We start from the raw sequence: 144,179 nt of genomic DNA on the forward strand, positions 1-144,179 counted from the left end.
ATATTCTGATCTATGCCATTGCCAGTTAAATAAAGAGAGACAAGGTTAGACTCATTAAGACAGTGTAGTACAGGGATCCCTGGGTGGCGCAGCGGTTTGGCGCCTGCCTTTGGCCCAGGGCGCGATCCTGGAGACCCGGGATCGAATCCCACGTCAGGCTCCCGGTGCATGGAGCCTGCTTCTCCCTCTGCCTGTATCTCTGCCTCTCTCTCTCTCTGTGACTATCATAAATAAAAAAAAAAAAAAAAATTAAAAAAAGACAGTGTAGTACATTACAATGTGCAATGATAAAGGTCATTACATTGGACTATTCAGTTAATGATGTTAATGGATTTTTAAATAATGAAAGTAATCAACTTAGTTCCTTCTCACAATTAAAAAAATAAACTCTCCATATATTAAAGTCTTATGAAAGCAAAACAGAATTATTCAAAGAACATTTAGAAAATTGCTTTAGAATAGAGCTACTGCAAGATTTCCTAAATGGCACAAAGTTCATAATTGTTATATCTCATTGGTAGACTCTTCATTATTGCTCATCAGTCCACCTGTCACTTTCAAATTCTTTATCTCAAAGCCCACCTTAGCTGATGTTAATATTTGTACAACAGCTAGCTTCTGCTTGGTATATTTACAGTATGTCTTCTTTTGTCCCTTTATGTTCATCTTCTATCAGTTTGTTGGGGCCTGACTCCTGTGAGCTACATGCACCTGCATCTTAACCTTGTCATAATCTACTTTATGGTAATACTGACTTAATTCTGGCAAAAAAAATAGCAAGCTTACTCCAGTAAAGCTCCATTTCCTCCTGCTTCATTTGTGCTTTTGTTATCACATCTATATCTATATAAACTCAATAATACCCGGTTATAAATATTGCTTTAAACACACATACGTTTAGGTTTTAGGTACTGCCTGATGTCATTCTCTTTCGGCATAGAGGATTTCTTTTGGTATTTCTTTAGGCAGATCTTCTAGAAATGAATCATCTCAGCATTTGCTTATATGGAAATGTATTTTCATTTCAGAAGGATAGTTTTGCTGGATGTATAAGTTTTAAGAAATTGAATTCTTGGGATGCCTGGGTGGCTCAGTGGTTGAGTGCCTGCTTTCGGCTCAGGTCGTGGTTCTGGGGTCCTGGGATCAAGCCCCGCATTGGGCTCCCTGCTCAGTGGGGAGCCTGTTTCTCCCTCTCCCACTCCCCCTGCTTGTGCTCTCTCTTTCTATGTGTCAAATAAATAAAATCTTTAAAAAAAAAAAGAATTAAGAGGAAATATACTGGCACTGAGTCAATAAAGGAGTCTCAAAGGAGGAATTAAAACTATAAAAAAGAACCAAATGAATGGGATGCCTGGGTGGCTCAGCAGTTGAGCATCTGCCTTTAGCTCAGGGAGTGATCCCAGAGTCCTGGGGATCAAGTCTTGCATTGGGCTCCCTGCATGGAGCCTGCTTCTCCCTCTGCCTGTGTCTCTGCCTCTCTCTCTGTGTTTCTCATGAATAAATAAATAAAATCTTTTAAAAAAATTGAATTCTCCACTGACAATTTTTTGTTTGCATCTTGAATAGGTCATTTGATCGCTTTCTGGCCTCTGCTGCTCTCATGAGAAGTCAGCCATTGGTGGGACTTTTGTTTCCACTGGTACATAATGAGTTGTTTTGTTGCTGTCAAAAATCTGTCTCTTGGGGCACCTGGCTGGCTCAGTTGATGGAGCATGTAACTCTTGATCTTGAGGTCGTGGGTTCAAGCCCCATGTTGAGTGTTGGGATTATTTTAAACAAAAAAGTAGAAAAGGAGGTACCTCGGTGGCTCAGGGGTTGAGTGTCTGCTTTTGGTTCAGATCATAATCCTAGGGTCCTGGGATCAAACCCCACATTGGGCTCCCTGTAGGGAGCCCAATGTGGGACTTGATCCCCAGGACTCTGGGATCACTCCATGAGCTGAAGGCAAATGCTCAACTGCTGAGCCACCCAGGCATCCCATCCATTTGGTTCTTTTTTATAGTTTTAATTCCTCCTTTGAGACTCCTTCTTTATTGACTCAGTGCCAGTATATTTCCTCTTAATTCTTTTTTTTTTTTTAAGATTTTATTTACTTGACACATAGAAAGAGAGAGCACAAGTAGGGGGAGTGGGAGAGGGAGAAACAGGCTCCCAACTGAGCAGGGAGCCCAATGCAGGGGTCCTCAATCCCAGGACCCCAGAACCATGACGTGAGCTGAAGGCAGGCGCTTAGCCAGCTGAGCCACTCAGGCGCCCCTAATATTTTTCTTTTAAGATTTTATTTATTTATTCATGAGAGACACAGAGAGAGGGAGGCAGAGACACAGGCAGAGGGAGAAGCAGGCTCCATGCAGGGAGCCCGATGCAGGACTCCATCCTGGATCCCAGGATCACACCCTGGGCGGAAGGCAGACACCCAACCGCTGAGCCACAGGCATCCCGCCCCTAGCATTTTTTAAAAAATAGGCTCCGTGCACAACGTGGACCCCAATGCAGAATTTGAACTCATGATCTTGAGACCAAAACCTGAGCTGAGATCAGGAGTCAGACACTTAACCGACTGAACCACCCAGACACGATGGATAGAATATTTTAACTGTAGATATGATGAGCTCTTTAAAATCCAATAATTGAAAAAAAATAAATAAAATCCAATAATTGATTGTTATGACTTTTCAACTAGAAATGAAAAAACTACAGAAGCACCTTACAAGGGAAATTATTGTATTTCCATTAGCTTGAAAAGTACACACAAGAGCAGAGGGACTAATAAAACATTGTATAATTCACATTGCTGAATGACTGCTAGATGAAAGTGAAAGAAATCACAGAATTACCATCTTTCAATGATTCAGTAAGTCAAAGACTTAGCTGCAAACATAAAGACTGAGTTTGTATCTCCTCATAGAGCTGAACTTTTGCCTTAAAATAAATAAACCTACATATATGCCTGATTTGCAGTTTTGTTTGTATTCAGGTTTGGCACCAACTTATCAGAGATCTTCCTTTATGTGACTATAATAAACACAAGTGGTATTAAAATTTTCAAAGTGTTAAGTAACATTTTTGAATTGCTTAGTTTATCTTGTAAAAACTGTTGATATTTGTCCTGATAGTGTAAAAGAAATGGTGGGTAAAATTGCCAGTGCATTAGCATGAATCAAAGCGATGATGCCACCCTATACTAGTAGTCAATAGATTCTTCACCACAAAGCACTTTCAGGAAAAAATTTTTTTTACTAAAGAACATCCTTGACGAAGCAGTAAAAATTAATAATTTTATAAACTCTCATTCCTTGAGTACACGTTTTCTTTTTTTTTTGAGTACACATATTTTTAATATTCTGTATTGAATGGGAAGTACATATAAAACATGTCTGCTGCCTACCAAGAATGTAGCTGTCTTGAGGAAAAGCAGTGTTGCAATTGTTTGAAATGAAAGCTGACCGAGCTTCTTATGGAACACCATTTGAAAGAATGCCTAACAGACCAACTTTGGTTATTCAGACTTGAGTATTTAGCAGACATTTTTTTTTAAATGGACAAAGTGAGCCCATTTGACAGGAGATATTTATTTGTGAGCTATTTTGATAAAATAAAATCCAAGCTTTGCTTCAGAACTTAAAATTTTGGGAAGTTTGTATCTGCCCCCATGAGCTTCGCAGCTTCCCAATACTAAGACTTCTGATGAGATCAATGGTGATACTAACTTGTGATTTTTAAAAATCTTGTATACAGATCTTCCTTGACTTACAATGGGGTTATGTCCTAATAAAGTCATTTTAAGTTGAAAATATCATAGGTCAAAATGCACTTAATAGATCTAGCCTCCCAAATATCACAGCTTAGCCTAGCCTACCTTTTTAAAGGTGCTCAGAACACTTACAATAGCCTGCACCTGGACAAAATCATCTAACACGAAGCCTATTCTATAATAAAGTATTGAATATCTCATGTAATTTACTGTCCACTGTACTAAAAGTGAAAACAGAATGGTTGCACAGACACAGAAAGGCTGTAAGAGCATTGATTGTTTACCTTCACGACTGGCTGGATGAGGGAGATACATTCGCTGCCCCTGTGGACTTCATCAGAGAGTATGTTCTATGTTGATAGCCTGGAGAAAGATTAAAAGTCAAAATTCAAAGTATGGTTTCTACTGAATGTGTATACTTTCATAATTGCTCAGTGGTGATTTCTAGCAAGTGTTCCCATATTTTGTCAAAAGTTAGGGGCTTGTTCCTCTCAATCCCACTCAGCATTTTCCCTAGCTAGTTCCATCCAATATTTGGCCTACTCCTCACCAACAAGCATGTGGACTAACTGACATAAATCTAAGCGTCTGACTTCTGCTCAGGTCATGATCTCAGTGTCCTGGGATTGAGCTTCAGGTGGATTCTGCATTGCAGCCTCAACTCAGGCTCCCTGCTCAGTGGGAGCCTCCCTCCCCTCTCATGCTCTTGCGAGTACTGACATGCTCTCAAATAAATAAATAAATAAATAAATAAATAAATCTTCAAGAACAAAAAACCCCACCCGGATCCTGAATAAAGCCTGGAGAACTCAGACACAAATGTGGAGCTGGAAATCCAAGAGAAAACTCCAAGGTCAATGAGAAAGCAGTGAAGTCCAATTGGCCCTTGGGCAATGGCACCGGCTTGCTCACCAGCCTCAGAACTTTTGAGGGTCCTCTCTGGGTTGCACTTTTCACCACTCATGGTGATCTGAAACTCATGTTAATCTGAAAAAACAAAACTGTCAGTTATTTTACCAGCAAAATAGGTTTATCTGGAATAGCAGAGAATTGCAACCTAGGACAAGCAAGCTGCAGGAGAACCATAGGCCAACCGTAGGAGAGGATGGCTCTTTTTTAGAGGGCAATTGGGAATGCTGTTAGAAACAAAAGCCCAGGGGATCCCTGGGTGGCTTGACGGTTTAGCTCCTGCCTTTGGCCCAGGGCCTGATCCTGGAGTCCCGGGATGGAGTCCTGCGTCGGGCTCCCAGCATGGAACCTGCTTCTCCCTCTGCCTGTGTCTCTGACTATCTCTCTCTCTCTCTCTATGTCTATCATGAATAAATAAATAAATAAATAAATAAATAAATAAATCTTAAAAAAAAAGAAAGAAGGAAAGAAAGGCCCATTGGAGTAAATTGGGAGTCAGAACTTAATGGCTTTTCATTGGCTGAGCTGTGATAGGCTCTCATTGGCTAGTCTGTTGCTAGGGCAAGAGGAAAACCTTTCTGTCTCCTGCTGGGGTGATAACGTAGTATCCACAGACACGGTCCTTCCTTCCTGTTGGGTCTGCAACTGACATCAAGTAGCGGTGCACCTGAGCTCCCCCTCCTGCCTCTGACTCTGTCCTAAAGGAGGTTTCCTTTTATTAATGTTTGTAAATCCACACTGCAACTAACCTTCAAGAAATCATCACTTGTCTAGTTTTTGTGTGCTATCAAAGAAAAAATATCTCCAATTATCTGAAAAGGCTATTAAAATCCTCTTCCCTTTTCTAACTACTTATCTGTATCTGTGTGAGGCCAGAGTTTTTATGATATACTTCAACCAAAACTGCATATTGTAACAATCTGAATGTAGAAGCAGATATGAGAATCCAGTTGTTTCTCTTTAATTGAACATGAAAAAGGTTTTACAAATATGTAAAATGGTGTTTCTATTCTCACTAACATTTTTTTAGGCTTGGGAAATACAGTTCTTTTTCATTAAAAATATGTTATTTGTGTCAACATAAGGTTCATTGTTTAAATAATTCATTTAATATATAAATTAAGTAAAATTATTATTTAAGTAATAAATACATTGTAAATACGTTTAAAATTTTCCAATTAATTTTAATGTAACAAATGTAAGCAGATATGACCTGTATATAAACAACACCAATTCTGATTCTTTAGTAGAGTGAGAAAGTAACTGGCCTGGATAATGTGGCAAGAGTGTCCACTAAAGGCCTACTCACAGTAACCAAACACAAATTTAAAGCAAGACCAGTCGGCCTGGTGGTGTAATTTTCTCCAGCTACATTCAAGTGCATAGTGCAGGCTTGGAGCAGGTGAAGACTTGGATTTACTCTCATTTGGCTTTGGCAGGCTGGTGGAAAAAAAGGAAGAGCAGGGTAAGGCAGTTTTTGTGCACAAAAGAATGATTATGGTGATGTGCTGTGGAATCTAATCTGGGCAAAAGAATGGAAGGCATGAGAAAGGTGAGACTAAAAAAAATGGGAGGAATAATGAATTGTAGGCGCTGATAAGGTGGCTGACTTGACGGAAATGGAGCTTTGCATAGAGTAAGCTTGAAGGATGGGAGGGCGAGGGAGGTGGTCCAAGAGTGGGATACTTACAATTTAGGTCATAGAGAGGGTACAGTTACAATCTATGGGTCTAGCCTATGGCAATGGGAATTGGTGGCTAAGGTAGAGTGGAGGGCAAAGTCACATGGGGAGAAGAGGGCAAAGCACCATCTCCACTTAGGTCTGATATCAGCTGGTAGGATCTGTATGGCCATTCCTTTTTTTTTTTTTAAAGATTTTATTTATTTATTCATGAGAGACACAGAGAGAGAAAGGTAGAGACATAGGCAGAGGGAGAAGCAGGCTCCATGCAGGAAGCCCAATGTGGGACTCAATCCTGGAACTCCGGGATCACGCCCTGAGCCAAAGGCAGATGCTTAACCGCTAAGCTATCCAGGCGTCCCTGTATGGGCATTCCGAGTGTTAAAATGTTGACATTGTTTCATACCAGTTGGTTAATGACCTGTATCTGAGTCCCCTGATACTCCTCCATTGCCTTGGCCATCTTAACCTTCTGCCCCAGGACTCAGGACCTCCCCATGGCAATTGAAGCATAATACTTGGCCCACACTGAGGCCAGCGGGACAACTTTGCTTCTGATTGGTCTCTACCTATGGTTTCCTGGAAAGTCACCACTGTTTCCATGAACATTGATATCACCAAGAATTGAGATAAGTATACTGTTGGAGAGAGTGGCAATGAACATGGGCTAAAATCTTTAAGAAGTAAAAATCAAAGACCCAGGGGTCTAAAGACACCTGCCTGCAGTAAAAAGTGAGTGTTATTGTCTGATGCCATTAAGTTTAATGTTGGAGATTTTCATAGAGGAGAGAGGAACAAAGATCTGGAACTGGAAACAAGGGAGAAGCAGACATCTCGCTGGCTTCTGGACCCAATGGGAGGATAAGGGTGGAGGAAAAGGCAACTGCCATTTGTGAGGGCTACAGAAGAAGCAGGGTGTTCAGAAGAGAGCTAGGTTTCAAGAAGATGAAGGGAACTTTCAGAGAAGAGGTTGAGGGTGTGAACAGTGGTTGTCAATCCTGTCAGGTCCAACAAAAATTATGCAACACGCCTTTTCTATTCTGAAATGGAGTTCATAGACAATATAACCTGTGTATAAATATGATTTTTAAAAGTGAATCTAATGTATGAGTGAAATATAAAGGAGAAATAAAAGTAGAGTATTATTTAATTAAATAACATGTATTTCAATGTCTAAAAGCTTGGGGATGCTCTTAATCTCATATTAGGATACAGTGATATGCTTGCAATTGTATACTGAATTGCCATGGATGATAGACACCCACAGATGCAACTTGGTAGTGTGTATTGATTCATGACTCAAACATCTTGAGCTGCTTTGCCACTGGTAATGTGATTTTTTTCTAAAATGATAAATAACTCCTGGTAAAGTTTCTTTTTTTTTTTAAGATTTTATTCATTTATTAATGAGAGACACACACAGAAAGGCAGAGACATAGGCAGAGGGAGAAGCAAGCTCCCCACGGGGAGCCTGATGTGGAACTCAATCCCAGGACCCCGGGATCATGACACGAACCTAAGGCAACCAGTGAGCCACTCAGGTGCCCCGACTCAAAACATTTTAAACTTTTAGACAAATACTGTTTATAAAATTAGACAAATCTTCATGCATTTTAAAAGTAACATTTCCAGTTAAAATACTATAATGAACATGTCAATTTTTTTAAATGATTCAAACATCATAAATAACTATTATATACAATTTTTCATGACAGTTATAAAGCTTTTCCAAAACCTCACATGAAATTAATCCCTTGGGCTTAATTTGCTTTGTTATCTCTGTACTTGGTTATAAAATTTCCTGAATAGCAGAGTCACTTCCCCAGCTGCAGGGATCAGATGTGCATCTCAGGCCAACTGAGGGCCTTGGCCAAAGACTCTGGTTACAGATTTCAGTTTCAAAGTCAGAGATTCTGGCCTGCAAATTGGAGGGTACTTCTGGGTTTATGCTACTCAAGACTCAGGTTCATCTCCCCAACCTTGTCTTCCTTGTCTTTACGTCACAGAAACTGAAATCCCCAAATTTTCTTCTGAGTTGGATCATGAGTCACAAGAAGTTATTCCACTTAGTCAAATTTTAAAATCTTTACTGTAACTGCTTTCACACCTCTTTACTGCCTGGTAGGACTCCCATACTCTTCACCTATTTTATTTCTTACTTGTCTCGCTGATCTAATTTTTATCATCATTTTATTGACATCCCTCTTTCGCTCTCCACCTGAATCCTGTATGATTTAGTACCGCTCCTAAATTGTTTAAATTAAGTCATCTAAAATCTGTTGAGCCTCTCATAGGATATTATTTAAAGCCCTGGAAATACAACATGAAACAAAACTGAACCCTACCCTCATGGAACTTCCTTTCTAGTGAGACCATGACCTTCTTACCATCTTGAGCTACCGCTTTGAGCAGAAACTATGTCATTGAAAACCCTGGTTGGCTCAGGGCCCAGAACATAACAATAAAACAGTAACAATAAATATTGCTGAGAGCTTATTGTGAGCCCAGCATAATTCTAAAGGCTTTGCTTGTGTCTTTTATGTAATCCTTGAAACAGCCCAGTGTTGGGAGGTGGTAATTTTATAGGTTAGGATCCAGTCATTTTCCTATGTCCCATAGTTAGTGAGTAACAGGGCCGGAGTTCTAAACCCATCCTTTTTCTGGCTCAAATGTAATGGCTATACCACACTGCCTCCTGGAGTAGATGAAATAAATGTTTGGAAATAAAAATCCATAGGAAGTTCTTATGGTCCTAATCAGCTGGTTACCCTGGTGTGTGTTGACAAACCAAAAGTTTAGCTCTCCTTCCTCCCCCCACCTCATGTCTTTCTTCTGCTCTGCCTCACTGGCATGTCTGTTGATGTTTTATTTATATATTCTTAATTTAAACCAACTGTACACCAGGTGTCCAGAGCCAGATTCTATCAGGAAACTTGCCCTAAATTTGCACGCAGGAAAACGGGATTAGATTAAAACAAGAGGGGAAAACTGTGTGGTGTCTTCGTTCATCTCAACCCACCCTGCCATGACTGATCATGTGCAGACCAGAGGCAACAGATGTCCTACTGGGAAAGCCACAGAGCCCGAATGTTGGCATGTTAGCCATCATTTACAAAAGTAAACAGATTCAGCCTTTCTTGGACTGGTGGCAATTTCACGGGGAGGCTTCCACAGTGACCAAGGAACTTCTCCCTCTTTAGGCTGCTTTCTGAGCAGTGGGCATCAGCCAGGGTGTGACAAAATAGGCAAAATGGGATTCAGGAGTGCCATAGGATGTCCCCAGGGAAGACCCCTTTTTAGGACTTGTTGGTATCACTTAAATGGGAGTGTGAATGTTCCTGAGGTTCTTAAAAAAAAAAATCCCGTTTTTGATCATTATTAAGCAAAAGTCACTGCAAGAGTCAATGACCTTTTTACGGTTTTGTAGTATTGCCTTAAAGCAAAACTATAAATCTGTGTTTCTCATCTAATAGTTAAGTCTCAATAACATTAAAATGATTTTGATAAGGAGATAAGGACGAATGAGATGATAGAGGCTCAAGCCATTGTGAATTGAATATTGAAAAATACCATGAAGGCTTTTTATACTCATGTACCGGCAAATGTGAACAGAGTTGTCCTTGACTGCTTGTCACCCACCACCTATACAAGGTAGGATTAGGGGATCCCTGGGTGGCGCAGCGGTTAAGCGCCTGCCTTTGGCCCAGGGCGCGATCCTGGAGACCCAGGGTCGAATCCCACGTCGGGCTCCCGGTGCATGGAGCCTGCTTCTCCCTCTGCCTATGTCTCTGCCTCTCTCTCTCTCTCTCTCTGTGTGTGTGTGTGACTATCATAAATAAAAAATAAAAAAAATAAAAAAAACAAGGTAGGATTAGATTCAGATGTATGTGACAGAAAATCCCAAAATACCAGTGGCTTAGACAATGGTGACTGTTGGAACAATGGTCTTCAACAAATCACTGTCTGTAATTATATCTTGGGGTGATTTTCATAGACCAATGGGACATTAGCATATGTGACACAAATGAAGGTCTGAAAAGCACTTGCATATCAGCGTTTGCCTTCTCTTTTTTTGGACCTTGAGACTGCCATGTGAAGAAGCTTAGGCTAACCTACCATAGGATAAGACCATATAGAACACAGATGAGTCATCCCTGCTATGGCCCCCTAGATGAACCAGATATGTAAAGCCAACCTGCACCATCCAGCTCCAGCCAGTCCTCCAGCCACACAGCTGACCTTTAGAATCAGGAGCTGAATAAGACTAGGTTTTAGGGACGCCTGGGTGGCTCAGTGGTTGAGTGTCTGCCTTTGGCTCAGGGCATGATCCTGGGGTCCCGGGATCAAGTCCCATGTCGGGCTCCCTGCGTGGAGCCTGCTTCTCCCTCTGCCTATGTCTGCCTCTCTCTGTGTCTCTCATGAATAAATAAATAAAAATTAAAAAAAAAAGACAAAAAAAGACTAGGTTTTAGGTAGTTTGTTATACAGCCAAAGGTAACAAATGCATATAATATAGAAACTTCTTTTTTTCTCTCTCATAAATGAGAAATATGAACCCCAGGGATGGTATAGTATTCCTCTGTGTCATGGACTTCTTCCATCTTGTCATTTACCCATCTGAAGTCGATGGCTTATACTTCATGATCCAGAATGGTTGCCAGAGCTCCAGCTGGTGCAGTTCAATTTCTAGTCAGCAAGAAGCAGGGCAGGGGGAGCGAGCGATGGAAGAAAAATAGGTTCCTTCTCTTTAAAAACACTCTCCAGGGATCCCTGGGTGGCGCAGCGGTTTGGCGCCTGCCTTTGGCCCAGGGCGCGATCCTGGAGACCCGGGATCGAATCCCACGTTGGGCTCCCGGTGCATGGAGCCTGCTTCTCCCTCTGCCTGTGTCTCTGCCTCTCTCTCTATCTCTCTGTGACTATCATAAATAAATAAAAATTTAAAAAAAAATAAATAAAATAAAAAAAATAAAAACACTCTCCAGAAGTTTCACATACCACTTATGCTTACATCTCATTGACCAGAACTTAGTCATGTGGCTGTAGTCTTGGCATCATTTTCTAACAAGAGAGGTCAGGAAATGTAGTCTTATTTGTAGAAGACTTTGCTAGCTAAAAATTGGAATTTTTGGTTTTCATTTTGTTTCGTACTAAAGAAAAAGGGAAACAGAATTTGGGGAAAACGAGCAGCTTCTGCCTAAATTCTCTCTGCTGTGAACTCCTGCAGCCCAGTGTTTTACTTACCTGTGAATCCGCAGCACCCTGTGGCTATTCAATAAATGTCTGTGGAATGTTCCTCAGTGAATGGATGGCTTATTCCTCAGACCCTGGAAGGGGCACTCACCAGTTTAGGAGTTGCACCCCATCTCCAGCAGATGGTTGGCATCATCCTACTATGAGTGTCTATCATAGATCTTATTAGAGAGGTTTCAGAAGGTGAGAAGAAACTCATGAGCCCTGAAGTCAGAAATCTTGTCTCTGTCATTTATTTCCTGGGGGACACTGGGCAAAGTGCCTACCCTCATATATCCTTGTCTTTAAAGTGAGAAGAAAAATTATAACCTTAGTGGGGAGTTCACCCTTAACAGGTACAGAATATTTGTTTGGCCTGATAAAAAGTTGGGGAAATAGGCAGTGGTGATGATCGCACAACATGGCAAATGGAATTACTGCCACTGAAATTCCTCCTTGAAAATGGTTTAGAGAATTCCTACCTCACAGGCTTGCCATATTTCTGTGTGTGCCTCATATGAGTTTATGGAAGAACATGACAGGGGAAAATATAGAAAAGGAAAAGGAAAAAAAAACCCAATCACAAAAGGGTGGTCTGAGATGGCGTGAGGGGATGAATGGCAACGGTCGGAAGACAGTAATTACATTTTCCAGGAATGCCTGAGTCTTGTAACCAGAACCCCCTGTGATCTCTTGGCAACATGCAGACCGTACAGAGAAATGCCTGACATGCAGAATTAGTGATGCAGTGGTTCTCTGGCGGCCTTCTGTGCAGAACTGATAATGCTTATGTGTGCAAACTCTCAAAAACTTTATCATCGAGCTAGGTGAGACAGAGTTCACTCCATCTGGTCAGGACTGGTCATTCATCTTCAATTCGATCAACATTTAACGAGCGCCTATGTGCAGTCATTAGGCTATTAAAAAATATTCTGGTTCTTGCCTCAAGACATAAGGTCAAATTTCATTTCCCTACTGCCTTAGCTTTGACAAATGAAAGCGCAGAAATAATGTGTGTCATGCTGGGTAAAAGCATCCTCCTTCCCTTTTCCTGCCTCAGTGAGCACAGAGGCACATGATAAGATGAAGTCTCTGTCACCTGTGTCTACGAGTAGCTACAATGAGCCATACTTGCCACCCTGCACTAACCTGCAGCATGATGGAGCAAACAGTTTTTGTGTGTTATGTCACGGAGACTTTAGCATTCTTTCTTACTGCAGCATCACTTAGCCTAACCTGACTGATGCTATGTGTCTTGCCCTGGACTAAGTGAGTATTTTAACATAGAGACTAAATTCTAGAGCTAGAGAGCCTAAGGGTCCATCTGGGTTAGCTACTTTCTCATTGTGCAAACTTGGACCAATCAGCGAACTTCTCTGTGCCTATTTCCCACATTCCGAAGAAGGGGAAAATAATGGAAACCATCTCACAGGGTTTTTATGAGGTTTAAACTAGCATAAGCAGCATAGCCCAGCACATAGTAAGTTTTCAAAAATGTTGGATGGTGATGATCTTATTGAATTTTCACAACAATTCTTTGTAAGATTTGTGGATTGTCAAGTCATTGAGGCTTCGGTACTATTACTGAAGCATAACTGGACCCTCGGCACGCAAGCAATAAGACAAAGTTTTGAGATTAGAACCCAGCATGGACCCTCAATCCACCTTTCAGGCAAACTTCTGTGTGCCTGGAAGCTGTCCAGTGTGCAGCTACTTCTCATCTGTCTTCAACTGCTCTCTAGAGGGTTCATTCACTTCCTCAGCTTCCCCAATGATCAAATTCATGCAAAAGATCCCCCTGGGGCAGACCCTCAGAGCTACAGCCACCAATCCTGGTCCCACAGTCAGAGACTGTCCTGTTCTCCTGCTTGAAAGGCTGCCCAGGAATCAGACCCTTAGATATGGAATCCATTTGGCTCCCTTCTGCACCAGACTTCCCTCTTGGCCTGGCAAAGCAAAATAATTTATTTAAATAGTTTTTAAAAAAGAAATAATTTGTGCACAAGGTAAAAATATTCCAAAGATGCGAAAGGGTACAAAGAAATATCCCTTCCACCCTGCTCCCCAAAGGCAACCACGGTGGGTTTTGAAATCAGTTCTTTATTTCTTTCTCTGGCTATAACCATCCCAGGGAATGCATTTCTGGGGCTAATATCCTTCCTGCCTGGTAGCCACACTCACTGCTCTCTCTCCCCAGCAACAACCTCCTCCTCGCCTCCTAATCATGCACATCCTGCTATGTCTATTCAAGTCACCTTCTCTCGGAAGAAGTTTTTAGCAACTCCAGCTGCTACTCATCCCTCTTCTTCCTGACAACAGTCTCATATCCGGACATTTCATCATTTCCAATTGATCAGGTGGTAGTTCCTAATGGCTTGGTATAGGCCACCCTCACTTCCCCAACCAGCCTGAAGGCTGGATTACCCACCCGTGTGGCTCCAATGCCACCTACACCTTGATGACTCCCAAATCCACTTTCCTGAGTTTCAGATGTATTTCCAGCTGAAACTGGCATCTTCCCATTAGTCTTATGGGAACATCCTGAACTGAATTCTTGCTTCTTGCCCTTAACTTACCCTACTCCTTGAATCTCCTCTCTCAATAAATGGTATCAACATCTGTTTAGTCATCCGAACTTGAAACTTCCCACCACTCCCACAGCCACTATACCCGATTCCCCCAAATCTCCAGCAAGGTGACCACCTGCCAGTCTCCAGACAGAGGTTTCATTTTTGTGCCTTTGTTCCTTCTATTCCCTTGCCTTTCTTCTCTCCTCTGCCCAGCCCTAGCCAGACTACATGGTCTAGCACAAGTACCATCTTCTTCGTGAGACCTTTCCCTCCACCTCTAACTCTGACCTCCGCTCCCGGGCAGAATACAGTACACTTTCCTCTGTGCCATCATATTTGTGTTCTTGCTGCATATGCATCACATCAATCGTTGTTACCTGCCTGAAAGTGAGCAGACATCATTCATTCATTTAGCATTCCCAGTGCCAAACCTGGCACCTTGCTATTGAGACAGATATTCAATCTATGTCTATTAGACATGTACATGGGGACACCTGGGTGGCTCAGGGGTTGAGCATCTGCCTTTGGCTCAGGATGTGATCCCAGAGTCCTGGGATTGAGTCCCACATCAGGCTCCCCGGAGAGAGCCCACTTCTCTCACTGCCTATGTCTCTGCCTCTCTCTGTATGTCTCTCATGAATACATAAATAAATAAATCTTTAAAAAAGACATATATATGAATGAACGAGAGAATGCATGAATTAGATGGTTAGTAATTTTTAAATCTGCAAAGAAAGAGATTGTAACGTATAATTTTTAAAGGACCATGAAGCTATTTGGAAGTTCCTCAGTGTCTTTAACAGCCTCTTTCCTTCCCTCCTCCCTCCATCTTTCCTTTCTTCCTCCATCTTTCATTCAAATAGCTATTGACAGTTCCTAATGTGCCAGGTCCCAGACAGGACACTGGGGAGACTGAGGATAATAAGGAATCTTCTGTGCTTTCAAGAAGCTTACACTTTGGTGTTACAGTCCCAGATTTCAAGACAATCTACAAAGCTATGGTAACCAAAACAGTATATATATATATATATATATATATTTTAAGACTTTATTTATATTTTCATGAGACACAGAGAGAGAGAGAGAGGCAGAGACACAGGCAGAGGGAGAAGCAGACCCCATGCAGGAAACCCAATATGGGACCCGATCCCGGGGCTCCAAGATCACACCCTGGGCTGAAGGTGGTGCAAAAGCGCTGAGCCACCTGGGCTGCCCAACAGTATGGTATTAGCACAAAAATAGACATACAGATCAAGAGAACAGAATGGAGAGCCCTGAAATCCAAGCTTATATGATTAATTAATTTATGACAAAGGAGTCAAAAATATACAATGAGGAAAAGATAGTCTCTTCAACAAATGGTGCTGGGGAAACTGGACAGCTATAGGCAAAAGAATGAAACTGAACCACTTTCTTACACCATACACAAAAATAAACTCAAAATAGATTAAAGACTTAAACGTGAGGCTTAAAACCATAAAACTCCTAGAAGAAAACATAGGCAAGAATTTCTTTGACATTGGCCATTGTAACATTTTTCTACATATGTCTCCTCAGGCAATGGAAACAAAAGCAAAAATAAACTATCGGGACTACATTAAAACAAAAAGCTTTTCCACTGCGAAGGAAACCATCAACAAAACAAAAAGACAACCTACTGAATGGGCAGATATTTGCAAATGATATATCTGATAAGGGATTAATATTCAAAATATATTAAAAAAATAAAAATAAATAAATAAATAAAAATCATACAACTCAATACCAAAAAAACCAAATAATCCAATTTTTAAAATAATATACATTTTTTTCCAAAGAAGACATACAGATGGCCAATGGACACATGAAAAGATGCTCAACACCATTCATAATTAGGGAAATGCAAATCAAACCGCAAGAGATGTCGCTTTACATCTGTCAGAACGGCTAGAATCAAAAAGACAAGAAATAACAAGTGTTGGTGAGGATGTGAAGAAAAAGGAACACTTGTGCCCTGTTGGTAGGAAAACTGGTGGAGCCACTATGGAAACAATAAGGAGGCTCCTCAAAAACATAAAAATAGAATTAGCATATGATCCAGTAATTCCACTGCTGGGTATTTACTTAAAAAAATGAAACTCCAATCTGAAAAGATATGTGTACACCTATGTTTACTGCAGCACTACTTACAAGAGCCAAGATATAGAAGCAACCTAAGTGTCCATTGGTAGATGAGTGGATAAAGGAGATATGGTATATACACAACGCAATATTACTCGGGCATAAAAAAGAGTGAGATCTTGCCATTTGTAAAAACATGGATGGACCTAGAGCATAATATGCTGAGTGAAATAAGTAAGGCAGAGAAAGACAAATACTATATGATTTCACTCGTATGTAGAATCTAAAAAAAATAAACAAATGAACAAACAAGCAAACAACAAAAAAACACAAGCAGACTCACAAATACATAGAACTTGGGGGATCCCTGGCTGGCGCAGCGGTTTGGCGCCTGCCTTTGGCCCAGGGCGCGATCCTGGAGACCTGGGATGGAATCCCACATCAGGCTCCCGGTGCATGGAGCCTGCTTCTCCCTCTGCCTGTGTCTCTGCCTCTCTCTCTCTCTCTCTCTGTCTCTCTCTCTCTGTGTGTGTGACTATCATAAATGAATTTTAAAAATTAAAAAAAAAAAAAGAACTTGGGATGCCTGGGTGGCTCAGCAGTTGAGCATCTGTCTTCAACTCAGGGTGTGATCCCGGGATCTGGGATCAAGTTCCACATCGAGCCCCCTGCGAGGAGCCTGCTTCTCCCCCTGCCTGTGTCTCTGCCTCTCTGTCTCTGTGTCTCTCATGAATAAATAAATAAAATCTTTAAAATAAATAAATACATACATACATACACACATAGCACAAAATTATGGTTGCCAGAGGGAAAGGGCTTGGAGGATAGGCAAAATGGGTGAGGAAGGTGGCAAGTACAAGCTTCCAGTTGTGAAATGAATAAGTCACAGGCTGAGAAGTACAGCATAGGGAATATAGTCAATGGTATTGTAATAGCATTGTATGGTGACGGGTGGTGGCTACACTTGTGGTGAGCACAAGTGTATGCTCATATCATAACTCTAAGCATATAATGCAGAGTTGTCAAATCACTATGATGTACACTTGAAACTAATATAATATTGTGTGTCAACTATACTTCAATAAAAATAACAATAATTTTAAAAACTTTTTTAAAGAAACACAACTTAATGGTGGGGGGAGGGGCAGAAATGTTTTATTCAGTTGTCAGGCACCCACTTCCCATTTCAGAGAACAACTTTCTTTAACTTATAGGCCAACTGGGTCTGGTCTCACTGTCTCTCTTTGGTTAGTCCACTAGGGCTAGTATCATGCATATTTCCCAGGTGTTCCCACTCCCCCTGTGGGCCTCCCTCTTTATTGCTGGTCACTACTTGAAACCCCAACTTCCTCACTGGCACGAGAAGTCTCCCTTACCACCAGGTCTCTTAGGTCTTCCTGAGGCTACTACTCTTCCATGCAGGTATACATGACTTCCACCACAGGAAGGTTGGAACAACTTAAACCTGGGGACCCTTAGACTTGGACCCTTCACAGAGTGGATCTCCTAGTGAGAGCTCCCTGCTTCTAACCTGGTTGCCTTTGCCTTTGTGTTTGTATCTTCTCTCCCAAGCACTATCTATCTGAATCAACATCCCCTTTTCTAAGTAGAGCTGTCTTTCCACCTTCAAAGAAAGATAGCAATCACTGAACTCATTTGTCTCCCATTTTCTCCCCAAGTAATGCCCTGAATCTGAGTTATTTACTTCTAGGTAAGGCCACAGGCTCCACCTAACAGATATCATGACTCAAGAACCATCTGGGGAATGAGAGGTTTCCAGATCCCATAGTCAGAAATGAGTAAGGGTCCTGCTAGTTAGATTTCCTTTACCACATTCTACCAGAATGAGCTTTAGTCCTCCTCAGCCATTTCATTAGTGGTCTGGCTAAATTAAGCAAATACATGTTTCCCGAGGACAGACAATATTTTTTGGACACAGTATAGTCATTATAAATCCTAATAACAGGAAAGAGTTCTGCAACTGCCAGAATGCCTTGCCCATCTCTGGAGTCAGTGAATCCCATTACTGTGCAGAGCAGGACTCACTTCCTTTTCTGCATTGGGGGGACAATCTGTTTAATAAAAGAACAATGAGGGGCACCTGGGTGGCTCAGTGGTTGAGTGGCTGCCTTTCACTCAGGTCATGATCCTGGAATCCTGGGATCATGTCCCAAATTGAGCTCCCTACAGGGAGCCTGGTCTTCCCTCTGTCTATGTCTCTGCCTCTGTGTGTGTGTGTGTGTGTGTGTGTGTGTGTGTGTCTCATGAATAAATAAATAAAACCTTTAAAGAAAATAAAAAATAAAAATATAAATGAACAATGATACCTCCTAGGGGCTGCTCCCGATGTTACTCCAGGCAAAACATGCCTCTGTATGCTCATTGTTGCAACTCAAGCATCATGTGCAGTAAAGAACATGTAGTCGGTGTTCAATTATTGACTGTTCTCAATTTCAGTCAATCTCAAATGATGTCACCAGTTATCCAGTTTCTTAGGACAAAAATCTTGAATGCTGGGATGGCTGGGTGGCTTAGTGTTTGAGCGCCTGCCTTCAACCCAGGGCAGGATCCTGGAGTCCTAGGATCGAGTCCCACATCAAGCTCCCTGTGGGGAGCCTACTACTCTCTCTGCCTGTGTCTCTGCCTCTCTCTTTCTCTCTCTCTCTCTCTTTCTCTGTGTCTCTCATGAATGAATAAATAAAATCTTAAAAAAAAAAAAAGAAAACAAAACCCCACTAATTTAAAAAGATATATGCATCCTTACTTAAAAAAAAAAAAAAACCTTGGATGCCCCTGCCCCCTCTACACTCCATGTCCACTTCTTTTTTTTTTTTTTTTTAAGATTTTATTTATTTATTCATGAGAAACACACAGAGAGAGGCAGAGACATAGGCAGAGGGAGAAGCAGGTTCCATGCAGGGAGCCTCAATGCGGGACTTAATCCTGGGACCCCAGGATCACACCCTGAGCCAAAGGCAGACACTCAACCACTGAGCCACCCAGGCATCCCTCCGTGTCCAATTCATAAGTCAATCATGTTTCTCTATCTTCAGAACACATTCCAAATTTGACCACTTCAATCTACTGCCAGCTTTACCCTGTGGTATTTTTCTTTATTTCACTTACTACCTACCGTGATTTGGTAAGTCTATAAGCAATCTTCATTATTTGTGGATTCTGTTTTTGTGAATGCATCTACTTGTTAAAATTCATTTATGATATCAAAATCAATTCTTTTGGTGACTTCATGGTCTACACTCATAGAGAGATGAGAAAATATATGTGCTAGTTAAGCTTCATTCAGGCCTGTAATTATAGTTACAATGCTGTTGGCCATAAATGCAACATTAGAAAATTAACAATATATATTAAATAAAGTGTCTTTAAACAGAAACACATATAAAGTTATATATTGATTGGTTGATGAAAATGTGACCAGAGACTCAAGGAACCTAACCCTATATTTCCCCTAGGAATAGTGGTTCATAGTGACTATATACAATGTAACTGCTACAAATAAGGAGAATCAACTCTACTAGTTTGACTTTAAGATTTTATTTATTTATTTTAGAGAGAGAGAAAAAGACAGCACAAGTGAGTGGGAATGGGGAAGGGTCAGAGGGGGAGGGAGAAGGACAAGCAGATTCCATGCTGAGCTGGGGCCAGATGGGGGCGGGGGGGGGGGGCTCCATACTAAAACCTGAGACCATGACCTGAGCCAAAACCAAGAGTCAGAAGCTCAGTGGGCCACACAACCCAGGCACTCCATATTAATTTGTTATCTGACTCATAGCAAGAATGAAAACTCAGTGAGGGTAGAAACTTTGCCTATCCTGGAATGATGCCTGGCACATAGAAAGTTTTTCATAAATACTTATTGGATCAATGAATGAGTTAGGAGACATTCTGTCTGGACCTCAGGTAATGGGAAAAAAAATCACTGAAATTAAACAGTTTCTGAACATAAGCAACAAATTACAGTAGGATTAGTAGTAATCTACAATGATTACAATAGAAACCACAGATATTTTAAAATCACAGTACAGTGGTAAAAAACTTAAAATATAGTTCTATACACATCAATACTTTGAATTATAGTAGGTATTTTTGCTCACCATCAGATATCATTACTTTAATGTGTTAATAAAGGAACATTTCTGTACCACATATTTTAATAATTGTATTGAGCATAATTGATTTCCTTTGAAATTTTGCGGTTTTTATTTTCTACATTTAGGACATTAAACATTAAAACATTCTGAGAACAGATCCATAGGCCTCCCTAGACTATCAGTGAGATCCATGGCACAGTGAGTGAAGAACTTTGGACTACCTTCAGGTCAAGGTCACTCTCAGGTAACACAGCAAGGATCACGAAGCTACTTAGAACTAGGGATCTACACCCAAATCTGCCTGCATGCATCACCACAGACCAGGCCCCATCTACAAAGACACTCCTCTTTGTGTCCCCCCAGACATCTGGAAGAGCACTGGCAGAAAGTTTCCAAAGGATTCCATACAGGGTATCCATGTGCAGAGCTTCTCACAGGGGCTGGAGGGCATCACTCTTCCAAGGATGGCCCGAAAACTGTTATTGATCAAAGATAAGGAAAAGTACAGAAATTGAAAGAAAGGGTTGAGAAACTTTTTTAGAAATTTGAATCTAACAATAAAAAAACTAAGGCTTGTATTTTGTGTCTTTGTGTCTTTAAAAATGTTCCTTATTTTATAAAATCATCAGTCTGCAAGGGTTGGAAATTGACAAAGTCTAAACAAACAAACAAATCTGGTCTTTTCTCCACACAGAGTTTGAGAATCACTTTTGCCAGGGGATATGGTGGACAGAGATGGGTAGAGACATGAATACAAATGGGAAAATGCTCTGGAAAACAAAACGATGGACACAGGAGTATGTTGGACTGGAAGAACTGGGGAAGGCAGGGGAGGAGAAAGCATTTGAGTTGTGTTTTGACCAACAACTATAGGTGGAGATGACGCCTTTCTGGATATTCCAGGCAATGGGCTCAGTAGAAGATAAGGCAAGGAATGTTGAACACAAGGTGCATCAGAGAAGCAGGACATCAGGCAAGACGGGGCAAATGTCTGTGTGTAGTGAGAAAGCAGCCCGGAAGGGTAGTGGGAGTAAATCACGATGACCTTGGAAACATGGTGGGGATTTAGGGTTTTTCAGTAGATCATAAAAAGCCATGGACTGATTTTGAGCAGGAAGCGAAATGATCATATCTGAGTTTTAAATGATAGTATTTGTTGAGTGAAACTAAATTTAAAAATTCTCAGACACTGACTGTTTCAGAGAAGAGAATTTGCCTCTTTCATCAGAATGTACAAATACACAGAGAATGATTTCCATGCTTGGATGAACACGTGCAAGGATGTGCATGAATAAGGATTGCTCTGGAAAATCAATTTGCCTCTTTTCTCCTGTCCTCTCCTCTCCCCTCATCTCTCTTATTATTTCCTCTCTTTCCTCTCTTGTTCTTTGTGTCTCATTTTGCACTTTCCAGTAGTACTTCCTGTCATGATTGAAAAGGCCTGTATCTGTACTTGGAGCTACTAGCCACATATGGTCACTGAGCCCTTGAAATAGGGCTTCTGTGGCTGAGGAGCTGAATTGTACATTTTATTTAATTTAAATTTAAATAGTCGCACAAAAAATTTTAAATAGCCACATGTGGTTATTGGCTCCCCTACTGGATAGTGCAGAGACTTTTACTCCAATGAAAAGAGGGAAGGAAAAATATAGATTTCAAGGAGACTTCAGACAGGCTGTCAAAGGATAGTTGGTTAATAAGAGTAGTCACAGTAGAAGGGAGATGGAAATGAATCCTGCTTTTAACCCAAATATGTATGTTTTAGCCTATTCATGTGCATTGAGCCTCTTGGAAAGAGGCCTGGGAACCAGGAGCTTAGAGTACCGATTTTGATGTATCACTTTGAACGGGTCACTGACGGGAAGGGTAAGAACTGATGTCACTGAGCATTAACAAAACACCAGGCACAAGGCGTTAAGCATGTTTACAGATTACTACACTTGAATGTCACACAAAGCCATCAAATAGCATTCTTATTTCTATGTTATAGATGAGGAAAGGAGGAGCAGAGGGGTAAGCAAGTTGTCCAAGCCATCCAGGTTGCAAGGTGTAGAGCCAGTATTTAGGTATTTAGAACCAGCTCTAAGGCCAAAACTCTTTCCACTGCACCTCTGGGCTTCCCTAAACTCTTCTGAGCATCTATACCCTCCCTTCTTGTCCTCCCGCACCCCTGCCCCCGTGAGACAGGACAGGCAGTCTTCATGCTGTCTACCCTCCTACCCTCCAGGAGGGTGAAGAAGACCTAAAGGTTGGGAAGGCCCTGATATGTTGACAAGGCCAATGTGCTGAGTGTGCGTAAGGGAGGGAGGTGATATTTTCTGAGAATACAAACAGGGCACAGTGTTCTGAGATGGTTCTCCACTCTCGCGGATATTGAAAATACTTAAAATTTTCCATTTAAGAAATGCCTGAGGCTAGGCCTGCTTCAATCATGTAAAAACCAATATCAGTTTGGAAAGGTTATCACAGCCTTGCCAATTCCAGTCAACATTAAAAATGCAAATGTTTAGTATTTAAATATAGCCTTTGGCCACGGGCATTCAGGACTTCACATAAACCACAGTGGGCAGCCATCTCCCACTGAGGGCTGGGCCGGCTCACTAGGAAGCAAGCCGAGGCTGTGCCTCAAAGTCTGCTTTATACCCAGATGCCACGAAGGTCTGGGTCCTCAGAGGTTGTGGTTGCAGCTGCTGAACTAGACATCCATTCTGGGGACAAAGACCCCGTTGATTTTCTTTGTCCTTATCTTCCCAGGGCCTATCCCAGTCCCTGCTTTGTAGGAAATGCTCAGGGGACATTTATCAAATACTCTAATTCATTCATTCGTCATCTTTTATGGGTTATCCTATCATATCCCAGGCATTTGGGGGAAATATCAAGTAATTCACTATCTAAGAAGGGTGGTAAGATGTGCCAATAAACAATAACAACATAAAATAGTATGAAGTTAATCTTACCGTAGGATTAATTCTGGAGGTCTCTCAACAGGTGTTTGCACATGTTCCAGATGCAGAAAGTTTGTGTGGTCAGACATCGGGATTCTGGGTGTTCTGGGACATGGAGTAACTAGGCAGTGAGATCAGCAATGGGAGCTCTGTGGAAGAGGCGCCAAGAACCACTGCTGAGGGGGGCTCATGTCCTTGGTTGTCTCCTCCACTCAGACTGTAGGTGCTCTGAGAGCTGGATTGTGCTTTATTCAGCTCTGCACTCCAGTACCTCACATGGGGCCTGACACACAGTAGGAAGCAACATATGCTGAATGAATGAATGAATAAATGAACGAACGTTAGGAATCCATAAGGGATCATGGAAGCAGCAGCATTCACTGAGGGTTTAGCATGCAGCAAACATTTAATACACATCTTCTTAGTTAATTAGAAGAACCAAGGTGCAGCTGGGGAGACAAAAACCACATCAGCTACTTGAACAGAGAGAATTGAATGTAAAGGATTGTTAACTGGATATACAGAGGTTAACTGGGTAACTGAAAGGGTAAAATGAAAACTATAAAGTATAACAGAGCCAGCAACTGCAGAAAGCAGCTATCACCCTAGGGATAAGGAACCACAGGGGGCAAGTCACAATTATTAAAAGTCAGAGGCTTGGTAGAGAAACCTTGTGAGCTGGAACTCAGACAACTGAGCAGGGGCCCAGCTGGCCCAGCGCTGGTGTTTCTGGTTGGATGTGATGAGCCTCATGGTTTGTTGAAAACTATAAACCGGCTTCAGCTATGGCAGTGGGGAGGTCTTGCTGTTACCAAGTGAAAGAGCATTGCTGGGGTGACGCTTACAGCTACCCCTCCATGCTTCAAGACCCAGTTCAGATGTCCTCTCCCCTGAGAAGCCTTTTTGATCTCTTCCTTCAGATAGAAGCCCACAGGAAGCAGACAGGAAGACAGAAGTCTTATCTTCCCCCTCCTGCCATGCAGCCCCCTCCAGCAACCCCACTGGTAGAACTTAAGAGGGAGCCAGCTGGACCAGCACATATGTGATTTGCAGATACCTAGCCCCGTCATCACAAAGCAGAATACAGAAGGGTTTTGGAGCCAACATGCCATGGTGTCCTAACTATACAGGAATCTTCCCATCGATGTTGTGATGTAGGTCTGCCACTACCCCCATTATATAGATGAGAAAACCAAAGTAAGTAAGGTCTAAGTAAGTCAAGGTGGCTTGCATAGTAAGTTGATGGAGCAGCAGCCTGATTTGAAGCCAGGTCTTCTCTTAATGGCAATACTCTACCAAGTTTCCCTCACGTTTTTATATTAAGAAAGTGTCAGGAGATAGAACAGATTTGAAGTCCCAGTGCTGTTGAGTTGGCAGCTGGGGATGAGATGGGGTAGGGGGTTCAGGTGTCACCTATTGAGAGCAGGGAAGCAGGCATGGTGAAGTTATGACAAATATCCCCCAGCATGCCAATTTGATCTCTCACTCTACTGTCCTTCAAGAAAGTTCAGATCTTTATTACTTGATCAAAAATTAGCCACTCAACAAGCTCCTCCCCATCCTTCAAGACCCAGCTCAGATGCCACCTCCTCTGAGAAGCCTTTCCAATATCTACAGAGCCAGCCATGCACCCACGCAGTGTCCTCATGGGATCTGATGCCGATACCTGGGTGGGGTTTACTTGACTATATGCTGCACTAGATGGCCGGCTACTTGAGGACAGGCCTGAGTCTATCTGGTCTCTGCCCAACACATGGTGGGCACCCAATGTCTAGGGATAATTATAAAGCCTTATTTCTTCCAGAAGCACACTTCTGTAGGAGCACAAGCACTATGAGGGCCATATTTTTTGGCTCATTCTCTGCTTTCCAGGAGTTCTGGGTCTAGTGCTGAAGACACGTTGAGAAAACACCAAAAACCAACCCCCCTGGTTGAGTCCTTGACTTCCCGCCTTTTCCAAACCATTTTTCTCACTCAGTTAGATGGAAATGGTTTCCATCGGAAACCCCTGCTAAAACCTTCCAAAGGCTTCCTGCTCTTAGGATAAAGACTAACTCTTCAACTTTTTTGCCTAGGACCCCTGCCACCTGTCCCCTGCTCCTCTTCAGCCTTCCATCTCATTGCCCCCATCCCCCACCCTCCTCCTCCTCCTCCACCAGCCAGCTACTGAACCTCACCAGTTTTCCCAACTCACCAAGCTCTTTGCATCTTGGTCTTTGCTGGTGGGGTTTCCTCTACCCAGAACCCTCTCTTCTTGCGCCCTTTGCCCGAATCTCTCTGGCTTATCTTTTAGATCTCAGCTGCTGAGTCACTTCCTCCAGGAGGCTATTGGCAGGGTAACTTGATGCTTCTGGAGCAACCTGCTGCAGATCACGCCTCTTATCCTCCAAATTGTAATGGCTTAGGTTAGCTAGGAACAGTGGGCTTCCTGGCACATGCTTTGTAGAACAGGTATGAATGAATTAAAATCTGCAAACAACAAAAAATGAAGAGCGGTCTCTCCAAGGGAGTTTGGATGTCACAGGCTGCCTATAACGTGGTGAAATAACTCCCACTGTTGAGGCATCTGGTGAAAAGAGGACCTCCGGAATGGTGGGAAAGGCTGGGACTGGAGTTTGAAGGTCAGGGCTGGCGCCTCAGTGATCTGGGGGCAACCAGTCTGACACTATGCTATTTTCCTCATCTACATGATAAGCAGTGTTTTCTTCCATCCTACTAGGTGCTACAGCTCACCCAGGAAATTAAATTGACAAATGACAAATTAGTGAGAGAGAAAACAGAGTTTAGGAGTACGCACAGCATGCATACACATGGGGAAAACTCAATGATGAGCAACTCAAAGGGGTGGTTAGAGTTTGAGATATATATAGCACCTTTTTAAAAAAAAAAAGATTTAAAAAATTTATTCATGAGAGACACACAGAGAGAGGCAGAGACATAGGCAGAGGGAGGAGGAAGCCCGATACAGGACTTGATCCCAGGACCCCGGGATCACACCCTGAGCCAAAGGCAGACACCCAACCGCTGAACCACCCAGACGTCCCTAAATATAGCATCTTAATAAGGACAATAAATTTGTAAGGCAGTGATAAGACGAAGAAAGGGAGGTCTCAACCTTCAGGGGCTGCAAATTGTGGGTAGGTAAATAGATATGGGAGGACGAATGGACGCTAAGGGCTATTTTAGCAGGTGTGCTAAATAGATCCCACTTGGTGCCATATCTGAGCTGCTAAGTGTCTAGAGTTATCTCTTGCAATTAGGAGTTTAAGAGTGGTCCCCCTGGGTCCTCCTCTTCCTTGTGCAGGAGAGGGAGATATCTTTACAAATGGAAATTTAAGTTCTGCTTTTAGGCAAAGAGGAGATAAAGGCAGGGCACTCTTTTGGTGGCTGCCATTTCTCAACTGTCGTCAGGCCAAGATAATCCTTATGACAGAGTGGCATACTTTGGGGTGGCCTATTCTGATCCCTTGCAGACTTAAAATGCTTGTTCCTTCCTCCATTTAGGATTGGGATGGGACGGTGCATGTGGGAACTCTGTACAAACTGTAAAGTGTGGTACAAATATCAGGCATAACCATTTCCACAGTGATCATCTCTGGGAGATAATCTAGGCTGCAGCCTTTGGCGGTTTTAGTCACGGCGGTCCAATCTCAGGCCTCCAGCTTTCTAACTCTTTCTCCCCCAGGGACAGGTGGGGACTTCTTGCAAAGAAGACACATCAAAGCTCCAACGGGGGATTTTTATAGTTCAACGTTGCACAAGCTTCCTCCTTGAGAAATAGTCTGGAGCAAAGGTGAGGAAGCTAATCTAAACTTCCTGCTCCTCAGCCCTCACCCCCCACAGCTGGCTCCTGCTGGCTCCTTTAAGACCCAGCCTGCAGGCTGCTCTTGACTTTTGTTGGCAGTGCCTCCCCATCCCCCTGCCCCCTTTTCTCCTTGGGACTTTCCTCCTGTTCTCTGAGGAAGCAGGAGAGACACATCTAATAAAAAGGACCCAGTGCCTCCCATGGTCCCAGACCCCCAGAGCAATAAATCAAAGGACAGAGCTCATGGAACATGATTCAGCCACAGGAATGGGACATTTCCAAGAATAAAATCCCCCTGAAATCGACTCCTTAACAAAGCAAAAGACATCCATAGAGTAAACATTAACACATGCTTGTGTAGATGGGGATGTGGATGTGAGGGAGGGGCTGTGCATGTGTTTGTATGTGGCAGGTGTAGTAGCAGGGTAGGGTACGGAGGTGTGGGAGGGTATGGGAAGGGTATGGGAAGGTGTGGGAGGGTATGGGGGTGTGCGGATGCGGGTAGGTAGATGGGGGCCATCAGAAGCTGGAGCAAGGAGACCCCTTTGCTAGTAGGTAACAAGAGTAGAGAGAAGAACTCTGCCCCTGTGGTTGTTCCTTAAATCAGGGCTTGGATGTGCTGACAGGCTCCACAGAGGCAACACTGGGGCCAGGGGACACAGTGACGGCTGCAAAATGCAAATGCCAGAGGTGGTGGGGCCAGGGGTATGTGTGGCAGGGAAGGAGGAGGGCGGCCTAGAGGCTGTCTGGCAGCCAACTGGGTTTGCTGCTATCTGGGTGCTCCCAGAGATGGACATTTTGGTGGAGGGTGCAGTTTGCTAGAGAGTGGGGTTATGCAACAGTGAGTCCACCAGCGGGGCGACAGCATGCTTGTTGTAAGTTATCATTTCCAGCAGTTAAAGCCCTGATTTATAAAGGCTCCAAAAGGCTGTGTTCCTGCCTCGGGGCCAGCGGAGGTTTTAGAAGTACATTACAAATGTTGGCTATCATCCTTCATAAAGGAACAATTCAACAAATCGCCCTGGCCCAGAAAGGGGGAAGGTGCATTCCTCAGCCGGCCACCCCGGCTGTCCAGTACAGCAGGGGAAGTCATCTGAGCCAACTCAGGCCTGCCGGTGACCTATGACCTAAGGCCTAGCACAAAAAGAGGGAGCGGGGCCAATCAGATTCCCACCTCAGGAATTTGAACCAAGAAATGCTGAGACATGCAGGCAGTTAGCAGCTGGGCTGGAAGCCATAGGAATGCACTGGAAGGTTCTATCCAGGGGAGTCAGAGCCGCAGGGCCATGAAAGAAGGAGAGATCTGGAGCAAGCACAGAACGGGTTAGTAGAAGGTGTGCAGAGAAGCGAGACTCTGGGAAAGACAAGGAGAAAAGAAGCAACAGGCTGTGATCTGTGGCACACAGCCCATGACACCCGGGCACCTGGGTCCTTGCTCCAGCCCTGACTCCACTTACTGCCTTTCTCCTGAGGGATGGGAGTGGCTCTCTGGTCCGGGAAACCAGTGTCTGACAGAACAGACCGTGACCTTCCTGCAGGATGGTAGGGAGGTTCTGGGTTAAAGGAACCTGATCCTCAGTCCACTGTGGCTCTGCAGGTTATAACAAGGACACTGAAGAACGGTGTGAGCGAGGTGGAGAGTCCAGGCATGATGATCAGCTGCCTCCAACCACATCGGGGACAATGCAAGAATTTGACTTTGAAGGCCTTCGCACATCTAAGTCACGCCTCAGGAAGGAAGGCAGTGCTGTGGAGTGGTTACTTAATGTACTTGACTTACTTAACTTAGCCTGGGTGCTAAGCACAACAAATCCCAGATTCTCTTTCCAATCGTGGGAACCAGGAGCAAATGCACTCTCCTAAGTCTCAGTTTCCACACCTCTAAAATGGAGATAGAGGGGCGCCTGGGTGGCTGTCAGTGAAGCATCTGCCTTCAGCTCAGGTCATGATCTGGGGATCCTGGGATCAAGTCTCGAGTTGGGCTCCCTGCTCAGCAGGAATTCTGCTTCTCCTTCTACTCCTCCCCCTCCTCCCCCTGCTTATGTTCTCTCTCTCTCTCAAATAAATGAATAAATAAAATCTTAAAAAAGAAAGAAAGAAAGAAAGAAAGAAAGAAAGAAAGAAAGAAAGAAAGACAGACATAGAAAAGAGCCTCCTCCCTCAGGTTGTTGGAGGTATTACCAGCAGATGACTTGCCTTGGGTAAGCCTTCCTCTAGCTGCTGTGTATGCTGTATGTAAACTCCTCCAGGAAGGGCTAGAGGTGGAATTAGAGGTTGAGGAATCTCCCTGTAGAATTTTCTCCCTGCAGTGACCAGTGTGGGGCTGTCCACTGACAGGTGCACACCGTTTCTCTTTGTCACCCAGGGATTCTGTAGGGAAAGAGGCTTTTTTTTTTTTTTTTGGAAAGAGGCTTTCAGGGTCACCCTGGCTGCAGACAGGCCTTACTGAACCAGGCTTATTAATAGAAGCCTCCATTTCTGTCTTAAAATAGCCACACAAGTTATTTAAATGAGCTTCCAGGTGGGTGGTCAGATAGCTTTTTTTTTTTTTGCCTTTTTATTGTCTTCCTCTTAGGAGAGTTCAAGAGCTCTCATATTTTTCTATTTCATTTATAACAAAACAGTCATAACAGGAAGATACATTGCTCTGTGTAACTTCCTGAGTCGAGGATGTTCAGGCTGTCTGAGGGGGTCCCACACCAAGTGCCACTCCTACTCATCCTTCACACCCCTTTTTACAGTATCTTTGGCAGACGCTCATCTGCCAGGCATGTTGGGAGTACTGGCTCCAACAGGATGGGCCTCGCTGGGGGAGGGGCCTCCCTAGGGGAGGAGCACTGCATTTGGAGGGGCAAGGACCTGACTCAGACTTTTCCCCTCCATTTTAATCCTTTAAGCCATAGAGGGTCCCTGCCTGCAAGCAAAGAGTCTCTTTCCTAACCTCAAACCCACACACCCCCTGCCACCACCATTTCTTTCCCTCCATGTGTTTCTCACTCACTCTGCTCCCAAATCCTATTCCGCCATTACATCTTCCTGAACCCTCCATCCATTCTGAAGGTTCACATCACTTTTGTCTTAAAAGTCAGTGCTTCTTCTGTGGCTTTTCAGGGGAAAGTGGCTCACCCTCTCAGACTCATTCCCATTCAGTAGAAATAGTGGCTGGATTGTCCTGCCTCTTCATTGTCACTCTGCACACTGCTTGTCCTTGCTCATATCTTTCTTTAAGCCACATGCCATCCAACCAGTCTTCTCTTAAGCACCAAAAACTCTCAAAAGCTCACTCACTGAATCATTCATGGCCTGGCTCTCAGCCTTCCTCTCTTGCTGCAGTTCTGCAACACCCTAGGAGATTTCAGTGCCCAGGCAGACAACTGACAAGACTGCTACATCTTGAGTATTACTTTTTTAAAAAAAAAAATTATTTATTTATTCATGAGAGACACAGAGAGGCAGAGACATAGGCAGAGGGAGAAGCAGGCTCCCCATGGGGAGCCCAATGTGGGACTTGGTTCCAGAACCCCGGGATCATGACCTGAGCCAAAAGCAGATGCTCAACCACTGAGCAGCCCAAGTGCTGCCTTCTTGGGTCTTCTTAACCCCAAGAGACTTCACCTTCTCTGTATTTCAGCCACCACTCCCAGGCTCAACCCCAGATTGTGTCATGACCCAGGCCTGGGTCATCTAGATTCCAATAACTTCCTTTATGGTTGCATTCTCCCATCCTTTTAACTATCTCATGACCTCATACCCATGAAACCTGCACTTTGATTTCCAAGAGACCTCAGCTCTTCGGTCCTTCTGTTTCCTTCAGTCCATCAGTCCTGGTTGGAGTTCAGCCCCTGTAGGTGATCATGAACCGCACTGACACCAGTACCATCACTTTCTTCCTGTGGCTATCCTGCTATGTCTTCCTCTCCCAACAAATTCCAGTTATTTTCTTCTAATCTGAGTGGAGACCATTCAAGTCTAGCTCCTCAACCTGTGTCCTGCCCCTCCCCGACTGACTCCTCTCTTCTTTGCTTCAACTCCCCCACTCCTCTGATAGTTTCCTTTTATTCTATACACCTATCTAGGTTATTCCCTCTGACAAAAGCTCTTCTAAGACCCTATCACTCTCCAATTTGACTGCTCCCCACTAGAATCTATTCGTGTGTGGCCCCATTCTTCATCTCCTACACATTCCCTAGCCTAATCCACTCTGGCATCTGTTCTGACCATTCAGAAAACTGTTTTCTCTAAAGTTATTATCCCAGGTACTATTACTGTGTGATAAATTACAAATTGCCCCAAACTTAGTGGCAAAAAACAACCATTTTATTATGCTCATGCATTCTGAGGGTAAGTCAGATGGGTCACATAATATAGCTTTTCTCTGCACCATGGTGTCTTCTGACCAGAGACCTAAGCATGGCCTCTCTGTGTGGTTTGGCTTCCTTGAAGCATGGCAGCCTCAGGGTAATCTGGTTTCTCACGCAACATGCTCTTTGGCTTCTCCCCCAGGGAGGCACTATCTATGTGCCATCAGCTCCCAGATCTGTGCCACCACAGGTCTCTAAGCATCAGCCTGGAGACCCATCAGCCTGGCGGATGTGTCCAAAGATACATGAATTTCAGCATGAACAAAGTTGAACTCACCATCTTCCACTCTAAACTGGCTCTTCTCTTGGTATTCTTCTTCTCTCTTAGGGATACATAGTTGTCTAAACTTTGACTCTTCCTTTTTCCTCACTCCTCCTCACTCCTTGTTTACCAAGTCATGTTCATTCTGTCTCTTAAATATTTCTACAAATTTTATCATTTTACAAATGAAAAGATTAAGAATCAGAGAGATTACTTTCCAAGACTAAACAGCTATCAAGTATTTATTCTTTCATGTGTCAATCAAACACTTACAAGTACAACTGAGTTCTCTGAACTGGAATGAAAAAGCTTGTAAAACATGGTTCCTGGTTTTCATGGCCAGAGATAGGCAAGTAAGCAGTAGATTGCTATGAGGTATGATAAATGATGTAATTGTGGGAAGCACTGGGTACAACAGAGGCAGTGAATGTAGGGGCTTTATTAGTTAGCTATTGCTGTGTAACAAATTACTCCAAACTTTGGTTGCTTAAAACAACAAATGTGTATTAGTTCATAGTTTTTTGGGTCAGAAATCTGGGTAGAGTTTAGTTGGCTCTTCTGGCTCAAGGCCTCACAAGGCTGCAGTCAGACTATGTAGGACTAAATCATCTCAATATTTGACTTGGGGAGGAGGGTTTCACCCTGAAGCACACTCACTTGGCTGTTGGCAGGCCTCATACTCTCACTGGATATTAGACAGTTTCTGGCCCTTCCAGTGGGCTACTCAGGACAAGGTATCTGACTTCTTTCAGAGCAAGGGTTCTGAGAGAAGAAGAGTAAGGGAAGAAGAGAGGAAGCCCAAGAGGCAAGTCAGTCTTTTTGCACCCTAATCTTGTAAGTGATAGCCTATCCTTTTTGCCATATTTTACTTGCTAGAGGTGAGTCACTAGGTCCAGCTCATACTCATGGGGACAAGGTTGCACAGAACATGAATATTAGGAGGAGGGGATCACTGGGGCCATCTCAGACACAGTCAGTTGTGGAGGTGAGGTGATACTCAGGAAGAGTTGGTTAGGTGAAGAGCTATGTAAGACTGTCCTAGGCAGGGAGAATGCTAAATATAACATGACTTGAAAGTAAGAAAGACCTGAGGTTGGAAGAATTGCATGCTCAGGAAGGGTAGAGTATAGGCTGCTATCCATATGGAGATTAGAAGGCAAATTGATGTTGTTGAGATTTGTTTGTTTGTTTGTTTGTTTTTTTGAGATCTGTTTGATAACTAATTCTGTCGTCCACCCGGTGACCTGTGTCTCCCAACTTAACAGCAAATGTCTTGCTTAATATGTTATTGTCCACAGTGTAATTTAACCACATTTTAAATAGTTAATCAATATTGACTATTTCACAAACACAACAAAGCTTCATTATATAGAAAGATAAAGAAATTGAACTTACAACCTCTTTCCTTTTTACAAAACCTCAAAAATAGTCAGAATGCTTTTCCAGGAGAGCACATTTATAAATCATTACCAATGTGAAAGGCACGACTAGTATTTCCAGTTATCAGTGGGTGGAGATGAACTGACACTTTGGAATGTATTTATTTGTTTTTAAATAAAATTTTACATTAAACTATAACACAGAAAAGCACACAAATAAAGCACAGTGCAATGAATTTTCACAAAGTAACATAGTCTCATAAGTATTATCAGATTTGAAAAATAGAACATCGTCACCTCCCAGATCTCCCTTGTGCATCTCCAAAGATATCCACAATCCTGATTTCTATCACCGTGGAGTAATTCTTCCTGTGTTTAAACTTTATCAACTGGAGTCATACACTCTCTACTTTTAGTACTTGTTACTATCATCATTTTGGTGAAATTCTAATTTTTTTTCTCTTTACAATTTTTTTTTTAAATTTTTATTTATTTATTTATGATAGGCACACAGTGAGAGAGACAGAGAGGCAGAGACACAGGCAGAGGGAGAAGCAGGCTCCATGCACCGGGAGCCCGATGTGGGATCCGATCCCGAGTCTCCAGGATCGCGCCCTGGGCCAAAGGCAGGCGCCAAACCGCTGCGCCACCCAGGGATCCCTCTTTACAATTTTTTTAAAAATTTTTATTTATTTATTCATGAGAGACACAGAGAGAGGCAGAGACAAAGGCAGAGGTAGAAGCAGGCTCCATGCAGGGAGCCCGATGCGGGACTTGATCCCGGGTCTCCAGGATCACACCCCAGGCTGAAGGAGGCACCAAACCACTGAGCCACCGGGGCTGCCCTCTTTACAATTTTTTTAAAGTAAGCTCCACGCCCAACATGGGGCTCAAACTCACAACACTGAGATCAAGAGTTGCATGCTCTACCAACTGAGCCAGCCAGACGCCCCTTCCATATTGTTTTATGTAGCAGTAGTTCCATTTTCACCACTGTTTAGTATTCCATTGAAGACTTAAACACAATTTATCCATTCTACACCAAATGTTTTCTAGTTTGGGGAAATTATGAATAGTACCGCTATTACTATTCATGATTATGCCTTATGATGTACATATGCACACATTTTTTATTAGGTCTCTGTCTAGGGGTGGAATAATATATTCAGTGTTAGTAGCTATTGACAGTTTTCCAAGGTGGTTGTACCAATTTGCACTCCAGGAACAGTGTTTTTGAGTTTCATTTGCTCTACATCTTTGCTAACACTTTGTATTATTAACATTTTTACTACAAGTTATTCTAAAGAGCGTGCAGTGATAAATTATTGAGGTTTCATCTGCATTTCTCTAATAACTGATGATGTTGAGCACTTTTTCATATCATTGGCCTTTCAAATACCTTCTTTTGTGAAGTGTTCATTTAAATATTTGCTCATTTCCCTATTGGATTTTTTAAAATTTCTTTGTAGACATTCTTAATATATTGTATTAGTTTCCTAGGAAAGCCATAACAAAGTACCACAAACTGGGTGTCTTAGACAACAGAAATATATATTATCACTGTCCTGGAGGCTAGAAGTCTGAGATCAGGGTGTTGGTAGAGCTGGTTCCTTCTGAGGGCTATGGGAAAACCTCTGTTCTATACTCCTCTGTTTTATACTTCTGTTCTATACTTCTCTCCTAGCTTCTGCATGGTTTGCTGGCAATCTTTGTTTTTCTTTGGCTTGTAAGAGCTCTGCCTTCATCTTCACATGGTGTTCTCCCTTTGTATGTGTCTCTGTATCCAAATCTCACCTTTTATAAGGATACCAGTCATATTGGACTAGGGGTCCAGCCTACTCCAGTATGACTTCATCTCAACTAATTGTATCTGCAATGACTATTTCCAAATATGGTCACATTCTAAAGTACTAAGGGTTAGGATTTCAACATATGAATTTTGAGGAGGGATACATTCAATGAATAAAATATATGTTTGAAAACATCTTCTCTCAGTCTATGGTTTGTTGTTACACTCTCTTAATTGTGTTGTAGTAGATTAAAGATGACCATAAATTCTTTTTCACTCTGTCCATTGAGAGTTGGTGTTTATTATTCACTCCTTCTGAATCTAGGCTTGCCCTGTGACTGCTTAGCCAATAAAACATGTTGAAAGTGACATGATACCATTTCTGGGCTTAGCCTTTGAGAGATTGAGCAGCTTCTACTTCTTCTCTCTTAGAAAACTTGCTTTTGGGACACCAGTCTATGAGAAACCTGAGCCATATGGAGGGGCATGTGCAAGTACTCCTGAGTTAGCAGCCATTCCTGAACTCCCAATCAATAACCAGCATTAACTAGCCAGCACTGGAAAGAGACATCTTGGACATTCCAACCCAAATGAACTTTATATAACTCAGCCCCAACCAGCATAACATGGAGCAGCAGATCTGCCCAGCTGAGCCCAGTCAACCCACAGAATCAGAAGAGGGAATAAAATGGTTGTTGTTTATGTCAATAAGTTTTTTGTTTGTTTTTATTGTCAGTAAGTTTTAATGAACAGAATAAAATACTTATTTAATGTATCTTTTGGGGGGTTCGGTGCTTCTGGTGTCTTAAGAAATATTTGCTTCCTTCTAGCACATGAGATTTTACCTAAGTTATATTCTAGGAGCTAATTATCTTTCACATTTTAAAAAAAGGTTTTATTTATTTATTTGAGAGAGAGTTAGGGAGAGAGCATGAGTAGGGGGAGAGGCAGAGGGAGAAGCAGGGAGCCATGGACTTGATCCCAGGACTTCGAGATCATGACCGGAGCCGTAAACAGATGCCCAACCGACTGAGCCACCCAGGTGCCCCAACTTGTACGGGTTAATTTGTATTACCTAAATGATTTTTACATATGATATAACATAGTGGGGGCATATTTCTTTTGAATTTAATAATGATAACGTTTTTTAAAGATTTTATTTATTTATTCATGAGAGACACAGAGCGAGAGAGAGAGAGAGAGAGAGAGAGAGAGAGAGAGAGAGAGAGGCAGAGACACAGGCAGAGGGAGAAGCAGGCTCCATGCAGGGAGCCTGATGTGGGGCTCGATCCTGGGACTCCAGGATCATGCCCTGGGCCAAAGGTGGCACTAAACCACTGAGCCACCCAGGCTGCCCCTAATAATGATAACTTTTTTGAATTTAGAATTAAGTGTGCAGTATAAAACACCAACAGAGTAGTAATTTAATACCAAAGTAAGTAAAACTCTGTAATTATCTACTTTACCTATCTGCACTCCTATCACTCCCAATAGGTCTCAAGACAATGACGATTTAGTTATTTATTCATTCATGAAACATTTCTACAGAGCTAGGATTTACATTATACGTGCTCGATTCTGAACGAGGTGCTGAAAATCATCCAATGAGATACAGGCCTTTCTTCATGTAATTACAGTCTTGTGGGGAAAATGGGCAATAACACATAGTTTAAGTTGTAATGAATGTGTGAAAGAAAAGCAGAGATGCTATGGGAGTGGAGTCCAGGAACTCCTAAGTTAGTCCCAGGGTTGGAGCTACATCAGAGAGGTTCCTTGGAGAAGTGACATTTAAGCTGAGGTTCACAGGATAAATATTGATTATCTAAGGCAGAATTCGAGGGTAGGAAATTTTAGGCAGAAGAAAACAGCATGTGCAGAGAACTCTAGGCAGGAAAGAACCCAGTGTGTTACAGAAACTAAGAGGAGTCTCGTGGCTACAGGAGAGAGGGTAAGGGGGACACAAGTTAAGACTGGAGAGATGGAAAAAAAAAAAAAGACTGGAGAGATGGGAAGGGGCTAGACCTATGAACCTTCTTAAAGGAATCCAGACTTTATCCCAAGAGCAGTGGGATGCCTTTGATGGGTTGTAAGCAGAGGAGGGGCATGGCTAGACATGTGTATCTGAAGATCACTAAGGCTGCCTTATAATACAAGGTAGACCACGAGCAATGTCTGGCATAGGCTTCAAAATTCCAGGGTAGTTCCAAGCATGGAGAAATCCCATTGTTTGAATTATCAGGAAGGCCTTCATGGAGGAAGTACCATATTATAGTAGAATCATTCAGACATGGGAAGATGGTGTGTGTGTGTGTTTTGGGAGGCAGAGAAGGAAGCATCTAGGTGTAGGGAGTAGCCTGTGCTCAATCACAAAGCTAGATATGTAGGGGGCATGTTTAGGGAATGGTGAACTGCCCAGTATGGCTGGAGGATAATGAGAAATAAACCTGGAAGGATAGGTTGTGGACATGAAGGGCCTGGAATGTATACATGGATACATATATGTACAGCCCATTTTCATCATGCGCTGATCTGTGTTGGCCAAGCTGCTTATTTGTAATATTTACTTATAACCCCCAAAATAAATACCTGTGGGACTTTTGTAGTCTTTTGTAGACATGTGCAAGTGGTGAAAATTTTGAGTTACCCAGGGTGCATGTTCACTGCTAAGGTTGAGCAAGATCACCCTCTCCCTTCTTGTTTTCACTCTCATGCTCTAAACCAGTGTCCGTTTTGTGATCTACTTAGCAGAGCTTTTTTACATTTTTTGGTGCTTTTTGTAGGTGACTTCACTGTTTAAAATAGCCCCAAGGCACAGTGCTAAGTGCTACCTACCTAGGGGTCTAAGCACAAGAAGGCTGGGATGTGCCTTATGGCGAAAATACATGTGTTAAATAACCCTCATTCAGGTGTGAATTATAGTGCTGCTGGCCATTAGTTCAATGTTAATGAATCAACAATGTACCTGATGGGGATTAAGGAGTGCACTGTTTGTGATCAGAACCAGGTGATGGATTATTATATTGTACACGTGAAACGAATATTATTTTGTATGTTAACTGACTGGAATTTAAGTAAAAACTTTAAAAACAAGCAAATAAATAATAAATAAATAAATAAAATAAACATATAATGTATGTTTAACTAAAAAGGTAAAAACAAAGTTGAATATTTATCAGTTGATGAAAATGTGTCCAGAAGCTTGTAGGAACCTAACCCTGTATTTTCCCCTGGGAGCAATGGTTTAGTATTAGCAATTTCAGTGTTTATGGTCACTTTATAGGATCACTGAGAATAATGAGAATTGACTGTATCTGTACACATATTTCCCCCCTCGAAAGTTGGTTATTAAACATTATTGATACACCACTGGCTGAGGCAGACCCTACAGGAGTTCACCACGCTGTGGACGGGTTAGTGAACTATGCTCTCAGAGCTGGGCAGTGTTTTCTTGAAGCAGGATCTTAATGACACAACTCCATGTTAGCAGCAATTTCGAAACCCTCACAGGGGGTTCAGTCTTTGGAGTCACTAAGTTTGAATTCTCACCTCTTCAATTTACTGGTTGTGTGTCCTCAGGCAAGTAACATTGTTATCCTTGATGGGAGAACAATGGCCATTTGACAGTTTTATTGTGAGTCCTGATGAGACCATGTATGTAAAACACCTAATTTAGTGCTTGGCACATATATGCATAGGTGACAAATACCTGTTAATCCAGCCAATGGGAGCTAGGAGGCCTTCCATTCTCTGCCTGCTGCTCAGGGCAGGCTTTGATTACAGAGCTTCACGATACAGCAGTGTTGTGCTCAGTCATTCTAAGTCAGCTTTTCAGACTCACTCTGTCTGAAACACCCAGGCTGGGCCTTGCACTGGAGATGCCCAAATCGGAGATTCTAGAAGACCTGCTGCCCAGAAGGGGTCCTCTCTTTCTAGGACCACACAAGGGGTCCACCTTCCAGTCTAACTCTTGTTGTTCCCTTGTTATGGAAAAATAGACAGTTTTCTAGCCAGTGACTCTGGGTCTCTGGCTCCCAGTTTGGGGGGCGTGGGGTGGCAAAGGGGTGGGTCTCTTCGCTTAGTCCACTTTTCATCCTGTTTCTTGATATGCTAATCTGGGATTCAGAAGCCCTGGCTGCCCCAGTTCAGACCTTGCTTTCTCTGACTCAGCTTTAACCTCAAGATACAGCTTCATTTCTGAGTCATCGGGCTGCGCTTTCGAGGACAGCAGTCTGGCACTCCTGCTCTATCTTCCCAGGAAAGGTGCTATGTCTCCACACCCCAGTGCCAGTCCTATGCCTAACTTGGCTCACAATGCCCAGAAACCAAGAAACAGATTTTTAATGAGTTTGGAGGATTCAGAGGAAAAAGGTTCCAGGACCAGGAGTCAGAACACTGGGTTCAGTTCCAGCTCTACCAATTAGCAAACTTGAGCTCGTCATGGAAGCCTCCTGAATTGGAGATTGCTCTTCCGTAAAGCATAAGTAGTAATCCATACTGGGTCCATCCCACAGGGACATCTGGAGGCCTACATGAAATCGTGTGAAGTGTCTCCAAACTCCAAGGCACATACCCCTATCCTATGGGCTAGATCAGGTCCACAAACTCATTTCATTTGGCTTGAACAACACTGACCTAGAGTTAGAGTGTTTAGCACTTGTAAAATGAGTTACCACAATTGGGCGACTTCACTTAAATATCTGATGTGCAGCTTCTCTTTAAAAATGAGAAGATCTGGGGGATCCCTGGGTTGCTCAGTGGTTTAGTGCCCGCCTTTGGCGCAGGGCGTGATCCTTGGAGACCTGGGATCTAGTCCCGCATCAGGCTCCCTGCATGGAGCCTGCTTCTCCCTCTGCCTGTGTCTCTGCCTCTGTGTGTGTGTGTCTCTCTCATGAATAAACCCTTTAAAAAAAGAGAGAGGGAGAGAAGATCTGGCCATAAATTCCATGCCCTTGTGAAGATTAATAAAGAGAAACCTCACTGAAGTGGATTCAGGGTGCTAGAAGGGGAGGCTGCTAGGGGGAGCCCTACCACTCAATGTCAATTACAGGAAAAAACTCTCAATTACTGACCCCTAATAGAAGAATCTCAACAGGGAAAAAGTATCAATTACAGGCCCAAGAGGGAAAGATGTACTTTGCATCTCCTACAACAAATAGCCTACCCTTCCAACTCAGCCACTGAAAACCTGTTGTTACCCTCAACTCTCCCTTCTCTCCACTGCACTTTTGTTCCAAACAACCCGTCCCAACCCCCTCCTTCTCCATAAAATAACGCTCTTCTCTTTTGTTTGTTGGACTTGCCTATGGTTTTGCTCTGGCTTCCTTGCCCTGGATTGAAATTCTCTGCTATTCCCAAATAAACCCATTTTTGCTGTTACAGTAACTGGCAGTTTTAGTTTTAGGGTTAGTACCCTGAGGGGCAACAACCCACTACAGCTGAGTAGCAGCAGCCCCTTCACTCGAGCAGGAGCCTGGAGCTGCCTTCAAGCTCACCACTACTCCCAGTTACTTCCCAGTACCGGGGCCAAACCTCTGTTGCCATTGTTTGTCATCCTAGGGCTATTAATTTGCTTCTAGTGGAGCCCTAGGAGAAGTGGATCTTTATAATAACCATGTTTCCATCAAGATGGGAAAGTGAAAGTCCCAGAACTGTCCCTTGCCCCAAACTATCTCCCCCTTCAGGGCTTCCATGTGAAAAATGCAACCCCTAAAAAAAAAATGCAACTCCTTTGGTTAAGTTTTACCAGGTGCCAACTGACCCTTTGAAAGGCGTGTAAGGGCAGTGAGGGCCGGGATCTGGAGTCCAACAGGGCTCTACGTTCAACTCCTCCCGTGCGGGTTTGTCCTCATCTGGAAGATGCAGTAGTGTCAGTGATTTTTGTCGTAGGCTGACTGTGCACCACATAGGCATTTAGTGCACCGGTCATTCAAGGTTAGTGACTGAAACACAAATGGTTTGAACTGATGAAAAGCATTGTGGGTGGTGGCAGTGTGAAGTGAAAGGCCAGATTCCTGAGTGGGGCTAAAGCAACGTCTGGGAAGGAAAAAAGCAAAGGGAAAACGCAATGACTAAGGGGGGGCGGGGGGATCTAAGTTCGGTTACAGCCATCCCCACCGTCAAGGAGAAGACGCCGGGTCTGCACAAGACCTCACTGTTCTCAGGATTCTGTTAGGAGGCCTGGGTCCTGCGGGTGGCCTGGGCAAGCACTCCCTGGGGCCACGTTGTCTCCACATCTGTAAGATGAGGACAGAGACGCCCCAACAGTTAGTCACTGTGGTCGTGAAGACGGACTGAGAAATGTGCCGGAGAGCACTCTGGAAATCTGCAAAGCGCCACATACAGTTAGGAGTTTTCGAGTCTCTTTACAAAAAAAAAAAAAAAGTTTTTCTTCCAAAGAGAAACTCTGTCCAAGGCCTTTTAGCTGATCAAGGCTAAGACCCTCCCCTCGGTTTCGCAATGCTGCCCCTTCCTACACACCAAAGCCCGCGCCGCGTCAGGAGGCTGTTTTTTTTTCTTTTTTCTTTCTTTTTTTTTTTTTTCCCCTAGCGAAGGCGGGGACTCGGGTGGTGCTGGCAGCCGGCGACGCCGGCCGCGCCTGGCCAGTCCCGCAGCGGCCGCGGTGGGTGTGCCCCGCAGCGTGAGCGCCCCGGGCCCAGGCCCTGCCCGCCGCAGACAGGGCGCCCAGGGGGTGCGCGCCCCGGGCCCCCGGAGTGCGCCTGCCCGGGGGTGCGCGCCCCGCGGGGGACCGTGCACCGGAGGCTGCGTGCGCCCCCAAGCCCGGGTGCAGCCGGCCCCAGGCACCGCCCGCCGCCTCCCTCCCGACTCCTGCGGCGCGCCAAGGTAAGGCGCTGGGGACCCCGGCCCGCGCCCGCGCCCGCGTGGAGGGGGCGTGCCAGCACCCGCCCCGCGCCGCGTCCCCAGCCCGCCCTGAGCCCGAGGCTGCGGCAGCCTGGGCCGACCCGGCTGGACCCCTGCGTGGGGTCCGCGACAGCGCGGGGAGGGCTGCCCATGGTGGGCGCCGCTCCCCTTGCGCCCCGAGCGGCTCCCCGAGCCCCAGTGCCCGGGAGGGCGGAGACGCGTGGGGAGGGGGAGGCCGCGCCGCCCTTGCGGCTCCGGTGGTGCAGCCCCCGCCCGGCGCTTCCCGGCGGGGCGCTGCGGTCCGGGATGCAGATTGCGGGACTGGGCGCCCTGCACCAGCTCCCGGGACGCCCTGGAATCCAGCTCCCCGCCCGTCCGCTGGCTTTTTCGCAAAAGCCGCTCCCCAGGGTGTCCCCCCCGGTATCCCTCGGCTCCTGGCTGAACTTTCCAGAGCTCGCGTTGGGTCACGACCTTGGGCGGAGGCAGGGGGCCGCCCTGGGGAGCCTGCGTGCCGCTGGGTGGGATTCCCTCCTCCTCATCTCTCCTTTAAGGTCAAGCCTTTGACCCCCAAGTACTTTGTCCCTACGGGGCGGCCAGTTATTACTTAGCCTGAGAGTTGGAAAGTGGAGCCCGGTGGCCCCTACACCAGGTCTAAATTAGCGCTTGCCCTGAGCATCTGCCAGGGCCTCAGGAACCAGCGGTGGCAGCTCTCGAGAGACCTAGGGTGCCGGCCTGGAGGGCCAGGAAGAGGCATTTTCCAGGAGAAGGAGAAGGAGAGTCCCCCCTTCCTGAGGATGACCCCCTGAAGCCTGGCAAAGTCCTATTGAACAAATAGGGTCAGAGGAGGGTCAGATGCAGCCAATGACCAGGTTGAGGGTGGGGAGAGAGCATTTTGAATTAAACACAAAACCTGCGCAGGTAAAACCAAATGTGGGTTCTTTAGAACCTTTTCAAGGCATGACATAGAAGAACACAGAGCTACACTTGCAGTATCAGCAGAGTCCATCCTGATAGGACCTTTTCGAGTCTAGTCCTCATGCCCATGTCCAAAGCTCTGCTCGCTGGAACATAGTGTGAGTTCTGGGGAGTGTGAAAGGACACTGAGAAAGGGGGATGGCTCAGGGTCCATGCGGTGAACAAGTACTTGCTCCCTGCAGGCACCAGGCAAGGTAGTGGGATACAGAAATGAAGAAAACAGGCACTGTCTGGCCGCATGGAACTTGCAGTCTGCGAGCCAAGACCAACATGGATCAAATCACTCAGATTGAGAATTCCAGGCAGTGCTGACCACTTTGAAAGGAAAGGATGAGGTACTATGAGCTTCTGTGAGAAGTACAGGGGTCACTCTGTTGGAAGGCCGGTAGGAGTCAAATCAGTTGAAGAGGACGGAAGGAGCCTTCTAATCCAGAGGAACAGTATGTGAGAGGACTCTGAGGCGACGGGCCCAAATGTCATCCCCTTGCCTGGGCCAATCAGCCATGATAATGGGCAGTTGGCATGCCCCTGGCTGGAAGAGGTAGACAGAGGGACTGTCAAGCAGGTGCCGGCGTCACCGGCACGCGTGCATTTAGTACCAGCACTTTGGTAGACAGCCCGTACCCTCTCAGGGTGCCAAGGGGCAGCAGTTCTTTCTTCCAATTGTCCTCTATTGCCCACTGTGCTCAAAACTAACCAAGGCCTCTGCCCAACAGTTAGGGAGATTCATGTGGGGGTGGGGGGTGGGGGCTCATCTTAAGACTTTTAAAGCTAGAATGAACTCATTGACCATAATAAAAAAATTCTTTGGGATGGCTTATATGGCATTTGCTAATCTGGGCCCTGTCTTTCCAGCCCTGTTTTGGGTTCTCCCACTCCCCTATATCTGGGCTACCCACCCCCCATGAGCCCCCTCTATGTTTTACTCCTGGTTATATTTCAGGCAGTTCCTGGAGATCACATTGTCTTTGTACATGCTATCCTTTGTCTAAAATACTCTTCCGACTTGTTCACCCAGTGAACACATACCCAGCTTCCAACTTCAACATGACACCTAAGGTTTCTGCCGTCGCTGCTGCTGCCACCACCACCACCAGTGCCAGGGCCATGCCGGAAGGCTTTTCCTGACCAGAGTCTGTTCTCTGAGTTCCCTGGACCTGCTTTTGTCACAGGGAGCATAAACTTCACTGAGCATCACAAAAGCAGGACTCTCCTGCTATATTTTTTTTTCCTACTGTCATATTTGTGTCTCAAGTACCTAGCACAGAGAAGGATATGTTATGCTTATTGGATGAAAATGGTCTAGGATGGTATTTCTTGACTTTTTAGGGGGAGGAGGGAGTGTTACACATATCTTGGTGATTCTGATGAAAATTGTGGCTACCATCCTTTCCTCCAAGTGCATGTAAAATAAAATATCTTGTATATAATATCACATGATTCACAGCCCTCCCATCACCCACTGACCCCATTTCCAGAACTTTGGACTTTAAGTTTTATAGGAAGCAGCGGCCCAGTGAGATGCAGTGACTGTCTAAGCACCTCCAGCTGGTTAACAGCATGCTGTCCCCCCCCAGTACCCCCTACTGCCTCCCCAATAACCCCCACTGACACCATCTCCCAACCCCCAGCTCCTGACTCCGGGGCACCTTCCAGTTTTCTCCACTTCTCCAAGCCAAGTAGCCTCCTTTCATCCCTGGCACTTTGTGAGGGCCACTGCTCATGACTGGAAGATGGATATTTTGGTTTTGCTTCAGTTCAGTAGCAGCCTAAGGTGTGACAGGGAAAAAAATCTTATTATGGGCAGAGTTGACAATTAGGAAGACAGATGGGCCATCTCCCTGGCCTGTTTGCTGCCCCTTGCCTGCAATATTATTACATCTGTTTTAGCTGGAGGAGGGCACGTGTGCTTCACAGTTATTTTCTGGGCCCTGGATTGAGTCGTGTGGGCCAGGTTTGGCAAAACTCTGGAGGGGATCATTGAGAGTGGGGGCCCAGCTCTTGGTCTTGTCAAAGGCTTTTTGCCTATAGAACAGGCTCTGGGAATGGATGAAGAGAATGAGATTCTTGCTTCCTACCCTTGGAACTCTTCCCTGCTTGCTTCCTGCAACAAAACACCTCCTTCAGGTTATTCGGTATGTTCTTCTCTGTGGATCAGGATCTTCATTCATTCATTCATTCATTCATTCACTAATTCACTCACTCAATCAAAACTGCACAGAGTCTCTGCTTTGTACCAGGCACTGTGCTGATTCCAGTTTATAAGGAAGGATTACAGAGTGTGAGCCAGGGATACAAAGAGATTCTGCTCCGCAAGGGGCAAGGAAGAAGCAACTCATTCTAATTCAACCCAAACCTTGGGAGGTATGTATGGTAGGGAGGATAGTTAGGGCTTCTTTTTTTTTTTTTTTTTTTTTTTAAGATTTTTATTTATTTATTCAAGAGAGACACACACACACACAGAGGCAGAAGCACAGGCAGAGGGAGAAGCAGGCTCCATGCAGGGAGCCTGATGCGGGACTCGATCCCGGGACTCCAGGACCACACCGAGGCCAAAGGCAGGCGCCAAACTGCTGAGCCACCCAGGGATCCCCTAGTTAGGGCTTCTTAATGCTGAGAATGTGCTCACTTCCAAAACCCCGTTCTTATGCAAGTTATGTCATCTCGGAGGAAGAATGACTTTTCTTAACCGTAAAATGGGCTCGATAGCAATCTTGTCCTGCCCATCCCTGGGCAGCTGGGTAGATACAGTGATCACCTCTCAGATGACAGATCCACTCACTTCCAACGTAAGAAACGGGAGCGATACACTATAATAATAATAGCGTGCATGTGTGTAAGCCCTGGCACCTGTAATCCTCTCAGTAATCCTCACGATAGCGACAGTCATTACCCCAGGTGTACACATGAGGAAAATGGGGCTCAGAGAGGTTAAGCAACTTTCCTAGGGCATGGAATGAATCAATGAGAAAACTGAGATCGACGGAACTGTCTCTCAGGATATCAGACGGTCAACCGCTTTGTGCTGTTCCGTAGTGGTCAGTGGGAAGAGGCGTGGGCTTAGAGGCAAGGACATACTGGGATTGGAGCCTAGATCTCCTGCCAACCAGCTGTGTGGTTCACGGCTAGACCCCTAACCTCTCTGTGTCTCGGCACCCAAAGTTTAGGCTAAGGTAGGCCTTCTGTGAACAGTTCCCAGTCTATGTGGATAAGGCTTCAGAGTAGGATTAAAGGAAAGAAGAGGGCCCCTCCTGCTAAAAATAGGCCTGTCTCAGTTTCCAGGATAAAATGGATGCTGCCCCAAGATTTCAAGTAGGTGGTTAAAGTGATATGCAGGCAGTTACAGATTGGTGGTGTCTGAGAAGCTGGCTGAATGCTCCTTCTCCAAGGGAAAGAGACATATTTTCAAAAGTAATATCTCACTGTCCTGTCTGGACCCTGGACCCTGGGGCCTGGGCCCTGGCCCGCACACAGCTTTCTGGGGACACGGGCATTGTGGGAGAAAACATGAGTTCCCATCTGCTCCCCCCTCCGTTATTTTTACCCCCAAAGTAAATAGAACGTATTGGCTGGCTATACTTATATTTTTAATGTGGCTGTGGCTTTTCCCGCTTTGTGTGGAAGCATCCTTTGTTGTCTCCTTTGGTATGTATTTCTAATGTGTTGCTCTGACGTCAAGTGACAAGTGGGGGGCACACGATATGGCGCTGGGGAAAACTTGCCCCATGCAAAGATGAAGAGCAGCCTTCGGTGCCGATTCTCCTCCACAGGCTGGTTTTTGCCCAGAAGCCAGAGATGCCGGCTCCCCATGAAATGGATTTTGATTTTCATAGCAGGGTATCAGGCGGCCAGGCTGAGGGTTTCCAGGTGCTGTGCTTCTCGTGGGTTCCTCACCATCCCACTCCCTTCTGCCTCTGCTGGCGCTGCCATCCTCCTAAAAAGATGCGGAATGTCAGCTTGGGTGGTGGCTGATTGCACGTAGGTCAGGGCCTACCCTTAGGAGGCCCGATACTGAGTGTGTGGGGAGGAGGGACATTGCATCAGAAATGTTTGCGTTTCCTAAGAGATTGTTTTCGTGTATCATCTGTATGATTGTAAATAAATATGCAATCAAGGCCAGCACCCCTCTGCGCCTCAGGAAGAAGGGGAGGAGGGGAAAGGAGGGGAAATGGCTTCACCTTGGGCTAGCCCTGTGAGCCTGAGCAACTGCCTGGGCTTTTACTGAACTTCAGCCCTCTCATCTGTAAAATGCTACTGTTCATGCTGACTTAAGGCTCTTCTGATAGAGGAAACAGAGACTCCCTAAAGCTGATTGTAATGAAGAGGGGGAACAGCCGTAAAATGCAGTGGTGATAGTTAAGAACAGGCCTGAAAGGGTGGAGGCAGGCCTCGAGGCAGGGTGGAGGAGGTTCTGAGTTCGAGGCTATGCTGTCTGTGCAGCTGATGCCGGTGGGGGGGGGGGCTCAGCTCTGCACTTGCCCCCCCCCCACCTCCCTCAACCTACTATGGCAGGAACCTCTCCTTTGTCACTCAGTACCAGTTCCAGAGAGGATCCTGTTTGAGCTCAGTTCTCTGGACCCTGAGACTCTCTCTCACTCCAGGCCATGTCTTGGCTGGTCCCTGGCCAGCCTGGGCATGGGTTGCTGCTGGGGCACGCATCCTCCCTGGGCCGATCAGATGGGAGAGGAGGGCAGAGTGGGGGTTATGTGTATAGAACAGGACCTTTTGTGGCAGGAAGGGCTGTGGGTGGAGATTCCTCGAGAAGGAGATGAAGGTGGGCTGGAACCCCTGCGATATGCTCAGCACAAATACTGACTGAATTGTAAGGCCCTCACAGAGATTCTTAACTTGGGGTTAACAGCCCAAGTTAACCCCAGCTTGTGTGTAGAATTCAGGTTGTGATCATGGTTGGGAGAAGAAAATAACATCTTCATTTAGCATTTTTCTTTGACTATGAATGTAGGCAATAAAACACAGTGTATTTGTAGTATCTGGGAGGTTGTCACAGTAGAAATCACAAATCTTTTCATATCACATTTTAGCTGCTGCAGATAACTTGAACTATGGTTTATACCCACTGCAGCTTCGAAATTACGGCTGGTGCTAAATCTTGGTATTTAATGCATTAAGAAAGAATGCATATTATATATTATGCATTCATTTTGAAAAATTTTAATAATTATATTTCAATATAATTGGCTTTCTTTGTAGTCAAGCTATGCATTTTACTTTATATATTTGAAAATATTCTAAGAAAGGGTCCATTGGCTTCATCAGTCTGCTAAAGGGGTACGTGGCACAAAAAGGGTTAAGATCCTCTAACAGGAAGTCAGTAAGCTATAGCTCCTACTTTCCCACCCTCCCTCACCCTAATCTTTCATATACTCATCTATCTCTGTCTAATTAGCACAAGACATTCTTGAGCAGTAGTAAATTTCATTTAATAGTTTGGCAAATTTGCAAGAGCACATAATTTGTAGTTTGGGTAGAAGGTTTTGATGTATATCCAGAGGTTAATTTACAAATTGCAGGCACACATGGGAAAGTGGTTAGGTGATTCCTATCAGCCCGCAAACCCACCAGCCCCTACATGGATTGCTTGGTCCATCCCATGCAAACCAGTCCATTGAAACAACCACAAAATGTACAATTGTGTTCCTGAGAGGTTAAGGAGCTTGTATAGCTAAGACTAATTGATGAATCACTTGATCAAATGCAAGCTGGAATCCTAGGAAGAAGGAGGAGACTGGGAGAAGAGGCTTTGAAGTGGGCTCTGAAATGGAGGGAATGCAAAGGAAGCAGACAGAAGGAAGGAGGGAGTCAGTGAGGATGTGGGGGGGACTGGCCAGATGTTGATTTTGAGGAGGAAGCCTGGAGAGAGGAGAGCCCTCTGGAGCACATTAAAATAGTGGTTGGGTTTTTTTGCTCTCGTTTATTGAATGCTTAACATGTGCCAGATCTATGCCAAGCCCTTTCAATATAGCAGTTATTCAGTCTTTACAACTGCCCAATAGTGACTAGTAGTATTCCCATTGTATTGGGGGAATAAAGTGAGGCTCTAAGAGCATAAGTACTTGCTGTAGGTCACAGAGGGATTAAGTGGTGGAGCCAGGAGCTCAGACCAGATTTGGCTGATTTCAGAACCCAGTGCTCTTAAAAACCACTATCCACAACCACCGAAGCATCTGTTTGGGTTTTCCCAAACTATGGCTGCCATTTTGTTTTAGTAAGAAAGTGCTTACTATCCATCCCTGGCTTCTTCAGCCTTTTCTCCAGCCTTTTGCCTGTTCTTACACCTCCTCCCTTTCCCCTCTCCACCTTTACTCCTCTCACAGGTGCACAGGCTACATTAGTGAGGGAAGGATAAAAATAGAGAGTGAAGGCTATAAGGCCAAGCAGAATTGGGGTCTCCCACTGGCTCTGCTGCCTGGCCAAGACCACGCCGAGCCTCAGTCGGTATCTGTTAGATGGAGGTAATGATGCTTCCTTTTTTTTTTTTTTTTTTTTTTAGATTTTATTTATTCTTGAGAGACACAGAGAGAGGCAGAGACATAGGCAGAGGGAGAAGCAGGCTCCCTGCGGGGAGCCCGATGCAGGACTCGATCCCTGGACCATGATCACGCTCTGAGCTGAAGGCCAGACGCTCAACCAATGAGCCACCCAGGTGTCCTGTGATGCTTCCTTCTTCAATTTGCATGCATTCTCTTTAATGCTTCAGTGCCATGTTGGATAGTTCTTTCCAGTTGGGTGTCTCCAACCTCTGTTTATACCAGGTGATGGTGTCTATCTCCTAGGCTCCTCTAGGAGGGCCTGCCTAAACCCCTCAAACCTGGCCTGTGGGCAGCCAGCATCACTCCTTGTAGCAGTCAGCTCTGGCCTCCAGGGGAGATTTCATGAGTGCTACTTAGGAGGCTGTCCCCTTGGGCAATAAGCTTCCTTTCCCCATCCCAGAGCTCAGTGGAGCACCTGGCCTGGAGTCCTTTTCAGGAGAACTTTGATCAAAGCAGATTAACTGTGTCCTTCGATTCTCTTTTCAGGACCATTCTTGGCACCTGCTGAGGTCCTTGTCTCTGCGACATCTCACTGGTTACCTAGACTACCCCTCTAGTCTTACAGATGTGGACCAGCGAGGGCAGGTGTCACGCCCTGGTGGCACAGGGTGTGAGCTGGGGTGAGAACCCAGGCCTCTTGCACTAGCTCACCCCCCGGTCCTGACACTAACACTGAAAGTGTCTCTCTCCCACACTGTTAAGCAGGCTGATATTTTGGGGGTGAGGGGACGTTTGCAGAGCACCTGAAATTACATTCTTCTGCAGTTGCTTACTTGCCCCACTCTTGTGCCTGCCTCAGGCTGGCCTTCTCTGACCTAATCTTCTCTCTCATTCTACCCCCAAGTCCTTGGCTTTGCCAGCTGCTGAATGGAGCCCTGTGTCAGCCAGGCCTGTGGGTGGCCGCCTTCGGGTGAAGCCTGGTGGTGCCAAAGTCTCCTGCCCAGAGAATTCGGCCCACTGGGAGAATTGAGGCCTGAAATTCCTAGCATTGGAGTCATTCCTTTGGATGACTTGTCTTCTCTAGAGAGCTATTGTTAAAATGCTAACATGTTAGCATTTGGGGATAATAAGAGATTGCATCTTAGGGTTACCCCAAGGATGAAGTGAGAACGGGCACATAATAAATACATACAATAAATAAATACAAAATAAATAATAAAATTAGCTTATTTTTTTTCTTTCTTTCTAAGGCAGGAAGTTATTCGGTCAGTTCTCTTGCTCAAGTTCTGGTTCTTATTAATTTTTTTGTGTGTGTTTCCTTTAAAGTATTTTGTTTATTTAAGTAATGTGGTCTCCTTTTAAGATTTTTTTTTTCATCTCTAATTATAAAATGGTTTTGAACTTTATTTTCTTGTCTCTAAAATAGGGTAAAAGATCCTGTCTTACTGGTTCATTGAGAATTTATTGAGCTGAAGTACCTGTGGAGGCCGGGCCTGCTGGAGCTGTCAGTGAGAGCCTGGTATTCTGAGTTAGTCTAGAGGTGGGGACTCGAATCACCTGGGGGTTGGGAGAGGTTCTGGGTGGCTCACCAGAGACGGACGACAAAGAGGCAGGAGAAGAGGGATGCAGGGGGGACCCTGCTCTTCCATCCCAGCTATTTGAACGTGGAGTCTGGGTCAGAGGGGACCTGGGAAGACTCTCTGGGCTCTGGAGGAGGATGGATCCTGTGATCTTTCCCCAGATCTTTGGCCTTCCAGGCCTGTTCAGAGGTTCTCTCTGAACTCCCTGGAGGAACGGCATCCTTGGCCTCCTTCCATCACTTATTCACATGACTTTGGTGGAGTGGTAGTGAGCAGACCAGTTCAGCCTAGGTCTGGGAGAGGATTCAGGAGCAGAAGCATCCTGGCCCAGCCTTCTGGCCTGTGAATGAAGAGGGGTAGGGTTGAGGGGCAGTGTCACAGGAGTTTTCTAGCAGTCCCCAGAGCAGAGAGCCTCACTTCTAGGGTTCTCTCCCTTGTCTGCTCTGGGCAGTGAGCATCGTGGTCTGCCCTTCTCTTTGCACTAGCCTGCTGTGAGCTTCACCAGTGTGCTTTCCTACCAGCCTCTGGGGAAGGCTCATCCCCATCGTCCTCATCATAACTGATACTGTCCTTCGAAAGCAGAGGAGTCTAACTGATGCAGAAAATCACTTTCCCTAGGGCTGGAGACCAGGAGCAAAGAGCAGAGGTTTGCTCCTTAGAGGGTTCCTAAGGCCTTGAAACCCAGCAGCAAGCTGCCACTGTGGTGGGGAGGGCGGGTGAAGGAGGTGCAACTGGAGCCTTCCCATGTACCTCTGCTCTTGGCCTACAAAGAAGCCAGCATCAATTCCAGCCCAGAAGTGGGGCTAGGAACCATGTGGTTGATTATACCTCACGTTTGTTGATTGCCTCTGGGCTATTACTATCCCTTCCTCCTTCCCTCCTCTTCCTCCCTTCCTCCCTCCCTCCCTCCCTCATTCCTTCCCTCACTTCCTTCCTGCCATCTAATAAGTACTGACTGTCACTTACCCTGGGCCAGGGACTGTGTGAGGCAGGGAACTTACAGCACAACAGAGGAAATAAAGAATCAGATAGCTAATTACAGTTTGATGAATGCATCTGACAGATGTTCTTACAGGATGCTAGGGGAGCACAGGAGTGTGGGGAGGGGGACCAGCCCTGTCTAGTGTGTGGAGAGGAGAAGATGCCGGTAGGTAAAACTGTCTTGTGGGTTGAGTAGGAGTTACCAGATGGAGAAGGAAGGAGGTGGATTCTGGATAGCAGGAGCAGAGGGAGGTGTAGAAGATGGTGTAGAAAATGGGCAGAGTGACAGTATATGCAGAAAGCTCAGGATGACCACTTACTCACTGAGCTTTTGGTTTTCCCTCCTATGAAATGAGGATAACAGCACCAAAGTCATAGCAGGCATACATGTGAACACATCCTTCCTTTTTACCAATTTATGATCTACCAGAAAGACTCAAACATGCGGAAATAATGGCAATGAGAGACAGAATGTGAGGAGTCCCAAAATCAGTGGAAATGCAATGGAAGGAAAGTAGTGCTTGTTAGAAAGCCTTGGAGGCTGGGCAATATTAACTGAGATTAATATTTAGGATTAGGAAGAGGCGGTACCATTTCAGCAGATCCTCGGGATGGGATGGACTCTGGAAGAGAAGACAGGAAAGGGCATCTCAGAGGTTGGTATGGTGTGAGCCCAGGCACAGAGATGCTCAGGCGCAGGGTGAGGCGCAGAGGAGCTGGTGACCAGCCTGGAAGGGTGGTGGGCTGAGATGAGGTCAGCGCCTAACTGGTGGGCAGGTGAGCAGCGCTGGGTTTACATGTGGCTTTTATTTGACCTCCACAGTGTTTACACAAAGAAGATTTAAGTCAACATTTAAAAATCAGATTTTACATGAATCCACATTCTGGCTTCTTTTGGAAAAAGTCAGGTTTGGCAACACTGGACCCGAATTAATATCCACAAGGCAAGACCTGCCCAGAAGGTGAGTGGTGGCCATTCAGGTGATCATGGCTGTCCAGAGTTACAGGTTGATATCCCACTGGTCAACCAGTTTGCCTGGTCTTTCCACCATTCAGCTCACTCTCAAATTCATACAGTGTGTTCAGAAAGCTCCTACTGAAGCGCTAATTAATTATAAGGGTAGTGAAAGAAAATTCTAAACCATTAACCTTGTAATTCCTTAATCAGATGATGGAATGAACTTTACTACTTGAGAAAATTTTAATTATGGAGTCGTGGTTAGGTAGGGACAACAGGATGCTTGGTGCTTGATGACTTGGGAAGGAAACTCTCAGAAGAGAAGGATGGGAGCAGTCACCTGAAGAGAGGGAGATGTTGGGGCCCTGAGGTGAGTCATTTTGACCACTTCACTCAGCCATGGCATCTGCTATCTTTGCTGGAAGTACCGAAACTTGCCAAGGACAAGTAAAGTATTTGTTGTATTGTAAGATGTTACTACCTTATTTTATTAACCTTTTAAGCTTAAAAAAATTGGACTTTTGAAGGACAAGATGAAATTTGTGTTTGTTTGTTTGTTTTTTAAAAGATTTTGTTTATTTATTTATTTATTCATAAGAGATACGGAGAGAGAGAGAGAGAGAGAGACATAGGCAGAGGGAGAAGCAGGCTCCATGCAGGGATCCCGACGTGGGACTCGATCCCGGGACTGCAGGATCACGCCCTGGGCTGAAGGCAGGTGCTCAACCACTGAGCCACCCAGGTGTCCCGAAATTTGCGTTCTTTTAAATTGATAAACTAATGGAAAAGAGAACTTTTTTCCATTTTTAAAATAATTTTTACAGTGTGTGTGTGGGTAGGTGGGTGGTCTTTGCAATTTGAAAGGTTCAATAAACTCTATTGGGAAATTTTTTATTTAAAATTATTTTAAGGGATCCCTGGGTGGCGCAGCGGTTTGGCGCCTGCCTTTGGCCCAGGGCGCGATCCTGGAGACCCGGGATCGAATCCCACGTCAGGCTCCCGGTGCATGGGGCCTGCTTCTCCCTCTGCCTATGTCTCTGCCTCTCTCTTTGTGTGTGTGACTATCTCTCTAATGCCTTAACTGTCAAATAATTAAAACTTTAAAAATAAATAAATAAAATAAAATTATTTTAAAAATCATGCCAGTGAGTGGAAAACATTTACAATAATATAGAAATATATGAAGGAGAAAACTCTGAACTGTTAAGATTTGGTGATTAAGGGGGTGCCTGGCTGGGTCACTCGGGAGGGCATTCGACTCTTGATCTCAGGGTTGTGAGTTCAAGCCCCATGTTGGGCTGGAACCTACTTTAAAAAATGGGGCACCTGGATGGCTTAGTCGGTTAAGCGTCTGCTTTTAGCTCAAGTCATGATCCCAGGGTCCTGGGATGGAGGCCCACATTAGGCTCCATCCTAATGTGTGTATAGGCTCATATGTGTGTATACATAGCTGGATAGAATTTTTTTTTAAATGAGGTTTTACATACTATTCCACTGTTTTTCTCCTAATGCTCCGTCTTGAATATTGAAGGTCATTACATCACCTCTATGCCTATATAAAGAGAGTCTGTGATGGAAAACACTGCCAGATAGAAAGAGCTTGTTTTGAATCTCCACTGTGCCCCCCTGAGCCTCAGTTTGCTCCTCTATAAAATGGGAACAACGATTCCTTCCTTCACAGATTAAGATGAGGGTTAAATACAATGCAAATTGTGCTCGGCACAGCTTCTTGGATGCTGGGTGACACAGAGCCCACTGCACCACCGAGAAAATGCAAACTCTGCTTACATCTTCCATTCTTAGACTGGAACTGGGGAGGGGGTGGCATCAATTACAACTTTTCACGGTGGAATTTAACATTCTTTTTTCAGTGCTGAGTTACATTAAAATCTCAAGCAGTTCACTAACAGATACATTCAGGTTTTGTTTAGGACATTTTCTCTGGACTCACTTTTATTTATTCAGCTGCAGGAAAATTCTTGAAGCCAGGTATGCGGATTGGAAGGTATGTCTGATAGGGAAGCTGCTGTAACCTTTGCCTGTCCTTTGTGGGGGTGCCCTCTTGCCTGGGGCGGGTGGGGGGTGGGAGAGTCAGCTCTTCGCAGTACAAGGGGGGGATTCACACCTTGCCTTTGGAGACATCCCCTTCCTGCTACCTACTTCTCCTTTTTCACTTCTCTCCTTCCCCTTCCGGCTCTAGACTTACACCCTTGCCCTGTCCTCCCTTCCTCCCTATAGTCTCCCCTTCACACCTTTTGCTTGTGTAAACCCCAACCCTAGATTAAAACTTTACTGTCCCATTCTTTTGAAGCTGCCTTGGGACTGATGGATTCATTTTAAATCCATGTCCTTTGACCTCTGCTGCTACTTGGCCTCCCTCATGTTGTCTCTCATCCAGTCTCCTCAGTGATGGTTGTAACTTGGCCCATCTCCTGTCTTCTGGCTCCAAATCCATTCGTAGGTACTCTCTCTTGGTACTTGGTCTGTTCCCTGCTTTACTGGGAAGGTGGAGGTCATGTGGCTTGAACTCTCACCCCCACCTCATCATTTCTCTTCCTCTTCATCTTTGCTCTCCTCTCCCTTGCTGGAGCCCTGCCTTAAAAACCTCCCCCTCCCACCTGCAGAAACACTCTCCCTCAAACTGGCTGTGGACTCCTGAGCCCGAGCTTTTGGCTCCTCTCAGCTCCGCCCGCTGCTAACTTGGGTGAGTTACTTAGCCTCTCTGGGCCTACTTTCCTCATTGCACAATATAATATGACTAATAAAATCGCCCTGCTGCTCTGTTTGTGGGGAAGAAGGAATTCAACTCTGCTGCCTGTTTGAGCAATGCCTGGAGTATGTGTTGGTTCTTACGCACCTTCTCTTTCTCGCATCTCTGTCCATTCCTCTTCCTGGCTTCTCCCTCTTGGCCTGCAGACATGCTCCCCTTCCTCAGAGCTCACCTTACCCCTCTTTTGAGCTGCTGCCCATTTCTCTCTGGAATTCCACCGAAGCAGCAAAGAGTCGCCCCACCTGCTGCTTCTACCATCTTGTCAACCCCTGGCATCTTCCCTTGTCCTCTGAAACTGAGCCCAGGCTCACTGGTTTCCTCAAGATTTACCCACTTTGGATTTCTGGGCCATGAGCCACCCTGGTTTTTCTTCCCTACCGGCTCCCCACAAGTGACTTTCTTCTTATGCTCCTCCTCTGCTCACCCTTGCTGCCCGTCCCCCAGGACTCCCATGAATCTGTGCCTCCAAATCTTTGGGTCTGTCCCGTGCCTTGGGTCCACCTTTTCCACTATCTGCTGGGCCATACTCTCTGGGTGAATCCCTCTCTGTGGGTGGACCCTTAGGCAGGCACTCAGCATGCCCAAGGACAAACATCCATCCCCCTATGCCCAAATCTCTTTTCCCTCCTGATCTTCCTAACTCCCCTTGTCCCCAGCACTCTGGTTACATAGGTTTGATATGCCAGGGCTGCCAGCACCACCCCCTCCTCCCTGATCCAGTGCCTGAACAGAGGAAGTGTTCAGCAAACAAAGGGTGAATAACCAATGAATTCCAAGTCCTGCTGTTTTCTTTCTCTTTCTTTCTTTCTTTCTTTCTTTCTTTCTTTCTTTCTTTCTTTCTTTCTTTCTTTCTTTCTTTCTTCTTTCTTTCTCTTTCTTTCTTTTTCTTTCTTTCTTTCTTTCTTTCTTTTTTTCTTTCTTTCTTCTTTCTTTCTCATCCCCTTTCAATTCCCACTGCAGCCACTGTGATAGACATTTTATATACTTCATTCCAAGGAATCTGTATAACCCAGTAAAGAGGAAATTGTGTTTTTCCTGTTTTACACATGCATGGACACCATGTCTGGGGGAGGGGGCTTAGGGAACTTGCTAAACACAACTGGTAAGTGGCAGAGCTGGGATTCGTACTTGGACCCACCTTCCTACAAATCCACATTCTTCTTCTTCTTTTTAAAAAAGATTTATTTATTTATTTGAGAGAGAGAGAGAGAAAAGGAGAGAGAGCACAAGTGGGGTGGGGAGGGGCAGAGGGAGAAGGAGAAGCAGACTCCCTGCTGAGCAGGGTGCCCAATACGGAGTTCCATCCCAGGACCCTGAGATCATGACTTGAGTCAGAGGCAGATGGTTCACCGACTGAGCCACCCAGATGCCCCCCAAGTCTTTCTTTCTTAATCTTTATGCTCTCCTGCCTTTAGCAATTCTAGTATCAGCCTATGCTGTAAGTACTGAGTAAGCACTGGAAGCTGAATACCGCATATTGATAAGCATGTTCTTCTGTGGCTATACTATTCATGTGTTGGTGTTCTAATTACCTTGCTATTACCCAGGCTCATCGCTGGTTTATTTCAGAGTCTGTTCCTTGACCCTTGGTGTTACCACTTGAAAGGCTTGACAGAGCCCACGTCCCTGCTGTGAAATGCAAGAGCCTAGAAGTAGGGTTGTGAACATATCTTCAGATAAGGTGTATGTTTTCCTTTCTCTGGGTCTTAGTCTCCCCATCTGCATGTACAATCAGAGAGTTGGAGCAGTTAATTACAAGAGCCTATCTAGGTCTTACGGTCCGTGAATCTGTTTCCTGGTTCTGCTTACTGGTACCTACCGTGTGCCCAGTACTTTGGGGCAATGCACAGAGAGCTTAAGAGGCATTGCCCTGGCATCAAGGGGATGACAGAGTTATTCTGGGAGACAAAGCAAACATTCAGGAAACTGCCAACAACGTAAGACATTATGTAATTATGCCTGCAATCTCAGATTATATACATTTGTGATGGTTCAATAAAGGAGAAGAAAAGCTGCTGCTCTCTTAAAAGAAAAAAATACATAAAAGGAGCAGTTAGTGAAAAGCATTAAGTCTGTCCAGACTTCTTGTCAGACCCGCTATGCTTTTCTCTCTCAAAATCATTTGTTCATTCCACAAATACTTACTGTCCTCTAACGGGCCAGGCTTTGGGGACACCGCCCCCAGACACTACACCACCCCCCTTGCTCACTGCAGCTGGAGTGGTAACCGACACCCAGCTTTCATCTGGTCCCTGCCCTGCTGAAGAACTCTCACTGCTTTCCTACTCTTTACAGGGTAAACTGAGCTGACCTCCAGCCCTGCCTCCCCCATTCCCTGCCCTCACCCTGCACCCTGGGCCTGCTGGGCTGGCCATTCCCCAAGCCCACCATCCAGATATTCATGTCTGAGCTAGAGGGCTGCTTCCTCAGTCTACCTGGCAGGCTCTTATCCTTCAAGCCCAGCGCAAATACCAGGACCGCAGTGGCCTTGTGGTCACTCATAACGCCTTCGCCCACCTCTCCGTGATGCCGCCCCTGCCTCCCGTTTTGGACTGTGAGTTCCTTGAGGGATCTCTGCTCCCTGTCTTATTCATCCGTGGACCCACAGAACCTAGCCCTGTGCCTGAACAATGATTTCTGATGAATGGCGGACCGAATACCATCTATAGAGGCCGATCTGTGAACAGTGAGGCTCCCCTGCCTCCCTCAAGCTGCTGGGCTCTCTCACTTTGTGCCTGGGGGCCCTGCAAAGGTGACAGGATGATTGAGAAGGCATCACTGTCTCCTGTCTCCAAACAGTAGTGGGGAGACTCAGCCAAAAGGGCCTCACTTTGGCCCTGGAGGGGGCCTTCAGAAGCGGAGGCGGTGGAAACCACACATGGCAGAGGCTGCGGTGAAGGAGGCATTTGTGTTGGGCTTAGCTGCCAGGGGGTTTTGTGCTCCAGAGCACAAGTGGGGAAGTATGTTGGGTGGCCAGGCTCCGTGCTGCACACACCCGCTGAGGGGCTGGGCCCCAGACGCCTCCTGCCCTGGGAAGAAAAGGAGGCATTGTGTGCTCTGGCTGCGCTCCAAGGGAAATATTCCTGTTGTTCTTCTATTTTAAACTGCTCCCTTTTTAAAGAAGGAAAGTCCAGAAGTGAAAATCGCTCTCCCACTCCAGCACGTCCTGCCCACCGATTTCAAATCAGTTGCTGCCTTGAAAATATTAAGGAATCTACTAATCCATCAGTTCATTCATTCAATTGCTCTATCTTTAGGAAGTGCTGCCACGGGTCAGCCCTGTCCGGGGCACCAGGGAGACAGTCCTCGTCCCCCTTAGACCATATTCCTGATGACTGTGTGTCCAAACCCTCAGGGAACGTGGCCCCACTCCTTCTCCCAGGCCTGATGTCCCTCTGCAGGTCAGCATTCCCACTTCATGGGCTCCATTTCCCCCTACCTGCAACCCGGTCCTGCATTACACCTCCTTGCAGAGCCATGAGTTACGGCCCACCACCGTCCTCTTGACTCAGCCCTTGCAGACAAGTGTGGCCAGAAGCATGCTGTGGTCTGGGTGGTTAGAAACTTAGGGAGGAAGTTTTAAAGTCAGCCCTAGCTCTACCATCCACTTTCTTAGTGACTTGGATCAAGGAACTAAGGCTTTCTGGGCTTTGGCTTCCCAATTTGCAAACCAGAGCGACTAAAACCTGACCTTGCTCACAGAGTCTTTGGGAGAAGGGAAAGACAGTAGTACATCTTGACCCGGTGCCTACCGTACCACAGGCAACTCTCAATAAATAATAACAAAACAATCAATGATTACTGAGCACTTACTAGCTGCTTGTATCCCTCAGACACAACAGCAACCACAGCTTCTGTTTGGGTGTTTTCCACATGCCAGGTACTCTGCTAGGGATAGGCATGTTGCCACCTGAACAGCCTTATAAAGTGGATACTACTATCCTGTGCCCTTTGGGAGCTGAAGGAAACTGGCTCAAAGAGGAAGAGTGACATGGCCAAGGTCACAAAGCTTACAAGCATGGGAGCTGGTCTCTTAGGCCTCCCCGCCATCCCTTCCCAACCACACCGACCCCCATCACATGCCTGGCTTCTTGGTGCTGGAACCAGCAGCAGCAGCATCTCCTCTCCTGAGAGGGTGTTGGAAATGCAAATTCTCATGCCTACTGAATTAGCATCTGCCTTTAACAAGATCTTCAGGAGATGTACAGGCACCATACAGCTTGAGATGCACTGAGCTACAGTTCACAAAATGTTTTTTAAAGTAGGTTAGAGTAGGATTTCTCGACTCTTGCGTACATAAAAATCACCTGGAGGGCTTGTTAAAATACAGATTCCTGCCCCCCAACCCCTGATTTTGTATCTATTGTTTGTTCCATTCGTATTTATGATTTTTCACTTTCGGGGGTTCTTCTGAGTAGTCATAGCAGACTTGAGTGGGTTCCAGGCAAACACCTGGCCAAGATGGCTCATGGTTTAAAGCTGCTGGAGCCATTAGGGGAATTCTGAGCTGGACTGGGTCCTCACAGAGTCACTGGTAGCAGCATCTCTCTGCTTTTGGGGAAACTGGCCCATTGGCAGGGAGGTATATCTCTCTCCCAAGTTATATGAGGCAGGACCCATGGATTCCTGCATCAGCCGCTGCAGTGGGGGGTGGGGGGGGGTAGGCTTTCACCGTGCCCGGGTGAACAACACAGAAACAAATTTAAGTTGTAACTGAAAACCCTTCTATCTGGCCTGAAAATATGTCTTTCCAATGTAAACTCTGACAGAGTGCTAGATCCGCAAAGAGCAATTTCTCTAAAACTGGTATCTGTGTAACTTGACCACTGCTATCTGGTTAAATAGCAATTAAACATCTCAAGACTCTTTGGAATTTTCAAAGATTATTTGAAAAGTAATTGTGGAGACACCTGGGTGGCTCAGCCGTTAAGCTCTGCTTTCAGCTCAGGGCCTGATCCTGGAGTTCAGGGATCGAGTCCCACATCGGGCTCCCTGAGGGGAGCCTGCTTCTCCCTCTGCCTGTGTCTCTGCCTCTCTCTCTCTCTGTGTGTCTCTCGTGCATAAATAAATAAAATATTAAAAAAAAAAAAAAGAGGGATGCTTGGGTGGCTTAGTGGTTAAATGCCTGCCTTCGGCTCAGGGCGTGATCCTGGAGTCCCAGGATCGAGTCCCACGTTGGGCTTCCTGCATGGAGACTGCTTCTCTCTCTGCCTGTGTCTCTGCCTCTCTCTCTCTCTCTCTGAGTCTCTCATGAATAAATAAATAAAATCTTAAAAAAAAAAAGAAAAGTAATTGTGTTTATTGATTAAATAATTTTAAGTTAATTAGGAAGTCACTGCATTTCTTAGCTTGTTCTTTTGCAAATATATTTATTTTATTTATAGACCAATTGCATGATCACACAATGTTGTTTATATTTCAGTAATCATCTGATGGTTAAAGAGCATGGCTGGTGATGCAATTTAATGAAAGACTTGTTCATTTGCTAAATCCTTCTATCTGGTTCCCTCCTTTTCTATCAAGCTCTACTGGCAACTTGCTTCATAGACAGTTACGGAACTAGAATCTTCAAGGCAGAAAACACTGTGGTCAAGAGCTTTGTTTCTAGAGTCAGACAAACCTCACTTTGAATTACAGTGCTGCCACTTACCAGCTTTGTGCCCTGAACCTGTCATTTGTGAAAAGGATAGAAAAGCACCTACCTACTATGGTCAATGTGAAATTAAATAAGTTATCATTTGTACAATATCGGACAATGTCTGGCTAATAATAGTTATTATTTATAATAATAATAGACTTATTCTGATGATGACACAGATCAGTTTTCTAATCTGTAAAATGGGTGTGTCAGGGAATTAAAAATGTAAACACATGAATATCCAAGGCTTCTCTGCCCATGGAGACTTCAAGTAATTCCCTTCTAAGAAAATTTCTAGCATAGTTTTCTTGGCTCTTGGCCCAGTTATGCAGATTGGGGTCACACAGTGATGAAAAAGCACTGGGAAAATGGATCCAATACTGGGATTCCTGGTGATGAAGGGAGAGAAAGACTGGCAGAGGATGAGTACAAAGATGCCAGAGGTGAAGGAGGTGAACGAGTGGAGAGCCAGGTGGAAGGGTTTAAGGAAGAGATGATGGAGAACAGAGTGCACTGCTTCTGGAAGAGTTGTCTTGCTGGAAATAGATACTGAGAACAGCAGAGATAGGAGAGGAAAATTTGAAGACTTCACCTTGTGCTAAGAATGCACTTCCCCTTTAGTGTTTTCTCTAGAGACTGCACTGAAGGTTTGGATTGCCTCCAGTTCATTTTTTCCTACTTAACTGCTATTTCTTTGAACACAACCATTGCGCTGAGGTTGGGCTGTGAAGTGGCCATCTTTACATAGTTCCAGGGGAGTCACGACAGCGCTATTCCAGGGCTGAGGGAGGATGAGTAAAGGACTCAGACAGAGTAGGTGCTTCTTGGGTGCTGGCGACTAGCCCTACTGCTATGCATCATACTTTCCCTGTAGCCAGAGGCTGCAAGCAAAGGTCACCATGCACAGTTCTCCAGCTCTCTACACCACACTTCACCGCAGTAATGCCATTATCCCACATTTAACCTGGGGACACCAGCCACATTATTTTTAAAGAGACCAATCAAATCAATTTGATATCCTCTAGTACCACACTGCAGACCACGGCCATCAACATGAAGCTTAGAAAGGAAAGCACTCGATCAGAGTCTAGAAAATAGAATCTGACCTTGCCCTGCTGTACGGTGAGGATAGGTCATTGAGCCTCAGTTTTCCCCTTAGGAAATGAAGATGATGTCCCCGGTGCTGTTTTGTGTCTCTGCTTCCAGCAGTGGACAATCAACAGGAGAGACTGAGCACTTGCCACCTGCAGGGCACAAGGCCCTATAGCAGATCCAGAAGCATGAAAGAGTGGCCTGGCCTAAAAAAAAGCCCCATCATTGGGCTAGAAGAATAGATGCGAGCATCTTTATCGTAATTGTCGTTAGAGTTAATTAATACAAGTCTCCCTGTACTACACTCCAAATGCCCAACCATTTTTTGACACCTTTGAGCTGCTGTGGGGTGATACAAACATGGGGTGGGAATTTTGGAGACACCTTTTCTTAGTGACTTTACGCCCAACAAAACCAAACCCAAACCAGCATGGTATACGACCTTTCTTTGTACTGCCCTTGCTGCACTGGCAGTAACCTCCATCTTCTTCAAGGAAGAGTTGAAGTTGATAGAAGTTTCTAGAGCCCTTCCTCTTTCCCTGCCTCTCTCTGGTTCATCTCTGATGATGCCCAACCTTGATCCAGCTGCATGCTGCTCAGGCTGGTTGGTCCTCATCCTTGTCTGATCCACATCACATAGGCCTACCCTGCCTCAGACAGTGCCTGCTGGAGGGGCTGGCGGGGCCTTGTGAAAGAATAAAAAGCCTTTCAACTTGCCTGAAAAATCTGGAAACATCACTGGTTCCACCCAGGTGTCTGGAGATTACTTATCAAACTCAGTTTGGTTTAACTGACTTGCCTGAATGTGCAGGCTGTGCCAAGATAAATTTTCCTCCCAACCCAGAAGGCAGATGCCACAGCCCACGCAAGCCTAAAGTGTCTGCACCTGCAAACCATGTTGCAAAGCCAGGAAGATGTCTGTGAAAGTTCCCACTGGATTCTGACCTGAGACAAGGATGCTGTGAGCAGGGGCCGCCCAGCGAGGGTAGGTGCACTGCAGAAGGTTTGTCTGTGCCTACCTCGGAGATGCTTTCACTCAAGTGACCCGGGAGGGAGGAGGTGAGGCCTAGTTCCTTGGTTTACTCCAAGCTGCGGTTCCCAAGCTTTTTTGACTGTGGCCCAGTATGGCTAAGCCCAAGACCTCATGGCCCCCAGAGCCCACTGTGCTCCTACTCTGTAGTGGGAAAGAATGTGTAAGAACAAAGGATGAAAGGGGAAGAGAAAAATAATTACCGTGGTCATGCAGCAAATACTCAGGATGAAACAATCAACAGAAACTCTGGAAAGTAATCTACAAGTAATATAAATTAATAGAATAGAAGCAATTAAAAATCAAGCTGACGTTGACACTGCTTTGTAGCAATCAAGGGTCATAGTTGCAAACAGCAGAACCAGCTCTAGCAAGCTGATGTAGAAGAGGGATTTATTAAAAGATGTCGAGTCACTCCACACCCCTCTCCAGAATCACTTGCCTCCAGCCCTTCCTTCTCCAGGGCACTTTCTTCCAATTTGAGATCTGGCCTGTGTGCCTCTACCTGCTGAGCGCAGGTCCCACGTCCAAGTCCTAATGTAAAGGAGGCTAGCACTGCAACCTTGGGGGGTGAGACTAACTAAGGAAGGAAATAACCCAAGCATAGGAAGGGTGTTCACAAAGTGCTGGCTAGCCCAGAAAAAAACCCAACAAATATCTTCTGTATTAATAACAAAGTGCCCTCCAGAGAATTGCGGGAATTCCAGCTCTTGGCCTGTGTGCATACACAGGAGTTTTGCAGTCCTGTTTAGTGAAGGATGGAGGTCACACTTCTTTGTATATGGAGGTCACACTTCTTTGTAGAACAGAGCATTAAGGTTCTCGGGAAGCTCTTGTAATGAGCTAATTTTTGTTTATGAATTCATTCACTAGGAACGTTTCTAGTTCCTTATAAAAATGAAATCCCACGTATGGGGTGACGAAAATGTTCTAAAATTAGATTGTGGTCTTTTTAACAATTGGTGTGACGGAAACTGATTATTCATATGCAAAAGAATAAAGCCAGACCTTAACCTTAGACCATGTCCAAAAACAGCCTCAAAGAATATCAAAGTCTTCAACCTTACAGCTCAAACTATAACATTTATAGAAGAAAACACAGAGGAAAATCTTTATGACAGTGAATTTGATGGTAATTTCATGGGTTGGATACCAAAGCATAGGCAACAAAAGAAAAATTCAGATAAATCGGACTTTATCAAAATGAATAACCTTTGTGCATCAAAGGATACTATCAAGAGCGAAAAGACATCCTACAGGATGGGAGAAAATACTTAAAAATCACATATTTGATAAGGGGTTAATATCCAGAAAAATCCCTTACAACTCAATGACAAAAACAATTTTACCAATTCAAAAGTGGGCAAAGGACTTGAATAAACATTTCTCCAAAGAAGGAATGCTGATGGCCAATAAGCACATAAAAAAAAAAAAGATGTTCAACAACCATCAGTCATTAGGTCAATAAAAATCAAAACCACAAGGAGATAACACTTCACATCTACTACACTTACTAGGATGACTATAATAACTTTGTTTAAATGGAAAAAAAAAAACAAATGTTGGTGAGGATACGGAGAACTTGGAACCATTATGCATTGCTGGTGGGAAGGTAAAATGGTGCAGCTGCTTTGGAAAACAGTTTGGTGCTTCTTCAAAAAAGTTAAAAATAGAATTACCATATGACCCAGCAATTTTGCTCCTAAATAAAAGCAGGGACTTGAATAGATATTTGTATGCCAATGTTCAGGAGCATTATTCACAATAGCTAAAAGATGGAAGCAACTCAAGTGCCCATGGATGGATGAATGGATAAACAAAATGTGCTACATGCACACAATGGAATAATATTCAATCATGAAAGGAAATGAAATTTTGATATATGGTAAACCTTGGATGGACCTTGAAAACATGCTAAATGAAATAAGCCAGACACAGAAGGACAAATACTGTATGATCCCTTGTATATGAGGTACCTAGAATAGGCAAATTCATAGAGAAAGTAGAACAGATGTTACCATGATAAGAGGGAATGGGGAATAATCGTTTAATGGGTTACAGAGTTTATGCTGGAGATGGAAACGTTTGGGGCATATGTAGGGGTGATGGCGACACAACATTAACAAATGTATTTAATGCCATTGAATTCTACACTGACAAGTGATTAAAATGGTAAACTTTATATGTATTTTACCACAATTTTAAAAATTAGGTGATGGCAATATTTGCACAAACCTGAGAATACGACAACTACTGAATTGTCCAATTTATATGAGTAAATTGTATGGCACGTAGATTACATCCAAATAAAGCTATTTTTTAAAAAATCCTTTCCAGTTCTGACAGTTTCCACGATCCATCCACTCAATTATGTATTCATTCACTGATTCAACACATTTTTGTTGAGTTCCTATCATATTAATTGTTCGAGATACGGTGATAAAAAAATCAAACAAGGGGACGCCTGGGTGGCTCAATGGTCGAGTGGCTGCCTTCAGCTAAGGTCATGATCCTGGGGTCCTGGGATCGAGGCCCGCATCAGGCTCCCCGCAGGGAGCATGCTTCTCCCTCTGCCTGTGTGTCTGCCTCTCTCTCTGTGTCTCATGAATAAATAAAGAAAATCTTTAAAAAAAGATTATCCACCCTTCCCTCACTTAAAACACCATGGGTTTACAAAGGAATCATAGCTAACGTTTATTGATTGTTTATTATATACAGAGCACTGGCACAAATACTATACATATTTACCTCATGCGGTCCTCACCACCATGTACTTAGCTGAATAAGGAAATTTGCTCAAGGTCACAGAGCCAGGATTTGGACTTGGTCTGTCTTACCTCAAAGACTGTACCCTTAACAATTCATCTTATGTGGCAGCTGGGTTCCAGCTGCTTGGAATTGGGGTCTTCCTGGAGACCTGCCCTGAGGCCCACCTGTCAGGCTGCCTGATGTCGGAGCATTGAAGGGAGAGTTAGAGATGAAGTGGAATGACCTCCAGGAGGGAGTGGAGTTTGGAAAATAAGGCCTAGGGAAACTTGCATAGCCATTTACAGTAATCATTATAAAGCAGGTATACCTATATTTTAAAAATGGTTAGGTGATGGAATTTCAAATATAAAATCAAATTCACAACTGAATTTATAGTATTATATTAATAGCTAATATAGTGTTATTTGTTGAACACAGCCTACACACCAGCCTCCGTTCTACGTGGCTAAGATACATTATATTTAATCCTCCGTGACATGTAGGGTGTATTACTATTCCTATTTTACAAGTGAGGCAGCCAAAACAGAGAGGTTAAGCAATTTGCTCAAGGTTCCACAGCCAGTGGCAGGGCTGGGATTCCAGCCATGGCTTCTGGACTTGGAGCCCAGACTCTTAGCCACCACAGAACTTGCTCTTTAATTATGTTAAGATATACAAAGTCGTTGAATATGAAACTAGTTTTCTCGAGGTGGTAGGATTATGGTGATTTCCTACCTTTTCTCCCACAAATAGTTAATCTTTTATTTTCCAAGAATATATCATGCTAGTGATCTTTTTAGGGCAAGAAAAAGAAATCACATGTCCCTGTGACCTTTTCATCTTCCTACTTCACCGTTTTATTTGGTTGTATTTGATTTGGAAGATGCCTGTGCGCCTGTGGCAGGTGTCAGTGGCACAGCTCCCCTGTTGGCTGCGGCTGCCCCGACGCTGCTGCAATCTTCCGGGAGGGCGTGTCCCCTTCTCATCACAGCCTTAGCCACACTGAGGATCACTGGAGGGGAGGTAGCTCAGGGTACAGGGAAACTGGGTGATGCGCATTAAGAAGGGCATGTTGATGTAATGAGCATCGGGTGTTACATGCACTGATAAATCACTGACCTCTACCTCTGAAACCAATAATATATGTTAATTAATTGAATTTATTTATTTATTTATTTTTAAAGATTTTATTTATGAGAGAGAGAGAGGCAGAGACACAGGCAGAGGGAGAAGCAGGCTCCTTGCGGGGAGCCTCATGCAGGACTTGATCCCAGGACCCCGGAATTATGCCCTGAGCTGAAGGCAGACGCGCAACTGCTGAGCCACCCAGGCGCCCCTAATTAATAGAATTTAAGTTAAAAATTTTTTAAAAAATAATTAGAAACAATTTCCTTTTCTGATTTGTAAGTCTGTGTTGTACCATAGTTAGGAACGGTGCATAAATTGAACCTGAATCTTGGCGCTGATAGTGTCAATCCCCAGGCAGCTAACTACCCAGAGCCTCAGCCAATGGGAACCCCTGATCCCACCTCATGGGGCTATTGTGAGAATTACATGGGATAGTGTTTGGAATGGACTTAGGGCGCCTGGCACAGTGTAGGTTAGACAAAGCGTATGGCGTTTCAATGTTATCTTGCTCCTTTTTGATTAATTCATGCGGTTAGAAGCCTTTCAAATATTGACCATCAATATGACTTCTTTCCTGAGTTGCCTGTTCGTGCCCCTTTCCATCTGTCTCTTGGAGTGTGGATTTTTTGCAGTGCAATCAGCTGGAGGACTGAGAGTGTCTGGGGAGGGCCTTTTCCCTGTGGCCTTGATGCCTTCCACGTTCTCTAGGGAATGCGTGTCACTGGTTAGTGCAGCCTCCTCTCAGCCTGAAATTGGCCCTGTTTCCTCCCTGAGACGTTTTCACCTGCTTTAACGGATCAATCTAGAACAGCTGATTTTCCTGGACTGCTACACCCCCAGGTCTCACATGTGTGATTTCTCTCTCCGTCCATTTATGTTGTGTCCCATCAGAGTGGCTGTCACCGGGACCCATCTGTTTGGAGAGGCTGTTTCAGTGGCATGTGTACCTAATGAGCGTGCTCTCCTCAGCCCTGTGTAATCATACAGTCTGCCAAATAATTGACCTTCTCCAGCGAAGTGCAAAAGCCTAAGGGACCGCTTAGATAAAAGGCACATTCTTAAGATAATTTCATCTCCTTTTCCCTCTTGCCTAAATATCCACCTTGCCTGACCTGGAGAGTCCAACTCTTTTCCCATTGTGGGGGCAGACAGGACCTGGGCCATAGAAATTGGCCATTTCTAAACTGCAAAAGGAACCCGTGTCCCCACGTGATTCTTGCCAGAGAAGTTCTTGTGGATAAATGTGTGTGGTCCTGGGAATTCTCCGGGTGGCTTGGTGGTAACGTAAGACATGCTACTATCTTAAGACCTCTGTCTGAGTGAGGCATAGGGGTGGGGGCATGCCAGTTTCGACACATGGCAAGGCCCAGAGGCCATGGAGGGGATCCTCCCAAAAGAAGCATAACTTCCTAGAGAGTTGTTGGGATTTCCCATGAAGACCTTCCCTAAATGTGTGGACAAAACCAATCCTGAAGCTTCCATCCTGGTATTTGTGTGTCTCCTGCACTCACTGCAGGCCCAGTTCAGGCTGTGTGGCTGTGAGGAAAGGGTACTGGATTGCAAGACACAAAATCTGAGTTTGAGTTGGGGCTTTGCCTTTTGTTAGCTCTGTAATGTGGGGAACCAGCTTTGTTTCCTTATCTGGAAAATGGAGGGTAACATTCCTGGTTCTGCTCACTTCCTTGCTTGACCGTGGAGTGAAATGAGTGTAGTGGGCAAATTAGAAAGGTATAAAAGACAGAAGACTCTCTCCTCCTCCTAGAGACCCAGTGGTCAGCACAGCATCTGTTCCAACATCTCAGGTGGAGCCCAGAGAAATGAAAGGACTACTTCTCTCCAGAAAGAGTTCTGAAAAGAAGAGGGGAAACTAGATTAGGAGTGTGTCTTCTTTTCCTGTGGGTCTCTGGTCCTGGCATCTGAGCCAAGCTGATCAGTGGCACTACTAGGGGACTAGTATTTCCTTCCTTCAATTTGCCATTTAAAAAAAAAAATCTAAAGTGGGCAGCCCAGGTGGCTCAGTGGTTTAGCGCCGCCTTTGGCCCAGGGTGTAATCCTGGAGACCCGATCGAGTCCCATGTCAGGCTCCCTGCATGGAGCCTGCTTCTCCCTCTGCCTGTGTCTCTGCCTCTGCCTCTGTCTCTCTGTCTCTCTGTCTCTCTGTCTCTCTCTCTCTCTCCTGTGTATTCTCATGAATAAATAAATAAAATCTTAAAAAAAAAAAACCTAAAGTCTGCTAGAGAAGCTGAAGTGCTCCCCTGGTACTTAAGGAAGTATCTGGAGAGGTGTCAGCTGTGTTTAGAGCCATCGCTATTTATGGATAAGTTCAGTTTCACAAACTTGACATAGCATCTAGCCTGTGATGCTGGTCAGGGACACAGACACAGAGTAGCCATTAGAATTGGGTGGTACCCGCTGTAGGGGAAGGCAGACAGCAGTGGAAGCAGAAAGGCTAGCCACTGCTGGGGAGCGGATGCTGGGTGGAGCCTGGAGGAGGAGCAGGAACTGCCAGGGCTCCAGGAAGAATGATGGTGGGTCTTGCAAGAAAAGCATAGGGTTGGAAATCAACTCTCCTCTCCATATTGAATGAGGAAGAATTTATCCCTGGGAGAGGGAAAATAAAATGCTTTTATCTACAATACATAGAAGAGTGGGTGGCTGGAAAGTCATGGGATCTGGTGAAATGGAGAGCTTTTTTTTCACCGAGTATCCTGGTGAAATAGCACATGCCTCTAGCCATTCTCTGGCCAGTTTGGAGGGGATGGTCAATGATTATTTTTATCTGTCAGAGAAGCAGTTTGCTCCTGGGTGTATCTTTCCATATGACCTCAGAGTTCAAGGTATATTTCTGATTTTTTTTAAAATTCTGATGGTTTGATCTGTGTACTCAGTTAATGCAGAAAAATACTTGCAGCAGTCGAGAAAAGTATATGCTGGTGTCCCCTAGCCTTGTGCCTCACATCCGCCTGGCCCTTTGGTAAGTCTCTTAACGTCCCTCTTGCACAAGATGCTCTAGAATCTTTCAAGGAAAATAAGGAGTGTGATCTAGTGTAGTAGGAAAAGCACAGAATTCAAAGCCAACAATATTCATTTTAATCCAGCTTCACTCCAGGGTGAGCCAAGAGAGGTCACTTAGACTGTTGTCTCATTTTCTTCACCTGTACGATGGGGATGCTCATCCCCATCTGGCTGCCTCAAGCTGGTTTGAGGATAAATGGGACGCAGAATGTGAAGTGCTTTCCAAGTGTACTGGGCTGGATGCAGACAGCATTTCAGGGTGACACTCAGCTCTGGCATCAATTTCAGTATGGGTTAGACAGGAATCTGTCCTGGCCTTTGAAGCACATCTCGACAGGCAGTGTCTGTGAAGGTCAGAGCTGCTTTGACATGTCTTACTGCCGGAGCTTCATTTCCTAGGAGAGCCTCATTTGGCTAGGGCTCACGGAAGGTAAAGGGGGCGAAGTTCCTATAACCTTTTTGCCAAGCCTGCACCCAGGAGACCAGATGCTCTCCTGGCTCTTTTTGACCACACCTACCCCACTGTATCTCCTTCAGGTCTGGTTAGTGGTGCTGGATTTGGAGAGCTTACAGCCTCTTTCTGAGCCCAAGCCTCACACCTGCCTCTGTTCCAAAGAGCTGTGGCTGCAGTGGGCTGGCTGAGACTCTTCACAACGTTTGCCTGGGACAATCTGAGACCGTCCTGCTCTACAGCTGCCTTCTCACTGGCTCCTGCACTTACCCTTCTGAACTCATTGGTCCGTGCTGCAGTTAGAAACACTGCCCGGAGCTGGATCCTTACAGTAGGTATCTCCTTGCTTTTCTCTTTCTTGCCGGAATAGGGTGCATTTTGGTCCTGGGGTGTCACACTGGTAGAGTGGCAGGAAGAAGGAGCTGCCAGTCTAGTCCTGGGATCTTACCAATCATTATATCTTCCTGTTCTACCCCAGTGGACTTCCAGTCACTGACCAGCGCAGCCCGCAGTCTAGGGATTGCCTGGAGGGAGCTTTGCACGATTGTGGGACCCCAGGAGGTGGGTGGAGGAGGAAGTTCCTCAAGCAGAGCCTGGAAGAAAGAGATGTACCACTGGAGGGTTTCAGTTCCTAAGGATGATTCCTGTGTTCTCATTGGGAACAATTTTAAAAATGAGCCACCCAAGCTGCAGGGAGATAGAAGAAGCATAATTAATTAGGACCCCTGGGAGAAGCACCCTAGAGTTGGGGCAGTCAGCGGAGGAAGGCGTGTGGCTATTACAGTGTCGTTAGATGTGGCAGTAGCTCTGGGAATGAACTTTCCAACGAAGGATTTGAGCTTTCTTCCTCTTCTTGCAAGATGGGGTATCAGCTTATTGAGCATTGAATTCCTGCCTGACCCTACTGCCCTCTTCCCGGGAGAGAAAAGGAAGTCAGTATTTGCTTTTCCAGCAAGGTCACGGATCACCTGACCAAATCCTTTAACAGCTGGGAAGCCAGTGCTGCTGTGCTGAACTCCCGAACCATCAGCTCTGGCCCAGCAGCCAGCGCCTCGCTTTCCGCGGGGGGCCCACTCGGCTGGCTGCAGGCTCTGCAGCGGGAGGATGCCCGGGCGCCCAACGTGGCTTCGGCTTCCCTCCCGCCGGCTCTCTCTTCTTCTCGAAGCTCCAGATCCAGCTGCTGCATTGCAGGCAAAAATGACAGACACTTGCCGGAAAATGTGAGAACGGAGTTAATGAGGTTGTGTTAACGTGTCATTTACTGAAAATGAGTTATCTCTTGGTTTCCTGGGGCGGCGGGGAGTGAGCCGGCTGGAGAACTCGAGGCAGAATCATTTTCGGAGCGCGGCTCACCTCCCGGGGTGCCTGGGTGTCCCGCGGCACTGGCCAGTGCCCCCTGCTTCTGTCTCCGCACAGGGGACATTTACACTGGGAGGCATGGGGCCCTGGAATGGGGAAGCAGGAAGCTCTCATCATTTTGGCAGGATCCATAAGAGGTATGGGTTGTTTTTCTTTCCTTTCTTTCTTTCTTTCTTTCTTTCTTTCTTTCTTTCTTCTTCTTCTTTTTTTTTTTTTTTTGTCTTTTGGAAAAAGTGCTTTGTCTTTGCAAGTGATTGTGCAGGGATTGACAGGGCTGCTGTGTGGTGCACTACCTGGCTAAATATTTGACTTTGGAAGGTTGAATTCTCCAAGAATTATCGTGGCAATACGGCTGTGCTTGGAGCCAAGCTTTCTTTTCAAGGAAATCCAAGGTGCTATTTATTTTGGCATGCAGCCTGTTCGAGGATGAAATACAGCATTTTTATTATTGCAGAATAAAGAGAGGTTTGAAGAGCATAAAAGTACAGAACTAGGTTTCAGTTTCAGGACTAAGTAAAGGAAGGTTTCTTTGTACTCGGATTTGAGGTTAGGAATGAGATTGTAAATGGCATCATAAAAGGGGAGTAAATGTGGAGTGGGAGAGGGTGTAGTTAGACACTGCAGGAGTCAGGCTGACTGGGGGAAATCGCAACTGTTCCTAATGTGGCCCGGCAGTTACACATGTTATACATGGGCTGTCGGAGTGGCTGCCTCTTTGGTGGATTTTGGTTTTGTGGTTTTTTTTTTTTTTTGGTTTATTTTATTTATTCATGAGACACAGAGAGAGAGAGGCAGAGACACAGGCAGAGGGAGAAGCAGGCTCCATGAAGGTAGCCTGATGCAGGACTCGATCCCGGGACTCCAGGATCACGCCCTGGGTCGAAGGCAGGCGCTAAACCACTGAGCCACCCGGGCTGCCCTCTTTGGTGGATTTTGAATGGGCATCTCTTTACTGCCCATTGGCTTTGAGAGGCAGTGTGGAGGGATGGGAGTCCCACAACCTGTTCTACCCTAACTGGGTAACTTTGGGTTGGCTACAGAGCCTCCTTGTGCTTTCAATCTCTCGTTTGTAACTCGGAGCCTATACCAGGAACTGAGTATCTGCCACATGATAGGATGTGGGGGTGTGGAGGTGGGGGTGTGGAGGTGGGGGTGAAGGGGACAAAATGAGTGCTGTAGGGATTCCGATCTTCACAAGTTTACAGAGCAGGAGGGGATAAAGCTATATATACCTGAAACATCTTGAATATGATAAGCTAATGAGAGAGGCTGGGACTGAAATGGCCATTCTTGATCCTGGGATAGGCCATAAACAAATGAAAAGTTACATCAACAATGCTGGGTATTATAAGGTTCTGAATACTGAGGATACAGCTTAGTGGCATTGAGTAATAAACTGCTTTCTGTCAAAATTTATCATTCTTCAGAAGGTCGCAAAATTCCATTTGAAAGGGAAATTCTGCCCAATAAAGCTAATTTTCATATTCTGTTGTGTTGCAAAGCAGCATGTATTGATGTGGCAGTTGTTCTTCAGTTTCACTCACAAAATCCCATCAAACACACACCCTTAGCTAAATTCTAAGATGTCCATCCTAAGGACCGTGGCCAAAGTGCAGAACGGGGCTGGGGTGGGTGAGGCTGGCAGTGCTGTGATGTGGGCATGACAGTTCCCTGCCTTCCTTCCTGTGTCTAGCCCTTTTGAGCAATAGATTGCTAAGCCCTCTTCTTCAGAGAGTTGGTGTATCAGATCCATTTAATTTCTATAACCTTGGAATAATTAATTTTATTTTTATTTTATTTATTTTTTAAAAATATTTTATTTATTTATTCATGAGAGACACACAGAGAGAGAGAGAGGCAGAGATGCAGGCCAAGGGAGAAGCAGGCTCCATGCAGGGATCTCCAGGATCACACCCTGGGCTGAAGGTGGCGCTAAACCGCTGAGCCACCTGGGCTGCTCAGAATAATTAATTTTAGTAAAATTCAAGTCTAAGAGAACTATTAGAAGCCTCCATAGAGTGTTGTTTTTTTTTTAAGATGTATTATTTTGGTTGAGGGATGGAAAAGCAGAGTCTTTAAGCAGACTCCCCGCTAAGTGTAGAGCCAGATGCAGGGCTCAATCCCACAACCATGAGATCATGACCCAAGCTGAAATCAAGAGTCAGATGCTTAACCTACTGAGCCATCCAGGCACCCCTCTGTAGAGTTTTAGTGACATTAGACCTAATGTGTGCTGCATAATTATTTGTAGCTCTAGGATCTGATACATTAAGGGCTGAATCGTAACTCCAACCAAAGGAGTGCGTGTGAATGAACCGTCCGAGGTGATGGTGAGTTTGTGTCAAAGGTCCATCTGTACCCAGATGTTCCTTTCTTGCTTAGAAGGAACCTTGTTGCTTGGTGTCCAGTCCTGGAGAAGCAGATCACACACTCCTTTGGCCAAGAGGCCTTACAAGATAGTAGTTCTCCTTATCTATGCCCAGAAGACATTCTGTGCATCCTTGTGGGAAAAGCAGAGAAGCATCAAAATCAGAAATATTTCCCCTCACAGAGAGAGCTATGGATCAGTCATAGCATCAGGGCTGGGCAAATGTCTACAAATCACTTTCATTCCCAGGACATGATGCGACTCAGCTAGACTTAAGGGCAAATCCTGCTCTCACACTTGCTTGTTATATGACTTGGACAGGCCTGTGAACTCTATCATCCTCAGTCTCCCTATCTGAAAAATGGGGACAATAATAATAATCTCCTAGGGGTTATGGTGAGGATTGCATGAGATAATTTGAGCATGTCAAGTGCTTTGAATTCTGCCTATTGCTCACTAATGATATGGGGGTGGAGGAAGAAGGGAGCAGAAGGGAGAGGAGAAACCATGATGATGGAGAGATAGGCCAAGGGGCTGAGCTTAGAGTTCATGTCCTCACCCTTCTCCTTCCCAGACTTTACCTTGAAACTGCCAAGCCTCTCCTTCCCGCCAGCATCTGGGAGGCTCCCCCCCCAACTGCAGACTGCTGAGCTGCAGCATTATTATCTGCAGTGTCCTCTGCCTGAAAACCCTCTCTTGCTTTTCTTTCTGTTCAAAAAAATTATCTTTATTTTTTAATTGAGATTATTGAGACATAATTGACATATAATATTGTATTGGTTTTAGGTGTACAACATAATGACTTGATATTTGTATACATTGTAAAATGGCTTCCACAAGAAGTCTGGTTAACTTATGTCACCATAGTTACGAACCATGTAACACCATATTTACATAGTTACAATTTTTTAAAGACTAGAACTTTAAAAAAATTCTCCTATAATTAACATATGGTGTTACATTAGTGTCAGGTGCACAATATGGTGATTCAACAATTCTATACATTATTCCATGCTCATCTTTATAAGTGTACTCTTCTTCACTTATTTTGCCCAACTTCCCCCCACCCCACCTCCGCCACTCCAAGCTCCCCTCTGGTAACCATCTGTTTGTTCTTTCTAGTTCAGAGTCTGTTTTTTGTCTCTTTTTTTCTGTTTGTTTTCTTAAATTCCACATATGAGTGAAATCATGTTGTCTTTCTCTGACTTAGTTCACTTAGCATTATACCTTCTAGATCCGTCCATGTTGTTGCAAATGGCAAGATTTCTTTCTCTTTTATGGCTGAGTAATATTCCACTTCGTGTGTGTGTGTGTGTGTGTGTGTGTGTGTGTGTACACGTGTACTGATATATATACCACACTTAGGATGAGAACTGTTAAGATCTACTCTCTTAACAGCTTTTAAATATGTAATACAGTATTGTTATCTATAGGCACCATGTTGCACATGACATCCCTATGACTTATTTATAACTGGCAATTTGTACCTTTTGACCACCATCAACCATTTCCCCCGCCTCCCATACCCTGCCTCTGATAGACACCAATCTGTTCTCTGTATCTACGAAATCGGGTGTTTCTAGATTCTACAAACAAGTAAGATCATATGGTGCTTGTCTTCCTGACTTAGCATAGTGCCCTCAAGATCCATCCATGTTGCCACAAATGGCCAAGATTTCCTTCTTTGTCATGGCTGAACAATATTTCATTATATATACTTTCTTTACCCTGTTCATCTGCTGATGGACACTTAGATGGTTCTAGAACCTTTTCTTTCTAGGAAGGGCAAACCACCATTGCCCCAGGTTAGAACCTTCTAGATCTCTCCACTGGCTGCCTCCTTAGTAGCCACACTTGCCCTCCTTCTCCCCAACTTCTCTCTACTCCAGCTCTATGCCACCCCCAAACTCAAGTACTTGTTGCCCCCAAATTTAAGTGAGGTACTTCGTGTTGGGATTCCCTCTGCAAGGAGTGTCTCTGCACACAAAAACTACACCTGCCCTTCTGGGCTCTGTCACACTTGCATAGGGGAAGGCCTCTCTGGCAGCTGCATGGAATGGGGTTTAGAGCACTCACAGAGACAGGATACACAAAATTTTGCCAGGCAAACTTTAGACTTCCTCTCATTTGGTGGGCCTTGTATTTTCCAGCCTTCTTCCCCAGTTAACTTGTATGTTCCGCTCTTTTCTATCCTAGGTGGCTAGAAGCCACCCCTCATCCATCTCTTATTCCCAGTTTCCCCAACCCTTCCCTCATCCCTGGTATGCCTTTCTGGTCTGGAATTCATCATCAAGCACATTGGAATTCCTGAAACAACCCCGCTTCCACTGCTGAGGTGTCAGATAATTCATTGTTATGATGTGTATGGAGTCACAATCATAAAAAGACAATTTCCTGGGTGATTTATTATAATGGGGGCAGGAGCCAGGTTGTTTACCATTCAAAGAAAGAGCCGTGGGAATGGATTAAAACTTTAGGGAGAATTTATGATCAAAACTCAAGGTATCCTAATTCAGTCTGGACAGTCTTCTGCTTGAATAGTTTCTGATGTCTTTGGAGCACCCAGCTTGAACTTCTCCTGCCCTGCCCAAGGTTAGAAATCACCTCTAAGTATCACCTCCTCCTCAGAACTTGCAATGAGCTTACTTCTATTTTGAATCAGATTGGGAAATCATAGATCATTTAGAGGTAGTCTGATTCCATTTTCTCCCCAAAATGGAGTACAGTTCTTTTACCATCATGGAAGGGAAGTAGATGACAGCTTTTGATGTTATGGAAGAAGAACTGTGCTAGTTGTCAGAGCCCTGGGTCTAACCCCTTCACAAGTAAGCTGAGAGGCCCCACACAGAGCAATGAACTTTTTTTTCCTTTTTTTGATTTTTAAATTTATTTATTCATGAGAGGCACAGAGAGAGAGGCAGAGACATAGGCAGAGGGAGAAGCAGACTCTCTGCAGGGAGCTTGATGTGGGACTCGATCCCAGGATCCTGGGATAATGATCTGAGCCAAAGGCAGATGCTCAACCACTGAACCACCCATGTGCCCCAGAGCAATTAATTTCTGAACCTTGGTTTCTTCATCTGCCAAGTGAGGGGGTTGGGCCAAATACTTCCTTTGGTGTCAACCCACTAACATCCTGGGAAGACATACCCAGGACCAGATACACTTTGGGAGGAGTGTGGAGCTCACAGGCACCCCCGGGAGAAAGGCAGGGATGGGAGTTCTTTGGGGTTATGTTGCCTCTATCCTAATGCTCTCCACTTTTCTGTCTTTCTTTCTTTCAGGACTCTTCGAGGAGTTTTACAGACTAATCGGATGAAGACTGCCTGAGAGACCGACTATCTACATTCCCTACGATGGAGAAGACAGATGGTAGGCAGGCTGCTCTGTGTAACCTGGTTGGAAGGCTGTAGCACTTGGGTTGGAAAGGAATTGATATCATAGGTCCTAGAAACAGCCCAAGGCAGAAGTCTCTGCATATGTCACATTTGCTGTTGAACCACTGGCTGAAGCAAGTCACAAGGCCAAGCTCAGGGTCAGTGTAGGAGGGGAGGGCCTAAGAGGGGCGTACGATTGTGGTGTTTCTGCAAACATTCTAGCACAGGTATTAATACCTACTTCACGGCAGCCCAGGTGGTCCAGCGGTTTAGCGCCGCCTTCGGCCCAGGGCGTGATCCTGGAGGCCCAGGATCGAGTCCCACGTCGGGCTACCTGCATGGAGCCTGCTTCTCCCTCTGCCTGTGTCTCTGCCTCTCTCTCTCTCTCTCTCTCTCTCTCTCTCTCTCTCTCTGTGGCTCTCATGAATAAATAAATAAAATCTTAAAAAAAAAAACTACTTCATAAGGTTGGTAAAATACTGAATGAGATGATGTATGCAAAGTTGCTGAGTAATAACTACCTAGCACAGCAAATGTTTTCATGAATATTCCCTCCATCTCCTGCCCAAGAAACTTACTGAAGGTCATAGACTAGACCTCGATCTCTTGACTTCTCTTTTGTTTTAAAGATTTTAATTTTAAGTAATGTCTACACCCTACACGGGGCTCAAACCCATAACCTCGAGAGTCACATGCTCCACCTACTGAGCCAGCCAGGTTCCACCCCCCACCAATCTCCTGACTTCTAAAGAAATGCTTTTCCCAGATGTCGGGGAAACAGGAGTGCCTATAATCCCCCTGAATCACATGACCCTTCTCCAGCACAAGACTTAGGGACAGGACAGTAGACCCAACCCTGCCTCTTCCTTCTTTCCAAATGTAGTCACTGTGCATTTCAGGAGTCTGCCTGTCTACTCGGAGAGCTGCCTTTTCAGGGCATTCGTAGAAGTAGTCCCACAGAACACCAGCCAATTCTCTTAATGCCCCGAGGGCTTGTCATTCCTGCCCGCCTCATTTGTCCCTGTTCAGCAACCTCGGCACTGCTGTGCTCCACGTGATTACCCACAACCAGCTCAAGAAAGGCACCCCTCCCTTCAGGCACAACCACCTCACGAAATAAAGGCAGAAGAGGGAAAAGCTTCCATTGCTGTCGTGGCCTTCGGAAGAGGCTCATTAAATTCCCCTTCCTTTCGGCTCTGTTTTTGGCCACTTTCTCTATAGTTTCTGCTTTTCCTATTTCCTTCAGAAACTGAGTATAGGCTTTTGGACTTTACTTTCTCGCATTAAGTACCTCCGATTGATTAGCTCACCTGCTCAACTTCATTGTGTCCCTCAAGATAATCACTGTGGCATCTCCTCCTTTCCCTAGTCCCCTTTTGTGCATCTCTGTGTGAGTCTTAGGCTCGGGCATGTGTTTGTGGGTCATTTCTCAGGGTCTAGTTATCCAGCATGCTTTCCGACCAAGACTCTGTAGGGAATCCTAGGGAGCTCTGAGTCTATATATCTTAGTTTTTTTCTTCTCTTGACTCATTTTCCCAGTTCCTCCAGAATTATCTTCTTGGACTCTTGAGGCTGTCATTCTAACACAGAACTAAATATTCCAAAGAACAAGCGTACCCTCAGGGAATCGTCCTCTGCCCCACACAGAACCAGCCCATTTTGCCTTTCTTGAGTACCTGTGCTGTGTTCTCTCTATCCCATTCATGCTAACGACCACAACAACTCTGTAAGTTAGGTTATCATTATTGTCATGTTACAAAAGGAGAAACTGAGGCATAGGGAAATTAAACAATCTGCCCTAAATCACAGAAGTAGGAGATGACAGAGCCAAGATTCAAATCCAGCCAGTTTGGCTGTGTTCATTTATCTGATCAGAAACTCATTTTGAGCAGAGACGGTCCACTTAATTAATTCTTGCGCTGGCCCAGGGCCCGGAATTCTGAGCTCCTTCATACCTGTCACCAGGTAGAATTAAGAGCAGCAGAGCCAAATGTGAGCACAGGCCTGCTAGCATATCAGATCAACATCTTCTTTCAAGGTCCAGCATTCCTTTTACACTGTGAGGAAGAGAAGGAACACGCTGGTGGGTAGCAGGTGTGTGTGTGTGTGTGTGTGTGTGTATGTGTGAGAGAGAGAGAGAGAGAGAGAGAGATACCCCATAGTACTAGCTTAGGAAAGCGCCTATTAAACCCATCCTCCTGGATTGCTGCTCAGTCTCAGATTCCTTTGGTTTCCTTCAATCTCCCTTGTGGAAGATTTTGCCTTTGAATCTGCTCTTTCTTATTTGATGCTATTCTTGTATTTGTGCTCTGGACCAGCTCCCAGAGGCCACTGGGTAAATCAGCCTCAATTGAATTGAGGCAATAAGCAGATAAATAATGCAGCCTCTCCTTTAGGAGACTTCTTTGCCTTCTGGGTCATAAATCTGCTCTCTACCTAACTTTAGACAAATATCTCCTCTCTGATTTGGCCTGTCCCTGCAATCCAGGAGGCTGCTTAGTCGACCAGGAGGCTTCAGAGTACAGCCGAGGGTAGCCTGGAAATCTAGCAGAGCAATAGTTCTCAGTTACTGAAACTACCAGTGTGCCTTTTTGGGGGGAAAGCAGGTTGGTAACAAAAGTTGTGCGGGTGAATGGCAACGTATTTGGTGTTTGGGGGTGGGGGGCTTGAGAAGTATTCACTCCTTACTGCCTGAAGTTCAGGTCCCTGGCACAGAAATGGTGGTACCCAACAAGAACCATCCTGTGGGTCAGCACCAGTGCCTCCTCTGTTCTCTGCTGTGGTCATGACGTCACTGCCCACAGGCCCTGTGGCTCTGCTGAGCGTTGAGTCTGGTAGGCATGATCGTGTCAGTGAGCATAGCTTCAGCCTGTGCATGTCTAGTGGGCTTCGTTTAGTTCTTTGAACATCACTGCACTTCCCTAAGCACAGAGGGCCACTGACAGCACGTGGCACTGACCAAAAGGAGAGATCAGACCGGCAAGAGGGAAGAACTCCAGCCCAGTACACCATCACCCTTAGGGGAAAAGCAACCCAAAAAAGCTACCCCAGATAGCATCGCCATTTGCCCCTGCTCTGTAATGTGTCCCTTTCCCTTCATGGCCTGTAGCTTCCCTTACCTTGACCATGTCAGTGGGCTCCCAACTGGTCTCAGGGCCTTTGGTATGTCCTTCTTCCAGTTCTCTGCAAGGACACTCTGTGCCACCACAGTGGTTACCTGGAGAGAAGAGTCAAGGCTTATTGATGTGCATGCAAGCGGCTCCATGACCTGGGCCTTGCTGACCTTTCCAGTCATCTCCTTCCACTCTTCACCCTTCTTTACCACACTTGGAGCTCCAGCCATATCACCCCACACTTAAAGAACCCCAAATACTTTGGCATTTCATTCATACCGCCATGACTTTGACTTTGCACATTCTCTGACTTGCCTTTAGAACCTGTCCTGGAGGGGATCCCTGGGTGGCGCAGCGGTTTGGCGCCTGCCTTTGGCCTAGGGCGCGATCCTGGAGACCCGGGATGGCATCCCACGTCGGGCTCCCGGTGCATGGAGCCTGCTTCTCCCTCTGCCTATGTCTCTGCCTCTCTCTCACTCTCTCTGTGACTATCATAAATAAATTAAATTAAAAAAAAAAAAAGAACCTGTCCTGGATATTTATTGCTGCATTACAAACACCCTAAAACTTAGTGGCTGAAAACAAGAATATTATTAACAGAGCTTAGCTGAGGGACACCTGGGTAGCTCTGCAGTTGAGCGTCTGTCTTTGGCTCAGGTGTGATCCTAGTCTGGGGATCAAGTCCCGCATCGGGCTCCCCATGGGGAGCTTGCTTCTCCCTCTGCCTGTGTCTCTGTGTCTCTCATGAATAAATAAAATATTTAACAAAACAAAACACAGCTTAGCTGAGAGGTTCTCACTTGGAGTTCTTCCTATCTTTGAAATCAGATGATGGTAGAAGCCGGAATCATTTGAAGGCTCTTTTACTCATGCCTGGCACCTGGGCTAGGATGGCTGAATAGCTCAGGCTGGCAAGACAGCTCTCTCCCTCTTTCCACATCACCTCTCTGTGGGGCTCTTTGGCTTCCTCACAGTATGGCAGTGTCAGGGAAGTTGAACTTTGTACATGGCATCTGACTTTCCACTGAGTGGAACCTATAGGCTTCTCATGATCTAGCCTTGGAATTCTCTCAGCATCATTTCTACCGTGTTATTTTGGTCAAAGAAGTCACAGGCCAGCTCAGATTCAAAGGGGTGGAGAAATAGACTCGGCCTCTCAGTGTGGGATTCCCGTTCCTGTACAGATGGTGGGAAGTGATGGTGGCCATCTTGGAGATAAACAGCTACAGTGTCTTCCACCCTCTTATTCTGGCAAATTCCTGTTTGTTCATTTTATGCCCAATCTCCTGTCACTTTTGTGAAGTCATCCCTTTCCTATTAAGGCAGAATTAATGTCCCAAAGAAATTGGGAAAATAAGTAGGAAGGCTGTCTTTTGGGCATGTATTTGTTACATCGTTGGCATACCACATTGTACCTCTTGATTTTTCTACTCAACCATACATTTTTGGAGGGCAGGGCTGTACCAGAATCTAGCTTAGCAACCAACACATAGGTATGCATGAAATAGTGGTTGAGGTGTGCAAACTGAATTACTACTATTTTGTGAGTTTGCCCCTAGGGCCTGTTACCCTTAGAGTCAAGCAATCAGTCAGTCACAGAGAATTTGTGGAACCCCTCTTGTGTGCCCAGACAAATCAGCTGCCATTACGGGGCTTCAGTTCTCTGTAGTTTGTGTTTCCACAAAGATAGTAACTACAATATTGAGTATGCATTGAATGTTCATCGTTGTTCAAAGCACTTTGTATGTATTAATTAGCCAGTTCTCACAAGAATCTCACCTTGCTATTAGTATTCCCAGTGTATGGTTGATGAGACCTAGGGAGGCTAAGTAATTTCCCCAAGAGCCGAAACAGACCAGGCTTATGAATCTGCATTCTTGACCTCTGTGCTGTCCGCTAATGCTCTTTCCTGAACTAAGCATTCTTGGGGCACATTTTGCAGAATGTCACAGAGCTAATAAACGGTTTTATGTGAGAATAGATGGTTTAACCTGAAGAAGAGGCTACTTAGAGACAAGTCCTTATGGATTCAGTCAGAGCACTGACTTGTCTGCAGCATCCTCTGCTGGAGTCAAAAAAAAAAATCAATGCCTTGGTGTGATGGAGAACCTTCTGATTGCCATGTTCCCTGATAATGTGGGCTGCCCTGAAAAGTCATGAGTCCCACCTTTCTTGGAGGATGTAGGCCAGTATCCCTTTTACATGGCCCTAGTCCTTTGCCACCTTTTATCCAGTCTGTGAAGAATGTGGTATTTCCTCACTTGACATGAGTTTTTGAAAGAGTTCGTGTTTGTTAAGCACTAAGCAGTGTTCAGGTAGAAATGAGCACAGGCTGTGCATGGTTCCAGGTGCCACTGCTCTCTGATCATCGTGTGCCTAAAGGCTCACACATTATGTATGAGGAAGCTTACATAATGTAGAAGGCACAGCTCTGTGATATCTCTGGCTACAGCAAGATTTCCTAGTGTCCCTTTGAATAATGTGAGGTTCTTTCTTAATGTTGAGGCAATCATGTACCTTATCCCCCAAAGCCCTCAATATTCATAATTCCCAATTAGTACCCTGATCTGGCAAATTCCTGGCCGCTTCAGTTCAGCAATTACATGAATCAAAAGCAGAAAAACAGTATGAGACTGTTTTATTTTGCTGGCCTGCCAGCAGATTCTGCAGCAATAACTGAGATGAATACTGCAAATTGGAAACTATTTCCTCTACCTATTTCCTTGCAGACATTGGCTAAGTACACATTGATTTAATAACCTGGATTCTCAGAATGGCCGGAAGACCGTGAGCATCTCAGCTTAATTTACAGGAAGGGACATTTAGGAGAAGTCTCACGTGAGAGCGTCAAGTCTAAATCACACATATTAGGCCTCACCACCCATAATTCTTATTAACATTGTGCTTCTTTTTTACATGTCTCCTAGCCAAAGACCAGCCCTCTCAGGGAGATGAAGAGAAAGGCCCTCCAAAGAGTCACCCCTACTCTGTGGAGACCCCATATGGCTTTCATCTGGACCTGGATTTCCTTAAGTACGTGGATGACATCGAGAAGGGAAACACCATCAGAAGGATTCCTATCCACAGAAGGGCCAAGCAGGCCAAGTTTAGCACTTTGCCTCGAAATTTCAGCCTTCCGGACAGCAGGGCTCGCCCCCATGCTGCTCTTTCCCACCAGAACTGGTCCCCAGTGGTGCCGAGAAAGGTGTTGCTTGGGACAGAGGAGCGAGCCCAGTCGCTGCCACCTGGTGAATACCCACAAGCCTCTGCCAGTGGGAGTGAGGTGAGCTACCACAGGAAGGCCCTACTGGCAGAGACAGCCAGACATTTGGAGGCTGCTGCTCCCAGAGAGGCTGAGCCGGCCTCTGGGAGTGGACGGCCCCAGCTTCTGAGAGCATCCAGCATGCCAGCCACACTGCTACAAAACAAGGCCTCAGAGGACTCAAGCCTAAACTCAGGTTCCCCCATGCCTCCAGCCCTCCCTCTGCTTCAGAGTGAAGGCAGCATCTGTGATGGCACCTTTGGCCCTGCAGATGGATTTGCAGGTTTTCAAAACTCCACTCCACGAGCAACAACCCAACCCAAAGTCAGAGAGTTTGGGGACCTGGTGCCAGGGATTCCAGAGCTGGTCCAAGAAGGCACTGAGCTTCCAGAGGGTGAAGATGAAGAGGAGGCTCCAAATCACCTCTCTCTCCCAAGTCCTCCCTTCTTCTCCCAGGATGCACTTGTAGTTCTAGAGGATGAAGAAGATGAGCCCAAAACCAGAGAAGCAGAGGTGGTGGTCAGCCCTGGCTCCCCGACACCAAGCCCTCCACCCCTGCCATCACCCATTCCTGAGAATGAGTTCCCCCTAGAAGAAATCGAGCTCAACATCAGCGAGATCCCACCCCCACCACCTGTGGAGATAGATGTGAGAAGCATTGGCATCCGGGTCACAGAGGAAAGCCTGGGCCTCCCCGCGATAGATCCTGGAAGCATCTCCAGCCTGAAGCAACAGCTGTCTGCCCTCGAGGGTGAGCTATCTGGGAGAACCCAGGAGCTGGCCCAGGTCAGAGCTGCCCTCCAGCAGCAGGAAGACGAAAGCAAGGCTAGAGGGCAGAGGATTCAAGAGCTTGAGTGCACTGTAGCTCGACTGGCAGGAAAGCTTAGCCATGAGAACACCAGAGACTCTCAGGGCCAGACCGACGCCATGGTCAACACTGACCCCCTCCATGGACTCTTGACCAGGGAGTCATGTGACAAGAGCATTGAGGTCAACCTTCTGGGCAGCACAGGATCTGAAAGGGCCAGAGGGGAAGGGAATGGTCTCTTATGGGGGCAGGCCGGCCACAAACTCGGGGATCAGAGCCCCCCAAAACTCGTACCACCATCACAGCTGTCACTGCCGCAAGGACCCGAGATGGTCCTCCCCACCTCTTTACATAGCTGCCTCTCCACTGAGCTGAGGATCGAAGAAGCAGGCTCTGAGCAGGAGGGAAGCCCTCAGGTAGGAGCCGAGGGTCTGGGCAGAGCAGCAGGAGGCTCTTTGTGGAGCAGCGACAGAAAGACGCCCCCAGCAGGGAGAGAGGAGGCCAGTTCGGAGCCGCTGGGGAAGGAGCGCCCAGGGAGGCCACCAAGCTCACCCCCAGATGCCACCATTGGCCAATATGTTAAGAAGATCCAGGAACTCCTGCAGGAGCAGTGGAGCTGCCTGGAGCACGGCTACCCGGAGCTGGCCAGTGCCATCAAGCAGCCCGCCTCCAAGCTCAGCAGCATCCAGAGCCAGCTGCTGAGCTCCCTCAACTTGCTGCTGTCTGCTTACTCGGCCCACGCTCCACCCCAGAAGGGGCCCCCGGCCCCCTCCGCCTCCCCACCGATGGGTAAATACTGGTGCCCAAACCAGGGAACCATTTCTCCTTTACCTGATGAGTCCCCGGGAAAAAGGATTTTAACTGCACGTATATATTTTTAAAAAGGTTTAAGCACCTCCAGGAACCCAGTGGAATAAATCTATGACCTACGTACTAGTGGATGGTCTGTAGGGGCACAGATGGTCTGTGCCCTACTCTTGTCCTTGTTCTGAGGTTGGGACTGACTGCAGGGCCACCACATACGGATAGCACAGGGCACAAGGATGCCAGCCAGGGAAGGGAAACAGGAGCTGAAATTCAGCCCACCCTCATTGCCAAGTCTGCAGCACTGTCCCCACCCAGAGGGGTGCCTATTTCTCATTTGCACTGAGCAAAGGCAATGTCTAGGGCAAGAGTGGCCCTGGCTGTGTGCTCTAAACCTCAGCCTCCCTTCATTGTTTCCTGGGCTCTTGCCTTCCTGTGGTCCTCTCTGGTTCTTGCACATTGGAGGTTTGCTCTAGTCTGGTTTCGGAGGAGCATTATATTGAAATTTGCAACACCTCATTGAATATTTTCAGTGTGTGTGTGTGTGTGTGTGTGTGTAAGAGAGATTGAATGATACATGTGAAAGTCGACCTTTTGGCTGAGCAGCGCTTCCTCTTGTAACAGATCACACACTCTTTTCTGTTGAGTAAAGTGGAACCATATTTTGCTTTGCTCAACGAGCAGCGTGCAAGGCAGCTTCCTGCTGCAGATCACAAATTGGCTGCTTTTTCATTATTTTGGTGCTATTTCCAGTCTTGCCCGTTGGAAAGTGCCTCCTGTCCCTTTGGGCACAGCAAAAGATGTGCTCTTACTGTGCTTACTCACGTGTCTACTGTACGTACCTGGCATTACAGGTGTCAAGTGGCACGTAAGCCAGAGAAGACTGTGGAGGTGCCCACGGGCAGAGGTGGGTGCTGCAGCAGGAGTCGTGTGAATGCAGTTCTGTTCCTGTTCTACTGTTCACTGAGCAGGTCTGAGCCTCAGACTTCCCACCCTAAGACAGGGACAGTGATGGCACACATGCCACGAGGCTCTTCTGGAAGACAGCTCCAGTGACCCACTCTGTCATCCACATGCGGAGGGGCTTGTGAGCAGGGACAGTTTGGCTGGTGTTGACCAGAAGGCTGGGCCTCCTCATAGACCTTCACAGTATTTTGATTTACATGATCTAGTTCTCTGTCCCCTTTTCTCTCCCCACATGCCTTCAACCTGTATCCCCTCAAAGCAAGAGTCCTGGTTTTGCTACATTCTGGGGCATCCCCAAGATCATTCTAACCTGTGATGTTGTGTCTGCCTAGAGATCTCCCCGTCGACCAGCCTTAAATCCATAATGAAAAAGAAAGACTATGGCTTCCGTGCAGGAGGTAATGGGACCAAAAAGAACCTTCAGTTTGTTGGGGTTAACGGTGGGTAAGCATCGCTCATGAAGCCCAGACTGCCCCCTCCACACTACCTCTCTTGCTATTGTCCTTAGCACTCTCCTTTCCTAGGGGAAAGCATCTGGTTTTCATTTTTCTTCAAGGGAATTAACGGCCCTTTAAAACTCCATCTTGGGTTTGCATGTGTTTGGCTCCTTGCCAGCTGTTATGGTCTTTGGATCCTGTGCTTTTAATGTCTTGGCTTTGGTGTCCCGGGGGCTGGGATTCCAGGTGGTTTCTGGGAGTTTGGGGGAACACATGGGCCCTTTACAGAAGACATTTAATCTGAACCACAACGCTGAAGGCAGGACAAACTCTTCATTTGTTGAAGTTCAAATTTCAACCATCTAATTGTTTTTCCCCTTTTACTAACTTACAGCAAACCAAACCAGCATGTTTTAGGATGAAGAGAAACAACCCATGTCTGTTGACTCAGAACGTGAACCAAACTCTCCTTATATACTCTCGAGAGTAAATCATTGGATTTAGAATATTTTCTAAATCAGCCATTCAGTAAACGTTTATTAAATGCTGACAACTGTCTCAAGTGCCTGGGATAAAAAAAAGTCAAATAAATCATGGTCCCTGCCTTTAGCTCATAGTTTGGCTAGAGCTGAAATAAGACAAGAAGTAAAGAGAAAATGCTAATACACTGGGATGGATTCTAGTAAAGAAGGGAGCGTGGGCCCAATGGAGGGACACCTCACCCAGCCAGTGGTAGGCCCAAGAGGTCGGAACCCCTGCTAATTCAGGGCAGACCAGAAGGGAGATACCAGATTTAAACATCTTAAGAATACCAGTGCCTGAGCCCCCTCCCTGAAAACTCAGGCTTAATTAGTCTGGGATGCAGAGCAGATACTGGGAGTTACTACACCCTCAAGTGATTATAATGTGTAGCCAAGGTGAGAAACTTCTGCTCTAATTAATGTAGCTCCTCCTCCCATTACTCTATCCCATGCTCCTTTATTATTTTATTCATTGTTCTTACTGTTGTCTAATGATATTGTTTACGTGCTTTCTGTTTTTCCCTACTAGCCTCTAAGCTCAATTAGGACAGGGACTTTAGTATAGCATCTAAAACACTGTGTGGCACATAGTAGGTGCTCAATAAATTTCTGTTGAATGAATGAATAGACTTCCAGGTGAAGTTTTTATGGAAGCAACTCTAAGACAAGAACTGCTTGGTAAATGTAATATTTACATTTACCCCGGCCCCCACCTTAATCACAAAAGCAAGAGGTTGTTCCAAGCACAAGAGGAAGAAGGATCTATCTGTGGCTTTAAAAAGACAGAAAGTGAGCATGCCAAGGAGAGGCTGGGTTTGCAAATCCAGTGAGCACGGTGACCTTACATAGGGGCCAACGTTCAGAGAAAGGGCCTAAGGGCATTCAGTGGAAGCTCTGGCCACTGGGCTCCCCTGGTCTCTGTGACAGTGTGCAATGGCCCCAGAGCCTGAAATCTTCATCTTAACTGCAGCATCCTCCATCAGGGGGGCTCCTGTTGACCATCAGCAGAGGGATCAATAAATCTGCCAGGACTTCAGTCCATGGTCTGTGGTTTGCCACCTCAGCTGCACATAATTGAACATAAGGCTTGCTGCTGGGGATGGTGAGCCATGAAGCAAGGGGCCCATGCCCTCGATCTTGCTGTTACAAGCAGTAGCTGAAACAGGCCACAGCCAAGAAACAGATGCTGGGTTCGGGGTACCTATGGAATGCAGCTGAGAGGAGACACAGGGTCCTCTCGTGTCAGGTGTAAGCTAGGCTAGAACACAGGGGCTCAAAGGAACCTTCACGATCACACAGGGATGGGCTGATCTGTCGGCCAACTCAGAGAATTCAGGGTAGGTGTAGGAGATATTTGCCTAGATCTGGGCCCCTCTCTAGAAGAATCCAACACGTTAGAATTCCAGGAGCAAGTGCTTTTGTGAGAATCTTGGATTGCTTGTCTAGATCATCCAAATGCATTGGCCAACTAGAGCGTGGGTGATTGGTGTGTTCACTGCAAAGAGCTTAGTTATCTTTCCTCCCCAAATGGCTTCTGGTGTTAGAGCCACAGCTCTTACACATTCTTCTCTGACATAAGGTTCCTGGGGAGTCCCCTCACCTAGGCCTGCAGATATAGAAAATGTAGGATGTGGTTAGCAAGCTGGGAATTATTATCTGAAGCCCACCTGGTTCTTATTTGTGTTTATCTGGGCACCGGACAGGAAACACAGAATGAGTGATCTTTGTCTCCTCCTCCAGCTACGAGACCACCTCAAGTGAGGAGACCAGTGGTGAGGACAGCTCCCCGGAAGACTTGTCTGACAGTGAGGCTGAGAAGAAATGTGATGGCCCAGAGCATAGGCGGGGCAAGGAGGCCCACAGCACCTGCAAGGCCGGGCAGGGCATCCCTGAGGGCATCAGCAGCACAGGCCAGGAGAGTGGGCCTGGGGGAGACCTCCCCCATCCCAAGGCAGAGAGGTGAGTCAGAGAGTCAGAGGACTATGGATGGGGGGTACTTGATCCTTTCGGAAAGGGCAAGGGCACTTCTTTTATTCTATTATTTGTTCATCTGTTCATTCATCATTTTATCCATTCACCAGGATTTACCAAGTGTCTTGAACATGCCAGGAACAGACGTAACTCCTGCCTTCATGGGATATACTGTCATAGGCAAAGCTCTACATGTAAAGCTAACATCGTCCCAGTCCTGGAAATGTGAAGGACTTTACATGTACTATAATCCTTTTAATCATCCTTCAAAATAGAAATTACTATAATCCCCACTTTACAGATGTGGAAAAAAGGCTTACAGAAGTTAAACGACATGACCAGGCATGGCTTGTGACCCAGGTCACATACTTTTCTGCCTCTCACGTTGGGCATGTTGACATAACCCCATCTTTAAAAAAGATGCAGGGTCATGTCACATAACGAAGAGAAGTACTGTCTTTGAGGCTGGACACACTTGGATTCAAATCCCATATCTGCCACAGTGTCACTTTACACAAGGCACCTAACCTGTATTTGCTTCAGATCCCTCATCTGTAATATGTGGGTAACAGCCACCTGATAAGCTTGATCTGGGGACTGGATGAGAAAAAGTATGTAAAATGCCTAGCACAGTGCCTGCCACACAGCAGACTCTCAAGAAATAGTAGAAGGGTGCCTGGGTGGCTCAGTTGGTGAATCATCTGACTCTTGACTCAGCTCAGGTCTTGACCTGAGGGTCATGAGTTCAAGTGCCACATTAGGCCCCATCCTGGGCATGGAGCCTACTTCAAAAAAGGTGGGAGAGAAGAAATAGTAGAACAAGAATAGTAAATACAATTACCAACATCACCACCCTCAGCCAGGGGAGTGATGATCAGTGAATGGGAGCTGTCAAGCAGGTCCACAGGGCTGCTCCAACATGGCAGCCCTATAAAGACATGATGAGGGTAGAGCTTCCTGGTGACACCCAATGCCAGTAAGTCCCACTCCGAGTCTGTCTGCCCTTATACTAACACACTGAGAGCACCCCAGCTTAACTGATTTTCATGTTACTAACTCTACTAGCATTGATGGTATCTTTCATGAAAGAACAACCTGAAAAAAATTGCTGGTATGGATTGGTTCTTTGGATTTTTCAAGTCACTTAGGCAGAAACTGTTTTATCCGAAGTCAGGAAGACAGCCCTCCCTTTTCCTAGTGTATCAGGAATTACAGTTAGTCCCATGGCCCTGAGAATGCTTTGGTGATCCACCGCCACCTCCTGAAAACAGCAGGATGAAAAGGGCAGGGGATCCCTGGGTGGCTCAGTGGTTTGGCGCCTGCCTTTGGCCCAGGGCGTGATCCTGAAGTCCCGGGATCGAGTCCCACATCGGGCTCCCTGCATGGAGCCTGCTTCTCCCTCTGCCTGTGTCTCTGCCTCTGTGTGTGTGTGTGTGTGTGTGTGTGTGTGTGTGTGATGAATAAATGAATAAAATCTTGGGAAAAAAAGGGCAATGTGCTTGACTCACTCTTCAGAAGAGTTGAGAAGCCAAACTTCATTGTCAGGAGGCTGTATTCAGTGTAATGCTTCTTGCCTGGGAAGTCACTCAGTATGGGTGTTTCAGCGGCTGAGAAGCAAAAGTCAAGCTAGGGGACTACTTTCTTTCATATTAATAATATAAAGACTGACACACATATATATGTATATTTTTTTCTTCTTCAGATATAAACCCTCAGAAGAATTCATCAATGCATGCCGGGCATTGAGCCAACATCTGCCAGAAACTGGGGCCACCACTGAGCAGCTCTTGGTACTGTGATTTTTCATTGTCATGGAAGGATGTCCATACTGTTTAAGCTGTTAGTTCCAACCGGGTGACTCTGGTCCCCTGCCGAAGGCAGCAGTGTGGGTGTGCCTGGAATCCCTTTCCTATGGATGCCCTCATTTGCCCAAACCCTGCTGCCTAGGTGATGTGTTATATTGGGAGAGGCATCTGATGCATCTGCTCGAGTCCTTATGGAGTGTCGTCAGGCATTGCCCCTGAGTGTCCAGCATATAACTATGTGTGGCTTAAAAACAAACCAAACCGGGCATCTGGGTGGCTCAGTCGGTTAAGTGTCTGCTTTCAGCTCCGGGTCCTGGGATCCAGCCCCATGTCAGGCTCCCTGCTCATGGAGAGCCTGCTTCTCCCTCTCCCTCTGCCCCTCTCTCCTGCTCGTGTGCTGTCTCTCTCTCTAATAAATAAATAAAATATTTTAAAAGACAAGCAAACCCCCAAACCAAAACATGTGCGGCTTAGGTTCAAAATCACCTCACAATTGGAGAGAACTATGGGCAGAGTGAAGAGCATGTGGAACGGGAACCGTGGGTTCTAGTCCCAGGACCGGTTTTTGTGAGATACTGAGCTCATCATTTCACTGCTCAGAGCTTGTTTCCTCATTAAAAAAATGAAGGTGGGTGGTGGGCAGTGTGTCTTCATTACCCTCAAGTCCCGGTCTTTAATTCTGTGGTCTTTACTGTTTTTCTTGAAGCAAACTTATGGGTCAAGAGACCAAGAGCAAGAAAATACATCTCTTGCTCCGTAACACTTTCGTGGTCCGCCGAGAATTAAACATGCAGCCATGAGGTTTTACGTTTACTCAAGAGATACTGGCACAAACACACTTTCCCAAGTCTTGAGAGCCAACTGGTAGGCCCCGACATGTAATAGCCTGTAAGCATTTTTAAAGCCCATTTTGTTCTCCTTCATAGAAAGGCCTTAGGGGTAAAAACAATTGATTCAGCCCAACCCATTTTGATTATTTTATCTTAGCTGATTTGGCAAACCATTGTTCCCAGATTGTTAAAAAACCAGTAGGTGATATGAATGTTGATCGAAACTCCTGTTACTTAATCTTAAATGAATTACAGAACTAAACTGTACATTCCTTAATCTTAGGATCTTTCTCCAGATTCTCCTGAAGATTCGACAGGAAAGGGAGATATTCTGATATATAAAAAGTGCTTCAACCACAAAAGATCCCAGTGTTTCTGCCTAGAAAAGTGATAGAGGAGGAGTGTCTAGCTGGCCCAGTTACTGGTAGAGCATGCAACTCGATCTCAGGGTCGTGAGTTCCAGTCCCACATGGGGCGTAGAGTTTACTTAAAAATAAAGTTAAAATTAAAAAGAAAAAGCGATAAAGGATGTGCAAACCCATATTAGGAACAAAGTATCCCCTACCCCCAACCCACTTTAGAAACAAAGCAGGTTGTATAAGGACCTCACTCTGTAGAGCTGTGGAGGTTTAGGGACCCAGCCCTGTTTCATCTCCACTTTGTAGATGAGACAAGTAAGGTTCAAAAAGACTATATGACTTCCAAGGTCATACAGCTGAGCCAGGACTTAAGCCTGCCACATGGGTTTAGTGACTCCAAACCCAGTTCCTTTCCAGAATGAGTGTGGAATCACATCCCCATGGTTTCTTCTCCCGTTTAGATAAATAACTTAAACATGTTCTACTTTAAACATGTAGGTCATGTAACACACAGAACTGATGTCATTCTCTCTGGAACTCTCCTCATTCATGGTTCCAAAGGAGCTCCATACTGCAGATAGTGAGGTCCTGCCATGGGTAATGAAACCATTTTCTCTGAAGGTTCTAGCAAAGCTTAAAAGCCAAAAATAATTCAAGCACAGCTGTTTGGGTTTTATTTCTAGCATAAATTGGGCATGTTGTTTGTCTTAGCTTTCAGCATGAGTTTTTCCCATTAGTAAAATGTTGTGACTTGCTAGTTATGCCTATTAAAAATGCAAAAAAGTCCTGGTAGAGTCTGAGCTAAGGTCCACATGGGCCAGTTATATGTGCGCAAAAGACCGGACCTTGGTTTTATCCTGTGCAGACAGGGGTATGATCTAAACTTACAGTAGATTCACACTGTCACCTAGAAAAGTGCTTTGTCACTGGTTGTTTGCTCTCCCGGGTCTCACACGGCAGGTTGGGGGGTGGTGGTGGTCGGTAGCTGATCACATAGGTTCAAACCTCGCCCCCCCAGCTCTGATCCCTCCAGCAGTGAATCACACGGAGTAAGAGGCAGCTGAGGGGACGAAAGTGGAAGCAGCCACAGCTGACTTTTCCCAGTGGAAAGTAACAGCCCCGCCAGGGCACCCCAAGCCAGCTGACCTCCTGGAATTGAAATCTGTTGCTTTTCAGAGGCAGAGTTTGAACACCATCCGTCAAGAGTGGTTCCGTGTCTCCAGCCGGAAGTCGTCTAGCCCTGCTGTGGTGGCTGCCTACCTCCGTGGGGTCCAGCCCCACTCCCCACACTTCCTAAAGCTGCTGGTGAACTTGGCTGATGGCAACGGGAACACGGCCCTTCACTACAGCGTGTCCCACTCCAACTTCTCTGTCGTGAGGCTGCTGCTGGAGACAGGTCAGAAATGGTTGCAGCTGCTCAGTCTGGCTCCCTTCTCCAAGGGCAATTTTGGTACCAGCTTCCTTCCAGCATGGAGATTCTTCACTGTCCTGTGTTCCTCCTGTATTCTAGGAATGGACTAGACCACCGTGCCTTTGTTATGTCACTTATCCTTGACAACATTCTTGTGATGTAGGTGTTACTATCTTCGTGTTGCCGTGTGGGACATTACAAAGCCTAGGGGCGACGGTGCAGACTGAAGGCATGTCCAGGCCCAACGTCATCTGAGTTTAGGAAGGTTGCATGAGGAATACCTAGGAGGGTACCTATAAGAGATACAAAACCCCAAATGATCTCCACGGATGAGGTCCTCTGCTAAACGCTTGGCATATGAGATCTCATTTAATCCTCATAACTCCTGTTAATAGGGATAATCATCCCTGTTTTATAGATGATGTAAGCGATGCTCCAAAAAGTCAAGAGACTTTTGCATGATTCTGAGATCACACAATGACCCAGTGTGTTGCTGGGGTTTATTTACAGTTGATACCATTGGTTTGTTCTTCCTATTCCTGGCATCCAGAAATTGGAGCACATGCTAGATCTGTAACCCTTAGGAGGCCAGAGGAGGAGTTTAAACGGGCATCAGTAAGTCTGAATTCCAGATCCAACAGCTTTCCTCCAACTTGGATCTTTTTTTCCTTTTTTAGTATTTCATTTATTTATTCATGGGAGACATAGAGAGAGGTAGAGACACAGGCTCCGTCCATGCAGGGAGCCCGATGTGGGACTCGATCCCGGGTCTCCAGGATCACAACCTGGGCTGAAGGCAGCGCTAAACCGCTGAGCCACCTGGGCTGCCCCCAGCTTGGATCTTATCCACCCTGGCTTAAATGCCTCCTATGGCTTTCCCTTGCTCTACAAATGAAAGGCAGCTTCCTCAGCCTGGCCTTCAAAAATCCCGGTTGGCCTCACCCCTGCCTGCATTTGCTACCGCAGCCACCACCATACATCCTCCTTCCGTCCACTCGAGTCACATGGCCTCCCACACACCAAGCTCATTCCCTCCTTGGGACTTTTCTATATGAACCCTTTTTCCTGACACCCTTCTCATGCCTGGCACCTTCTCATCATTCCAGTTCTCCAAAATTCCCTTAAGCAGCCCTGAGGCTTTTTACCTGAATGGAAAGGCGATGTATCTAACAGCCTAAAATTCTTTCTGCTTTCCACATCATCAGAGGAAGATAAAGTCACAACTCTAACATCAAGCCAATTTCAGTTCTTCATGGATTCACGACACCACAAAAGGGGTAGCTCAATTGAGAAAGGCACAAAATTAAATGGAACATATCTCTGTGTTCTGTTCATGAAGAATCCAAAGACTGGAAATACAGAGCCTCATCTTTAAGTAGCCCAGATGTTCAGCCTGTTAGAAGTTCTCCAAGTGGGCCGGGCCAGGCCAGAGAACAGACTACCTAAGCTTTGGTTGTTACACATTTCTGTTGACTGAGAATCAGTTTGGTTCTCATCAACCCTAAAGTGACCTGGAAGCTTTCTGTTTAAAATATTGATAGAGCTAAATAGCCAAAAGCATCAAGTATGAAGGGGAGCGGGAGAATGGACTGAAGGTACCATTCCTTTCCTTCACTGTAGAAGGGTTGTTGAGAAAGGCATATGGGTCACGTTCTGAAACCTAGGCTCCCTTCCCACGCAATTGGGAAGCATCCAGAAAGCACATTACAAACCATAAGGGGCTACACAGAAGTGACTCATCATTACTGAGTATAGAGCCAGTGGGTACACCTCCACCACCGTAGTCTTTTGTGAACCATCCTTTTTTTTTTTTCCAGAACGCCACTGGGGAGGAGAAAGCTTGTGGAACTGGAGCATGCTCTGTCAAGAGCCTTTCCCCTCCCCTCCAGGGAGGGTTGGCTCACTCACTCCCTGGTGGCTGCTCAGAAGCATCTGCTGCGAAAGCCCTGGGTCCTCCACCCCTTCTCTGAGCCCTGGGGAGGATTCCAGTCCTTACTTACTGCGTTATAAGTGACGTTTCTGAAGAGAGTAGAGAGAACTGTAACCTGAAGATTGTTTACACATCTTAAAAGCAAACATAAAACAGTCATGAGGTAAAAATAAAAGTCAGTAACAAGGAAATACAGATATTCCCCTCTTCATCAGGGCAGAGCTGTGAGGCAATGTATGGAGTTCTATTCAGCTTTCATAGCCTAGCCGGTCATGACTGTGGTTAGAGTGATTTTTTTTTTTTTTTGTATCCACTGGCATGCCGGCATCACAGTGGTAGACTTCTAAAAAATTGTTTGAGGTGAGTTGGAGGGAATGTCAAACCAATAATGTTATTTTTTTTACCCAAGAACAGAACTTCTGTGTAGCCCAGACATTTTTTCATAAACCAGATTTGTTAACAACGAATACCTAAGTCTTCTTGAGCCAGTAGCAAGGATATAAAAACAAGAATACTATTCTGGACAATAATAGTGAAACAGTTAATGCTTACTGAGTGTTTACTATGTGCTAGGTACAGTTCTAAGTGCTTTCAATATATTAACTCATTAAATTTCACAGTAACCCCCTATTATTATTCCCATTTTACAGAAGAAATGCCAAGAAAGGCTAAATGACTTGATCTCCTGATATAGTATTTTTTATTGTCCAAAAGCAATACATACATTTTTCAGTTAAGCAAGAGGACGGGAAAGATTTTGTTTTCCACGTGGTACTGCCTGTAAGAGGTGGGTTTGTTTATACAGCAGATAATGGGCTGGTTATCTCCTATGTCACCTTTGGTGGAGAGGGATATGAATGCATATCCCCAGAGTTACAAAGCAGATATTTCTTGAGTTCTCAACTAATCCTTCATTTTAAAAATATGCTACTTTTCATTCTACTGTGTGTTATATATTCTTAATTGCTTTAATATAAAAATACATGAAGGCTCTTTCTCTTCCCTCTGGTTTTTAAATGAGATGGTTATTCCTGGAAGATTTCCTGTGTTTATCCTGTGGCATTTTTCCTGCTTCCTGGTACACTGCCAAACATATCTCTAGGCCTTTGGGAAAGACCTGAAAATGTAGCCATCAGCTTAAGAGTCACACACAACATAGAGTAAAACCTAAAATGCACAGCTGTAGGTGATTGTGGTCAGGTGAATGATGGGCTCTAGAGCCAGACAGACCTGTGTCCTGGTCTCATTTCACCTGCACCTGGGTGGCTTATGAAGCTTCACTGACCTTCAGTGTCCAGGACATGGCTTTATGAAATAGTCACGATCACTGTACCCCTTGGTCATCTCTGACTCTACGACCATGAACTCTTCTTGCTGGATAGCCTCAGAAAACTTGTAAAGAAAACTAGCCACTTTTTAAAGTCTGCTAAAAATGTCAACATAACCACCACTGGGAAAAGACTGCTCTGTACCTGGCCTTTTACCCAGCAGGCAGGGCCCTGTTGATCAGGCTAAAGTAGACTCTCACTTCTGCTCCCTTGGGAGCTGTTCCAGGGCCCACTGCTCCTCTTGCAGGTGTCTGCAATGTTGACCATCAGAACAAAGCTGGCTATACTGCCGTGATGATCACTCCCTTGGCTTCTGCAGAGACTGACGAAGACATGGCTGTCGTCTGGAAACTCTTAAGAGAAGGAAATGTGAACATCCAAGCTACTCAGGTAGGGTGTGTGAACATGATCCCCTCTTTAATAAATATGGGTACCTCTCAGTTTTATTCTGCCAGTGGGGTGAGAAATTTCATATAGATTTATGTAGAGTTTTTAGCCCAAGAAGGCTGAGCCCTCCAAAAGGCATCTGTCCAAAGCCTGTATGTTTGGTTTCCTCAAAAACTTCTGACATCCAGACAGGCTAGGACAGAGGTCAGTGAGCTTGTCTTCTATGTCCTGGTCTGCAACTGGGCAAAGTCCATCTGGATCTGACTTCTTGAACGAAGTGCTCCCATAGTTAGCGCTATAGTTAGCAGGAGATGGCATGTAAAGGCTGAAAAGCATTTGCTAGTGGTTGTGAAGGAAGTCCCTGCAGGTGACCCACCTCAATCATGAATTAGAAAACAGTTCAGAGGGTTGGCATGTCTCTGCTCAGCTTCTGGGCCCCCCTACGTGACAGCACAGAGTAGGGGTATGGTGCTTTGAGTTAGACAAGGCTCCATATGGAACAGAGGGAACTCCTCAAAAGACCACATACCCATCTTTGACCAATATGAAACAAGAGAGTGCATGCAACTCTCCTTTCCCCCCTAGAGTGATGAGAGATATAGCCTGTCAAGAAATGTGAAGGGCCTGAGATTGTACTCTACCTTAATGCTAACAAATTAGAATATACTAGTGTCATTCATGGATGCTGTACAAGACATGAAACTCCTGTCCCAGAGACAAAGGACAGTATATTATTCACAGCAAGAAGAGGAGCCACAGCATTGATATTTACACCAGTTCCCTGAGCCCCAATTCCCAATTCCCATAGGGCAGTGTGAGGAGGGTCAGATCCCTGTGCACAAAGTGGATTATATTACTGGAGAGGAACCCAGGGCACAGGGAACCTGAATCTTTTATACTGGGTATATCTGCCCTCTGTTTGGAAGAAGACCAATCTCTCTTTCTCTTCCAAGGCTGTTCACTGTACAAGCATCTTTAAAAAGACTGTCTAAAGTATTGTAGGATTTCACTTGTGTGGAATTTAAGAAACTAAACAGAGGAGCATAGGGGAAGGGAGGGGAAATAAGACAAGATGACATCAGAGAGGGAGACAAACCAAAAGAGACTCTTCTTCATAGGAAACAAACTGAGGGTTGCTGGAGTGGGAGGGGGAGGGGATAGGGTAACTGGGTGATGTACATTAAGAAGGGCACTGGGTATTAAATAAGACTGATGAATCACTACTTCTGAAACTAATAATATGCTGTATGTGAATTAATTGCATCTAAATAAATTTTTAGGGATGCCTGGGTGGCTCAGCGGTTTAGTGCCTGCCCTCGGCCCAGGGCACAATCCTGGAATCCCAGGATCAAGTCCCACATCAGGCTCCCTGCATGGAGCCTGCTTCTCCCTCTGCCTGTGTCTCTGTCTCTGTCTCTGTCTCGGTCTCTCTCTCTCTCTCTGTCTCTCATGAATAAATAAATAAATAAAATTTTAAAATAAATAAATACATAATTTTTTTTAAAAAAGTCCATCTAGAACAAGCCAGATAGTGCCTCACTCATTCACTCACTCACTCTGAGACCCCAAAAAGGGGCTCCCAACAATATATTTTACTCCCCTGTCCACCCCTCACAAAGTGACCACAGATAGCCTACCCAGATAGTCACTTTGCACACTTCATCTTTTTTTTTTTTTAAAGATTTTATTTATGCATGAGCGACATAGAGAGAGAGAGAGAGAGAGGCAGAGACACAGGCAGAGGGAGAAGCAGGCTCCATGCAGGGAGCCCGATGTGGGACTCGATCCCAGGATTCCAGGATCACACCCTGGGCTAAAGGTGGTGCTAAACCCCTGAGCCACCAGGGCTGCCCTGCACACTTCATCTAATGGCGATCTTATTGATGGCAGGAAACAGACATTTGTAGGTCACTTCTGTTTTTCAAAGTATTTTCACCTAGAGCTCCTACACCATCGGATTTAATAAAGCTGTTTTCATTTTAAATGTTAATTTTTTTTTCTAAATTGGCCCTCTTGCAAGAAAGGATGCTCACCAAAATCAAAATTAGTGCCTTTCAGTGCCCCTGCCTTTTTTTTCAATATGCCCACCCCTCATGCAGCAGAAGGACAGGGAAAGAATCTCAAGCAGGCTCCACACTCAGTGCAGAGCCTGATGCAGGGCTTGATCTCACAACCCTGAGATCATGACCTGAGCTGAAATCAAGAGTTGGATGTTTAACGGACTAAGCCACCCAGGCGCCCCATTCCTGTGACTTTTTTTTTTTTTAATAAAAGACAAACTGATGTTCTAGGAAGGTAAGGTTGAGGTTGCTAAAGGAGGCGGTGGGAATTCATAGCTGCCTCTGCTCCCTTCATCTCCCCCCAGGGCTTTTACATAAGAGGAGAGCAGTAGGTATCAGGTAAATAAGATTGAGTTGGGAGGCTGGGAGTCTCCCAGGCTAAGCAGTTTATTTCTTTTTGTATCTCCAGGATCAGCACAGCACCTGGCATGCAGCACTCTGTAAATAGCATTGAATTAGACTGTATTGAATTGCACCAGGAGGGAGGTGAGGAAGACAGGGGAAGTCAGGCAGAGGGGCAGATGAACATAGGTCATTTGGCTTTAATACCACTTGGAAAGTGGGGTCTCAATTGAACTCTCATGGTCTGGTTAGTCCAGTAGAGGAAGAACCATTACTTCAGGGCTGAATAAAAGCATTCCAAAAGGCAAACAGGCTTCTCTGGAAAGATCGGTCTATATTCCAGAGAAATAGAGAACCAGGACACCTAAGAATACACTCCCACATACCGAGTATTTGTCATACATGATCTCTCGTGCTCATAGCAATTAGGGCTAACGCATGCACAGCACTGGAGTCTCACAGCAACCCCAGAAGGCAGGTAACATTGCTAAGCATCCCCATTTTCCCAGATCAGGAAAAGTCATCGAGAGGTTAATTTGTCCAGATTCACATAGATAATAAGCAGCACAGCCAGGATTTTCCTGATTGCATACTCCCTTTCTTTTTTCTAAGCCCCAGCATTCTGGGCAGGGAAGCATAATCCATCAGTGACTGCAGATTGGCCCTTAATCAGTGAACAAACACATCAGCAACCATGTCCTCAGCACTTTTTACATGTAAGACACAGTGCTCAGAGCCACATGGGAGCTGAAAGGACAGAAAACAGAGTTGTTGCCTCATTCTCACAGCCTTAAAAAACCCTGAGCTGCCTGGAACACAGGAGAACCAGGAGGGCAAAATCTAATCAAGCTGTGTAAGAGAGCCATGTATATAAAAGGAAAATCTATGAGAAGTAATGGCCAATTTATAATCAGAAAAATGGTTACCACATACTTTTATATTTACATCCTTTATTTCACTTGATTCCCACAAGAGTCCTGTGAGGTGCACGGGCTAGATCATTTTTATAATAATTTTTAAGAAAAGAGAAAAACCAAGATTCGAGGAATACAAGTGACATGACCAGAGTCACACACTAGGAGAACAGCAGAACCAGGGCTTGGACTCCTTTTCTGACCCCAAGCCATTGCCACATGTGCTAATGACTACTGGCATGGCAAAAATGGTCAATGGTGGGGCACCTGGCTGGCTCAGTCTGAAGAGTATGAGACTCTTGGTCTCGGGTTTGTGAATTTGAGTCCCAAGCTCGGTGTAGACCTTACTTAAATAAAATAAAAAATTTTTAAAATGTTGGGGGCGCCTGGGTGGCTCAGTTGGTTAAGCATCTGCCTTTCGCTCATGTCATGTGTGACCCCAGAGTCCTGGGATCAAGCCCCGTGTGGGGGTCCCCGTTCAGTGAGGAGTATGCTTCTCCCTCTCCGGTTGCCCCTCCCCTCACTCATGCATGCTCTATCTTAAATAAATAAATTTAATTAATTAATTAAATAACTTAGAAAAAAATTTCAATGGCTATGGATTAGAAATGATCATAGGACCATGTAAGCAGAGATCTTGTCAAGACAAAGAGAGTTCTGGATATCACTAAACTGAAATCACCAGGAGTGTTCTGAGCAGACCAAGGCTTCCTGGAGGAAGTTAGTTAGGCTGGGCAGACAGTTGGAAGCCATGGTGCAGAAGCATTCAACCTTTTGTTTACTCTCTCTCATTCCACATTTACCAGCATGTACTCAGTGCCAGGCACTGGGAGACAGAGATGAAATGAAAAAGTCCCTGCCATCAAAACTTTCACAGTCCATAAGAAAGAGAGAGAGATTGGGCAGCCCAGGCGGCTCAGTGCCGCCTTCGGCCCAGGGCATGATCCTGGGGATCTGGGATCAAGTCCCACATCAGGCTCCCTGCCTGGAGGCTGCTTTTCCCTCTGCCTGTGTCTCTGCCTCTCTCTCTCTCTCTCTCTGTCTCTCATGAATAAATAAATAAAATCCTTAAAGAAAGAGAGAGAGAGCTTGACAGGTTGCAATACCAAGTGGTAAGCTGTGTTACCGATCCCGTGCCTGTGGGGTTAGCAGCGGGCTTGAGAGAGGATGTAGCATTTGACTAGTGTTTGGGAAGGGCAGAAGTTTGCTGGGTAGAGAAGGATGCATCCAACCCCAGCGGCAGAAGGAGATTCAGATCAACGTCATTTTCTGGAAAAGTCTTTGCCCCAGTCTGCCCAGGCTGGAGAGGGGATGCTCACCACGACCCTGTGCTCTGTGCGGCAGGGAGGCCAGACTGCGCTGATGCTGGGAGTCAGCCACGACAGGGAGGACATGGTCCAGGCGCTGCTGAGCTGCCAAGCAGATGTCAACGTGCAGGACCACGAGGGATCCTCAGCCCTCATGCTGGCCTGTCGCCATGGCAACGCCGACATGGTGCGGCTGCTCCTGGCACACCCGGCCTGCAACAGCAGCCTGACTGACAAGGTGAGACTTGCAAGCCATTAACAAGTAGGTGTTTCACTTCCCTTCTTGAAAAGTGGCTGGCCAGCCAGCAGAATTCAAGCGACAGAAGTGACCTCATAAAGCTGTTGTGGGATTTAAATGACATGTTCCATGGTAAATGCCAGGAGACCTGGGGCTGGAAAACTCCAAGCCATAACCTTTCGTACCATCCTGAAGGGAATGCACCCAGGCCTGGCCTTGGCCCTGAACCGCCTCTGGTCACAGCAATAACTGCATGTGGGTTTTGGAGCAGCAGCTTGGACAAGGAAGCTCTGCTGCCCATGGGGACTCCTTCATCCGTGAGGGAACCAAGTACAAACTATTTCCACATTCTGTCCATGACCCACTTTACGGGATGGCCCATTTCATCAAGCCAGCCTGCTCAAAGTTGCATTTCCAGACGTGTGCTTCTTAAGTAAGCCTCTTTGTCAGCTGATGGTGATGATGATGACGAGGATGATGGTGATGATGGCTACGGTGATGACAGTCATGATGGTGGCCGGCATGTACCCAGTGCTTGCTCAGTGCTGGGAGCAGTGACTGCGGATCATGTCATTACAGCCCCACAACAACTTCATGCGGTTGTCTCTGTTGATGCCACCCATTTGCTTTAAGGTAACAGTCACTGAATAATTATGTAACACTCCCTAAATCACACAGCTGGTGCAAGCCAGCTCCATCAGGCTCTTTAGAGTACTCTCAGGAGCCAGGCCCTTTCCATGCATTAGCTCACTAATCCTCTCAATAATCTAGTGATGGAGACACTTCCATCCCCATTTTTACATAGAAGCCTAGGGAGTTTATGTAGCTACCATAAGGTCACAAGCCGCTGGTTCTTGGAGCAAGGATTCAAGCCCAGGCCTGACTTCAGGGTCCTTAACATTAGTTGGCACTCCAGACTTCTCTACACTTTCTTAACATCCGTCGTCTGAAGGGAAAAAAGGCCTGGAGAGAGAAAGAGTCCCTTCCCTGCCCAAGGAAAGACCTTCTCACTGGGCCACATCTGAACCACCTAAGATTGTCCCATCATTGCTTCAGGCAGCACTGATGTGTGGGTCTCTCACACCACAACCAGGCAGCACGCACCCTGGACCACTGTCTTCAGTTTCCTTGAGCCCCAACTCTGCCCAAATCCATTTCTGAGATAAGAGCACAGACCCTCTGGAAATGCATGTGGGAATAGTGGTGGGTTGCTGGAAATAAGAACCTCCTGTTCCAAACATATGGTCAGACAAAGGATCTGTGTTCCTGAACTCCCTGCAGGGTTGCCCTGGGGCAGAAAGAGGCAGCTCCCCCCCCCCCCCCCGCCCCGCCTCCCCGCTTCTTTTCTGGAACAGGCCCAGAGTCCTCCTAGGAGTGACTGTTGCCCTGAGAAAGCCTGAAAGGGCAGGCCTGGGGGACAGGGAGTATGAACTTTAGAAATCACTGATTAGCTGGAATACCCAGGTAGTGAATCTGAGAGCATTTCCTGGATACCACTGTCCAGGTCTGTAGCAGGTAAGAGATAGTGCATGTCTGCTTTCAGGAGCTGCAGGGCTCTGTTGTCAGCTGGACAAATGGAGCGATTGCTAGAAGCATGGACTTGAAACACTCGTGAGTTGGAAACTGGGTTTAGTAACTGTGGTTCAGACAGGTCACCTAACCACTCTTAGCCTTTGTGGAGGGGAGGCGGGGCTGCTGCTAAACATCCTGCAATAAAGAATTATAGGCAATCTGACCCAATACATTCATAAGCTAAGGAACCCTGGCCTGGGCGAGTGCTGAAGGCCAGGCAGGATTAGACCACTGTCTCAGTCAGCGCTGGGAAGAGCTAGACCAGGGCTGAGGCCCAGGGCAGGGCTGGGATCCCAGGAGGGAGGAACAGGACAGCTACATACATGGTGGCGGAAGCTCATCATAGAAGACAGGGGATCAGGGGACACCCAGCACCACAGGGGTGCCCAGGGTGTCAGCAGCAGACCACCCCAATTGTGGCCCACTCACCTGCTGCCTGCTTGGGTCGGGGCTGACTCAGGATTCACACCCCAATTTCCCAAAGGGAACTTGGGTGGGACATGTCACAGGGACAATGAACTGCTGACAGGCCAAGTCCTGTTCCTCCAGCCTTAACCCTGGTCACCACATCATTCCAGTGTGCACCTTGCCTATGGAGACTCAGATGCAGGTTTGAATGACCTGATAATTTCTTTGGAAAACTCAGAGAGAATTCATGTCCTAAACTCGGTTTTTCTCAACCTACCAGTACTTAAAGGTTGATGTAAATGTGGAACCCCTAGAACCATCAGCAAGGCACTTTCTCTAGGCTTAGAAGGTAATCTGAGAAACTGGTCACCCAGCTTCTTGAGACTAGGAAGAGGAAGTGATGAAGACTGGGCTCTGGGGCTCACACTAAGAGGCCTCCAAAGTACCCATCACATTGAAAGCTTCCTAAGGCAGAGACTATACCTTGCACATTGGTCATTGAAAGACAACCCCACTACCACACACACACACACACACACACACACACACGTACACGTGTGTGCTGCCTGCCTGAGCCTCTCCCACTTCTTCAGGCCTTCAGTGTTCCCCAGCCACGACTTGCCAGGTGGGTTTCCCACTGGAGCTGCACACTATCACCTTGTTCCCAGGGCTCTGGCAGAGGCATTTGAGGGATACACCTTTCCCGGGTGGTCTCTCTGGCCACACTTTCTGAATGGAATGGGGCCCCCTACTCTCCAGGTCTGCAGGTTAGAAGCCCACAGATGCAGGCTGTCATCTCCAGAGGTGCCCTGCTCAAAGATGCATATGTCCCCTGAGGCTGGTCCATGGCTCTGTCCCATAATCATAGTAATCACAACATCTTCGGGTTCACCTCGAGCCTCAGGGTTGACAAAGGGCGGCAATGGAAACCAGAGTCCAGGGGGATAGGCCTACAAAAACCCAGCCCCCTCTCTTCAATCGAAACTATGCAGGCTGTTTCTAGAAGGCTCCTCTGCTTAAGATCTTTGCTTTATTCCACCCTGGCCCAACTTGGAGAATACTCCTTAGGAGTTCCTTTGCTCAGAATCTTCATGAACTTGGAATGATTATCTCTTTGTTATCATCCTGCATTCCCTCTTTCAACAATGCTTGCTGGGTGCCGACCAAGGGACAGGCAGTGGGCCAGGTGCTGGGATGTTATTGCTGGGCTGGCAGCCACAGGCCAGATCTAGCGTCTGACCTCATGGAGACCGAAATTTATCAATAGCTCCACAGACACCAATTTATAAATGCTGGTGAAAGGAAGATACAATCATGAGGCGTTTTCAGGGAAAGAAGCTCTTATGTTTTGTGAAGCCCATGCATATCCTTTGGGGTCCTGCTGAAACACCATTTCCTTCCTTTGCTTTCCCAACCCCAACACACACACACACACACACACACACACACAAACACCATCCTCTCCCTTGAGCTCAGTCTGTTCCTCTTCTGGCTTCTTTGGCTCTTTGCCATGCATTATAGTGATTTATAAGCATGTGGAGCCCCGATGGCAGCTGGACTCCATCCTGATGAAGACTGAAAAGCTTTCAGCTGAGTGTGAACACCTCCCACCTGCTTCTGTGGATTTTCACATTTTAGGAAGTAATTCCACTCATACACAATAGGGCAGAGAACAATTCAATGGGGACTTGGGTGCCCCCCAGCATATTAAATCCATGAATATTTATGAAGCAGAATATAAAAATACTAACTGGGCTACATAAAGGTCACAGATAGCCTCATATTGGGCTTTCACCTCCAAATGAGTTACCAAAAAAAAAAAAAAAAAAAGTGGTTTGGAGCTGTGGGATTTCAGAATTCGAGAATGGAATTGAAAAGACCATGGCTGCCATCACAGAGCACAGTGTCTGCTGCAGCAAGTTGGCCTTCCCCCTCACTCTTTGTAGAGAATGGCCTGTGTTGTTGGCTGGGAGGTCCTCTGAACACTGCTTCTTTAGGCCATGGGCCTGGCAGCTCCCTGCACTGCTGCAGCACTGTAAAAAGCACCGTGGTATCCTGCATCAGGTGTAAAAATGCGCATGTCCTTCTGTGCCCTAAATCCACTTCTAAGAGTTAGTCCTCAGGAAATAACTAGAAATGGGGAAGTGCTTTCTGTACTAAATCTATGATGATGAAGACCTGGAAACAATGTAAGTCTCCAAGAGAAGAGAAAATTCAGTAAGTTATGGAATATTACACAGCCAATTAGAAAAATTCTATGTTATGACGACTGTGTAAGAACAGGGAAAAAATCTTCTAGTGTGCCATGGTACGTGAAAAATAAAAGCAGATTCACAATTAATATATACTATCATTCCTCTTTTTATTTTTATTTTTTAATTTTTATTTATTTATGATAGTCACACACAGAGAGAGAGGCAGAGACATAGGCAGAGGGAGAAGCAGGCTCCATGCAGGGAGCCCGAAGTGGGATTCGATCCCGGGTCTCCAGGATTGCGCCCTGGGCCAAAGGCAGGCGCCAAACCGCTGCGCCACCCAGGGATCCCCCTCATTCCTCTTTTTAAAAACCAACAACAGATTTGCATAAGAGAAAAGACTAGAGGGAAACATACCAAAAGGCTAACTTTCGTTAAGGTCTGGGTAATGGAAAAATGGAAGAGTTATTCTTTTTCTTGTTTTCCAATTAAAAAAAAATTAAAAACCATGTGGGAAAAACCAACCAACCAGCCATGTGACACTTCTTTATTTCCATCGGTACAGATTTCCCAGAAGTGAATGTTGTTTCCATGGAAGGCGACCCATTTTTCATGATCCTCATGCCATTCCAATTTCCACCTCTCCTAGGGTTTCTAGATGCTTGGAATAGACGTCGATGCCCCATGCCCGCCCTGTACGTCCAACTCACCCTTCTCTGTGGCTGGAAGCAGACAGGATAAAATTTGTTTCTCTTTTTCTTTCTTCCCTGTAGGCTGGCCGAACAGCTCTGTCCATCGTTCTGAAATCACCCGCCCATGTGGAAATCGCAGGGCTTCTGCGGGCCCACGCAGAGCAGGGCAGGTCCCTGGGGCCCTAGGGGCTAAGGAAAAACTGGCAGCTGGAGACAAAAGGCTCCTTCTCTGCGCTCCTTAGCCCTTGGAGAGGGCATGGGTCACAGCCAGAGGGCCACCCTTCAAGAAAAGAAACGATGTCAAATATGCACATACATTCCTGTTATATAATTCTGCTCATTAGAACGCTTTGTAGTTTTTGCCTTAGGCCAAACCCCAAACTACGCAGGCTACAGAGCAGGGTATAAGGTGCAGAGTGCATCGGTGTTGTCTAAAAATCCCAAACATCTTCAGCCTTGAATTCCTTATGACTCTATCCTTTGTAGCACCATGTAGCAAGCACACAGGCAGGAGCACATTAGCAAAGCAATACTTTTTATGTGGAATTTTAAAGTGCACCATCTTTTTGTTTTGTAATCAGTTTCATGAATATTTTCCATTGAATATGCATGTCTAGAGAGGAATGGGCGGGGGGGTGGGGGGAGGTGGATTGAAGCAGCCACCCAGGCAATCATCCTCTAGAGGACCCTAGGAGAGTCACCACACAGCTGAAACTGAACAAACCACATCTGGGGCCTTTGTTTAGCTGGGGCTGATAGAAAAATCTTAAATTCAGGTAAAGTAGGAAGACCATATTGGCATCAATGCCAGATACACAGTCTTGGTCATTCCTGATTCATTAAGTGGCTCCAATTTGTGCCAGGGAAATTGGAATTAATCAGGAAATCCAATCCAGTAAAGCACACCAAGTGTATTTAGGCAGAGTCTCGTTATATCAGCTATTCTGAATCTATGAAAGAAATAAGTGGGAGCGAGCATCCTCTTGGGGATAGGTTGTTGTCATCCAGAAGCCACCACATTTCCTCTGTAGCCATATCTATGGCCTCATGGGAATCCTGGCTTCTTTCCCTTCAGCACCCTTGAGTGAGCTCTGAGCCCCCATGATGCTCTGAGGTTCCTGGTTGCAGAACCTGCCAACCTGAATGGCAGCAGGAGTGTGGGAGCTGGGCAGGGCAATGGCCCCGCTGGGCTGACTGCTCTCTCTGCCAGACAGTTCTTTCTTAAACTTCCATAATCCCAGGGGCTGATCTGTACATGGCTTTTATTCAGTAACTCACACAAGCCTATCTATGAATTTGTTCTTAAAGTCTCTTATGCAAAAAATTCTCTTTATATAAAAAGAAAAGGCATCAAAGTTTAGGGAGCCTTGCATTGGAAACTCAAAAGCTTGAGTTCTCATTTTGACTCCTTTGCCAATTTGCTTTGGTGCCTCTTAGGTGAGTCACGAAATCTCCGTGGGCCCTGGTTTCATCATCTCTAAGAAAGGAAATCATTATACAACCTACCTTCTGCAGGTGTTGTACAAGGAACAGCTGATAGAGATTTTGCAATCCAATTTGTAACCCATAAAGTCTGTCTGCAGAAACGGCGCAGCAAACTTCTGTACACTGTTGGGATTCATGAGAGTCTCAAAAGTCCCAGAGCAGGACCCTGACATGTGATGGTGTTGCTCAGAGGTAGAGAGAGTGGAGCAAATAATAAGCAAAAAATACTTTAAGTGGGTTTAGTTTGACCTCAAAGCACATTTTAAGAGCAAAAACCCACCTTAAAAAAATGTTCTAGCCCCGTGCTTCTCAAACTTTGATATGCATACAATCACTTGTAGATCTTGTTAGAATGCAGTAGGTCCGAGGGGAAAAGACCTGAGAGTCTACATTTCTAACCAGTTCTCAGGGGATGCTGATGTTCTTGGGCCACACCGCGCTTGGAGTAGCAAGGCTCTGGCCTGGCCTGTTTATATATTAAAATGCTGCCTCTCAGTCTTTTGTCTGAAGTTGTTTCTTTGCATTTCTGTAGTCTTGGTTCTTGGAATTTGCATTGTGGGTCTTATTCCCTATTGTAGTTCTGCAGACAGCAGTAGGGGGCCCGGGTGAGTCTATTTTTGCATCTCATGTTAGGGTGGCAACTTCATTTGGGTCACATTATCTTTTAATGATTTCATTTGAGTCCAGCTATCAAAAACAGCTTATTTACCAGAGAAGACAAGCTGGTTTGCCTAGGATTTGAGGCCACTGAGTCACTCTCAAAAAGGCTTTTTAATCCTTTCTCAGATTTTTAGTACGTTTCTTTTCATCTTGACTTAGGAATGAGAACACATGATCTCCTTATAACCATTCCATTCCATGGGAATGTCTGAGCCCAGAACATGGTGAGATTGAACAAGCATAGCCTGTTGCCCTGTCATTGTCTCTCAGCTCCAGTATTCATTCAACCAACAGCTATTGAAACTAGCCAGGTGCCTGACACTATTCCTGGTACTGACTTTTATTTCTGTATTTATTTAGTTTAGTCATTTCAACTTTATTATTTTTTTAAGATTTTATTCATTCATTTGAGAAAGAGAGGGAGAGGGAGGAGTGGGAGATGGAGCAGAGGGAGAAGAGAACAAGTAGGCTCCACACTGAGTGCAGAGCCCAATGTAGGGTTTGATCCCATGACCCCGAATCATGACCTGAGCCAAAACCAAGAGTCAGAAGCTTAACAGACTAAGCCATCCAGAGCCCTTCAACTTAGTTATCTTTTTGTTATTGAAGTATGAGTGACATACAATGTTTTATTAGTTTCAGGTATACAGTATATTAATTCTATACATTACTCAGTGTTCACCACAGTAAGTATAGTCACCATTTGTCACCATATGACATTATTACAATATTACCGACTATATTCCCTATGCTATATTTTCCATCTCCGTGACTTACTTATTTTTCACTCTAAGTTTGTACCTCTTAATCCCCTTATCTATTTTGTCCATCCCTCCTTAATATCATTCATCATCAGGGAAATGCCAGTCAAAGCCACAATGAGATATCAACTCACACCAGCCAACATGGTTAGTATCAAAAAGACAAGTGTTGACAAGTATATGGAGAAAAGGGAACCCTCAGGCTCTGTTGGTAAGAATGTAAATTGGTGCAGCCATGGTGGAAAGAGTATGCAGGATCCTCAGAAAGTTAAAAATAGAAATACTATATGATCCAGTAATTCCACTACTAGGTATTTTCCCAAAGAAAACAAAAACAGGGCAGCCCCAGTGGCTCAGTGGTTTAGTGCCACTTTCAGCCCAGGGCCTGATCCTGGAGACCCAGGATCGAGTCCCACATCGGGCTCCCTGCATGGAGCCTGCTTCTCCCTCTGCCTGTGTCTCTGCCTCTCTCTCTGTGTGTCTCTCATGAATAAATAAATAAAATCTTTTAAAAAAACCAAACAAAAACAAAAACAAAAACATTAACTCAAAAACAAATATGCACTGGCAGTGGCTTTAGTCACACCTAGAAAAACAGTGTCTAAGGTTACCATGATCCCAAACCCAGGCTTACCAAAAAGTTAAGCCAAGACACCACTGATTAATACATTTGTCAAGTGCCTGACAGCATGGCCTCCAGGCAACATAAATCAGGCTTACTGGGGAAGATCCTAAGCTCAGACTTGGAGAAAGGCCCACGGATATCTTAGCTTCCCTCACTGCGCTTCGTGGAGCTTACAAACTGCTTTTGGAAGACAGGATACATGTGCCAATAGCAAGGAATAAGACCAGGCAATATAGTTCATTCCATAAATATTTCTCCTTTTTTATATATTTTTTATTTTAGTAGGAGGGGGACAGAGAGAGAGAGGTTTTTAAAAAAGATTTTATTTATTCATGAGAGACACACAGAGAGAGGCAGAGACACAGGCAGAGGGAGAAATAGGCTCCCTTTGAGAATCCCGATGCGGGACTCAATCCCAGGACCCCAGGATCATGCCCTGAGCTGAAGGCAGGCGTTCAACCGCTGAACCACCCAGGCTGAGAGAGAGAGAGAGAGATCTTAAGCAGGCTCCACGCCCAGCACAGAGCCTGACTTAGAGCTCTATCTTACAACCCTAAAATCACAACCTGAGCTGAAATCAAGAGTTGGATGTTTAACCGACTGAGCCATCCACACGCCCCTTTCCATAAATATTTCTAGAGTGCCCACTGTGTGCAGGCACTGGGTCCACATTAGATACCACAGTTTCGGCTTCCACTTCACCATCTGCTTAGGAAAACAGAATAGTGAGAAGGGAGCCCGTAAGGCTACAGGGGTACCATAAGGGGTACCAGCGTGGGTCTTGGGAATTCAAGAAAGGCTTTCTTTTTTTTTTTTTTTTTAATTTTTATTTATTTATGATAGTCACAGAGAGATAGAGAGAGAGGCAGAGACACAGGCAGAGGGAGAAGCAGGCTCCATGCACCGGGAGCCCGACGTGGGATTCGATCCCGGGTCTCCAGGATCGCGCCCTGGGCCAAAGGCAGGCGCCAAACCGCTGCGCCACCCAGGGATCCCCAAGAAAGGCTTTCTAAAGGAAAAGGTATCTGACCTGAAAACTTAAAGATTAGTGGATGTTGCAAAAAAAAAAAGGGGGGGGGGAGAAGTGAGAGGTGAGGAGAGTCAAGAGTGCCAGGCAGAGAGCAGGATTGCCAAGGCTGAAAGATGGGACAGCAGGCATTTGGAGACCTTCCCTTGGTTCAGTAGGACTTCCATGTAGAGTGTGAGTGAGATGCTGGGATCAAAGGTAGATTCAGAAGAGATGAGACTGACAATACACAAGGACAGATAATAGCCTAAAGATGTTTTGTTCTGGGATGCCTGGGTGACTAAGCGGTTTGGCACCTGCCTTCAGCCTGGGGTGTGATCCTGGAGTCCGGGATGGAGTCCCTCGTCAGCCTCCCTACGTGGAGCCTGCTTCTCCCTCTGCCTGTGTCTCTGCCTCTCTCTCTCTCTCTCTCTCTGTGTCTCTTATGAATAAATAAAAATCTTAAAAAAAAAAAAAAGAGGTTTTGTTCCAAAGGCCGGCGAGCTAATGAGAAACAGATGGACAACCAAGAGATTGATTCATCTAACCCTCATTTAACACAGATTTACCAGGTATCTACTGTCACCCAAGTACTGTGCTTAGGGCTGGGGACATAGAGGTAAGCAAGTTAGCTACAGAACTGAGTTCTGCAGGAAAGAAAGACAAGCCAGTCATTCTGGTCCAGGATGATGTGTGTGGCAACTGGGAAAGTACAAGGTGCTATGGGGACACATGGGTGGGAGGAGACAGACATAGGCTGACGACTGTGCCATAGGATGAGTAATGGGCATCTGAATCGTGCTGTGGAGACTGCCTCTGCCAGAGCGAGTCAGGGAAGCCTCGCAGAGGAGGGGGCTTTTCTGCTAAGCCATAAGGACGTGTAGGAGTTTGCCCAGTCATGCTAGATAGAACAGCAGCCATAAAGATGTAGTGGATGAAAGAGCATGGCCTGTCTGCACAATGGAGAGAATTCTAGAATCACTCCAGTTTGGGTTACACTGTGGAGGAACCCAGACAGGAGGAGATTTGAGAAGGTCTGTAGACACATCTCACTTGTATGTTTGAGATTAGGAATTTCAACTTGAGCCTGTAGCTTGCGGGGGAATCACAGATTCCTTTACTCTCTTCAGAAAAATGTATGTATGTGCAGATTTTGCATTTAAGTTCAGGGATTCAGGGATCCCTGGGTGGCGCAGCGGTTTGGCGCCTGCCTTTGGCCCAGGGCGCAATCCTGGAGACCCGGGATCGAATCCCACATCGGGCTCCCTGCATGGAGCCTGCTTCTCCCTCTGCCTGTGTCTCTGCCTCTCTCTCTCTCCCTCTCTCTGTGTGTGTGTGTGTGACTATCATAAATAATAAAAAATTTATAAAAAAAAAAAAGTTCAGGGATTCAGAAGTCAGCAGTTAAAATCTCAGTGCTATAGGTAGTGGGGAGAGAATGAACACAGGGTGGGCTGGAGGGAGATTAGAGCCAAGAAGATCAGTTAGAAGGTTCTTGGTCGACGCTGGGTATGAAGCTGTGAAGGCCAAGTCCATGATGACATCAGTGGGGAGAAAGAATAGGGCCCTATGGGAAAGGCATCAGGAGTGGGAATGTGCTAGGATGTCCTGACCAACTGGATGGTAGACAGGGGTCAAAAATGAGTGACAGGAAAATGGTGGTATCGTCCCCAATATCGTCTCTTCCCTTCCTCCTTAGTAATAGAATCTTCAACTTGTAGCTGGACACATCATCACCGAGAATACTCTAACTCCCAGCCTCCCTTGTAGTTTGATGTGGTCACGTAACGAAGTCCTGGCTAATGAGATGTGAGCGAAGTGATGTGTGTACACTCTGGCTTCTGTATTTAAAGGGAATACACTTCCCCCTTCCTACTGGTAGGACTGTAGTAGTTACCCATCTTGATCCATACATATAAGGCCAATGCCCTAGGGATCACAGAATAGCAAGTCAAGGGAGCCTGGGTGGCTCAGTTGGTTAAGTGCCTACCTTTGTCTCAGGTCATGAGCCCGGTCCCAGGATTGAGTCCCACATCAGGCCCCCTCCTCAGCAGGGAATCTGTTTCTCTCTCTCTCTCCCCACTGCTCATGCTCTCTCTTATACTCTCTCTCTCAAATAAATAAATAGAATCTTTAAAAAAAAAAATAGCAAGCCAGAAAGAGCTTATACCCCTGACACCACCATCAGATCTGCTCTGGACTATATATTCCCCATTTATATGTGAGCATGAAATAATTCTTTTACTTGCTTAAGCCATTGTACATTTGGATCTCTGTTGTAGTAGGAATTAGACAAATGTACTCAGCATCCCACGACAGGCTCAAGGGTCTTTTTTTTTTTTTTTCAAAGATTTTATTTATTTATTCATGAGAGACAGAAAGAGAGAGAGAGAGAGAGAGAGAGAGAGAGAGGCAGAGACACAGGCAGAGGGAGAAGCAGGCTCCATGCAGGGAGCCCGATGTACTCGATCCCGGGACTCCAGGATCACACTCTGGGCCGAAGGCAGGCACTAAGCCGCTGAGCCACCCAGGGATTCCCAGGCTCAAGGGTCTAATGCTATGGGTAGTGGATTTTAAGGACGGAAAAGCCTAGGAAGGCTTTTAGAATGGTTACATATAATGTATATCTCTTTGAGGTCCAGGCTCCTATTCCATGCCCACAGTGAAATCATCCAGCCCACAGAGCCTTGCAGAAGGTGAGGTCTGGTGTCACCCTGGCAGATACCTGAACATAGACTGTATCACAAGGCAGCTAGTCCTTAAATGACATAATGCCTGTGAACTAGCCTGGCATGGAAATATGGGCAGGACTAGTGAATTTTCTGAGAAATTTGAATAAAGAAACATGTAGAGTTTCAGGTGGGAGCAGTGGGTTATGGTTAGGGAGTAACAAGAGAGATTGGCCATGAGGGGGAATGAGGCATACGGAGAGAGAATCTGCAAGCACAGAGGATAGATAACAGGTTGAAAGTATGAGCAACCAGGAGCTATGGGCTGAGAAAAGATGGAGAACGAAGAGAAGGGTCAGTCTATTGGGTACACACCTACGGACTGCCTGCCAGGCCCTCCTTTCCTAGGGCACCCCCCTTCCCCACCCCATTGGCACCCACATAACTGTGGCAGGAACTGCTGCGTCCCTACAAGAAAACCTGGGCTCTGGCCATTGAAGGATGGATCCTGGGACCTGGGCCAATCAGGACTTCCTGGGATTTCGGAAGTGGGCTTTAGGAGATTCAGTCTCCTGGGTGTCTAGGTTATAATCTGTAGATCTCTGAAGCTACTAGTGGCCAGGTTCAGCCCTGTGGATTGAAGAGCAAAAGTGACTCTTGAGCTAGAAAGATTGAAGCAGACTTCCTGGCTTCACCAGAGCAACCCCTGCTCCTTCCCAAAGACCCCAGTAGATCCACCCTTCAATGCCATAACCACCCTACTGGTTTTCTTTACCCCATCAATTCTCTGGCCACTGGAACATGGTATCTGACCTATCGCAGGTGTTGAATCCCAACTGGACCACTCGGCTGCTCAGGTTCTTAACCCACAAACTGGGGCATGATCATTCCTCCTCTGTTCTTGTAAGTGGTTAATCAGATAAAGCATCCGCATACTACTACTTCCCCCGGGGCCACTTGATCCTTTTCCCCTAGACCTGGCCTCATAAACATAGCAGCTTGCCTTCACAAATTACTTAGAACTACCCAGGCATCAGTCTGAAGGGGGTTATATGAGATCATTTATTCACCTAATCCTATGTAGGTATTTATAATATTATTCCTGTTGTACATGTGAAGAATCTAAAGTACAGAGAGATTATTAAATAACTCATCCAAGGGCACATGGGTGGCTCAGTCAGTTAAGCGTCCAACTCTTGATTTTGGCTCAGGTCACAATCTCAGGGTCCTGGGATTGAGCCCAAGTTGGGCCCCACACTCAGCGCAGAGGAGTCACAAGATTCTTTCTCTTCCTCTCCCTCTGCCCTTCCTTCTGCTCATGCACGTGAGCTCTCTCTCTTTCTCTCAAATATATAAATAAATTCTTTAAAAAACCCAGCTCATTCAAGGCCACACAGCTAGTAAACAGCAGCTCTGGGATTTCAAGGCAGGAGTTTTGGCTCTAAGACTAAACAGCATTGCCTGCCATATTTCTGGAGTTTTTTGCTTCCTTTCCATACTTTCAGTGACCCAGGCTGGGGAGGGGTGCCCAGCAACAGGGGGTGGACACTGCTGAGAAAACAAAGCTGCTTCAGGGACCCAGCATTGAGCCCATGGCTGATCTGCAGGCCCAACCGGGTGGCCCCAGGACAGAAGAGACAAATAGAGTGTTTGGGACAAAACAGCTCAGAGGCCAAGACTCTCATGTACTCAGCATTCCTGGGGAAGACAGCAGCCCTCTGTCCAGCATGCAAATGGACTGAACCCCACACTGACTGAACTGTCCCTCGGCAGGTAATTCCTTATAGTTCCAAATCTATTCCTTCACCCCACAGAGAGATGGGTCGGGACCAGAGGGAGCCTGGTCAGTGTCTGAGGAGGATCCTATCTGCTCTCCTCTCTACCTCACCTCCACCTCCACTACCCCATCCTGCTTACATGCTCACTGAAGGCCTGGTAACTGCTCTGGGGACTTTGCTCTGAACAAAACCATTCCATTGTTCGGTGAAATGGTCTGAGCAGGACTGGGACAAAGCTCAGACTCTGCTTCTGTTCTGCTGCCTGTAGAGAGGGCTCACGCTGGTGTCTTCCACCCTTTATTGGCTCAGAGAAGCAGGGCTGGCTTGGGGGTGGGGTTGGGGGTAAGGGGTGATGACTGAGGTTCTGAACATCAATTCTCATGTGTGTAGGGAGGTAATTTCCCTACATCCAAGGGATTCTTGGACACCAGCTAAGTGTCCCACCATTCAGCTCAAATCTGACACCATGTCCCCAGAGAAAGATTCTACAGGTCAAGGGCTGTTTTCCAGGACGGCCCCCACCCCCCCTTCATATGCCAGTCACAAACCCAGGTTCTCACCTGTGTTTCCTACCCACTGGCTATAGATTAGAGGTTCTAATGGCCCCCTCCTTGGACTCAATTTGCTACAGCAGCTCACAGAACTCAGAGAAACATTTTACTTATTATGTTGTTACTGACGACTAAGGCAGGAGAGCCTGTGGCTCTGGAGACCCCAAAAGACCAAGTTTGGCCACAATCCAAAGGCAAAGAGTTAAATGGTGGTGCAACAAGAAAGTTTATTTCAGTGAGGCCAACAGCAAGAAGAATGGACTAATGTCCCAAGAACTGTCTTCAAAGTGCTGGGAATACTTCTAAGTTTATACAGAGAAAACATAGGGGCACCTGGGTGGCTCAGTGGTTGAGCATCTGCTTTCGGCTTGGGTTGTGATCCCAGGATCCCGGGATCAAGTCCCACATCAGGCTTCCTGCAGGGAAGGCTGCTTCTCCCTCTGCCTATGTCTCTGACTCTCTGTGCCTCCAATGAATAAATAAATAAAATCCTTAAAAAAACAAACAAACAAAAACACCCCAAAACGTGGAACAAGGACTGGTGGGTACATTTGCGGCTAAGCAGCAAAGGTCAGGTTGATCACTGGTGTCGGGTCAATCCCGGGGGGTCTTGCTGGCATCAGAGTAGTCATTATTGGGCAACCTGGGTGGCTCAGTGGTTTAGCACTGCCTTCAGCCCAGGGCGTGATCTAGAGACCTGAGATCAATTCCCACATCAGGCTCCCTGCATGGAGCCTGCTTCTCCCTCTGCCTGTGTCTCTGCTTCTCTCTCTCTGTATCTCTCATGAATAAATAAAATATGTTTTTAAAAAAAGAGTAGTCATTATTGCTTAGGAGGTAGTTTTGGTGCCCATCACAGGACATTTTGCCTGTTGGGTCCCTTGCTGGAGTGAACAGATAAGCTGGAGGGAAAAACAAAGCGATGAAGGGGAATAGGTTGATGGGGCACTGGGTGGCTCAGTGGGTTAAGTGTCTGCCTTTGGCTCAGGTCATGATCCCAGGGTCCTGGCTTCCTGCTTAGCAGGGAGCCTGCTTCTCCCTCCCTCTCTGCCTGCCACTCCCCCTGCTTGTGTTCACTCCTCTCTCTCTCTCTCTCTCTCTCTCTTTACCTGTGTCAAATGAATAAATAAAATCTTAAAGAAAAAAAAAAAAGAGAGAGGAACAGGTTGAAGGCAATGGAGCCTGTCAGGGCAATGAGTGGGTGAGTCCTCCTTTGATCCTCACTGTCAAGTCACCATTCCGTTTCACTGTAAGAAAAAGGGAGGATGGTCATCCTCTTCTGTAAACTACCTCCTACTAACTGGAAAGATGCAGGAATGTTAGGAAGGAAGACTTTGACAGGGTAGGAGAACTTTGTTTCTTTTTTCTTTTTTTGAAGAATTTTATTTATTTATTCATGAGAGACACAGGCAGAGGGAGAAGCAGGCTCCCTGTGGGAGCCTCATGTGGAACTCAATCTCATGACCCCGGGATCACAACCCAAGCCAAGGGCAGATGCTCAACCACTGAGCCACCCAGATGCCCAAGAACTTTGTTTCTTGAGTTCCTCCTAAGATGGACAGCAAAGAAATACTTAAGAGATCCTATGGGAGGGAGAGTGAGTGGAGGGATGGGGTAACTGGGTGATGGGCGTTAAGGAGGGCACGTGATGTAATGAGCACTGAGTGTTATATACAACTGATGAATCACTGAACTCTACCTCTAAAACTAATAATACACTATATGTTAATTAATTGGATTAAAGAAAAAGATCTTCTATCACAGTTGTCATCCACTCGGTTGTGAGTCCTGCAAAGAGTCCTTGTCTGGAGGTGCCTTCTTAACGTGGTATGATGAATCCACAGCTGTATGCCAAGTTTTGGAGAAGTAGAGGTTAGAAGCATAGCGTAAGGACTTGTCCGTTTTTCAGTTAACTGATCTTCTGGTCCTTGGTTCTTCCAAGTCTTTTAATATGACCCCGTTGCCTGGCTGAAAAGGGTTCATTGGCTCCTCAAGAAATGGCTTGGTCTTAGAAAAGGCAAACTCAGGGCACCTGAGTGGCTCTGTCAGTTAAGCAACTACCTTCAGCTCACATGATCCTAGAGTCCTGGGATCAAGACCCAAGTCAGGTTCCCAGTTCAGCGGAGAATCTGCTTCTCCCTCTCCCTCTGCTCCTCAACTCATGCTTGCTCTCTCTTTCTCTCAAATAAATAAATAAAATTTTCTTTAAAAATCTATTTAAAAAATAAAAGGCAAACTCATGGATATTTGTCAAAATTTGACTCAGCTCCTGTACATACTATTTGATTCTATTTTCATGTTCTAAGTCGGGGCAAATACCCCCTACACAAGTCTGAGTGGGTTTCCCATATATAATTTCTATCTGAGCCCTGCTTCTAAGGGACACCCTTACATAGAGGAGGGCAGCAGCAAGTGCTTTTTCCCATGTCAAGCCAGTCTCTTGACACGTTTTAGCCAGGGCTTTCTTTAAAGTATGGTTCATTTTTTCTGTTTTACTGTTGATTGGGGAGGGGGGCGGGACAGTTCCTAGCCTCAGTTTAAGCAGCACCATTCTACATGTCGTTCCACATGCCACATTGCATTTTATCTGTTTAAATCTCTCTTCCTCATTAAGCTATGGACTGAGCACCAGCAGGGAGACTTCTTATTTCTTCAGCTTTTTTTTTTTTTTTAAGATTTTATTTATTTATTCATGAAAGACACAGAGAGAGATGCAGAGACACAGGCAGAGGGAGAAACAGGCTCCATGCAGGGAGCCCGATGTGGGACTCGATCCCGGACTCCGGGACCACGTCCAGAGCCAAAGACAGACACTCAACCGCTGAGCCACCCAGGTGTCCCCAGATTTTAATTCCCACTATCCAGCTTCTGACCGGACAAAGAGTAGACAATAATAAATTGAATTAAAATAGAAGGTCGAGGCTGGATCTCCTAGGACCATAAATGTTGAGCATAAAACCAAAGCCTTTGTCCTCCTGGACCAGGATCCCTCAAACCCCATCCCCTTTGTCCAAAGTCAGAAGGAGTTCCAGAACTTGGGGACAGGCCGAGATGACAGATGAGACAGCATGTTACATGCTGTCTTTCCCAAACGACCACCAGAACAACATGCTGATAAAACATGGCTGAGTTCCCTCTTCTCTCTGTAAAATTTGGTCTTCTTAGCATCTTAGAGAGGGGAGAGCAAAGTGAGAGGTTTGTGAGGTTTCAGAGTCGGGGTTAAGGCAGTCAGACATTTTTAAATAAAGGGTTTGATTAGGATTAGGTAAGGATCACAATACTTTAAGATTGATGGCCACACAGCAAAAGAAGCATTTTTACAGCAAAGTCTTGGGGATTAAATTTGTCTTTTGGTGTTTTCTGCAATTTTAAGTTATTTCAACTTCTACCTTCTGTGCCAGTTTCCTGAAATGGTCAATTTATGTTGATGAAGACAGTGGAATGAGAAAGCCACGTTAATGCAGAGAGTGGCTGTGTGGGGTGTAAATGGTTTCAGCTCTCACGAGTCAGGAGGCCCAACTGAGGTAGGAGAGAGCTGGGGAGGTTCACAGCTGATGGGTCCTTATCTATAAATTTCTCATCAAGATGCTAGAAAATAATTTTGCAACAGGAAACTCCCATCCCTCCTAACACAATAATGCCATCTGTTCTCCTGGCATGGATTTTTAGTCACTGGTCCTATGGGAAGCTTTTTGGTTTTTCTCCTCCACAGGTTTAGCCTTGACTCAATCAAGAGGCTAGAATAAGTGCTTAAAATCTTTTCACCCAGAGCCTACCATGGTCTATGCGAGCATTTGCCAGTGGGCAATTCACATAGGACCATACCCGTGACCTTTTCCACACCTCTCCTGGTCTGTATGCAGTCCGGAAGCAGGAGGCCTGCCCTGCCACTTACAAAGTGATTATTCTGTAGCAGGCATCAGGCAAAATGAGCAAGCCCAGCAGGTGGGGGGGCATGCTGACACCCATTAGAAAGGTCAAGCAGTGCGGGGAGCATCCAGCTTCTGTGTGGGAGACATGCATGCATCTGGCCCAGACAAGAACACCTAATCTAATTTCTAAACAGGAAGAACATAGTTCCCTAGGATGGAACACCAGGCCTGATTTGCCTAGATGCTTATGGGCAGTGGCAGGTGGGGAATGACTACCATTTACTGAGGACCTGTACAGCATCTTTTTACACAGCATTTCATGGAAAAGCTTACCACATCCAGACTTTGCAAATTGAGTATTTTCAATACCCTACGTGGAGAAAGACCAAACCAGAGAGAGGCTTCTCTGTTTAAAGGAAATTTATAACAAACTGTCTTTCTGAAATTAAGGAAGCATTCCCTGGTTTTGTTTTTTAACCAATTAACTTCTCTTTGACGGTTATCCAAAAGAAAGTACCAGTCAATATTTTCCACTGGATGCATGCTATCCAACTAGGTGAAGTGAGATCTGACTTCCCAGTCTCGGCCACATCAACAATCTTCTCATCTCATTTGTTACTTGTGAATAAAATAGAGAGATCTTGCGGGCTCCCACCATGGAGCCTGCTTCTCCCTCTGCTTGTGTCTCTGCCCCCCTCTCTCTCTCTCCCTCTGTGTCTATCATGAATAAATAAATAAAAATCTAAAAAAAAAATTATTAAAAAAAAAGATCTTGAAAGGGTAGAGAGCCCATTCTTTCTGAAACTACATAAAGTGCTGCCCTGTAATACTCACTTACTCATTTAGAATTGGGGATGAGGGGTTACTTTAAAAAAGTAAAATACTTGGGGCACCTAGTTGGCACAGCCATAGAGCATGCAACTCTTTTTTTTTTTTTTTTTTTTTAAAGATTGTATCTATTTGAGAGAGCGAGCACACACAAGTGGGGAGCAGGGAGCAGAGGGAGAGGGAGAAGCAGGCTCTCCACTGAGCAGGGAGCCAGAGGACACAGGGCTCCACCCCAGGATCCTGAGATCATGACCTGAGCCAAAGACAGATGCTTTACCAACTGAGCCATCCAGGTGCCCCTCAGCATGCAACTCTTGATCTCAGGGTCAGGAGTTCAAGCCTCACATTAGGCATAGCATTTACTTAAAAAAAAAAAGGGGGGGTGGGGGTGGGAATGAGGCAAGTTTTCTTTAATTTCTCCACATGCTGCAGCTCTGTCCTCTGGCTTCTAGGACTCTGTTCTTCAAGCCTCTATCTCTGGTTCCTCTTTTTTTGTTTTTGTTTGTGTTTAAAATGGAAGTTTATTTGTTCAGTACACTGAATAGGAAGCAAGAGCACTGTCATGACAAATATTACAGAAATATGCAGATCGACATAAAAGAGTAATTTAGTTTAAATGAAGGGAAACTTTTATTTATTTATTTGTTTGTTTATTTATTTATGGAAACCTTTTTAAATGTTATGAAAACACACTTCCCAAAATCTTTTCTTCTGTTAACTATACATTTCAATAAAAAAAGGGTAATGGATTAAGTGGAAGTGAGCTTGTGAATTTTTCTGAAAAATAAAACTCCAGGGGATCCCTGGGTGGCTCAGTGGTTTAGCACGTGACTTCGGCCCAGGGCATAATCCTGGAGACCCGGGATTGAGTCCCACGTTGGGCTCCCTGCATGGAGCCTGCTTCTCCCTCTGCCTGTGTCTCTGCCTCTCTCTCTCTCATGAATAAATAAATAAAATCTTTTAAAAAATAAATAAATAAAATAAAACTCCAAGTCCATCAATCCATACCAGTAAAACACTATCACTAAAATTTCCAAATAAATGCAAAATGAGATGAATCTTTTTTTGCTTAACAGTCCAGAGGAAAATGGTTACTACAAATACAGCAGGCAAACTGTTAAGACTGACCAATCTAGAAAATAATACCGTACTAAATTTCAGTCTCAAATGTGCTAAATGTGGGGCACCTGGGTGGCTCAGTGGTTGAGCGCCTGCCTTCGGTTCAGGTAGTGATCCAGGGTCGGTCCTGAGATCGAGTCTCACATGGGGCTCTTCGCCAGGAGCCTGCCTCTCTCTCTCTCTCTCTCTCTCTCTCTCTCATGAATGGAAAAATAAAATCTTTAAAAAAGAAAATTGTGCTAAATGCTCATCATTAGCACGGCACATTTTAGTCCATGATACAGTTTAATGCCAAGGCAGATCCCCATTTGTTAAGAAATACATAGATTACTGTTGCTTTTTTTGGCTTTGTTTTTAAAGCCGGTATACTTTCTCATACAAAGGCAGATATTTCCCAGGAGGAATTTACAGGAAGTAGTTTGGGGTACACTGGGTAATATGAGGCTCTCCACCACGAAGTGCTGGGTCAAACTGAGGGAACGAGTATTTTAAAGTGTCATCTAATTCCACAATAGCAGCTGGCATCCCACAACAATAACAGTAACTGGGTGTCTAAAAATGGTAACCACACTCTGATCCAGACACCAATGTATTCCTCCATTACAAGCTGGTGAGCTCGAGAAACCAGTGTGAGACCACTGGCATGGCTAAATGTTTCAGAAATGTCCAAATATACAGCCAGGACGAGGTAGTGAAATATCCCACCAACTACGATCATCTGGATCTAACCACTACAGATCACACAATAGGCCCTCCTGTGGAACTTCCTGTTAATGATTCAAGGCTCTCATATGATCCAGTCCATTTAGGGATGGAGAGAGGCCACCATGGAGGCCAAATATCTGCCCATCTACTAAAGCTGTGAGTGGAAGATAATCAAATAGATCTGTAAAATATTTCCACACTTTGGCCAATTCCATAATTTCATAGACATTCATCATAGAAGCCATATACTTGGGTAATTTGTCGGCTTTCACGGTTTCTTCTCAATACTGCAGTGTGTTGTAGGTCACACACCGTTAAGACCACAAGACAGGGGGATCCCTGGGTGGCGCAGCGGTTTGGCGCCTGCCTTTGGCCCAGGGCGCGATCCTGGAGACCCGGGATCGAATCCCATGTCGGGCTCCCGGTGCATGGAGCCTGCTTCTCCCTCTGCCTGTGTCTCTGCCTCTCTCTCTCTCTGTGACTATCATAAATAAAAATTAAAAAAAAAATTTGGGGGATCCCTGGGTGGCGCAGCGGTTTGGCACCTGCCTTTGGCCCAGGGCCCGATCCTGGAGACCCGGGATCGAATCCCACATCGGGCTCTCGGTGCATGGAGCCTGCTTCTCCCTCTGCCTGTGTCTCTGCCTCTCTCTCTCTCTCTCTGTGACTATCATAAATAAATAAAAATTAAAAAAAAAAAAAAAAGACCACAAGACAGTCACAGCCTCCACTGAGTATAGCTTATGTCCACATAGTCGCCCATGAAGAGATAGATAGTTTGTACCTGGGGATAGTCTACCAATTCTAAAGAGTTCCATGGGATCATGGGATTGGGGCAGTCTGGGTGGCTCAGCGGTTTAGCGCACCTTCAGCCCAGGGCCTGATCCTGGAGACCCGGGATTGAGTCCCGCATCGGGCTCCCTGCATGGAGCCTGCTTCTCCCTCTGCCCATGTCTATGCCTCTCTCTGTGTGTGTCTCTCATGAATAAATAAATAAAATCTTAAAAAGAAAAAAAAAGATCATGGAATTGGTCATGCATATTTCCATACAGAATAACAGGAAAATGAACCTCCTGCACTTTTGAGTCTTTTGTTAAAATTTCCTTAGCCTTTTTGTCAAGGAAAAGGGACCTACCTGATTATCATTCTCCATTCAGCTGCTTGACCCACTGGTGCAGCTCCTTGGTGAATGCCTAGTCGTCCATAGTGGCCGGACCCCCTTCCCCACCGCCTCCATCCCCCTTCACAGCCCGGGCACTGCTCCCTTCTCCAGCTGCTGCCAGCTTCCAGCAGCAGAGGAAGGAGTAGGGAGCAGGGAAGATGGCAGCAGCCCCCTTGCACCGCCTAAGGCCAGCCTCGAGGGGCCTGCGTGAACGAGGAGGGACGGGTGCAGGATGCAGGCCGGTTAGACGGAGTGCCAGAGGGCTTCAGGGTCCTCAGGGTAGTCGCCACCCTCGCCACCACCATCCCCCACCCTGGTCTCTCCCTCAGGCTTCTTCTTCTTTTTTTCTTTTTCTTTTCTTTTCTTTTCTTTTCTTTTCTTTTCTTTTCTTTTCTTTTCTTTTTTTTTTTTTCCAGTTCTTTTAAAAGGTTTCATCCTCTGGATGCCTGGGTGGCTCAGCAGTTGAGCATCTGCCTTCAGCCCAGGGTGTGATCCTAGGTCTAGGGATCGAGTCCCACATCAGGCTCCCTGCGAGGAACCTGCTTCTCCTTCTGCCTGTCTCTGCTTCTCTCTTTGTCTCTCATGAATAAATAGTCTTTAAAAAAAAAAAAAAGGTTTCATCCTCTGGCCAACACAAACATGAAAAGATGCTGAACATCACTTCCCCTCAAGGAATTGCAAACCAAAACTGTAATGAGTTATTACCTCGCACCTCTCATAATGGCTAAAATCAACAACACAAGAAACAAATGTTAGAGAGGATGTGTGGAATGTGGAGAAATAAGAACCCTCCCCCTCACTGCTGGTGGGAATGCAAACTGGTGCTGCCACGGTGGAAAACAGTATGGAGGTTCCTCAAAGAGTTAAAAATAGAGCTACCTTAAGATCCAATAATTGCACTGTTTACCTAAAAAATACAAAAACACAAATTCAAAGGGATACATGCACTTCTATTTTTATTTTATTGCAGTACTAAGCTCTATTTTATTGCAGCACTATTTACAATAGCCAAATTACACGGGAACAGCCCAAGTGTCCATCAAAAGATGAATGGATAAAGATGTGGTATGTATACACAATAGAATATTACTCAGCCATAAAAAAGAATGAAATCTTGCAATTTACAACAACATGGATGGATCTAGAAGGTATTATGCTAAGTGAAATAAGTCAAAGAAAGACAAATACCGTATGATTTCACTCACATGTAAGAAACAAACGTGCAAAGGGGAAAAAAGGGGGAGAGGAGGAAAGGGGAAAGGGAAGATAGGGAGGGAAGGAGGGAGGGAGAGAGAGAGAGAACACACTGCTGGTTACCAGAGGGGAGGTGGGTAGGGGGATAGAGGAAATGCATGATGGGGATTAGGGGTGCGATTGTGGAGGTGAGTGCTGAGTAATGTACGGAACTGCTGAATCACTATATTGTACACCTAAAATTAATACAACACTATATGTTAACTCTAGTGGAATTAAAATTCAAACCTTAATTTAAAAAAAGTTTCATCCTCAACTCTTCTTTTCCCTTCTCTCCTCAGGACCTCTATGGTTACTTTCAGCCACACCCTTCCACTCCTAATACTTTCCTGACCCTCTGGGGCTCCATTCATCCCACCTAATCTAGTCCCAGATCATTTCACATGTGAATCTTTAAAAATCGAATGAATTCTTTGGGATGCTGTTTGAACTACTCAAAAGCAGGGAAGTAAAGGAAATAATTCATTTTACAAAATTGACAAACCACTGATCTGAGAACCTAATAAAGACAAAACCGCAGACTAGTTTTACTTGGAAAGAGCTGAAAACAATTTAAATATACACATACACACAAAAACCACATATAAATTGTATACATTAAACCAAACCAGCAGTACATTAAAAGAATAACACCAAAACCAAATAAGGTTTGTTTCAGCAATCAAGGAATCCAAGGATGATTCCATATTAGGAGATTTAGTAATATAAATTGATTTTATATTTTATAAGAGAGAAACATGATTGCTTTTACTATTAAAAATGCCTTTGTTGGGTCGCCTGAGTGGCTCAGTGGTTGAGCATCTGCCTTCAGCTCAGAGCATGATCCCAGGATCCAGGATCGAGTCCCACATCGGGCTCCTTTCAGGGAGCCTGCTTCTCCCTCTACCTATGTCTCTGCCCCCTTTCTCCATGTGTCTTTCATGAATAAATAAATAAAATATTAAAAAAAATAAAAATAAAAATGCCTTTGTTAAAATTTGTACACCCATTCCTCCTTATAAACCTCTTACTAAAACCAAAATGAGGTATCTGGCTGGCTGAGTCAGTAGAGCGTGTGACTCTTGTTGTAAGTTTGAGCCCCACACGGGGTACAGAGATTACTTAAAAATAAAATCCTTTAAAAAATGAAAATGAAAAAAGAAAATGAAAGGTATTCCTTTATTTTAATGAAAATATTTCTCAAAACCAAAGCCAGGATGTGATTCATGCTAAAACACTAGAAGCATTTCTGATCAAATCAGGTATGAGAGGAGCTAATAGTACTAATACTCTTGACTATTGCTCTAGAAGTTCCTACCAAGGCAATTAGACAAAGACTGAATTAAAATGTGTAATTAATAGAAAGGAAGTTGCAAAACTGTCATTATTTATGAGCTTATGACTGTACAACTAAAAAAGAAAAAAAACAACCCAGCTTAAACCTACTAGAAAAATAAAAGGTGAGTAAAGAGATTACTTAAAAATTAATATTAGGGGCACCTGGGTGGCTCAGTTGGTTAAGCTTGATTTCTGCTCAGGTCATGATTTCAGGGTTGTGAGATCGAGCACCATTTCAGGCTCTGTGCTGGGTGTGGAGCCTGCTTAAGATTCTGTCTCTCCCCTTCCGTCCTCCCTCTCTTAAAAAAAATTAATATAAAAAAGCAGTATTTTATTAAAAATAACTTCTAGTTAAAAATTTAGGTCAAGGTGGTAGACTGGGGGCAGCCCGGGTGGCTCAGCGGTTTAGCGCTGCCTTCAGTCCAGGGCCTGATCCTGGAGATCCGGGATCGAGTCCCACGTCGGGCTCCCTGCGTGGAGCCTGCTTCTCCCTCATCTCTGTCTCTGTCTCTCTTTGTCCTTCATGAATAAATAAATAAAATCTTTAAAAAAAAAAAAAAAGATGTAGACTGGGCATATTTGAAAACACTACTTTCTGTGCCTAATGCATAAAAATGCTGGCTAGAATATTTAAAATACTTGAGTTTTAAAATATTTTAGGGCAGCCCGGGTGGCTCACCGGTTTAGCGCCGCCTTCAGCCGAGGGCCGGATCCTGGAGACCCAGGATCAAGTTCCACGTGGGGCTCCCTGAATGGAGCCTGCTTTTCCCTCTACCTGTGTCTCTGCCTCTCTCCCTCTGTGTGTGTCTGTCATGAATAAATAAAATCTTTTTTAAAAAAAATAAAATATTTTAATACGTGTCTATAAGGCAAAGAAGGGGGGTTCCGTAGTATCAGATACATAGAGTAGTAGTTGAGGTTGCATAGCCCATACAAGGACTGGAGAGGAATACATAGTCTGTAGGGACTAGGATTAAAAATGCCAAGCCTGGTATTTATTTCTTCTTTAAAAGATTTTATTTGAGAGAGAGAACAAGCAGGAGGGGCACAGATGGAGGGAGAAGCAGACTCATCACAGAGCAGGTAGCCTGATGCAGGACCCAGAGATAATGACCTGAGCAGACGTTTAAATGACTGAGCCACTCAGGCGCCCCCAAGCGTGGCATTTAATGAGAAGCAGGATCTGGCTGTCCATCCACAAACGTCCTTCCATTAGCCCACGTTCTTAGCTAGAAGACAGCCCTCCCAGACTGGAAACAGGAAACTGAAATCCTGAGTCCACATACATGTGGGAGCTGTATTCTCAGGATGGCAAAATCCAAGCTAATCCAGTAAAATATAAAATTATCTAGAATTAGGGAACCCAAAATAGAACCTGGGCAGAGGCAACCAAATGGAGACCTTCACAAACCAAGTCAAGTAAGGAGAAATCTCTTGAGCAGAATTTATAATACAAGTGAGGAAGTCCAATGCCACTTAAGTACAATCTACATACTTAAGTAGAACTCATTCCTAAAGTAAAGCTACTAGAACAATCTAAAAGAAGTTAAAATAAATACACTTAAGATAATTGAATGAAGAAATAGCACCATTAAATGTAAACAGGAAGGAGGGGGCTCTCAGAGCAGCAGGACTGAAGCCAGTAAGGTTTCCAGCCTCCCCTGGTGTCAAAATCTATGCTCTATGACCACCTCTCTGGCACACAAAGGGGACAACAGGCTCTGCTGTGACGCTGTTTTCATTTCTAGCTCTGGCTCCATGAGATGGAAGGAAGGAAGCAGGAAGGAGAGAAAGGCAAAGACCCATGGAAGCCATGAAAAAAGTGTATGATCACATGGGGCGGGCACAAAGTCATTGCCCAAGAAAATTGAGCCCTTTCCAAAACACCACTTATTTCTTTTTTCATGTGGAATATTAAGAAAAATCAGGTTGGTAGTGCAGGTAAGAGTATGGACACTCCATTTTCAGGACCTTTTTTTAAATAAATAAATAAATAAATAAATAAATAAATAAATAAATAAATAAATAAATATTTCCTTAAGGTTTTACTTACTTATTCATGAGACACAGGCAGAGGGAGAAGCAGGATCCATGCAGGGACCCCAACTTGGGACTCGATCCCGGGTCTCCAGGATCATGCCCTGGGCTGAAGGCAGGGCTAAACCGCCGAGCCATCCAGGGATCCCAGGACCTTTTTTTTAAGTGCTTGTCTAGAAAACTAATAGCTTATCATTATTAGACTCCACTTAGCTAGCAGGCTTTTGGAACTAATAGACTATTACCTGCCATCTCAGCAGCTTGCCAGGTTGGGCCAAGCCTGAACTCAGACAGCATGGCTGGGTCAGAGTAGGCGACTCTTGATCTTCAGGGTTGTGAGTTTGAGCCTCATGTGGGGGTAGAGGTTACTCAAAAAAAAAAAAAAAAAAAAAAAAGGCTCCAACCAAGTACCCTGCTATCTCTAAGGGACCACCAGTTTTCCAGGTCTCACCAATGTGACCCTCCAATTACTGACTGCCTGCCTCCAGCCTGGAGCTGAGGAGAGTAAACAGGGCTGTAGGTCTTCAGCATCAGGGACAGCTTCCTGGAGGAGGGGACGCTAGCTGCTCAGTGGAAGGCATTTCCAGGTGATAATGGGGAGAAGGGTCTTGAAGGGTCTTGTGGGAGCAGCCTGTGGGTGAAGGCAGAGGGAAGGAGTACAATACAGAGAATTGCCAGTCCAGACAGGCTGGATGGGGAAGTGTAATGAGACGGGGTAAAGCACTTATGGTCTCTTAAAAATTTCTATTGCCTGGAATTAATTTTTAAACTTGTTTTGGCGGTCTCTTGAGCCCATGCAATTTTTTAAATTAAAATTTCCCTAATGAGACTATAAATTCTTGGATGGCAGAGAGTTTGACGTAGTATCTTTCTTCCCAGCAGAGCCCTATCCGTGTCTGGAGAGATCCACTGCCAGGCAGCCATGCTCAAATCTGGTATCACTGGAAGCATGAACAGAGGATGATGATGAATGTTGTTGAAGACCCATGAGCTTTCTGCCCCTGGTGTACCCGGGGTCTGCTTGCAACACAAATTCTTCTGGTCCTAAAGCCCTGACAGAGGTAAGAGGGGCCCTGGGGCTGGAGTGGGCAGCACCACACCATCGACCTGGATGAGGCAGCAAGATTCTTGCTTTTGAGATTCACCTCCTGCATCCAATTGCTGCTGTGTTAATTTCTTCACAGTTTGCTCGCAGAGTTCATAATTTTTCAGAGTGGATCTGGGGGGAATCCACATGTTCTTGGGAACTACTGAATTTTGTTTTAAATTTGGAGAAGATGAGGGAAAAAGCCTACTAGAAGCATCTTGTAGGGTCTCCTCCTCAGTATCAGAGCTGCTTCTGTCTTGGCACACTGAGAGGTTTCTAAGTTGATGTGAAGAGAGAAATGCCCCGTGAGAATTAGGTCTCTCCCAAAGGCAGGCATAATTCTAGACAGCCTGTTCATAATCATGCTGTGAACCACTATTAAATTCCAGAAGACCAACATTGTGCATATGGCTATATTAATGTTTTTAATTTCACTAGCTTTGCAGCTTTCTCTGTAATTCACATGCAAGTGTTTCCATTTCTTAGTTGTAGAAGAGCTGTAAGCCCAAGGAGTTTAAATAAGCACAAAGCCTAGCAGAAGTAACTTTATAACAGAAAATTCTGTAACCAAATTTTTTTCTTTAGAAGCCAAGCAAATCTGTGAGGCCTTTGACCTTCAAGGAGGGGGGTGGTACTGCTGCTGGAACCTCAAGCAGCCTATTGGTTCCAAGGCCTGAGTCAGCGCAGACAGCTGGCCGGCTACCTGACACATCCATGTCACCTTGACTACACACCCTACTCACTGGAGTATCTGGCCCACCAACTGGTACATCCTGGAGACCACAGCTTCGAAGACCTTCTTTGTGGCCTGTCCCCACACAGATGAGGTGGAAGGCCGCCAATATTATCTCCATTACAGGCTATTGTTAAGTGTTACAGCTAAAGCCATTTTGGTTATCCCTCCTTCCACAAAATAGGAAGACTTGAAACCTTGCCTCTTTTATTTCCAAGTCCAAATTTTGTTTGGATAACATGTCAGAATTAATAAAAAGACAACTGCTGATCTTATTATTAAGTGGGGATGGGACAGGCCAGCTTTTACCATATGAACTGTACTCAGAATCTGATTCAGACTTTTAAGGAAATCATTCACCCACTGGAAAAAAAAAAGACTAAAATCATGAAGGTGGGCAAGAAATTTCAGAGAAGTGATACACACTGTCTTTATAGTACCCACGAATGTTCAAAATATAACAGATTTATTCTAAAAGCTCTGGAGTAGATAAAAGTGTTGCTTACTTAGTAATCCCTACACCCAATGTGGGGCTCAAACATGTGACCCTGAGATCAAGAGTCACCTGCTATCCTGACTGAGCCAGCCAGGGGCCCCAGAAATGCTGCTTACTTAGATGTTGGTCTACTTAAAGTAGTTCTGATGAATACTGGGGGTGGGGGGGTGGGGTGGGGGTGGGGGGTTGGTCATCTAGACTTGCTTAAAACTTCAATTTGTGCCTATATAAGTTACAGTATAGTCTTTCATGTTTCAAATTTATTATGGAGTTCTCTTGCTTATTCTCTTTAAACCTTACAATATGCAATAACTATGAAGGATTAATCATCTTGGTACGAAACTAAAAAAAAAAAACATTTCACAAGGGTTTCCACTTCTGAATTATACTATTATCTCAAAAGTTTAAATACGGTGATCTACTGCTATTGTCCTAACCGTTCAGTATATCAGCAATTCCCTCCTGTGCTTATTAGGAGGGAGGGTGAATCCTTAAACTTTTTGCTAGAGGGATGCCTGAGTGGCTCAGCAGTTGAGCCCCTGCCTTTGGCCCAGGGTGGGAGATCCTGGAATTCTGGGATCAGGTCCCAGATCAGGCTCCCTGCAGGGAGCTTGCTTCTCTCTCTGCATCTCATGAATAAATAAATCTTTAAAAATAAAAATTTCTACTAGAATTGGGGTGTCATCATGACTAAAGTGGCAAACAGCAGATGGAGATAAGCTTCAAGTGATAGTCATTTTTTTTGCTACATCTTAGCTCTGATGATTAAAAAAAATCAATTCTGTGTAAAACCAAAATGAGTAAGAGAAACAGGGAAGGAAAAGTCATGCAGTTATCTTAATCAAGACTGGAGGGATCTCTGGGTGGCTCAGTTTAGCACCTGCCTTTGGCCCAGGGCCTGATCCTGGAGTCCCGGGATTGAGTTCCGCATCAGGTTCCCTGCATGGAGCCTGCTTCTTCCTCTGCCTGTGTCTCTGCTTCTCTATGTGTCTCTCATGAATAAATAAATAAAATCTTAAAAAAAAAAAAAAAAAAAAGACTGGAAACACTGGGGTAAGAAGTCTGCTTACCAGTCAAGGGCTAGGGTTTTGTATTTCCTTTGAAGAACTTAAGCTGATAAAATCTGTGGCTCTGACACATGGATAAGAATACTCCTTTAACCTTGGGGTGGCAGGTGTAACAAATCTGTTGGCTCCTCAAAAAACTTTCCTGAATCTGGAAACCATCAGCTTACACTGAGAAGTCTGGCCTTTGCCTTCACAGTGGAAACCTTAAAAGTAAGGACTGTATGAAGAATCCAGCCCACAGTTGACTCTACTCCAGCAAATGAGAATGCTCCATAGTGCAATACCTTGATGCATTCTGCTGTTTCTGTGTTGAACATTTTTTTAACAGTTCCACATGAAAAAAATTTCAAGGCATAATTGACATGTAATGTAACACTGTGTAGAAGTCCAAGGTGTGTATTGGTGTATATTATCTCTTACAAAGGTAAAAATAATCTTTCTGTATTTGTTTTTTTTTTATGGGGTCTTCTTCCTGTTTTTACTACCTCCTTCTTTATCCTAATATCTTCTCATTTAATCCCACTCTTTTTTTTTTTTAAAGATTTATTTATTCATGAAAGACACAGAGAGGCAGAGACATGGGCAGAGGGAAAAGCAGGCTCCCCGTGGGGAGCCAGATGTGGGATTCCATCCCACAACCCCAGAAGCAACTCCAGGATCATGTCCTGAGCCAAAGGCAGATGCCCCCAGGCATCCCTCATTTAATCCCATTCTTAAAGCATTTACCACATGGGTGCCTGGGTGGCTCAGTAGGTTGAGTGTCCAACTCTTGGTTTGGCTTAGTTGTGATCTGAAGGCTGTGGAGTTGTGAGGTCGAGCCCCAAGCTGGACTCTGGGCTCAGCACTGAGCCTGCTTGTCCTTGTCCCTTTCTCTCTGTTCCTTTGCTTGCTTGAGTGTACAAGCATGCACTCTCTAGTAAAATCTTAAAAAAAAAAAAAAAAAAAAAAAAATTCACCACCGAGGTCTTTGAGCATAGTTGACCGGGACATTCCCCTAAACACAACCCTTCAAAAGCTCCCAGACTGAAATAAATCAGAATGGTTCACCTCTAACTCTACAGCAAGAGTAGAAATGGAGGTCCATATATCCTACCTGAACATTTATCTTCTTTAAAGATTTTATTTATTAGGGCTCCTCCAAGGCTCAGTTGGTTAAGCATCTGCCTTTGGTTCAGGTCATGATCCCAGGGTCCTGGGATCGAGCTCCAAGTTGGGCTCCCTGCTCCAGCCCTCTGCTCCCCTGCAATGCAGGGAGTCTGCTTTTCTCTCTCTCCCTCTGCCCTTCCCACCACTCATAGTTGTGCTCTCTGTTAAATAAATAAAAATCTTTAAAAAAAATTTTTTTAAAGAGATTTTACTTATTTATTCATAAGAGACACAGAGTAGGGAGCCCGATGCAGGATGCAGGACCCTGGGATCACAACTTGAGCCAAAGGCATACACTTAACCTCTGAGCCACTCAGGCGTCCCTCTTAAAAATGTTTTTAAAAATATTTTACTTGGGACACCTGGGTGGCTCTATGGTTAAGCCTCTGCCTTTGGCCCAGGGTGTGATCCTGGAGTTCTGGGATCAAGTCCCACATCGGGCTCCCTGCATGGAGCCTGCTTCTCCCTCTTCATGAGTCTCTGCCTCTCTCTCTCTCTCTCTCTTATGAATAAAAAATTAAATCTTAAAAAAAATATATTTTTACTTCTTTGAGAGAAAGCATGCAGGTGTTGGGGTGAGGGGCAGCAGACTCCATGCTGAACAGGGAGCCCATTGTGGGACTCTACCCCAGGATGCTTAAATCATAACCTGAGCTGAAAGCAGATGCTTAATCGACTGGGCCACCCAGTTGCCCCCATCTAAACATCTAAAAATGACAAAACCTAGTGGCTCCTGGGTGGCTCAGTCTGTTAAACGATTCTAGGCTCTTGGTTTTGGCTCCAGCCCTGAGTCAGGCTCTGTGCTCAGCAGAGTCTGTTTGCCCCTCCTCCTCTGCTCTTTCCCCCTGCTTTCTCTAAAATAATGAAAACCTTAAAAATATTTTTAAAAGCTTTTACAAAACCTAGCAAACTGCTACAAATATACCTTCCTGAGGCCACCGAATGCCACATTCCAGTTTGGAATTCTCAGGCCCCTGAGTTCCATACCAGAACATGGAGACAGGAGAATTATCTCTGGCTCACAATCAAACTCCTCTTCCAGCCCTCTGCTCATTCTTGAGTACGGAGGTTTCTTGTAATACACAAGTGGACACCCAGATTCATCCACACCTCTCCCCAAGAAAGCATACTCAGTCTTTTCCACCTTTAGGGCCCAAGGATATGCCTAGCAGCTGTCCATCTTTGGGAAATTAGGTCGGCAAGAGGTGTTGCAAAGCCCTAGTACTGGGCCTTCCAGCTATTTAGCCAAGAAATTCTGAGTTGGGGGTGGGGTGGGGGCAGACTCCTCCCTCTTGGAGGCCATTTGTGGACTGGGGTTGGGGGAGGGTCCAAGAGGTGAGGGTTTTGGAGAGAAGCACTGCACAGAAGTTAGGATTATTAGGGAGAGTTTAAGGCCAATGGTGGCCTCAAAGTTTGCTTGTAAGCACACTAGGTCCTCTCTATACTTCTTCCTTAGAGAACTATTATTTTCTCTGGCGCTTCTCTAAACACAAACTAGAAGAAACAGAAGAGCGAGGAGACACAAATACAACCCTAAAATGGAGTAGAAACTGAGGGTAAAAGTAAAGAGTAACTTCAACTGCATTAAGAATTAAAAAAAAAGAAAACGCCTGGGTAGCTCAGTGGTTGAGCATCTGCCTTCAGCCCAGGGTGTGGTCCTGGGGTCCCAAGATCAAGAAAGGGTAAGAAAGGCATACAAACTGGAAATAAAAAAGTGAAATTAGGGATGCCTGGTGGCTCAGCAGATGAGCATCTGCCTTTGGCTCAGGGCGAGATCTGAGTCCCAGGATCGAGTCCCATGTCAGGCTCCCTGCATGAAGCCTGCTTCTCCCTCTGCCTGTGTCTCTGCCTCTCTCTCGCTGTGTCTCTCCTGAATAGATAAATGAAATCTTAAAAAAAAAAAAAAGAAACACTAAAGAAGAAAAAAGTACAAAGAAAATGAAAAAAGAAAAAGGTACAAAGAAATGAAAAAAGACTAAGAAAAAGGTACATCTCGGTAAAAGAAATGAAACAAAATTTTTAATTAAATATTAAAAATTCCAAAGGAGACAGGATGGATATTCAATATAAATTGGTTTTAGACAAAGCCTAAAACCAATGCAAGAAGTTAAAACAGAAAACTTAGAGATAAAAGACTGAGTGGGTAGAAAGAGAGAACATCCACTTAAAGATGTAATCTTAAAAGCACAAGCTACAAGCAGATAAATAAGTACAGAGCATCAGCGTAACCCCCAGTGACCTAACACAACCAGGTTTGTAATCTCACTAGAAGACAACTTTGAAAGTTCCAAGGTACTCCTTTTCTCCTACTGAAATGTGTTTTCAGTTACATTCTTTGTCAGCAGCCAGGTGAGAAGCTGGCCCTTTCAGCTGAGACAGCCAAAACTTCGAACACCATTTTTGAAAGCAAGATGGGTAGTATTTAGCAAAAGGCATAAAATATAAAATGACCATGCTTTGTGATCCATTCTTTCCAGTCCTGCTAGACTGTCCTGACAGGAGTCCTATAAGGCTAAACAAAGGAAATATTCTTAACCTTAAAATTATCCAATTTTATGTTTGTGTAGACAACAAACACAAAACCAAGACATCCAAAGGCAGAAGATTTAACAAATTATGGTATATTTATCTGAGGAATCATGCAGCAATTAAAATGATGGTTACAAGGCCCTTTAATGAAAAGATATCATTTTTTAAGGCAGAAAATAAAATTTACTGTGCTCTAAAATTGTACAAGGCATACAAATCATTTTTTAAAAAATCAATGTTCTAATAGCTGTGATGTTTCGGTGTTTTGGGTAATTTCCCCTTCTCTTTCACAAGATGCAAGCACAGAACCCCAAGGCCTCTAAACTGCCACCTTCTGATTCTGCTTCCCAGTCACTCTCCTAAGGCTTAGGAACCTTTGTCATCCTTGTCTGGCTTGGAGGCTGTGCTGTGCAACGTAGACCTCTAAGGCAATAAACACCAAATAATGCACTTTCAGCAGCTTGAATTGCTAATTCTTCAGAGGGGAGTGGGATATCTGCACTGATCAGACCCAAAAAACTGACTGAAGTAAAATACCACATTCCTCAACCTTGTGCAAATTTACCAAGATAACAAAACAGCTCTTCTAGTGGATTCCAAAACTGGTGTGGCTGATATATTGGTATTTGACTTCTCCCCTATCTGGCTCCATGCCTAACGTGGAGCCCAATTCAGCATTTGAATTCACAACCTGAGATCAAGAGCAGGGCTGAGATCAAGAGTTGGACGCTTAGCCAATGGAGCCACCCAGGCGCCCCTTTCATATTATATGTCCTCTGATAAACCTTCCAAGGCTCCTCAATCCCCTTTCTACAGGTTCCCAGAGAACACAGTATTTCCCCTTTCATAGAACTCCCAATTCCTTCTTTAATGTCTGGCTTTCCCAGTAAGACTATAAACTCTACAGTCAGAGAAGGTCTCTCTCAGCATAAAGGTGTTTGAACCCTTGGTATTGAGTTGCCATCTTCCCTTGCAGTAAGAGGACATCCCGATCTCTAACAGCCTGGCATTATGTTATCTACCTGGGGGAAGATTACCACATACTCCCAGAGGAAAACTAATAACTACAAAGTCAAAAATGTGGATTTTTAGGAGATCTCTAGGCTTGAGCCATAGGACATCAATGGAAAGTCTCAGCAGGAGTCAAGTCTTCTCAGCACTGGGTTTTCTAGGCTTATCTACCTGGAAGCCCTACTTCCTATCTTTGCCCATCTACTTCTAAGGATACTTTCAGGGCTTACTATGGGTATCCCCTTCTTTAAGTCTCAAACGTTTGACTTTCCAGACTGCAGATTTTCAGGGAGAAATTAAGTGTCTGACAATGGCTGGAAACCATTCAAGGTTTGTTGCAAAGAATTTATTGATTCACTGATACCTTCTAACGCTCCTCATATGCTGACTGTGAAGACAAGGACACCACGTGGGTAGGGATTTAGTCCCTAGAGTGCTCTTATTTCTTTAAAAATCTGGAGGCAATTAGGAACATAAATAGTATAGTCATTATGTAACACAATATCAAAATCTCCTGAAAAAATTAAAAATTATCATATGATCCACCAATTCCACCTCTGGGTATTTACCAAAATTCAAAGCAGAATCTTAAGTGCTATTTACACACTCAGATTCATTACGGCATTATTCACAACAGCCATGAGGTACAAACAACCCAAATATCCTCTGACAGATGGATAAAGAAAATGTAGTCTATTCATGCAATGGAATGTCATGCAGCCTTTTAAAAAGGAGATCCTGTCACATGTTACAACGTGGATGAACTTCAAGGATGACTAAGTCAAATAAGCCAGTCACAAAAGGACAAACGTGGAAGAGATCACTCAGGAGAGATCTAAAGTAGTCAAAATCATAAACACAAAGTAGAAAGGTGATTGCTGGGGGAAGAGGGGGAATTAATGTGTAGTTATGGTTTTGCAAGATAGAAGTTCTAAAGATGTTGCATGACAATCTGAATATACTTAATACTCAACTGTACACTTAAGAATGCCAAATTTAATGTTCTGTGATTGTAACCACAATTAAAAATAAATTAAACCGAGATCCCTGGGTGGCTCAGCGGTTTAGCACCTGCCTTCAGACAAGGTCGTGATCCTGGAGTCCCGGGATCGAGTCCTACATTGGGCTCCCTGCATGGAGCCTGCTTCTCCCCCTGCCTGTGTCTCTGCCTCTCTCTCTCTCTGTGTCTCTCATCAATAAATAAATGAAAATCTTTTTTAAAAAATTAATTAACTAAACCCAAAATGCAATATGCTAAAATTCCAGTAACATCAGTTTGATATTGATGACCACTTGAAATTTCTCATCATTCTCCTTGCCATTTCCATAAACTTGCACAAGTCATATGTATGGTTTTTCATTTCCCCATTTACAAAATGGGGGCTAATTTCAGAGTATTTTAGTGATGAGAAAGGAGAGGATGTGTCCAAGAAAAGCACCCTGGTGGGTGTCTCCTGCACAGAAGTTCAGATGCCACCACTCTCCCCCTTTCCTGTCCTCACCAGCCTTCCAACACACTGGCTGACTCCCACAAAGACAGGCCCAATTAATGTAGATTAGTTCCACAAATCATAAGCATACAATGGCATTTAAAGTCATGTTTTGTTATTCCACAAGTCCAATAAACAAAATGGATGAGAAATAGATTTTTCATATATGTGTGTGTGTGTGATTTTTTAAAATTAAATCAATAGCCTCTAGGTCATAAACATATCACTGAGTTTCCACATACTTCACCCCACACCAAAACTGATTTACCAAAATGGCCCAAGCCTGGGGAGATGGGTTGGGGCTGGGCTGTGGGCAACTTGGATGTGGCAGTGGCAGTGGCAGGCCTCCCCCCAAGACAGCATACAAGAGATCAGTTATTTCCTATACATAGTATAAAGTTTTCTAAGTTTTGCCTAATGGCAAAAAAATTTCAAAACTGGAGCTCAAGACTCCTCTGCAGTTGCTATGCCACTATTCTAGGGACTCAGTCAATCACTTTTGTAGCCTGAAATCTCCTTAACACTCATACTACTACTTTGAAATATTTTATTCCTTTCTTTCTTGGAAAAAAAAAGTGGACATTGTAAATTTCAGAAAAACAATCAATGGAACAGCAAAGAAAACTGGCCTACTATTTGGGAATAAATAGAACTGCATTCCTGACATAATCCTTTTTTTTTTTTAAGATTTTATTTATTTATTCATGATAGAGAGAGAGAGAGAGAGAGAGAGAGGCAGACTCAGGCAGAGGGAGAAGCAGGCTCCATACAGGGAGCCCGATGTGGGACTCGATCCCGGGACTCCAGGATCACGCCCTGGGCCAAAGGCAGGCGCCAAACCACTGAGCCACCCAGGGATCCCCTCCTGACCTAATCCTATACGAAAATGGACTTGGGGTGGATTAGAGAATGAGATGTAAAAGCTTAAAATGTAAAGCCACACGCACTGCTGATGAGAGTATGGAGCAACTAGAAACATCATACCTTGCTGGTGGGAATGCAAAATGGTTTAACTACTTTGGAAAATAGTCTGGTACATATACGTTTACCATACATCCCAGCAATCCCATTAGTCATATCTAAGTGAAACGAAAACTTCCATTCACACACAAAAAGCATACATACAGAAATGCTTATAACAACAGTTGTCAAAAATTGCTCTTCAACTTGGAAATGGATCAACAAACTGATACATCCATAAGGTCTAAATGAATACCTTTGGCTTGTTCTCCCCTGGGTGAACACTTTTCACAAACTAGGACTCTAAACTGTCAGTTAAGGATAAACTTACATTAGTATCCAACAGGTACTCTTACCAAGGTTCCTAAGGGAGCAAGAATAAAGATCTTCCTGGGTAACAATCCTTATATCCGGGATTGGGGTAGGGGTGGGGATAGATGGAACAGCTTGAGTGTCCACTAGACAAAGTGATAAAATAGGAATGCATACTATAAAATTCATTAGAAACAAGTTATATGTACATAATAGATTTTCTAAAGTATTAATAGTAATAGATAAGATCCAAAGCATAATTCCACTCACATAAATTAGAAACACACTCACAAGAGGACATTTTAGAAAAATATCCAAAGACTCACATGACTCATATTAATGGAAGGATATTAGGGGAGAATATAAGAATGAAGGCAAGATGAATAGGAATATATCAGATTTTGGGGCACCTGGGTGGCTCGGCAGTGGAGTGTCTGCCTTTGGCTCAGGTCGTGATCCTGGGGTCCAGGGATCGAGTCCCACTTCGGGCTCCCTCCTGACTCGCTCTGTATGTCTCTCACAAATAAATAAATAAAAATCTTTTAAAAAATATATCAGATTTTATAAAGTTGATGTAGTAGGGACTGAAGGATATTACCATCTACTTTTGGGCTAGAAATTCTTACCCCCCCCCCACACACACACCATGGGCAAAAGCAGCTTCAACACTATCCAAGTAAATCTCACAAGAAAAGGGGTTTTAACTTTCTAAGACTATGTCAATTTAAGCATCCATGTTGAAGGGTACTACGAAAAGTACAGGCTTGTCAATCTGGTCACTAGAAGTGTACTGGTAACAGCGGAATTGTTGCTTGACCTGTTATCATTTACAGAAACAGGTTATTAGTAGTCTAGAATGCAATGCTTGGCCATTCTAAGAGTTCATGAGCACTGTATTATGTTTCCTGGGGCTGCTATAACAAAGTATGACAAATAGGTGGCTTGAAACAAAAACACAATCCTGGAGACTAAAAGATGGAAATCAAGGTAGTGATAGGATCATGCTTCCTCCAAAGAAATCTAGAGAAGAATCCTTCCTTGTGATTTAACTCAATTATGCAAGATGTTATCACTGGGGGAAGGGTAAAAGGTATAGGAGACTGTGCTAATTTCTCAACACCTTGTATCATTTCACAAGAGCAAAAAGTATTTTTTTTTTTTTAAGATTTTATTTATTTATTCAGGAGACAGAGAGAGGCAGAGACACAACACAGGCAGAGGGAGAAAGAGGATCCATGCAGGGAGCCTGACATAGGACTCAATCCTAGGTCTCCAGGATCACACCCTGGGCTGAAGGTCGAGCTAAACCACTGAGCCACCTGGGCTGCCCATTACAAAGTAAAGAAAAATTGGGGGGAGAAAAGCCTGTAAGCCAGACACAGCAATGAAATGCAGCAGAGTAGAAAGATAATGGAATACCTCTGATTAAACGTCTTGTTTTTTGGCCCACTCATTCCCAACTCAACAGAAAATGGCCTCCTGTGGTGGCACTCTAAAAATCAACTGGGGGCAGGGGGGTGGGGGGGCGCAGCCTAGGTGGCTCAGGGGTTTAGCACCTGCCTTCAGCCCAGGGCGTGATCCTGGAGACCCGGGATCGAGTCCCACATGGGGCTCCCTGCATGGAGCCTACTTCTCCCTCTGCCTGTGTCTCTGCCTCTCTCTGTGTCTCTCATGAATAAACAAATAAAAATCTTTTAAAAAATAAAAATAAAATCAACTGGGGGGGTGCCTGGCTGGCTCAGTTGGTATAGACCAGGCAATTCTTGGATGTTGGGGCTGTATGTTGGCTGGAGAGATTAAAAATAAAATCAACAACTGGGAGAAGGGCCATCAGTTTTACTTTAGATCTACTGGCGAAGAAGCAGGATTTCCCATCTACTGAGGATTCTTACGTTGGGCACAAGTGTCATCTTGCAGAATTTTACAAGAAACCCATGAGGAAGAAATGAACCCAGTTACAGATGAAGGAACTAGAGATTCAAGTGGCATCATTAGTAACTTACCTCGGGTCACACAGTAGAGTAAGAACTCAAAGCCAGGTGTACTGAGGCCAGGGAATTTGCAATAGCAATCAGTTTGCAGAAAGGTCCATGAAGGTCAGAGTTAGAACAGATGACTTTTTAAAAATTAAATATGCTAAATAAGCCCTTATAATAGCAAAAGCCATAAAATGGTTACTTCATTCCCTTTTTTGTTTCTTATCTACACATTGCAAATCAATTTACTCTAAACCATTTAACAACTGAAAATACATTAATGTCCAACATTAGGAAAGAGATTTGATCTCTCCACTGGATGGGTTTCCACAATAAAAGGTAAAGATTATGAACTATGGAATGACAAAATATACCAGAAAATGTAAAGTAGAAAAGTAACCAAAGGAAGCATATTCAAAGGAAAAAGGTTTAATATACAGATTGAAGATTCACATCATGATAAAGGATATAAAGTTGAATACCTTCTTGCAATAAAAGTTCAAGTTTTGCATCTTTTCCTACTTATACTGTTATCTTTTTTTCCTGTGCTTTTCTATTGCTTTCACCCCACCTCTTCCTGTCTGTTTACATGGATTCTCTCCCTCTCCCCAGTAGTTTGGAAAGCCTACTCCTACAGAAGCTAAAATGATTAACACTAATTTTAATACACCCTTTAACTTCACCAACATCTAAGCAGCATCTGTAAAGTTCCTTTCCCCTTCTCCCCAAAGTATACTGTTCACGATCCATCCTCCTGGGTAGGATTGTGGCATTTTATTTTCGTTTTCCTTTTTGACTTTTGCTGTGAGAGGAAGGTAATATATATATGTGTACTGTGTGTACAGGTTTATTATACTCATCCTAGATGGCTAAAGTATATCCTCCAGTAATTCTTTCAAAGAGGGTGTGCAAGAAACAAACTTTGTGAACTCTTCAGTATCAAAAAATGTCTTCATTTTACCTTCAAAATCAAATGCCAATTTGGCTGGGTATAGGATTCTAGGTGTAAAGCCTTTTGCCTGCAGAATTTGTATTATATTGCTCCACTGACTTCTAGCATCTAGAGTGTCCAATGATAAATCTGCGGTCAATCTGATTCTCATTCCTCTGTATGTTATTTCTCTCTTTCTGGAAGCCTTTAGGATTTTTTCTTTGTCACTAGAATTCCCAAATTTCACCAAGATGTGTCTAGGAGTGAGTCTCTTCTCATCAATCTTACTAGGTATTCGATAAGCACTGACAACCGAAGGACTTGAATCCTTTAGCTCTGGAAAGTTTTCTTCAATGATTTCGTTAATTATTTCTTCTGCTCCATTCTCTTTATTATCTTTTTCTGGAATTCCTATCAAACGGATGTTGGAACTTCTCGATCTATCCTCTATGTCTCTTGACCTTTCTTTATTTATTATCTGTTTGGCCATTTGCATTGTATCCTTAGAGAATTCTTCAATTCGATCTTCTAGGCTGTCCATTCTCTCCTCAAGTATATTTATTCTGCTATTCAGAACATCTATAGAACTTATTTCTAAGACCTCTGGAAGAGAATTTTTAATATTGGCAACCTCCTCCTGTAGCTCTCTAAAGCTGGTATTTACATTTCTTCTGAAGTTTTCTTCTGTTTCTTGTATTAAGTCTGTTTCTTTAGACGTTTGTGCAACTGTTTGTAGGGTTTTGTGTCGCTCTTTCTCAGTTTTCCTTAAAAGTTTGGTGATCCCTGATGGAGTACTCAAATTTGTACTTAAATGCCTTTTCTGCTTCTCAGGACTTAGCTCTAGTGATGTTGAGGGAGAGGCCAAACGCAAGGTACGACAGACTGTCCCAATTCCTTGGTTTCTGGGCATAGCTGCTTCCTCTTTATTCTGGGCTTTTTGTACCATCTGGTATTTCACCAATTTTTTCTTCTCAAAGTCCCGAGCCAAATAATCACAGGCAATTTCTTTAAGTCCAACTGAGGCCTCTTTTTTCTCAATCTGGGAGGCAGTCTTTATATTTTCTACTTCAGAGTCCTCTCCTTCCTCCCAAGATAAGACTACTTCCATTTCCCACTCTGAACCTTCTTCCTCCTCTGGCTCAGAATCTTCTACCTCTTCAATTAAAACAATCTCCAAGTCATTACTGTTTTTTTCAACTCCATATTTTGTATTTACCACAGAATGACACTGAAATGT

At 45.0% G+C, this 144,179-nt stretch overlaps 2 protein-coding genes, 1 long non-coding RNA gene and 1 pseudogene across 16 annotated transcripts in view; 1 reads left to right on the forward strand and 3 right to left on the reverse strand.

Annotated features, from left to right (window-relative positions):
- Positions 1-19,871: 19,871 nt before the first annotated feature.
- Positions 19,872-28,712, reverse strand: LOC121500254. Of its 2 annotated transcripts, none has more exons than XR_005990350.1 (3): positions 28,563-28,712; positions 23,313-23,583; positions 19,872-20,831 (listed from the first exon to the last, which is right to left on the reverse strand). It is a non-coding gene; the product is annotated as an uncharacterized LOC121500254 (long non-coding RNA). The 2 variants fall into 2 exon arrangements; XR_005990349.1 differs by lacking the exon at positions 28,563-28,712 and adding an exon at positions 25,495-25,688 and having other exon boundaries at positions 23,313-23,610.
- Positions 28,713-41,454: 12,742 nt separating this feature from the next.
- KANK4 (KN motif and ankyrin repeat domains 4) lies at positions 41,455-109,355 on the forward strand. Of its 7 annotated transcripts, XM_041771919.1 has the most exons (12): positions 41,455-41,736; positions 52,605-52,743; positions 70,698-70,942; positions 77,623-77,710; positions 83,756-85,687; positions 87,001-87,112; positions 89,367-89,585; positions 91,300-91,387; positions 93,768-93,987; positions 97,508-97,650; positions 102,308-102,508; positions 107,457-109,355. In XM_041771919.1, exons 4-12 carry the CDS (start codon positions 77,695-77,697, stop codon positions 107,559-107,561), a joined length of 3,036 nt encoding a protein of 1,011 aa, XP_041627853.1. In that variant the 5' UTR covers positions 41,455-41,736; positions 52,605-52,743; positions 70,698-70,942; positions 77,623-77,694; the 3' UTR covers positions 107,562-109,355. The 7 variants fall into 7 exon arrangements, with proteins under 7 accessions (XP_041627853.1, XP_041627852.1, XP_041627851.1 ...); XM_041771918.1 differs by lacking the exon at positions 52,605-52,743 and having other exon boundaries at positions 70,698-70,946; XM_041771917.1 differs by lacking the exon at positions 52,605-52,743.
- Positions 109,356-123,134: 13,779 nt separating this feature from the next.
- On the reverse strand, positions 123,135-124,639 carry LOC121500422 (annotated as a pseudogene).
- Positions 124,640-142,424: 17,785 nt separating this feature from the next.
- Positions 142,425-144,179, reverse strand: part of L1TD1 (LINE1 type transposase domain containing 1) — a 19,957-nt gene continuing 18,202 nt past the window's right edge. For all 7 annotated transcript variants that reach the window (XM_041770687.1, XM_041770686.1, XM_041770682.1 and 4 more), the window contains one exon: positions 142,425-144,179. This exon is cut by the window's right edge and continues 345 nt beyond it. In XM_041770687.1, coding sequence (XP_041626621.1) covers positions 142,881-144,179 — 1,299 coding nt within the window. In that variant the 3' untranslated portion in view covers positions 142,425-142,880.

Source organism: Vulpes lagopus, chromosome 10 (genome assembly GCF_018345385.1).
Source record: "Vulpes lagopus strain Blue_001 chromosome 10, ASM1834538v1, whole genome shotgun sequence".
Lineage (NCBI taxonomy): Eukaryota > Metazoa > Chordata > Mammalia > Carnivora > Canidae > Vulpes > Vulpes lagopus.

Bases quoted from the DNA above. Each gene is read 5' to 3' on its own strand.
- KANK4 (XM_041771919.1), top strand. The intron at 87,113-89,366 runs GTAAGCATCGCT...CTCCTCCTCCAG, and splicing joins TTTGTTGGGGTTAACGGTGG to CTACGAGACCACCTCAAGTG. The intron at 102,509-107,456 runs GTGAGACTTGCA...TCTTCCCTGTAG, and splicing joins ACAGCAGCCTGACTGACAAG to GCTGGCCGAACAGCTCTGTC.